Raw genomic sequence first — 107,066 nt, 5'->3', positions numbered from 1 at the left:
CTTACAGGGTTAGGATAACCCATATGTAATTTTGTCATTTGGGTGAACCATCCCATGACCTAATAGATTTTTTATTTTCTGCATGTATTCAATTGTCAGTGCTGATCTGTGCTCGTCCTACTCGGCACCACCATCACAGTTTTTGGTGTATTTTTGTTAATTTTTATGTTTCTATGCGAGAGGTTTGAGTTTGTGTACAGGCTGTGCAGAAGTTGGCATTTATGCTATTTCATTCATTGGCTGCAGTATACATGTTGGCCAGAAGGTGTCAGAATACAATCAAAAATGCTTACATGAGCAAGATGAAAATGACAGTTAATAGAAAATAATTTCAAAGGATGGGTTTTAAACTTTAAGAAAGGTACATTATTCTTCTCTTCTCTGAGCAATACGAGGGTGTAATGCAGTGGGATGGTAGGCCTACAGCTGCCTGCACTGTCAAAGAGGGGAAAGGTTTGAGAAAGATTGGCCCATTTTATGCTCAGGTTCAGTTAACTTCAGTGAAAAGCAGCTTGACTTTCTCTACAAACAAACGGAACAATGAACTGGGCCTGCGTTGTTTATTCTGGTCATTGTACAAATGTGTTATACGGTGAACACTATACAAATAATTCCTACTGAATTGTACTTGACTGCAGTATAGTATTATTACTATTCATGTAAGCGTTGTTATTATGGACATTAGTCGGCTATAACAAGTGAAGTATAACCTGTATAACAATAATGCGTGATTTGTATTATCATGCATGTGGATCACTCTCTTTGGCATGACATCTAGATAATATGTTTCATTGTAAAGAATATGCTAATAGTATTTATTTAGACGGGTCTACCCATTTGAGTGGTGTTATTTATTTGAGTGTGTATTTATTTTCATCAATTTTTTTTCATCACAGCGCAGGTCAATAAAACATCACAGGAAAATCATAAAGGTTTTGGGGAAATGTAATTACCGGTAGCCTACAATTCAGTAACAATAAATGCTGGTGTGTGTAGGCGCCAACTGTCTACAATAACAACGTAGCCAGGCATAAAATAAACCCCTGAAACTTTATAAGTCCCCCACATTCTGATCTTGACGAGAATAAAAAAATAAGTACTTTCGGGGGAGTTTCTCTTCTGCACTGTTCCACCAATCCAGTTATTGTGGAGGAGGAGATCGTCTGGCACAGTGGACGGGTCATAATATCGATAACATTTAGCGGTGAAACCCGGTAATGGTCTCAATCATTTTTTCCCCATTCATTTTTTGCGTCTGGGATTTTAGAGCTACTTCATATACGTTCTGTGTTTCGTGTAGGTTTACACAGGCGTGACGTTTTGATTGCCATGCAATTCTCTCTTGGACAAAGTGAGTTTTGTCAATATATCCACCTCAATTTACTATCAAAATTCAAAATGCTAATTAGCAACAGAGAAGACCTCAGCAAGACAACTTCCTGCGGGAAGCTGCTGCACATCATCTCCAGCTGGCACCGTCAGCTACCGTTCACCAACACGATCAGAAACCCTTGTGCCCATCCATGAATTTATGTCCCCTTTCTGTCTTAGCTTGCCACTGACTAGACTTTAGTTAGCAGAGCAGTATATCAAAACAATCATTTTGTTTTACTTAGACAAGATAATTGTTTGTACATTATGTCGACTTTGGTGTGTATTTCAGACCTTATGACATTTTTGAAGAATGAGCAGAAGTGCATTACAAGGGGAGAAGACCACTAGAAGTCTGGCCATGCGGAGAAATGCAGATATACTGAGGGGCAATTTACCCGGTTTGGTCAGGGCACGCATGAGGAATAAACGTTTATCCTGAGTCGGTGAGTGTAGCTATTAAGTTAAGTTTGAGCGTCTTAGCAATACAATGTGTCTCATACAGCTGTCAACATTCTACAAGGAAAGAGCCACTTAATCAATTAACCAGATTTCCAGTAACAGTCCTTGTGAGACGCCATCCTCATGCTCTGGTAGTTTGTCAGACATTCTCTGTCATTTCACTCATGATATCTTATAGCCTTCCTTACTATTCAGATAACAGGGTGATTGATGGTTTACTTTGCTCATGAGAACACATGGAATGCAATAGAATGCCTTTACACTCTTACTATAAATAAGCCAGTCTCTCTGCACCTTTTCTCTTCCCGTTTGCTGATTTACTGTACTGTAAATAGTTGGGGAATGGCTTGCCTTCTTAGTCTGGGGGCATGATTTTATACACTTCTGTCTCCTCGCCACACCTGTTGGCTAGTCTGCGAACAATAGCTTCTCTTTCATGTTCTTGTACTTTCTAAGGCCACATTGCTGGATCATCTAAAACCTCCTCTTCCTCACTTCGAATCTGTCCATACCTTTCCTTTCCCTTATTACTTGCTTGTTCAATCTCTTCTCTTACTCCTTCACTGGCACTGCTGCTACTCTTTAACTCCTCTTCCTGCTCTGCCTGACAGCTTTCTGCTGAGATTCCACCTACCTGGGGCTCTCTGGGCACTAGGAAGTGAGTAAACAAAGGGAATTTTAGGTTTAATGTTCACTCCTACAAAGGTTACCATACTAAAAATCTACTACTGACAGAAAAAATAGAATAGAATACGTAGTTAAGTGTGTCTAAGTCATTATGTGTCTAACTTTACAATAAAAAAATGGGCTAGTTAATGGTCTTGCATGTTTCAAGATGGCATAGCAGTCGGATGTCTGTTTTTCCTTGTCCCGTACCATGTATATATGGTTTTCTATATATTTTTTATATTTTTAATCTCAATTTCCATTAACGGACTGAACATACTCTCCTGCAATCCGCCTCACCCCATGTGGTACGGATCTGCTATTTTTATACTTTAGAACCGGAACCCACATCAGAGCTACTAGCTAGTAGTCAGTTAGCCACTGCTAGCGGTCATCACCGTTAACTCGGACATCAGCCAGCCTCAGCCCGATCAATTCCTGCCAGTCTGCACAACGTGATATCAACCCAGAGCATATCGGACTGCTTTTTCTCTACCACATCTCCAGATTCCTACCGCAAGCATTGAACCTTTACACCAGATCATCGCAGCTAGCTAGCTGCCCTCTAAGTGGCTACTCCTGGCTAACGTCTCTGTCCCGAAGCAAGCACCAGTTAGCCTGGAGCTAGCCTCGAGTTAGGCCCATCTCCCGGCTAGCCGAAGAGGTCCATCAGCCAATTCTTGGGCTACAATACCTATTTTGCCAGTTGGCCTGGACCCTTTTACTGCCGATCCATCACGACTGGTCTGCTGACGTAACCGTCTGAGGGGGTTTCAACAGGCTCTTCCATTGCGTCGTCCCCCGGAGGCTCATCTGCTAGCCCCGGCCCGCTAGCTGTCTGAATCGCCGTGTGTCCAGCTTAACTTACCACAAATTCTTCTCCTAGCTACTTACTGGACCCTATGATCACTTGACTACACATGCCTCTCCCTAATGTCAATATGCCTTGTCTATTGCTGTTTTGGTTAGTGATTATTGTCTTATTTCACTGTAGAGCCTCCAGCCTGCTAAATATGCCTTAGATAGCCTTTTTGTTCCACCCCCCACACATGCAGTGACCTCACCTGGCTTAAATGGTGCCTCTAGAGACAAAACCTCTCTCATCATCACGCAATGCCTAGGTTTACCTCCCCTGTACTCACATCCTACCATACCCTTGTCTGTACATTATGCCTCGATTCTATTCTTCCGCGCCCAGAAATCTGCTCCTTTTACTCTCTGTTCCAAATGCACTAGACAACTAGTTCTTATAGCCTTTAGCCTTTAGGGTATTCCCTTATCCTACTCCTCTGTTCCGCTGGTGATGCAGAGGTTAATCCAGGCCCTGCAGCCCCCAGCATCACTCCCTCCCCCCAGGCTCTCTCATTTGTTAACTTCTGTAACCGTAAAAGCCTTGGTTTCATGCATGTTAACATTAGAAGCCTCCTTCCTAAGTTTGTTTTATTCACTGCTTTAGCACACTCCTAGCCGTGTCTGAATCCTGGCTTAGGAAGGCCACCAAAAATCTTGAAATTTCCATGCCTAACTATAACATTTTCCGACAAGATAGGCATTCCAAAGGGGGCGGAGTTGCAATCTACTGCAGAGATAGCCTGCAGAGTTCTGTCATACTATCCAGGTCTGTGCCCAAACAATTCGAGCTTCTACTTTTTAAAATCCACCTTTCCAGAAACAACTCTTTCACCGTTGCTGCTTGTTATAGACCTCCTTCAGCCCTCAGCTGTGCCCTGGACACCATCTGTGAATTGATTGCCCCCCATCTATCTTCAGAGTTCGTTCTGTTAGGTGACCTAAACTGGGACATTCTTAACACCCCAGCTGTCCTACAATCTAAGCTAGATGCCCTCAATCTCACACAAATTATCAAGGAACCTACCAGGTACAACCCTAAATCTGTAACCATGGGCACCCCCTTAGATATCATTCTGACCAACTTGCCCTCTAAATACTCCTCTGCTGTCTTCAACCAGGATTTGAGCGATCACTGCCTCATTGCCTGCATGCGTAATGGGTCCGCGGTCAAACGACCACCCCTCATCACTGTCAATCCCTCCCTAAAACACTTCAGCGAGCAGGCCTTTCTAATCGACCTGGCCCGGGATTCCTGGAAGGATATTGACCTCTTCCCGTCAGTAGAGGATGCCTGGTTGTTCTTTAAAAGTGCTTTCCTCACCATCTTAAATAAGCATGCCCCGTTCAAAAAAAATAGAACTAAGAACAGATATAGCCTTTGGTTCACCCCAGTCTGCCCTGACCAGCACAAAAACATCCTGTGGCGTTCTGCATTAGCATCGAATAGCCCCCGCGATATGCAACTTTTCAGGGAAGTCAGGAACCAATATACTCAGTCAGTAGCCTGAGTAGCCTAGCTAGCTATATTGGCTAGCTAGTCTAATCAGTTCGGCAGGCCGTCTGCACTGATTTACCACTCAAATCATTCTCCTCATTTTTTTTTCTGTGTAAAAACGTAGTGAGTCATTTATTCCCTGAATTTTGCTGTCTCTGTTTCTTTCCTTTTCTGGAAACCCAATTTTGTTTTTGAGGGGGGCATAGTGGTTATCTCTCGTGAATGCTTAGGCTACATGCCGGAGCAACTGTCAGATCAGCTGTATTTTTTTTCTTCTCCTCATGGAGAATGGACCAAACCATGTGCATTGTGAGGGGGGTAGAGATGCCTGATCTGATTATGGTTATACGTTTTAATTTTCATCACAGATTATTTTGTCTAACATTTTTTAAATGATAAACAAATAATTCTCTAAACATTTAAGGGACCCTACCAGGCTAGCGCCCCACAACACACTTGGATGGTGGATCAGTGATTCACATGTCTAATAAGCCAGTTTGTCAATCAAGTTATTCCTTCGTTGTTCTCTGACACAATGTTGTGTGTGGTTCGTCCCAGGAGCAAAGAGCTTCATCTTTTGGAATATTTGGCCATTGTATGTATGTACAATGTCCACAACCACAACATGTTTGTTTGTAGCAGACGCCCTCAGGCATACACGGATGTGGGGGCCAAAATCATAGAGACACTGACCCAGCAATTTGAAATCTGGCACTCCCCCTTATCCTGATGAACGACCAGCAGACGACGTATGAAGGACTACATCTTCACCTCAGCGAACAGATCCCTCTGTCCAAATCAAATCAAATGTATTTATATAGCCCTTCGTACATCAGCTGATATCTCAAAGTGCTGTACAGAAACCCAGCCTAAAACCCCAAACAGCAAGCAATGCAGGTGTAGAAGCACAGTGGCTAGGAAAAACTCCCTAGAAAGGCCAAAACCTAGGAAGAAACCTAGAGAGGAACCAGGCTATGTGGGGTGGCCAGTCCTCTTCTGGCTGTGCCGGGTGGAGATTATAACAGAACATGGCCAGGATGTTCAAATGTTCATAAATGACCAGCATGGTCAAATAATAATAATCACAGGCAGAACAGTTGAAACTGGAGCAGCAGCACGGCCAGGCGGACTGGGGACAGCAAGGAGTCATCATGCCCGGTAGTCCTGAGGCATGGTCCTTGGGCTCAGGTCCTCCGAAAGAAAGAGAGAATTAGAGAGAGCATACTTAAATTCACACAGGACACCGGATAGCACAGGAGAAGTACTCCAGATATAACAAACTGACCCTAGCCCCCCGACACTTAAACTACTGCAGCATAAATACTGGAAGCTTAGACAGGAGGGGTCCAGACCTCCAGTTCTGTTACCGGTAAGTAAAGTAATATTTTTGTAAGGAATCTGCCTAAGATACTGGGTGATATTTGTAGTTATTATGATAATTTCCTTTTGTATTGTGGTTAGTGTTACAGTATTTGTGGTGGTGTATGAAATTGTGGACACATCGTTGTGCACAGTGGGGAGCTCTGCTTCAGTGATTCATCTGGGATCATGGCCAGAGTGAACTGCAGAGTATTTTTTCTTCTCCTTACCCGCACTTGTCTCCCCCTTGGGGTTATCCTGACTCAGTCTGAGGATGAGGGCCTTCAACTGTTGAATGATATGCTGAGGGAGAACAGCTTTGCAGGGAAAGGTCAGATAGGACCAAGTAGTGGTATAGTGGTGACCCTCTTCGCTGTAGTCAAGAACATCATGTATGTCAGGAATGAGATGCTTGTGCCCCTTTATCAGCAGGCAAAACAAAACCCAGTTGTAGCCAGGTTAGTATAGTATAACAGTATATTGATGTGCAATCTATTAATTTATGCTTTATTCTTAGTAACTGTTTTTATGATAAAACCAGGACTTGCTGATCAGTTTTAGTTTTTTTTAAATGACATTTTCCCAGTCCATGTTTGGGATATGTTGTTATTTGGGATACATTTCCCTTATTTGACACCAACGTGATAGTACAAGACATTGTTCAATGACATATTTGGCCCTAATTACAGGTACAAGAAACTCACGGCCTACTTCGACTGACGGCTCAGTCGTCGAGACTGTTGGGTACTGCACTATCGGGAGGAGCTGCCAACCCAAGGGAACAACACAAAAAACTTTGTGTAGGCAGCAATGCGGGTCCTTAAGGAGAAAATCCTCCAGATGACAAAACGTTGAAACTCCCTGCCTGATTTGACCTGCTGACATGCCGCCTAGAGGCTGGGTGACTGAAGTTGCTCTTGGCCGCTGTAGAACGTTCCAGTGCTCACGTTTTCTGGCCCAGGATAGCAATGCCAACCCATCTGACATCGAGCAGGTAACATAGTGATGAATAGGTTTGTAATATTATATTACAAAAACCCATCATGGTCATTTTATTATATCTTATAGCTCACATTATAAGTTGTCTATCCTCTATCTCTCCTAATGTCTGCCAGCTGAGGGAGAAGCAGTACAGGGTGAAGGGCACCACACCAGGCCAGACCTATACTGTGGACATGAAGATGGACCTCTGCACTTGTCCAGTTGGGCACACAGGAGCTCCATGCAAGCACCAGGCTGCTGTGGTCCTGGTCCAGATATACAAATGCCTGTCCAGCAACTTCCTCCCGACAACACTGGAGATGAGGGCTGAGTTGCTGAAGATAACAAGAGGTAAAATAGTCACTATTTTATTATAGTTGATTGTTAGACAATAATGTATGTTAGTATTTTAAGTACCAAAGCAGAGTGCTGAAATGTATTTAAAATATATCTTATGGCAACAATACCTCTGGATTTTCTGCAGCAATTGAGATAGCCAATTCAGCCATTAGCTGGTGAGTGAGCACATTTAACAGACAGATTATGAATATGAGGCAACAATACAGAATGTCATCTTTTATTTCAGGGTATTTTAATAGACATCTATTTGAGTATTTCAAAATGAAAACACATGCAACTAGTTTGAAGAGTTTCAAATGGCCATTTGAGGAATTCATAAGCATCTGGACAAATTAGTGACGTCCCAGGCCAGCTCGTGACCTGTAGGAATAACTAGTTTGATGCAGTCCATGATGAATTACCTCAGCTATGTTACTTATTTGCTTCATAAAACGATACTATAAAGTATATTTTTGTTTTATTATTAAATATATATACAGTATATATTATGTATTTAACAGCTACATTTCAGGTGACGCAATGCCTTCATAAGATACATCATTGTCACAACACAACTGATTGGCTCAAACGCATTAAGAAGGAAAGAAATTCCCCAAATGAACTGGATCACCTGTTAATTGAAATGCATTCCAGGTGACTACCTCATGAAGCTGGTTGGTAGAATACCAAGAGTGTGCAAATCTGTCATCAAGGCATAGAGTGGCTACTTTGAAGAATCTCAAATATAAAATATATTTTGATTTGTTTAACACTTTTTTGTTGACTACATGATTCCATATGTGTTATTTCATAGTTTTGATGTCTTCACTATTAATCTACAATGTAGGAAATAGTCATAAAAAAAATAAAGAAAAACCTTGGAATGAGTAGGTGTCAACTTTTGACTGATACTGTATATACATCTGTATATCAACAGTTGATAAGTTTTATTAACTAAAAGTCCCAGAATAAAACCTTTAACTCAAATCTATTTGAATGATACGGTTTGTCTCGAACAGTTTAAGATCCCCTCATCTATATCATGTGTTTATCTTACAGACATTCTGCCTGATTCACCTGATCTGGTGGAAGACATGCTAAAGGGTTTCAGTTCCTTGACCAAGGATGACTACTACAGTGAGGCCCTGGTAGAAATGGCTGAACAATACTGAGCAATGAAAGCAAATGCATCAAGGCTGGTGTCTGAAATGCATTGCTTCGGCAAAGCCCATGTCAGCCAAGCAGCCAAGAGAGCAGCTTAACATCCCGGCAGCATTATTTTAATTTAACGTTTTTATTTCACCTTTATTTAACCAGGTAGGCTAGTTGAGAACAAGTTCTCATTTGCAACTGCGCCCTGGCCAAGATAAAGCATAGCAATTCGCCACATACAACAACACAGAGTTACACATGGAATAAACAACCATTTCGGCAGATCATTTTAGAAAGAGAGGGTCCAGATTGTCAAACCCGGCTGATTTGTAGAGGTCCATATTTTGCCGCTCTTTCAGAACATCAGCTATCTGGATTTGGGTGAAGAAGAAATGGTGGGGGCTTTGGCGGGTTGCTGTGGAGGGTGCCGGGCAGTTGACCAGCAAAACGACAAAACTGATGGCACTGTGATAGACTGCATCCAGTTTGCTGAGTTGAGTGTTGGAGGCTATTTTGTAGATGACATCGTCGAAGTCGAGGATCGGTAGGTGGCGGAGTGCACATTTAATTGTTGCGAACGCCATTATACCAACGAAGAAGAATGTCGCCAAAGCCAGTTAGACCACAGCTTGAAGTTATTGTTGTGTTTGAGGCACGAGTTATTAAATGTAGCTTAGCTAGAGTAGCCTCCCAATGTCATAGTAGTAACGTTAGCTAGCCGTCTTAAAAGGAAGAAGCTGTCAACAAGTGCTGTCACGATGTTAATCATCACTGCTGCTGTATGCAGCCTGTTGCTCGTTGCTCAAGGGCAGATGGACGATGAGGAATGGATTGATCCCTATGATATGTTGAACTACGACCCAAGCACAAAGACCATGAGAAAGCCTGCTGAGGTACAGTACAAGCAGCTGCGCAATGCCTGCTTTTCGTGCCATGACTCGGTGCCATTAGTTGAAATTATTATTTTATTGTTTGTGTCCCATCAAAAAAAAACATATTTTGACCAATGGGTAAAATAATGTGAAAGGCTGCAATATGTAACTTTTTAGGCGCCACGACCAAATTCACAGAAAGGTGTGTTATTAAAGACCATTTTCCAGTACATGAAACTCTTCGCGGCAAGAAATCCATCGCCCATTCAACATATCCTAGATTTATGTTTTTATTACTTCTTAACAATTTTTTTTTTTTTGTGGTTGTCATACGCTTACAATGTTTTGATTATTGATTGAACAGTCGTTAAGATTATATTTGTTTGTGATCTTTGCAAAATAATTTATGGACGCAGCAGTTATTCGCTAGAATAGTAACGCTCGTTGATATAGGCTGTCGCAAAAGTTAGCCAAAGAGCCATTTTACTGGTTTAAGTGTAAGTATAATGCAGTTGATTTGCGATGACACAAACATTCTATTAAGCAGGACATTCAAACGAGCCTTAATCTTATTGTAATCCAAAAGTAGTGTGAATTGCACTCATAAGTAACATGTAAATCGGGGCTTTAAAAAAAAGCGTTATATAAGAACGGCCATTCTCATTGAAAGCAAATATAGGAAGCGGTATGATGTATGCGCACTAATTCTATGCTTCCCGTTCTTAAGTTTCGTTTTTTTGGTATTTTACTTTCGGTTTTGTACACCAACTTCAAACAGAAGGAAGAAAATGCAATATTTTTGGTTATGAATAATATATTTCACTCTGTTTTAAATGGTACACTGATTATCTACACTAGACTTGCTTGTTTTGTCACAAACTGAAATGGCAGAACGATTTCTGCATTGTGCAGCTTTAAATGCGGAAGGCACATTTCGGTTTAATGCATTCAGTTGTGAAACTGACTAGGTATCCCCTTTCTGATGGTTGGCCAATACGCTTCTGACTGTGCCAGGGGATGATTATGAGGCCAGATCGTTCTTCAATATGTTCATAGATGACCAGCAGGGTCTAATAATAATAATAATATGTGGTTGAAGAGGATACGACAGGTCAGCACCTCCGTGGTAAATAAATGTCAGTTGGCTTTTCCTAGCCAAGCTTTCAGAAGTCGAGACAGAAGATCTGAAATTTGGCACACATGCTCAGGAATATGATTCTAGTTAACACACGTGATATATCAGACACCACTGTCCCGATTTTGGCAAATTACACTGATTGGCCCAAGGGGGCTGCTATAGTAATCAACTGAAACCCCACACTTTTAAAAAGCATACTTCCTTTCCTATTTGAGCATTAATTTGTCACTAATTGGCCCAAAAGGGGGCGACGCAACATTTGTGGGGGACGACATGTTTAATGTTGCCATGTTTTGTTGTTTTCTTTGACATGTTTCCTATTGCAGTAGCTAGCTATTTGAACAAAAACATGACAAATACACATTATTTTGAACATCTCTTAAATGCTTATGACAGAATGGCGAGAAGGTAAAATGTCACTTTCCTGAGTTTTCTTTTTTTCTTACACAGGTTTCACAGCTGCCTTCATGCAATCTGGTGTTCAAGCAATTCCTCACCAAGTTTCTAAAGGAGATAAAAAAATTTGGCCAGGTATGTTTTGGCATTGTCTCAACTTGTGTGAACACTAAATCGATGCCCTAATGCTCTTTATGTAAAGGCCGGAGCTATGGATCAGTAGGTAACCATCCTGCCTGCCCCCCTCAAATCTTTTCCCCAGAGCTGATCAATCAGATTCACATTCTGCTCATGTTGTTTTAAAAAATAACCCCCTTTTTCTCCCCAATTTCGTAGTATCCAATTGTTAGTATTTACTGCCTTGTCTCATCGCTACAACTCTCGTACGGGCTCAGGAGAGACGAAGGTCGAGAGTCATGCGTCCTCCGAAGCACAACCCAACCAAGCCGCACTGCTTCTTAACACAGCGCGCATCCAACCCGGAAGCCAGCCGCACCAATGTGTCGGAGGAAACACCGTGCACCTAGCAACCTGGTCAACGCGCACTGTGCCCGGCCCGCCACAGGAGTCGCTAGTGCACGATGAGAGAAGGATATTCCTACCGGCCAAACCCTCCCTAACCCGGACGACGCTAGGCCAATTGTGCGTCGCCCCACGGACCTCCCGGTCGCGGCCGGCTGCGATAGAGCCTGGGCTCGAACCCAGACTCTCTGGTGGTACAGCTAGCGCTGCGATGCAGTGCCTTAGACCACTGCGCCACCTAGGAGCTGCTCATGTTATTTTACACACAGATTTTTTTTTTTTTACATAGTTGCTGCTCACCCTCCCCCGCCCATCATGTTTCTTACATTTCTTTACTCACCCTCTTCTGAACCAATTTGATTGACATGATGTAGCCTACGTCTCTGCCTCATTTATGAATAGCAGAAATAAAAACCCTGCAGCTATTTGAAATGAATATTCTAAAAGTAAAGATATTTTGTAGGCTAATTTGGGATGTAGGCTACAACCTGTTGTAGGCTAACTAAGAATATTGCAGTAGCACAAGCAGGGCACAGTCTACACATTGCATTGGGGCAAAACAATCAGCGTTTTAACCAGATATACATTTGTGATGTTTGCAATAGCCTACTTTTACACTAGACAAAGACGTCTAAACATCGCCACGTGGAGGAAGGAGTATGGAATTACTCTAAAGTCTTTAATATCAAGCAAGCCTTTTGAATTCGAGAACAAATATCTGAGTGTTGCAAACAAAAATAATGATATTGAAAGCCAAAACAAATGTGCTTATTTTGTTAAGAGCAAAATAAATAATATTGTAAGGAAATAATTTTGAAAGGCAAGAACAATATTTTGGGCGATAAGGCCAAAATCTATATCCCGATAACGATACATATCACGCTATAGCACATTTTCTGTCAGAAATACATAAATAGTTTATATAAAATTATACTCAACAAATAAAAGGTACTTACTCATATTTGATTATTTCTCCTTTTATTTAGAACCTTTGTTCAAATTTTCAATTAAGCATGTAACAAAATATAAAATATTAATGTATAAAATCTAAAAAGGTAAATGGAAAACATTTCAACTATAGTTGCAAACAAAATAAATATAGGTCTAAAAATGTTATATACAGTTGAAGTCAGAAGTTTACATTCGCTTATGTTTGAGTCATTAAAACTAGTTTTTCAACCACTCCACAAATTTATTTTCAAACTATAGTTCTGGCAAGTCAGTTAGGACATCTACTTTGTGCGTGACACAAGTAATTGTTTAGACAGAATATTTCACTTTCACTGTATCACAATTCCAGTGGGTCAGAAGTTTACATACACTAAGTTGACTGTGCCTTTAAACAGCTTGGAAAATTCCAGAAAATTGTCATGGCTTTAGATGCTTCTGATAGGCTAATTGACATAATTTGAGTCAATTGGAGGTGTACCTGTGGATGTATTTCAAGGCCTACCTTCAAACTCTGTGCCTCTGCTTGACATCATAGGAAAATCTAAAGAAATCAGCCAAGACCTCAGAAATAAAATTGTAGACCTCCACAAGTCTGGTTCATCCTTGGGAGCAATTTCCAAACACCTGAAAATCCCACTTTCATCTGTACAAACAATAGTACGCAAGTATCAACACCATGGGACCACGCAGCCGCCATACCGCTCAGGAAGGAGATGCGTTCTGTCTCCTAGAGATGAACATACTTTGGTGCGAAAAGTGCAAATCAATCCCAGAACAACAGCAAAGGACCTTGTGAAAATGCTGGAGGAAACGGGTACAAAAGTGTCTATATCCACAGTAAAACAAGTCCTATATCGACAACCTGAAAGGCCGCTGAGCAAGGAAGAAGCCACCGCTCCATAACCGCCATAAAAAAGCCAGACTACGGTTTGCAACTGCACATGGGAACTTTTTGGAGAAATGTCCTCTGATGAAACAAAAATAGAACTGTTTGGCCATAATGACCATTGTTATATATGGAGGAAAAAGGGGGAGGCTTGCAAGCTGAAGATCACCATCCCAACCGTGAAGCACAGGGGTGGCAGCATCATGTTGTGGGGTGCTTTGCTGCAGGAGCGACTGGTGCACTTCACAAAATAGACGGCATCATGAGGAAAGAAAATTATGTGAATATATTGAAGCAACATCTCAAGACATCAGTCAGGAAGTTAAAGCTTGGTTGCAAATGGGTCTTCCAAATAGACAATGACCCCAAGCATACTTCTAAAGTTGTGGCAAAATGGCTTAAGGACAACAAAGTCAAGGTATTGGAGTGGCCATCACAAAGCTCTGACCTCAATCCTATAGAAAATTTGTGGGCAGAACTGAAAAATTGTGTGTGAGCAAGGAGGCCTACAAACCTGACTCAGTTACACCAGCTCCTTCAGGAGGAATGGGCCAAAATTCACCCAACTTATTGTGGGAAGCTTGTGGAAGTCTACCTGAAACATTTGACCCAAGTTAAACAATTCAAAGGCAATGCTACCAAATACTAATTGAGTGTATGTAAACTTCTGACCCACTGGGAATGTGATGAAAGAAATAATTCTCTCTACTATTCTGACATTTCACATTCTTAATAAAGTGGTGATCCTAACTGACCTAAAACAGGGAATATTTAGTGGGATTAAATGTCAGGAATTGTCAAACTGAGTTTATATGTATTTGGCTAAAGTGTATGTAAACTTCTGACTGTGTGTGTATATATTATTATTTTTTTTTGGGGGGGGGGGGGCTTGCTTGTTTTGCATGTTATTTTGACATTACTACGTGTCGCATATTAATTTGCATTTGGTACCTTGGATCAAACGTTAGCACTAACTCACAAAGCGGTTTATTATGTTCAGCATAGGAGAGCCAAGCACAGGAAGCAGCTTTTTCAGTAGTTTAGTTGGAATAGGGTCCAGTATGCAGCTTGAAGGTTTAAAGGCCATGATTATTTTCATATAAAGCAGCTTGATTGCTCATTCCAGATGTTAGATGTGTTGATTAGAATCACATTAGAATCTTCAGCACCTAACCAGAGTTTCTAAACCCAGAGGCGCAACATTGCAAGATTTATGGGAACGTTTGCGAAGCAGGCCGGGGTTTGAGACGTCTATGGACTTGATATTGCAGCTGACACTGCAGGCAATTATTAGCATCAGTCATTCACAATTTTCCCACAATACATCACGGTTTTGATGCTCTTAAACACAGCCAATGAGAGTGGAAAATTGTGAGTGAAAAAAGTGGAAAATTCTTCCATAGTTGTTAATTTTCTCAATCTAAAGGCACAACCTGGATTAGAGCCAAAGCCTCAAGTAGTTGAACATGTGTTACTCCAACCTTGTGAAACTGACACTGATGTGTACCTGCACATGAGCTTAGCTAGCCAATGTCACCATGACATTGCCTATAAGTGTGATCGGGGATTTCTATTGGTAGAAGCAGTTTCTGCCCATGGTCATACTGTACTACTAGCAAAGAAGCTAGCAAGCAAGTTGATTAACACAAATGACTGTGGTCATTTCTAGATAGCTGCAGTGCCAAAACCAACTTTCTAAACCTCAAATTACACTGCAATCGGAAAGTATTCAGACCCCTTGACTTTTTCCACACTTTGTTACAGCCTTATTCTAACAAATTACGCTCCTTAATCTACACACAATACCCCACAACGACAAAGCAAAAACAGGTTTTTAGAAATGTTTGCCAATTTATAAATATACATTTAAAACCTGGAGATATCACATTTACATAAGTATTCAGACCCTTTACTCAGTACTTTGTTGAAACACCTTTGGCAGCGATTACAGCCTCAAGTCTTCTTGGGTATGATGCTATGAGCTTGACACAGCTATATTTGGGGACTTTCTCATATTCTTCTATGCAGATCCTCTCAAGCTCTGTCAGGTTGGATGGGGAGCGTCGCTGCACAGCTATTTTCTGGTCTCTCCAGAGATATTCAGCTGGGTTCATGTCCGGGCACTGACTGGGCCACTAAAGGACATTCAGAGACTTGTCCTGAAGCCACTCCTGCGTGCGTTGTCTTGGCTGTGTGCTTGGAGTCATTGTCCTGTTGGAAGGTGAACCTTTCCCCAGTCTGAGGTCCTGAGAACCCGCTCTAGAGCACGTTTTCATTGCTCTGTTCATATTTCCTCTCCTGACTAGTCTCCCAGTCCCTGCCGCTGAAAAACATCCCCACAGCATGATAATGCTGCCTCCACCATGCTTCACCGTAGGGATGGTGCCAGGTTTCCTCCAGACGTGACGCTTGGCATTCAGGCCAGAGAGTTCAATGTTGGTTTCATCAGACCAGAGAATTTTGTTTCTCATGGTCTGAGAGTCCGTTATGTGCCTTTTGCTGAGGAGTGGCTTCCGTATGGCCACTACCTTAAAGTCCTGATTGGTGGAGTGCTGCAGAGATGTTTGTCCTTCTGGAAGGTTCTCCCATCTCCACGGAGGAGCTCTGTCAGTGACCATTGGGTTCTTCTCCCCCGATTGCTTGTTTGGCTGGGCGGCTAGCTCTCAGAAGAGTCTTGGTGGTTCCAAACTTCCGTTTAAGAGTGATGGAGGCCACTGTGTTCTTGGGGACCTTCAATGCTGCAGGAATGTTTTGTTACCCTTCCCCAGATCTGTGCCTCGACGCAATATTGTCTCGGAACTCTACGAACGATTACTTCGACCTCATGGCGTAGTTTTTGCTCTGACATGCACTGTCAACAACTGTGGGACCTTTTTAAATAGACAGATGTGTTCCTTTTCAAATCATGTCAATTGAATTGACCACAGGTGGACTCCAAGTTGTAGAAACAGCTCAAGGTTGATCAATGGAAACAGGATGCACCTGAGCTCAATTGAGTCTCATAGCGAAGGGTCTGAATACATATGTAAATAAGGATTTCTGTTTTTATTTTGAATAAATGTGCAAAAATGTCAACCTGTTCGCTTTGTCATTATTGTTTGTGTGTAGATTGAGGATGTTTCTTAAAATCTATTTTAGAATAACGCTGTAATGTAACTAAATGTAGAAAAGGTCAAGGGGTCTGAATACTTTCCAAATGCACTATATGTACACTATATATACAAAAGTATGTTGACTCCCCTTCAAATGAGTGGATTTGTCAAAATCATGGGCATTAACGTGGAATTACCCGTATACTAAAACGGAGAACAGCATCCTGTTCGTGAGAGTCTCATCTTTCCATAGAGGGTTCATATTCGTGTGTAGCCCAAATCGTTCAGAGATACTTTTTTTTCGCTAGAAAACTGATTTTTCGGGACATCTCCTGGTCTGCTAAATACTGCTTTAGCTTTGCCACATTCCACAGTAGATGCGGAAGGCCGACATGAGCGGATGTGGTGGATCAAGACGCAGCCCATGCAAAAAAAGCAACATATCTCTGTTAAACAGATTTTGATGGGGATTTTTGTATTAAGCTAATTAGATGTCGACTCAGATATCGTCTCTAGGGGGTTATGAAATAAACAATTTGTGCGGGCTGGTAAAATCCCTCCATGCGAGGTTGAAAACCAAATGGCTAGTAGCCGATCATAAAAGCGTCAAGAAAAGTTAAAGTTGTGACCCAGTAGCCTATTTCCCAAATATTTTAATAGCCTGAGAAGTTGTCCAAAATATGCCGCATTCAAAAAGAACAAGAAGGAAGGCCAGTCCATTGGCCTAGGCATAGGCTATTCTCAATGGCAGCTTTATGAGAGACGGAACAAACAATATAACCTAACTCAGTACGGTACGAAAGCCTGTTGCTCATCAGTTGACTGTCATTTCTTCGTGGGTGCGCCACAAAGACGTGCACATACACCTGACCTGGCCATGCTGAGACTCCACCAGAAAGATTAGAAAAGATTTGCCTTCACTTAGCCTCTGCCCACAACCATTATTTTTCGCCATGAATCGTCCAGTTATAGCATGTGATTTTGCGCTATAGCCTGACAGTGGTTGTAGCGGAGGTATTTATAATGGGGGGCAATACCATCTTTTATAAAAGTTGAGTACATAATCACAATGGGATAAAGGTTGACATCGCCCAACCCAAGTTTTACCCCCTTGTGATGTAATATGCTATCTGTATATGCCAAGTGACTGTACTTTGTTGTGCTATTTATTTTATATTATTTTCCAACCACTAGCCCAGTGATTTCCAGAATGATCTCTACTACGACGCCAAAGTAAGACTGTCTCGGCAAGCGTTGGCGGAGATCTGGAAGCTTCTGGAGGGAATGGACACCTGTAGAATGGGGGATCTGGACGATGCCCTCAGCCAGATCCTGGTGGATCTCAAACCACATGAACTCGAGGCCTCGAGATGGCACTTTGAGGACACCTTTGGTGTGGAGATCGACACAGTCATGAAGGTGATAATGTGTAGCAGAAGGACTGTGATGCTCAAAATCAAGTGCACACCACATGTGGTTTGCCTCAAGGAATTGATGATTGACAGTTTGTAAAGTAGGCTACAGGGAGGATGAAATTTAAAATAACTTTTATTTTTCTGTGAGGGAACGTCTTTTCTGGAAAACACAGTAACTCATGGGCAAGGACTAGCCTACACACAAACTAAAGGACATATGAAAACAAAACTACTCTCAATGGTGCTGGCTGGCATGTCTGATCTCTGCTTGAGGAGGCGAGTCCGATCTGCTCCACAAGCTAACTGCCACTTTTGTGTTCATCGATATCTTAACCGCTACGATTCAGAGCACAGTCATTTACTGTACACTCAAGACAAGACAGAACTGATACCACTCGTTGGCGTTATAACGGCAGGAATATTTCTCATCGTCATTGCAGTTATTTAAAGAGCGACTGCCCCTAAAAACTTAAATGGCCTATGAGACATCAATATGAGCGAGAAACATTTTATTATTGTGTCAATATTGACTACAAAATGTAAATAGGATCATTTTGGTCATAAAGTAGTTCTCGTCCAAAACAGATTTGCACGATAGGAAAGTCACGGAATGAAGGGTACCGTAACAGTTTTCCGTGCGTTGGGTTTATTATAATCCTGCCCACAGCTGGCAGTACCCAAGTAATCGTCAATTAGGAGCGCAGCTGCACGCAACCTGATCGTAATGCCCATGGTCAATTTGGTTTGACATTCGATATCCCTATGTGGCTAGTTGGAGACATCTGTAAACTACACAATGTACATGGGGCAATATTTTAAAAGGTCAGTAGCTCCAAATGTTTATGACTTAACCTCAAACCATCAAAACATTTTAGAAATTGAGATACAAATATTGAAAGCATTTAATGAGACAACTAAAATATGTGCGACATGAAAATATTGTCCCAGAGATGGGCTATCCGAAGTCGAGCCAAATTTTCCACGCTCGCTCACCAGCTGGCTGAAGCTAAATGACAAAATGATTTAGTTAACTCTTCCCACCTGCGAACACGAGCAAACCACACCCCGAAACCAAATCCTGTTTGAATTCAGTCATGGCTGTTAGCATTTCTTAATGAACCAAAACAAAGCCAAATAAGTGCTTACCAAACTCTGTCCTGGGGGCCCCCATGGTGCACGTTTATTTTTTTTCCGTAGCACTTCACAGCTGATTCAAATAACCAACTCATCAAGCTATTATTTGAATCTGCTTGTGTAGTGCTAATGAAAAATTCTAAACTGGCCCCCAGGACAGAGTTTAGGAAGCCCTGCTCTAAAGGACCTTCTCTCTCTTCCAGGTGTTTGTTTGTGTCTTAATTATAGTGGTCATCGTCTGCAGCGAGCTGTGGTCTACAGTCTCCTGGTTTGTCCAGTTCAAGCGAATCTTCACCATCTGCTTTCTCATCGGTCTGGTGTGGTTTTGCTTCCTCCTCTACAAGGTAAATTATCAATACACACTTCCATGCATTCTGTAAAATGTCCACTTGCTAATAACCCCTTACTGTCTATGATGTTCTATGTCTAGTAGTAAATAAATATAGTTATTATAATTAATTTGAAGGTACAAAATTACTTATTTTCAGACAGTGGCCAGTCTGGCTACTTTCAGTGTAGGGTCTGTCTGCTTCAGGATTGATTCATGTTCTCAGAAGTAAAAAAAAAAATATCTGTAGGCTAAATGCTACAATAGTATTTTGTCTTTGCAAATTATATTTTTGGGGGGGTTTATGAACAGGTAAGGATGACTTAAGCTAGTTCAGCTATTTATAATATGCCGTGGCTTAGAGTTTTTTAAATTATAGACTAACTAAATAAATTGAAGGAACACCAAGGAATATCTTGAGGGAAAAACAAAATGTCTTATCAGGAGAGGTGGACTATGTGTTTTTTTTGTTGTGAGATTGATTGATAGATAGATGAGGGATAATAGCAGTTGTCGAACCAGGGTTCGAACTGTGGGTGTGTGGACCCAGGGACGGCAGCAACTGCCACTAAACCAGCTTCTGATCCAGGAATGGTACAATGCTAAATCCATCATATCTGTCATTGTAATTTTATTGTCCTGTCAGATTGACTTTGCCGTCGACGCGAAATGCACCGGGAAAATTGACTGGTGGGACTTAAATGGTGAGCTGATGCAAAAAACATTAACACCTGAGTTTTGCATAAGAAAAATGTGGGATTACATTTGAATAAATGCGTCGTTCTTTTATAATAATTGGTGCATGAAGAGATAATATATCAATTTTGTAATGCCATTAAAAAAAATAGGTATTAAAACGCATGGTCGTTGTTAGAGACATAGTATGTGAGCGGAGAGGAGTGGAGCATGCTTCATTTGTCTGGAGCGTGAGATTCCCAAAGGCCGGGGGCATCGGCCTTTTAGCCCGCTCCAAAGTAGCGCTCCGGTAGCACTCGCTTCACGAGCTCAGAGCATGCCAGTGTGCTGCTATCTACAGCCCCTTCCTTTAGCTACGGTTACGGAGTTCGCTAAATATTTTCAAAAGGAAATTGATAGAACACACAAATGCTAAATCAAGTCGACTTACAACGACGAGGACCAAGAGGGAATGCGGGGATATAGTGTCCACAACTCAATAATCATTGTGGAATCTGAAAAGATACCCATCCCATACTTTCTACGTGCACATGCAGACAGAAAGGAACGAGATGGGTAGATAACTGTCATTGTAGCAAAGCATTTATAAGCCAAAAAAAATTGTGTGTTTCGTTCATTTTTGTTCTATTATCTATACTATAGGCCATCATTGATTTTGGCCCAATAAGGACTGGCATATTCCCATGTTCAAGGAGCTTTCCGTTTTGATTGGGTTATTTTGCCTAAAAACCTTTTAGGCCTAACTATAGAAACATTTAAAAACAACTCTGCCTTCCTGCCCAGCCTGGCAGAAGTGGCCCGAATGGTATTTAGCATTCCCAGTGGCTCTGCAAGTGTACAGTTCTCCAAGAAACTTAGCATGAGCCTGAAGCCACAGACTCTGGCCAAACTCATGTTTCTAAAAATGAATTCAAAGGAACTATTAAGTAATGTTTCATTTCATTTTTATTTAACTCTTGAGTCACAGCCTATATGCGCAATTTATAGACTATAATGATTTAATACAACCAGCCTATTGTGTCGCGCATGCAAATGCTTCACAATGTATTTATTTGTCGGCTATAGCCTTGAAATAATATAGCCTAAATAATTCATTTTCGTTCCTGACTACCTGCTATTTAATGACATGTAGCCTATTTTCGCTTCTTACATTCACCTTTTCATGTTTATTCAAATAATTTTCATTCAAATCCATATGTTTTGGTTTTAATACTTAAAAAACAATTGGTAGGTCCAGGTAGTCACAAATATTGTTGGTTAAATTGTGATTTTTAATGAATGGAGCAAATTGGAGCAGAAGTTTTTTAATGTATTTATTTTTCAGCATGGTTTTGACCTCTCCATGTGCGACAAGCGCGATTTCCAACCACTCAACTCCGCTCACATACTCTGGTTGGAGACCATTTAGACCTGAGCACCTTTTCTTGTATAATTATCAGTAGTAATAATCCTTTTATGGGTCAGGGCTGATAAAATAGTCATTTACAATCTCGCTCTTTACTGGTTTATATAATGATGTTCTCTTAGAATTTTTTTGTATTTTTTATATATATATCCTTGTAGATTGAAAGTGTTGTTCGGTTTAAGCTCTTTGTGTATGAGAAGTGGAGTTTATTTAGTGGACTGCAGTGAACTGTAGGAATGTGTACTCCCAATAACTCGAGGCCCTCTCACCACTGGGTAAAAAAAAGTCCTGTGATATGCACAGAGGTTCTAGATTTCTGGTACAAACTCCAGGAAGACAGCAAAAAAAAGAAGCTCAAACTAGATTTGTTACACCCAACTGGAAGTGTCAGCTAAGAACATACAATTCAATGCCCATTTTATACCCTTAGTTCTCACGTCTTCCTTTCCAGAAAGATGTGTTTCAGTACTTTTCCATCATCCACTATTTCTCTGTGCTCCTCCTCGCATATCACAGGACTTGTTATCAGTCAAGAGAGGGCCTTGAGTTATCGAGAGTACATATTCCTGCAGTCCACCAAAACATTCCACTTCTCATACACAAAGAGCTTCCACCTAACACTACTTTATATCTCAAAGGATATATATATAAAAAAAACATCTATTTAAGAGAATATAATGATATATACCAGTAAAGATAGAAAATAGTCCGATTTGTAAATTACTATATTTTTTTTATATCAGCCCTTACCCATAATTATTAGAACAGATAAGTATACAAGAAAATGTGCTAATGGTCTCCAACAGCATAAACATTTTGTTACACTTTTTGCAGTAAGCTTACTGTGGAAATGCATATTGGTTTATGTTGCCATGAAGCCTACTATATTGGACTCCTTCCTGCCTTTACCCCAGATTGGTACAGAGGTGCCATGACTCTCCAGGAAGGTCTCTGTAAGATGTACAACAAAGTCCTCAACGTCAGCCCAATCCTTCTCGTATCCCAAGCTAAGGTAACCTGTAGTTGACAACCGGGGTTGGGGACAATTCCATTTCAAGTCAGCCGTACAGGATGTAAGTGCAGAGCCTTTGGTCTAGCGGTAAATGCCCTCGGCACATAAACTGCTCCCTACCGGAGATGAGGGATCAAACCCCAACTCCAACCCTTATATCCTTCCCATCTCTCTGTATCTGTCTCTCATTCTACCTGTCCAAATCAAGTAAACAATGAGTGAATCCTTCCTGCATTGAAATGGAATTGACCGCAACCCTGTTGATGACCAATTACCTGTGTAGCATTTAGCCCATTTCCATGATGGTGTGTTATGTCTCTCTCTGAATGCAATCACTATGACCATCACCGACCTCTTCGGAAGCACTTTGGCCAGAGGATCAGCGAGTTGCTCGTAGCCATCAAGGTCCTACCGGTCACCCGGGATATCCCTGTGCTCCTCATCGTGCTTTCCATCCTGGTGCGTGTACACACACACACACACACACACACACACACACACACACACACACACACACACTTGAAACACTTTTAGAAGGCCTTGGGTAAATCCCATTTCAATTAAAACAATTCAGAAAGAGAATTGGTGTTGAAAAATCCTTAAGAAAATAAATGGCCCTTTTTGAATGAGAAATTTAAATTTACTTCCATATTTAAATGGAATTGAGCCCAATCCCTGACTATCACACTGCAGTCATAGTAACTGTTTCCAGTTGTAGCCAGTTCGCTACATGTCACTGAAGCAGTATATTCCTCATGTTCCTCAGGTGTTTATGTACTGTAGATGCCAGGCAGCCATCAAGCACTGCATTACGAGACTGCTGAGAATCGGCAGGCCCAGGGACACCCCTCCTCTAGCCATGGACCAGCCCGAGCCCCAGGCCCATCTGAGAGGTACAAACCATGACCCACTGGCAGGGGGGGAGGCCCTTCAATGCTCCCCTCCCAGAAACGTGGAGACCCTGAGGAACGACGACTGGCCGTTTAGCAACGCCCAGGAAGAGGTACAACAACCAGTTGTAGGTGGGGCCGCAACTGCAGGCAATGACTCACAAGAAGCTAAACCCTCTCTAGCTAAACCCTCTCTAGCTAAAGCCAAACCCAATGAGAGGGACGTGACGTCTGAATCTAAGGTGGCTACTGACGGGGAGTCTAAGCAGCTGGCCGAGAGGCAGCCCTCACCAACTACACAAGGGAATAATGTAAGTGGTTTGTGTTGATCTCAGCTGAGATAAGGATGCGAAGGTGTTCCCTTATGAACCTGGGGGCTTATCGAAAGCAGCCTGTCATTCTAGGTCTTTAGCCGCTACACTGGAAGTGTATACCGGAGGTAAGGCCAGCAGAGAGCAAGCCACTTCAGCAAGTGGTCTCAGCCGTGAGCTGTACAACAAATCCTTAAAACTACAACCAAACATAATTTTACACTTCAGAGCTGCAAGCCACAGAGGGGACCCGCCAGCCTCTGTAGCAGTGGAGGAAAAGGTTGAGTAGAGTGGGGATTTGGGGAAATTGTATGTAGAAGGACTGGAGAAGTTCAACCGTTGACTCTACTCCAAAATTAATTAAAATATAGTTTCCACCTCCCAGAAATAAGCCCAATAAGATATTACATATTGGTAAAATGATTTTAACATATTGGACCAAGCATATAGCCTATGCGTGGTCCATCTTATCAGGTATGCTATAAGCAGTATCACCTGTAGCCCAAGTGGCTATAAATGAATAGGCTGACTCATTGGTTTTGCTATCTGCATTTAACATGGGCATAATCATTAGCTAGATCTGAAATGGGATCTTTTAACTAGTTAGCATGTTTTGATAAATGTTATGTCCAGACAAGTTGCATAAACACACTGAATATAGGATAACTTGGGGACAAAACGCCACACGGTAACACGCCCCCTCCTGTACTTCTCACAGAAACCACTTGGTGTCGGCATGCTCCTCGGATCCAAATGCTGGTGACGGGTAGCACTTTGCTTGGCAGCTGGCATTGAAAGCCCCCTGCTAGGTGAAAGGTGTTCCAATGACGGGCCATGAGGTTAATATAGCTGGTGGTGGATGGTTGTCAAACTGTTGAAAAACGATCATTCAGACCAGCCTTCCTGATCTGAACTTTTGTAAACTACATTATGGATATTGGAAAATGACCTATGTTTATGGGTATACAGTCAATAAGTCCCCTGTCCTTGTTTTTAAATGCCTACCACAGCACCTTATATGCATTAATAGGATGATTCAGATTCTACATCAGTTGGTTAATTGCAGAACCGGTGTTTTTATTTTACCCAAATTGTTCTAGCGCCACTGTCCTTTATTGTGCTTTTGTTTGCCTGCCTGGTCATGGTCAATGTGCATGTACCTTCAACACATGATGATTGTGTGCAGTGATCCTGTCAGTGGTGGAAATGTTTTGAGGTAATGTGAATGATGTTCTGTAATGGTATTACAATAGACAAATCCACATGAATAGGCAGGCGTACGTCATTGGGTATTACTAATATACACTAAGTGTACAAAATATTATGAACACATGCTCTTTCCATGACAGACTGACAAGGTGAAGGCGATGATCCTTTCATTGATGTCACTTGTTAAATCCACTTCAATCCGTGTAGATGAATTCGAGGGGACCGGATAAAGGGGTTGCACTACTCAATATTAGGAAGGTGGTGTTAATGTTTTGTACACGGTGCATTCGGAAAGTATTCAGACCCCTTCCCTTTTTCCACATTTTTGTTACGTTACAGCTTAATTCTATAATGGATGTAATCCCCCCCCCTCATCAATCTACACTCAATACCACAAAATGACAAAGCGAAAATAGGTTTTTAGAAATGTTTGCAATTTTAAAAAAAAAAATGTTTTATGAAAAAAACAGAAATACCCTATTTTCACAAGTATTCAGACCCTTTTGCCATGAGACTCAAAATTGAGCACAGGTGCATCCTGTTTCCATTGATCATCCTTGAGATGTTTCTACAACTTGATTGGAGTCCCCTGTAGTGTCAGGACTTGTAGTGTCAGGACTATCATTAAATGTGAAGACTTATTTTATGAATTCTCTGTGTAATTATTATTATGTGATTAACTAGGAAGTCAGGGCACCACAGATCTCTATTTCCCAAATCGACTCTTCAGATATTTTCATATCTTAACAAAACAATCTCTTATTAAGGAATTATTATTATTATTACCTCACCTGTTCTCATTACTGACCATCGCAAACCCTTGAATATCTGCACGAACTCTAGCCTAAATCATGAATCAGCGATATACAAATTGGCTTATTTATTTACTAACTAACTAGTCACACAGAATTACTTAAACAAACAGTAGATATTTAGGTTACTACATGATACAAAGAAAGTCCCTAGCGGACGAAGCCGATATGACAGCTTGGTAGCCAAACGAAAGGGGTGGGGACTGAGCGGGAAAAACTAAATGGATTCACTACACATAGTTGATAATTATATTAATTGAAATGCTAATCCTTTGCACATGAGCGGCCGCTCATTCGAGAATAATTGCAATGTATATATTTAGGCCCGTATGTCGTTTTTGTCTTCTCTGTTGGAATCCAGTCCGTCTGCTGGAGAGTCAGTTCATAATGGTCCGTAGAGCTCCGAGACAGGATTGTGTCGAGGCACAGATCTGGGGAAGGGTACCAAAAAAATTCTGCAGCATTGAAGATCCACAAGAACACAGTGGCCTCCATTCTTAAATGGAAGAAGTTTGGAACAACCACAAACTCTTCCTAGAGCAGGCCGCCTGGCCAAACTGAGCAATCGTGGGAGACGGGCCTTGGTCAGGGAGGTGACAAAGAATCCAATGGTCACTTTGACAGAGCTCCGGAGTTCCTCCGTGGAGATGGAAGAACCTTCTAGAAGGACAACCATCTCTACAGCACTCTACCAATCAAGCCTTTATGGTAGAGTGGCCAGATGGAAGCCACTCATCAGTAAAAGGCACAATAGCCAGTTTGGAGATTGTCAAAAGGCACCTAAAGGACTCAGACCATGAGAAACCAGATTCTCTGGCCTGTGAAACCAATAATATGAAACCAACCAATATATACTCTTTGGCCTGAATGCTAAGCGTCACGTCTGGAGGAAACCTGGCACCATCCCTATGGTGAAGCATGGTGGTGGTAGCATAATGCTGTGGGCATGTTTTTCAGGGACTGGGATACTAGTGAGGTAGATCCTTGATGGAAACCTGCTCCAGAACGTTCAGGACCTCAGACTGGGATGAAGGGTCACCTTCCAACAGGACAACGACCCTAAGCACACAGCCAACACGGGGGTGTCTTTGGGACAAGTCTCTGAATGTCCTTGAGTGGCCCAGCCAGAGTCCAGACTTGAACCCGGTCAAACATCTCTTGAGAGACCTGAAAATAGCTGTGCAGCGACGCTCCCCATCCTACCTGACAGAGCTTGAGAGGATCAGCAGAGAAGAATGGGAGAAACTCCCCAAATACATGTGTGCCAAGCTTGTAGTGTCATACCCTTGAAGAATCAAGGCTGTAATCACTGCCAAAGGTGCTTCAACAAAGTACTGAGTAAAGGGTCTGAATACTTATGTAAATGTGATATGTTTTTTTTTGTGGGTTTTTGTGTAAATACATTTGCAACCATTTCTAAACCTGTTTTTGCTTTGTCATTATGGGGTATTGTGTTTAGATTGAGAAATCTATTTTAGAATAAGGCTGTAACGTAAAAAGTCAAGGGGTCGGAATACTTTTCGAATGCACTGTAGCTGTGGCTTCTCATAAGATGGAATGATTTGTTTCTAAATATTGCTCTTTGCTTACTGTTTGCAGACGCAGGAGAAGTCATCAGAAGAGAAGATGTCATCTATCTCAGGGCAGCATGGTGAAACTGATAGGGTGCCTGTACAAGAGACTGAACCAACGTCGCTAGCACTATAGACTATATTCTTGTCATTGACAGCAGTGCGCAATCTCAAATCCATTGGATGCCTTAAGCCAGTTATGAAGATGCAGTTTTTCAAGATAATGAAGAATACTTTTTATTTCATTTTTTAAACATGTTTTTCAGTTTACAATGTAGGCCATAGTGATTTTTTTTTTATCTTTAAAAAAAATAGCAGGTTGTTTACCTGTCTTACATTATTTTTTTGTTAGGGAAAGACCAGCCTTAATATTGTATAGATTCCATCAATGTAATTGTCCATCATTTACAATCCCCCATATTTTTTTTGTTTATATATACATTTTAAAAAACACACAGTACTGTTCAAAACACCAGTCTCAACATCAACAGTGAAGAGGCAACTCCGAGATGATGCTTGCATTCTAGGCCGAGTTCCTTTGTCCAGTGTCGGTGTTCTTTTACCCATCTTGATCTTTTCTTTTTATTGGCCAGTCTGAGATATGGCTTTTTCTTTGCAACTCTGCCTAGAATTCCAGCATCCCGTAGTCGCCTCTTCACTGTTGATGTTGAGACTGGTGTTTTGCGGATACTATTTAATGAAGCTGCCAGTTGAGTACTTGTGAGGCATCTGTTTCTCAAACTAGACACTAATGTACTTGTCGTCTTGCTCATTTGTGCACCGGGGCCTCCCACTCTTTCTATTCTGGTTAGAGCCAGTTTGCGCTATTCTGTGAAGGGAGTAGTACACAGCAGTGTACGAGATCTTCAGTTTCTTGGCAAATTCTCGCATGGAATCGCCTTCATTTCTCAGAACAAGAATAGACTGATGAGTTTCAGAAGAAAGTTCTTTGATTCTTGCCATTTTGAGCCTGTAATCGAACCAACAAATGCTGATGCTCCAGATACTCAAGTAGTCTAAAGGCCAGTTTTATTGCTTCTTTAATTAGCATGACAGCTTTCAGCTGTGCTAACATAATTGCAATAGCCATTTAAATTATAAACTTGGATTAGCTATAAACTATCAAAATAAAGTCTCACACCATGTTACCTCCCAGCAATTTAATGGGTTTTTAACCAACATTTCGGCATCACTGTGCCTTCCTCAGGGCAATGTCATGAATACTTGAACCAGGTTATGTTGACGCAGTGAAATTAGTGTAACCAATGACAATAGTGAGGGGTGTGTCATAATGATTAAGTTAATTAAAATGACTGAAACTGTTGAATATTGTATATGGCATATCAAATATAGTATGCTATTGTTATCATATAGAAACAATGGAATAGTGTACATCATACCAGCGTCAACATATTATTGTTAAATTCAATTTCACATTATCGTTTTTGTTACATGTAATCTTTTGGTTCAACCTTAATATATAATTAACATCAACAGGGGGAACACATTAGGAATACGCTAATAAGCTGTAAATAAAAAAAATCTACTTATAAGATTTGTTCATGGAGGAAAATGTGTTCATAAGAAGGGCCTGAGATCAATATTCAGACCACTAGGGGTCAATGTTTTTAGATAGGATATCCAGTAACCCTCCCTTTGTAGTAGTAGGATCTTGATGTTCCCTCTCCTTGGTAGAGAAACATGCTCAATGCCTGTGTATTTGAGGGAGGAGATGGGATGGTTAGCTTCAACAAAGTGAGCTGCTACTGGATAGTCAATGTTCTTACACCTGATTGAGCTGTGGTGTTCAGCTATGAGTTGTTTTAATTGTCTTTTCGTTTGCCCTACTTAGGCTTTTCCACATAAACAGGTGATGAGATAGATTACTCCCTTGGTCTTGCATGAGATGATACCCCTAACAGTTATCTTTCGACCTGTATGTGGGTGTCTGAAGAAAAATGTTTTTATAGTGTTATTGCACTGTGCGCATGAGCCACATTTGTAGTTTCCATTTGGGATAGGTGTCAGGAGTGTCTGAATGGGCTCAGGGGACATGTCAGATCTCACCAAACTATCTCCAATATTGCGACTACGCTTATAGACCACCAGTGGGGGGGTTCCTTGAAAAGGTGTGCGACTATTATTTGATTGTTTTTGTCTGATTGCAGAATATGCCAGTGCTTTTTCAGGATTGCTTTCATTTTCTCCGAACCCTTGGTGTACGTGGTGCAAAGGACGGTTGCGTTGTTTTTCTTCTTTGGTTGAGTTTTAAGTAATTCCGCTCTTGGTTTTTGAGCTTTTCATCATTGCATCAAGAGTTTTCTCCTTGGAGCCTCTCATTTTGAATCTTTTTATTTTTGTACGTTTTTTTTTTTTAGCATTGCGTCAATCTGATTGGTGGCCACAGATTTGTTTAACCCTGCGTAACTGGCTATATGGTAGTCCATTCTTGAGGGGAAGGGGATGCATACTATTCGCACATAGCAAGGTATTGCGCTTTGTGTATAAGTCTGTGTGTAATGCATCATTCTTTGATAATCCATAATTCCAGGTAGTTTATTTTTCTCTCATCAGTCTGCATGGTGAATTTGAGGTATTCAGAGCTCTCGTTTAGTAGAGTTTGGAATTCATTTAGTTCCTGCTGACTTCCTTCCCAGAGCACAATGACATCTATGTATCTCTTCCATATAAGTATTTTAGAAAGTAAGGGGTGTGTCTCTGTTTTAAAAAAGGAATGCTTCTTCAAATTGTCCCACATACAGGTTTGCATAGTTGGGGAAAAAGGGGAGTCCATGGCTGCACCCTAAATTTGAAGGGAAAAGTCTGACTGAAAGACAAAGTAGTTATGGGATAATACCAGTTCAGTAAGTTGTAAGATGCAATCATTGGATGGAGCAAGAGTAGAGTCTCTCTGCTGAAGTGTTGTAGCGCCCGCAAGCCTCCAGTGTGTGGGATGTTAGTGTACAAGCTCTCCACATCAAAAGTGGCCAGGAGTATGCCCCCTGGAACTGAAACTTGGATTAGCTAACACAATGTGCCATTGGGACATGCCTTTAAAATGGTTTAACTTGGGTAAAATGTTTGGGGTAGCCTTCCACAAGCTTCCCACAATAAGTTGGGTGAATTCTGGCCCATTCCTCCTGACAGAGCAGGTGTAACTGAGTCAGGTTTGTAGGCCTCCTTGCTCGCACACACTTTTTCAGTTCTGCCCACAAATTTTCTATAGGATTGAGGTCAAGGCTTTGATGCCCACTCCAATATCTTGACTTCGTTGTCCTTAAGCCATTTTGCCACAACTTTAGAAGTATGCTTGGGGTCATTGTCCATTTGGAAGACTCATTTGCAACCAAGCTTTAACTTCTTGACTGATGTCTTGATGTTGCTTCAATATATCCACAATTTTATTTCCTCATGATGTCATCTATTTTGTGAAGTGCACCAGTTCCTCCTGAGATTCTTCAATATCATGTTTTGCCTTGATGACAGCTTTGCACAAGTTCCTTACTACTTTTTTTTTTCTTCCAATCAGTGTATTTGAGTTTTACCACTATTGTATTATTTGTTCTTATATGAATAAAGGGAAAAAGGCCATTCTTGAACATGGGGTGAGACACTTTTGCTAATCTGCTAGAAAACCCATTCAGATTTAAGTATACCTGACGCATTTAGTGAGAGGTCTGTTTTATTATTTCTACACTGTTCTATTATTTTTACACCTAGGGTTAGGTGTAATGGGCTACACAACTTTATCCCATTTTATAAGATTCTCCAAAATGTAAATATTCCTGGCATTTACATATAAAATCCAATCCCACTTTATCAAAAGCCTTTTCAAAGTTTATGAATACCGGAATACCAGGCCTGGTTTCCCAGATTCGTCATAGTGTTGTATTGTTTCCAGTACTTATATTATCTCCAATGTATCGTCCATGTAAAAACAAAAAAACTGGCTGATTAGAATGAATAATATGACAATAGTTTTTTAATTCAATGTGCTATGCATTGGGATTTTCTCCCATTCTTCTCTGCAGATCCTCTCAAGCTCTGTCAGGTTGGATGGGGAGCGTTGCTGCACAGCTATTTTTCAGGTCCCCAGAGATGTTAGATTAAGGCTGTAACGTAACAAAATGTTGAAAAAGTCAAGGGGTCTGAATACTTTCCGAATGCACTAAGTCCCATGGCATTATTTTATAGTAAGAATAATATAATTGAACTTAGCTGAATAAAATACAGGATATTTTTCCCATTCCGGAGCGAGTGTGCATATGAAGTGACTTTGTTGAGCGTAAAAGTGATAATTTGAAACAGGGTCCTATATCCTATATCCTCCAATTAGTCTCTCCACAGGTATTCTTACAGCAGCAAGACCCCTGGTAGATTTGATTTCAGAGGACGCAGTTGTGACTTCCCTTTAGTGAAGGGAGGTATCTTTAGATAAACATTTGCTAAACCCACCGACTCCCTCACGGTGAAGTCTGTCTGCCAGCACAACATCTTCTGGAAACAGTTTGTCAATGAACCCAGTTCTAAGTTATTTTTTCACTGGTGCTGCCACCCCAACCTCTGGAAACAAAAGAGAGAGGGGTACTTCACTGTGTTATGATGTTTGTAGTTGGAGTAGATTTGTACATGTGCTCTGAGCTGTTTGTTTTGAGATCTTCATTGAAAAACCCAATCAATTATGGATGTACACATTTTAATTTGGACGGAAACACGTTCAAACTTATCCTAATTTGGTTCTTGTGTTGGCCAGAAAATCAAGGGAGACAACCAACCGCTCTGACATAACATTCAATGTTTTGTTAAGAATGTGTCACACTGTTGACCCAGAAATATGAAAGAAATTACCCAAGTGCAGTGGTATGTTGAACTTCATTCTCATTCGGGTGATCAACAACTGCTGAAAAGCTAGTTTTGAGGGACACAGATGAATGTGAAGATTACCATAAATGTTGCATAGGTTGGGAGGCCGGTCAGCTCATGGACCCAGTCTCTCATCATCGTTTTTTAAACTTGCTTAAAGGACAGCTGATCTACCTTTTTTTTTGCAGGACCTCTTCTCTCTCTTATCCCATCAATCTCAGTCAGCAGAGATGTACGTTCAACTTCCGGGCGTTTGAGTTTCCTTGCAGATTGGCCAGTGCCGCCCTCACCAGTGCCCTCCGCCTCTTCCTCCAAGCCTTCCACTGAAGTTGCATCCATGGGCATTGCTGTGACATCTGCCTCCATGTCGACATCCTCTTCCTCCAAGCTACCCTTGGGCATTGTGACACCCGCCTCCTCCTCTGCTTCTGCCTCTGGTGGATCCTGAGCCTTTACCATAGTATTAAACATTTATGGCAATTTAGCTAGCTAGCTTGCTGTGGCCAGCTAATTTATCCTGGTATATAAACATTGGGTTGTTATTTTATCTGAAATGCACAAGGTCCTCTACTCCGGCAATTAATCCACAGATAAAACGGTAAACCAAAATTGTTTCTCGTCATCTTTCCTCCTTCCTTCAGGCTTCTTTTTTCTTCTTTGGACTTTATATTGCTGTTGGCAACCAACTTTACAGCATTACTACAACCGACTGGAGTGTGGACTTAAGTTCATCTTTCAAATCACCCACATGGGTATATGCTCCAAAAAAACAATCAGGAGATGGCACGTGGGTATATGCTCCTAAAAACCAATGAAGAGGCCGTACTTGTGGCGCATTGAGCATCACAAATGGATCCAATTTCCATTTTAGTGCCTGGCAAAGCAGTCGCTGGCTGACAGTCGCAATGATTGAATAACATGTATATGTACATTTATTTTGGAACGCTCGCACACAAGCGGTGTGGTCAACATGTATGTTTGGCAGGACAACTAGTATTTAGTATTTTATTAGGATCCCCGGCTACTTTTCCTGGGGTCCAAACAGGAAACAAAACAGGAGTGAGGGGGGTGTTCATAGACAAAACAAAGGCCTTAAAATGTCCAAACTCTTCTCGACCAAATGTCAATAGTACCACACCACGTAAATGCAGTTCAAACAGTAAACTCGCACGCAACCTCCCTTTTAACTAAAATGTCAACCCAAATACGTCTGGCAGGGCAATAATAGTCTAGCGACACTGAAAAACAAAGAGAGCGGATTGGAAAAAAAAGAGAACATCTGCTGCGGTGTAAAACGATAGAGGGAAAATGAGAGTAGGAGAGAGAGGGGGTCTTAGCTGTTGACCACAGGCTTACAGTTGCACTGACTGTCTGTCGGGTACACCTGTAGGGCTTTAGGTCAACAACATGCACCGTCCTGACATCTTCCCCAGTGTCCTCCAAACAGACCAAGTAGTTTACCGTCCCCAACACGGTATGGACCTTTCCATCTTGAAACGAGCTTGGCAGTGAACTGCTTGAATGCCTTTGACAGATGATGAGAATGGACCCAGACACGAGACTGGGGTGGGAAACACGTCTCATCTATGTTTGTCATAGTTTCTGAGCTGTCATTGTTTGGCTTTGATTCTGCTGACTTCCACTCTGGCTAACAAGGTGTGGTGGTGTTGGACTGCATCAAATGCTGGGCTGTCAGGTGAAATGTTGAAACTCTGTCCACCTGACCTTTTAGTGATCTTCCCTCTAAAGTCACCTGGACTCCAGAGTTCAGTGCAAAGCGAAACTCAGAAGATGCTGATCCCACTTTGTGTGCTGATCCCCCACGAATGAAGCAATCATCCCCTTCAGGATGCGGTTTACCCTCTCGGTCTGGTTGGTCTAAGGATGGTAGACTGTGGTCAGCTTGGCAACTACACCCCAGTAGGTACAGAGCTCTTTGTGGATTCCTGATATGAACTGCGGACCTCAGTCAGAGAATTTTGTTTGGAATTCCGAATCTGGTAAAGACCTCCCTTCACAGAATTAGAGCAATGGTGGACGCAGTGGCTTTGCGGAGGGGAAATGACTCCACCCAATGTTTGTATGTCTTGCAGATGATCAGTGACAGAGGAGTAGATTATGATGCCATCAAAAAAACATTTCCCCCTCAGATCTCCCTGGACAGTCTCCATCAGCCTTTGGAAGGTTGCTGGAGCATTCTTCAAACCAACAGGCATGACTTTAAAGGAGTACAAACCAGCAGGGGTGATGAAGGCAGTCTTGTCCTGACTGGCGGGATCCATTGCCACCTGCCAATATCCGTTGTTCAGATTCAGATTACTGAAGACTGTTGCTCCTGAAAGAGATTCCAGTATGTCATTGATGTTTGGTAGAGGGTAGGCATGGCTTTCTGTTATGGCATTCGGCTTCCTGTAATCTACACAGAATCGATATCCATGGCCGTGATCAGTGTAATAGCCGGGTTCTCTGGCTTCACTGGTGGAACTTGTTTTTTGTCTTTTCATTGTATCTCTGTCTTTGTCATTCTCTGCGCCTTTGTCTTGACCTAGCCGGGACTCTGCATAGTGTAGCAGGCTCCAGCCTGAATTCAGTGCATTTCCAGTGAAATGGATGTGGCCAGGAATGGTCAGAGCGCAGACGATAGGATGGTTCGGACATTGAGATTGTCAGTCCACTGAATAATATGAAGTCCAGACCAAGGGCTACAGCAAATGCAAGGCTCGGATCTGCAAGAATAGCCGCAGTGAGGTTAATTATCTCATCGCGCAGATTTATTTTCATGCCAATCCAGCCCAAGGGAGTGGTAAATTCTCCATTGGCCAAGTACAATGGTCCTTCCTCCCAGGTTCGAAGCTCCTCATGAGGTAATGCCATGTTTTGCCACAGGGCTCCTGCATCAAGATGTAAGTTGCTACTGTGTCGATTATGGCCTTCCCTCTCCAGTTCCTAACAGTCAGAGGAACCAACAGTTGTTGCGGAATAGGCTCCAGCCGACCCAATTGTATGCAGCCACCACGCTTTTCTAGACTGTCGGTCTTCTGTCCTTTCTGACCTTTTTAAAAAAAATAAAAATACTGACGCTGGCCATAGACGAGGCAAAAACCTGGAGGATGTTGGACTTTACACCTCCAGAACATCACTGGACTTTTGTCTTGGTTCTTGGGCACAAACGGCTGAGACAGTTTAGCCCTAGGAGAGTTGTTGGGATACCGGGATGAGGGAACAGGGTTTGGAGGTGGTGCTTCCAGTCCTTCTCAAACGGAGTCCAAAGACACACCAGATCATCCAGATTCTGAACACGTTCCCGAAGATGACTGGCAAGGCAGGGACCATGTTTTTAAGAATGAGTTTGACCATCTCATGCTCAGTAATGTCAGCCTTCCATCTCCTACATAGAACATGATAGGAGAAGACAAAGTCCCATATTGGCTCAGCTTCACCCTGTACTCTGTTACGAACCCTTTCCACCAGTTCATCCTCATAGTCCTCTGAGAGGAAAGCCGAGAGGAATATTTTTTTAAACACAGCCTGTGAACATGTCAACCTGGGAGATCTCCCACCAGTCACTTACTGTACCATGGAGAACACTGTGGAGGGTGGCAAGAACCTCCCAAGTCAATAATGGGCCAGAGAAAGGAAATCATTACTCTTAGATAGGAAAAACAGCCAATCAACATCTCCTGGGTTGCCAAACGTGGGGGAAAGGTAGTTTGATAGGGAGAGAGCTCTCTATAGGAGGCATGATAGTGACAAGGGGTCTTGGGGAAACAGGAGTCCTGTTGTTTAACAGTATCTTCAGATGGGTTTTTGTGGTGCTACCTGTTCCTATTCCCTCAATGGCAGAGCCAGTGGCAGAGATGAACTCTGAGGGAGGTGCAGGAGATTTGTCCAGAAGGGAAGGCACTGCATTAACTCTTGGTCCAGCTCCTCCAGTTGAAGGTCTGTGGCTTTCTGTGCTTTTTCCATCTCATTAGAGGTCTCCTTTTGTGACTGTTCAATGAAAAATCGTAGTTCCCATGTGAGAGACTTCATGTCCTCCACAACACCTTTCAGATAAACACAAACTTCCTTCACTGACAACTCTGCTCTCTGTTTTTGTTCCTCCTCAAGATAGGTTATGACTAGATGATGGTTAGTTTCTATAAGTGTTTTGAAACTTTGCATTTTCCCTTGAACATCCTGCTTCAGAGAATCTTCAAAGTAATTTCCTATTTGTATATGTGGACCTGACAAAGACAATGGAATATTTTCAATGTTTTGACAGTTTAATTTTTTTACTTTTGAATTTCAATTTAAAAGCTCTAATCATTGCAATGTCATTATTTTATAATGCATTTAATGTAAAACAAAAAAAACATTGTTTTTAAAATCGAAAACCGTGAATATTTTTTTATCGAATCAAAACCAAAGCGACATCAAAAAGCACAATTTGCTCAGCACTAATGTCAGTCGCATCATAGAGGAAGAGGGGGCCCAACTCGCCGGAAAATCTGTCTCCCTCCAGCAGGTGGCGTTTTTCCGAAGAAAGGATAGGCGGGTGCGAGGCAGCCCGCCATGCCGATTTGTGGACAGACTCCCATTGTTAGGGCGGCGGAGGGACATGTATCTTGTCAGTATATTCATCATCTTTTGTCACATTTTTTTATTATTATTATTATTATCATTTTTTTTTTTTATATATATCTTTTTTTTATTAATAACAAATCAATACATAAAGCACATGAGGGAACACAAGCATACATAGATTACAAACAATAGACAATCGAGCTAGGGGGATACAATATCACATTACAATTACACAAGGACCTTAAGGGACATGCATATACTTACAATTCTAACAGCTTTTTTGTTAGTAGAGCATTTAACCGTCTTAAAATACAGTTCAATTTATTTTTGTAGGGAACAAAAATGTGGTTTTCTGTTTGTAAATTTACATTTGTGTATATGAAATTTGGCCAAAAGAATAATGACATTTTGTCACATTCACCTGGTATATTTGACGCCATGATGCACTGTAAATCAGCATGAATGACAGCCAACAAGACCAGCCAATCGGAGGATGATTTACGCGCTGACAGGAGCCAATAGGAGTCGAGTTGGGCGTGAGAATGAGAGGTTTTTGTCCACTAGAACACATTTGAGAATCCTGACTCACTGACTGAACCGTTCTTTACGACCGACACCCAACGCATTTGGAATATATTACTTCATATTTATTATATATCTAGCTAGCTGAGTTATAAACAGCGCCACGATTTAGCTTGATAGGATTGACATGTTACATTTTCGGTCTTCGGTAGTTCTCAAGGAGTTGTTTCAATCTAACCTGAAGCGCCCTTTGGCAGGTATCGCCAGAAAGACATCACCATCAGTCGCGTATTGCTTTAGCATCGCCTGTACAGATGTCAGATCCGTGACCAAAGTAAAGTGTCTCCAGCATGCGGTTGGATGGAGAGCTACGCCATACACTACCAACGCCCATGGAACTCGAAACCTCTCCACCAAGAGCGACGACGGTTCGGTGCCACCGCCAACGGACACCAAAAATGACACCTCCACCAGCAATGAAACCGCCATCAAGGAGGCAGCTGCCGAGAAGTGAGAACCGGTACAGCTGATAAAGCTATTAAATTATATTTACCGGGGGGGGGGTTCTTAACGTTCTATCCAGAATAATCACATGGACCGAGTCTAGCAAGCTAGATTGATTTCTAATTAACCTCAATAAATTATGCAGTCCTCATTTGTCTAGAGATGTTGTTAACCTGACCTGTGTGTTCTGACAGTTTCAGTTCTGAAGAGTCAGAGACCCATATTACATCAGTCCCGCACACCTGCTCCCTTTATAGGCCTAGATCTATGTTCATTTAGTCATTTCATTTAGAAGGTTATGCATTTGGGATGTTATGAAATGACACTGTCTATGAAACAGCACTGTTATAATATTATAACACTAATAGCCTATAATAACATGACTACGGAACAGTTCATCTCTGTCAGGAATAATTGTAAAGCCAGGAACGCTCCTTCAGGCCTTAGCCTATATCAGAAAGGGATTTTCATCAATGACACCTAGAGGTCGGTCATCAAGCTGTGTTTTTATTGTTTGCTCTAGAGAAAGCGCTCTCCATCTGTTCTCTCTGTTATGAGTGTCATTCTACTTGAATACTGAACAGCCTCTCTCATTCTATAGTTTCTTGCAGGCTATATAGCATGGTGATAATGGCATGATAATAACAATTTGTTGGGTGTTTCAGCAACTTGTATGTCCTGGACACAGACTTCTACATTGGAAGTCTCCGCTTGAGTTGGCATATCATGATTGTCTTATCAGATAGTGAGTATTTGTTCTCGTCGTGTTAGGCCAGCTGATAAGGTAGGCTATTTATTTACCTCCCTCCTCTGCCAAAGGCAACTGTCCAATATTAGTGCTGTCCATGGTGGCAGGGACCACTTTGCGATTTAAAAATACCTTGGTAAAGGGTAGGCTATTGAATGTCCATTATGAGCAAATCATTTGATCAAATCTCCTCCCAGCCAATCTTGCAGGAGTCAAGACACTTTGTAATAGACTTCCAGGATTCTAATGGAGACAGTCTCAGATCTGGCACTGCAGACTGGGCAGAGTGGTGCTTGCTGCATCAGAATGGGTAGAATGGCATTTTGGATCTAGTGTGAGTCAGTGGGGATTTGGGAATGGGGATGGACGTAGTCTAGGGGGCTACCATTTTGGAATTATAATGGATGTGGCTTTACATAGGCTACAGTGTATTATCCTGATGACCATCTCTCTGACAATGGATCCGTTTCCTAGCATTTAGGCCTAGCTTTAATATACTTGGTGGGATCTTAGGAATGGAGGGATCTTACACCCAATTTAGATGTGAAATCATTAGGCCATACCAACTAGTCTGATTGGGGTAATGCCAGTTTATTGCATAATTTCTCACTGCAAAAACATAACAATTCCCTGTTGCCAAATCCTGCCCATCCCCCTGTGCAGCTGTCACATATGGGCATTGCTACTATTGCCCCTGTTGGTGGCTTTAATTTGAGCATCATGTCATAGTCACCAATAACTCTTTGACCCTGGGAGAGCTGGTACAGCGAACCGTAATACAGTAGCCCCAGACAGGAACAAGATAAAAGAGTTCTCTCTAGACCCAGTTTCTAATCATACATAACATTTGATGGCTCATTTTGATTCATTCTCCCACAGACGGTTACAGGTATCCTATCCTAATCCTACTCAGTCAACTGTGTGCTGTGAATGGAGTCGCTCTTATGAGAAAAACAAAATAGTCACATGATAATGGGGACAGGAACTCCTGAGTTTACTCATGCATACTGCAGATGGGTGTAGAGTCGGCCTAGGCTATTAATGCTGCCAGGAATAGGCTCGCTCTCTCTGTCACATCCAGTCAGTTTGCTTTTTCACAGAAAACAAATGCATCTACTGGTAATGATATGCCTCATTGCCCATAGCTTAACAGGCACCCTTCTTGTTTTATGCATAGTCAATTTGCTTTAGCTGTTGTCAAACCAGCTGTAGTACATTATTGACAACAACAACATCCTCCGTCAGGGTAGGTTCAATCACAGATACACAAACATTAGGCCTAGTCAGTCCAAATGGGTCCTCTGCTGGAAGGTAGCCTAGGTAGGCCTATAGCAGAATTATCAATGCACAGTCTGGTCAATTTAAAGGTTTTTCCTTTTCTGGTTTTGCCCTGGGTTGCATTGTGTTAGCGTGTGCAGCTGCAGCATATTGTAAGTGAATGGAGATTGAGTCCTTCAGACTCTGCCCTGACTCAGATTGATTTTTGTGGTTCCCTCCTGTCAACAGACGATGATCAATGCACTTCGGACCAATTCACCAGTGACATCTTGGAGGTAGTGAAACCAGGCTGTGATGAATTGGGTCGAATAAAAATGGTAGCCAAAATGACTCCATCAAGTCGGTTAATGTTTGTCGGGCGCAAACGTATTCATCAGAGCGCTGCCTTGATTTAGGGTCTATGACCATGTTATTACTGTCACACATTAATTCAAGAATTCTCCTTTGTACAGATTGTTCATTTCATTTGGTCACAGTTCAAGTAGTCATGCTGCCTTGAACTCCAGTGTATAAATAGCACAGGAGATGTAACACACTGACTGTAGGGCTAAGCTTGGCAGACTTCCCAAGTAGTAATGAGGATCAGTGACACCAAGTCGTAGCCTCTGGTCTCCAGAAACTATGGCCAGGGATACCAAGCTCTCTCTTTGCAAGACAGACCCGAAAGTGGGGCAGGCAGTGTGCTGTTGGAGGCTGAGGGCTAGGCTATGTGGTGGGATCCGTGCAGGCCTTCTGATGAGGCACACTCTACATGCTGCACACAGTTGTCCTCACAAAGCTGCAGGGAGGTCGAGGCAGTGGAAGGGGAAGAGAGCGGAGGGAGGAAGGCCAGCTAAGGCTGGGTGAGTGTTAATTAACGGAGCATCATCAGCACCAGTCCAGATGCTTCACACCTGCTAATAGCCTGTCTGGGTGGACTTCCTATGATCCTGGGGCAAGGGCTTGGAGACATGAAGCAGAGAGGGTGCTGTTTTGTTTTATACCGTGCTTTGCTGGAAGGGAATGATGATTTTTCTTCAGGTTCTGCCGTGCTATGGTTTTCACTGGTGTTGTGCAGTTTTGGATGCGTCCTAAATATTGAATGTGTTTGTTAATCCATGAATCTGTGTGTCTTATCAGTAAGCCTATCTGCTTGATGATGATGATGATGATGATGCACTATGTCACTGAGTTTGTTCTAATGCCACTCACTTACTCTGCATATTTTCTCTCCTTTTTTTCGTTTGATCCGCTTGCTTTGCCTTGGTGTGTAAGTATATGTCTCAATTTATATACAGTATTTGTTCTCATGTATATGTACTGTAGTTTTTCCAGGCTAAGCCTTGCTGCTGCTGAGTGCTCTCTCTTCAATTCTCTACCTCGAAATGTGCTCAGCCTCTACAAGCGACTGCGCTTGACTTCCCCAGCCGTCCCACCGACCGCTTGTTCTCGCGTTCCTCCCCGGCAGGCATCAGCAATCCAGAAATGACTCCAGAAATGGACCAATGATCACAATCAAGTAGGCCTTATGAAAACATTTGACATGGAAATGATAAAGGATCATAATCATTCAAGAATAGGACTCAAAACAAACGAATGCGGCTTAAACAATCTCCAAACTGGAAGAGATCCTATTAAACAACAACAAACTGAAAGAGATGCAGTGTCCGGAGTCTGAGTCATTCCTGGGTAGCTGATGAGGGGATTTGACCCTCTACCTCTATCAGTTTTCAAATGTTGTGATGTCTTCTTCATCGCTAGGGCAGGCTACGGAGCTGGGTTACTATAGCTCTATTGCTTGTCTGTCCCATGATGCATTGCGGGACTGACTTAGCCTGAGCTCCCACCCTCCTCCCTCAGAGATCCTATTTGGTGTATGGTGAATCATGATGTAATACATACTTCTCGTTTAGGCCTAACTACAGTATTCCACCTATCTATCTACCTCTAACATACTGTACTAACTCTCCTCTCCCAGAGTGAGTGGAACGGATTTGGAGCTGCTATGCATAATACCAGTCTGTAAATAGGCTAATGACTCACTTCAAGCCCCCGGGCATTAGCTAAAACTTGACACTATAATTTGTAACTGATATGCATGTATTTAAATTGACATAAAACCAACAAAGTCAACCTTATTTCTGATTGAAGAGCCATGCCAACAAGATATTGTCTAGAAAAATTCTCCAAACTCTCCTTGAACTATCTGACTGGTGTTTTGGGAGCAGTGTTCAAACCCTTTCCTTAAAGCCGGGGCCGTAACGTGAAATACTCACCACCTCTCCTCTACAGTATTATAGCTAGTTAATCCCGGCCCCCTGCTGCAGTTCTCCATTGCCTTTAGAGAACCCTGGCCGTTCCTGACTGTGTGTGTGTGTGTCCCAGGAGAAGGAAGGCAGGCATCCTGCCCAGTCTGGAGGATTTGCTCTTCTACACCATTGCCGGGGGCGCTGAAAAAATCCCGGCTCACAAATTCACCACAGTGAGTGTCAGGCAAGAGCCAACCAGGCAGCCACATGGTTGAGCCAGCTGGATAGTAGTATAGCAATGGTGCCTGCTGTGTCATGATTACTGCCACAGTCTTGTACTGTATATCTGAATATAAGGCTTGTTACTACGCTGGCTGTACCAGGAAGCAATAGCTCACTCATGTATGGCCCCTTGCTTGGGGTGACATTTATAGAATTAGATTCTTGTTAGATTAGAAGTCATTCTATTTCTATGGTGAAATGTTGATCTCCTGCTATCTGACATGGAAGAGCAGTTTATTCAATAGGCCTTATTAGTCTTGACATTTACATTGGATCCCTTTAGAAATATAGCGTACTATACCAGTCAATTGCCAAGTTATAACCTTGTTATAAGCATGACAAACAGAATAAACGTGTTGTAAACATGTAATAAACATGATACCCGTCAGCCCCCTGACACGAGCCATGCTTTCTGCAGGCGCTGAAAGCCACAGGGCTTCGGACCGGAGACCCCCGGCTGAAGGAATGTATGGAGAACCTGAAAGTCATCATGAAGACCACGTCAGACGGAAACCTGGACCGACACCTCTTCAAGAAGTAAGACCAGTCTAGAACTGGGATGTAGAACAGACGCTAGAAGTAATGTTTATCAAGACTTCTTGAAGAAGTAAGACGGTGTAGAACTGGGATGTAGAACAGACGCTAGAAGGACTGTTTATCAAGACTTCTTGAAGAAGTAAGACTATGTAGAACAGACGCTAGAAGGACTGTTTATCAAGACTACTTCAAGAAGTAAGACACTAGAGCTGGGTTCTATAACAAGTTGCTTCTAGTTCCACACCACTCTAGACATTAGACCTAGAATAGACGTCTTTAGTGGTCATTTGATATATCAAGCACCGGTCATCATTTAGTCATTTTTGTGCCTCCTTTATTTGAACACAGTTCATGTAGGCCATCAATTATTCAGATTCCTTAGAAGTATTTGCTCAATGCATTTCAAGTCATTAATTATTCATAATATTTCAGGCTTTTATAAGGAAGCACGTTATAGTCAAGTCCTTTCAGATTGTCAAGGTCATATCAATCCCATTCATTTGAACATGTCCTTTTTTACAAAAATAGTCAATGGCGATTCTCTACGATCACAAGAACTGTCCTTTCCAGATCAGCTGATATTTGCTTCAAAAAGAGTGTTCCTGTTTACAACCCTAGGACATACCATGTGACATAGCACACATAGCCCAGTGACCGCTTGAGAAAGCACTCTGTAGGCAAGCCACCCTGCGGTATACAGATCATAAGACAACCCACTAGGAGCTACACAAACATGCTAGGAGGAGCTGCACTAGCTTTGACTGGAAGCCATCTGGGAGGCAACTATTTATAGGCAAGAGAAGCCTATACAGTAAACACACCAGTGGGTGCATACAGTAGCAGGGAGAGGACAGGGTACATGGATATCTGATTTCATACAGTAGCAGGGAGAGGACAGGGTAAATGGATATCTGATTTCATACAGTAGCAGGGAGAGGACAGGGTAAATGGATATCTGATGTCATACAGTAGCAGGGAGAGGACAGGGTAAATGGATATCTGATGTCATACAGTAGCAGGGAGAGGACAGGGTAAATGGATATCTGATTTCATACAGTAGCAGGGAGAGGACAGGGTAAATGGATATCTGATTTCATACAGTAGCAGGGAGAGGACAGGGTAAATGGATATCTGATGTCATACAGTAGCAGGGAGAGGACAGGGTAAATGGATATCTGATTTCATACAGTAGCAGGGAGAGGACAGGGTAAATATATATCTGATTTCATACAGTAGCAGGGAGAGGACAGGGTAAATAGATATCTGATGTCATATAACATCTTATACAAATCTATGAGGTAATTCCTCACAGTTATCTATTCCCAGTATCATGTGTACAATAACAATGTAGTAATATATTCCATTTAGCAGACGCTTTGATCCAAAGCGACTTGCATGCATAGAGTTTCTTATGGGTGGCCCCAGCGGGTATTGAACCCATGACCCTGGCATTGCAAGTGCCATGCTTTAACAACTGAAGCACACAGGACTCCATGTGTTACACTAGTCATAAGGAGACTCTGGTACCTAAGAAAAAGACCACTGTCACCTTTTCTGTCCCAGGTGTGTCCAGAGCAACATCGTGCTGCTCACCCAGGCCTTCAGGAAGAAGTTTGTTATCCCCGACTTTGTGTCCTTCGCCTCCGAAATCGACGCGCTCTATGAGAATGCCAAAAACCTGGGAGGGGGACAGGTGGGTGAGGGAGAGGCCCCAGGGTCAGTGAGACGACATGGTGGTGATGATCATTTCCTGATTAAATGCCCATGGGGAATGGGAAGTGTTGATATGTTGCCTTCTGTTTTTGTTTTGTTGCGTAGGTGGCTGACTACATTCCCCAGCTGGCCAGGTTCAGCCCGGACCTCTGGGCCGTGTCCATATGCACTGTGGATGGACAAAGGTACAGCAGCTCTAGTCATGTTTAACATGCAGTAAGCACGTAGCAGCCTACATTTCTATTTCTACAGTTAACTGTACTGACGTATAGTGTTCCTGTCAAACTGCTTACAGCAGCATTGTGACACTGTCCATATCAATGACACAGTCACACACGGTAAAGTAGCTAATTAGTTACCCCACATAATGAGACATTCATTCATATTGTTCAAATTTGCCTTTGCTTATTGCCTTTAGCTCCTGGTTCTCTCCCCCCACTCATCCCCTCTCTCCATCCCTTCCTCTCTCTCTCCCCATCCCCTTCTCTCTCTCTATCTATCCCTTCTTTAGACACACAGCGGGTGACACCAAAGTCCCGTTCTGCCTGCAGTCGTGTGTAAAGCCGCTGAAGTATGCCATCGCCGTGCACGACCACGGGACAGAGTATGTGCACCGTTTCATTGGCAAAGAGCCCAGCGGCCTGCGCTTCAACAAACTATTCCTCAACGAGGAAGGTGAGGGTCGCACATATAGAGATATAAAATACTAGAGTGGCCGGGTGTCATACAACCGACAGAGCTTCAGAATGAGATTCTGTAATTCTATGGTCGCAGGCAGCACCAGTCTGTCTGGAGCTCCACGGCTCGCTGTGTGGCTGTTCATTTCACACGCAGAACTGACAACAGAGGTGTTCGTCACAATGCAGTGTTGCTGAGGTGGTCCTATTTTACTTCAAACCTATAGCATACCCTGTGAAAAGACATTGGACAAGGCAGTTGTCCGGGTTGATGAATATAGTGTAAGTAGTCCCTCTGGGTGGGTTGTCATGTGATTCAATGCACGGTGATCCGGCTTGTGGTGCAGTCTGTTGCCATGGTAGTGTTATGTAATCTTAATGAGAGGTGTTGGTGCAGCCGGATAGAATCAGTACATCGGCTCTCAATGTCCATACACTCTACTCAAATCTGCAATAGTCTACGTAGACCTGGAGAAGAACACCAACTCATGTATCATGTCTTTGATAAGATCCTAGGTTTTAAAGCTTGGAATCCGTACTCGGTGAAAACGGCCACGTCCGTTTGCTATATTACAACAACGGACACTGTTACCGTGACGCTGGAGGATCCTCTCCTCCGTCTCGTCAACGAAACAAATGCAATAACAACTGTGCTGGCAGTGAACAGTGTCAATGCGTCGCCTTCTGTGGATGTCAGCTTCAAGTATGAAGCGCATACAGGAGCTGTATGGAGAGCAGCAGTTTTGTCAAGCGCTCTCAAATCGAGCAGAGTTTCCAATCAAATCAAGGCAATGTAACTCATTGCTCCGAATGCTGTGTTGGTTTGGTAAAGGATGCTGTCTGAGCTCTGTAGATTGTGACTCGGGTTTAGTACAGGGTTTCAGTAAATCCCAGGTCGGTTTTGGTTGTTGGCCATGTTATTTAATCAGTTTAGGCAACCTGTGGTAGGAATGTTTTTTTTTCTCTCTCTCTTTTGTGTGTGATTGCATAAGAAGATTAAAGGGGTTTAGGGGAAGGGAAGGGGAAGTGGCGTAACACAACAGACCTACAGTACAGCCAGTACTGAGCTGTGAGTTCATGGCTGTGTTCCTCAATATCACTAGTATGGTCTCTAGAATACAAAAGGCAGCCGTGGTCCCATCAGCATTCATTCATTATCCATCTGATTTGTTGTTCTGCTCATTTCCTCACTTCCAAGTTCAAAGTTACATGATCTTTGGGCATATTTGCTTCTAACATTGAATGTGTTGTGTGGTGATTGTGCAGAAACTGTAACCTTGCTGTGTATGAACGTGTACTCTGTCCGCTGCATTTGCAGACATGTTATAATGTAACATACACTGATTTCCACAGATAAACCACATAACCCTATGGTTAACGCCGGTGCTATTGTGTGCACGTCCCTCCTAAAGGTAAATAACATTTGAATTTCAGATAATAATAATGTATGATTTTATTTTTGGGGGGGGGGGACATTTGTTTAAAAAAGAAACGTTGAACCATGCCTTTTGTTCAGTACGGTGAGTAGTTGTACCAATAGTAGGCTACATAAAACACTAGGTCAATTCTATTTGTACCTCGTTACCTTCTGAGTGACAAAGTTGTATTGAATTACATTTTAAATAAATTAAATGACAGGGAGGACTTCATTGCTTTAGCCAGATTACCAGCTTGCACTGTGTTGTATATGGAGAGATTAAGACTATAGATCATCCCGCTGAAAGGGGATTTGTTTGGTGAAAGCATCAGTGATCTGCCTGCCTCTCAGTTATGCACATAGCCCATGCAGTACACACAAGGCTGAGTTTGTGAGACAGCGCTAGCGTGTCAGGCAACGGGCCTCAGATTGGTCTAACCAGCCCAGCCATATAGATAAAGAAATACATTTAATCATGGGTAAAACTGCTTTGGTATATGAATGAAAGATCAATATGTGGGTGTGTTTCTGTGCATCCGTCACCTGCTTAAATCTTATGTCTTTGACCAGGTAGAGGCAAAGCCAACCTGGCTGGCTATTGGCTGAGAGGAGTAGAATATCTTTGCTATTGGCTATTAGTCAGGAAGTGCTGTTAGAAATAGCTTACTGGGCATCCCGAGTGGTGCAGTGCTAGCTGTGCCACTAGAGATTCTGGGTTCGAGTCCAGGCTCTGTCGCAGCCGGCCGCGACCGGGAGACCCACGGGGCGGCGCACAATTGGCCCGGCGTTGTCTGCGTTAGGGAAGGATTTGGCCGGCAGGGATGTCCTTGTCCCATCACGCACTAGCGATTCCTGTGGCGGGCCGGGCGCAGTGCATGCTGACATTGTCACCAGGTGCACGGTGTTTCCTCTGACACATTTGTGCGGCTGGCTTCCGGGTTAAGTGGGCATTGTGTCAAGAAGCAGTGCGGCTTGGTTGGGTTGTGTTTCGGAGGAATCACGGCTCTCGACCTTCGCCTCTCCCGAGTCCATAAGGGAGTTGCAGTGATGAGACAATACTGTAACTACCAATTGGATACCACGAAAAAAGAAAAAAAAAATAGCTTACTGTATGGGAGCAGTGCACCCTCTGCTGCTGAAACTGTGATGAATTCTCTGTGTGTTTATTATGAGATATTGTAGGGTAAAACACATTCGCCTCCCATGCGTTGTAGGTGCCTCGCTGAAGACTAGAACCAAGAGGGGACACATACATGTATGTTGTGTGCATAAGTCTTCTGTAGTGTTGTTACTACATAACCCACCACCAGCCCATTGATCATATCAACGCGAGGAACTGCGCTTGTTTCATACTAAACTCTCAACAATCACATACCATAAACTAATGACACAAACTCCCTCCCAATGTCTTCAGAGACACAATACTTCATTCTCTGCAGAAATTAGGTTTCATCTCCAATAATTAGTGGCTGCAACCCACTGCAGATACCTTTTCGCTTACTGTATGTAGCCAAAGCCCATATCTATAATGGTCTGTCTTAGATGAAGACAGTGTAGGCAGTACATTATCACCTTCAAAACAAGACTAGCACTTATATCCATATTTCAACGTAACATGGCATACGGACCCAGATAGATGAGGCCTGGCTACTCATCAATCTCAACCACAACCAAGCCAAGTTACCGAATGAAGCCTTGCGTTTTCCTGTCTGGTTTGATTTGGGGTTGAACTCTGATGGAAAGGTGCCGTATGATTATCCTGTCTTAAGAGTTTATAGGAGTAACACCTATTAGGAATAACGACTCTATAGTAATTAATGTTAACAAACGTATGTTTTTGGTACTTGTATCATACTGTACACTATGGTACATAGTACAGTACACAAAAGATTACACCTAGTGATATACAGATGTAGGAATGTAATTTGAGCCAGTTTGCTACAGCAGGGAAATAATCCTGCAGCAATAGGAAAATGTGAATTATTATGTGAATTATAATTGACATTTTTTGTAGGGGTTGATATATTTTTCGTTAGGGCATATCAAATCTTGACATTTTAAAGTGGAAATTATAAACTTTTAATACACTACAAGTTTGCATTTTTCCTGCAATGAGTGATAAATTAAGATCCTACATCTGTAGCCTATTAGTAATTTGGTTATTTGGATGGCAGTCATTTGACTTGACAGGGTAATGATGTGGTATCTTTCTGCTTAAATCTTCATTATAACCTTAAACCAATCACTGTAAAGGTTGCTAATGGTGGGCTCAATAATCAATCCACTGATTGGATGCCCCTATATTCTAATATGGTCTGGTCTATATTCTAGTAATATAGACCAGATCTGTCTCTCAGAGTGTGGTTCCCGTATGGTAAATCTGGGACTAAACTATGGGAACGTTGTAATGTATTTTTGAAGCCTCGTTTGTGGTTTATTTGTTGTTGTATATTTTACAGCATTAAGATCTGTGGGAAATTATGACCACTGCCACAGGTCAATGACGTTGGTAATTGTTTTACTTAAATTATTCTCCCTATTGAACAACATCTGGATTTGTTATAATATGCTACAGTTTTAGTAGTTGCTATTTGTCACCTGGATTTTACAAACGGTTTACAAATAAAATAAACAGAAAGGCAAAAAAAAATGTTTTTCAAAATCCTGATAGTACAAACATTGATTATTTGTGTTTTATTTTTTGAATGTATTTAACTGGTTTATTTGCCCTATTTGTATTATTAGAGTTAAATGTAACGTTCCGTTTCTGTAGTACCTCTTCAGCTCACACTACACATCCCAGAAGTCAGTGTGTTCTACAATATTAAGTGAGGACATCACTAATTAATCTGCACATATAGATCCATAACCTTTCTACAACACACAGGATTAGCCACACACTAGCATCACATCACTAACTTCCAACAGACACTCAGACCCCTACAGTACAAAGGCTACTTACACTACTACATATTAAGTTCACATATACCTGTCTATGCAGTATTGCAGATATAAGGAATTGCATTTACCTGTGGTGCGTTTTATCCCCATAACAGTCTGGTAGAATGGCCTACACATTGTTTTGCTGATTGTCGTTTGGTAGATGATTTTCTCATTTGAAAACCCTTAACTCTTTAATTAGTGATTCATTTCATCTCCAACTAGCTAGTTGCCCAGTAATCCTAAATATTTGTAATATTAGGACTAAACTTATTTCTTTAGGGTACATACTTTTTTTATTTTTAGAATGATTATTGCTAGATTTTGTAATGATATTGGTAATTTGATCTAGGAATCATTTGAATTTGTCATAAGGTATTCCCACTAGCTAGGCAATATACAATTTCCTGTATATCTAATTTGATATACAGTATGTAGTCATTCATACTGATGTGATCTTCTGTTTCTCTTTTAGCAAGGGGCAAGCAATGCTGAGAAATTTGATTATGTAAGTAACGCTACCCAGTTCTTTTATGTTTAGCCCTACGCTGACTGTTTGGGATGATCATCTTTGTGATGATGGGTGTACTTTGTGACCTTTTGGACATTGTATTGCAGGTCATGAACTTCATGAACAAGCTGGCAGGAAACGAGTATGTGGGTTTCAGCAATGCCACGTGAGTCCTCAAGGGGAAGAACTGGGGTTGTGGTTTGGTTCAGCACCTTGGCTCACCACCATTGGACAGGTGCCGTGCCTTAGTATTCATCTGTGTTGTTTTCATCACTAGCATTTCTAGTATGATAATCACTTTCAAGTCAGTACTTTATTCTGCTTTAGAATAACACCACAAAAACAACAACCATAGAGATCGATCTGGATCTCAAAAACCATAGCCGCGGGAAGAAGGGGTGCTGAGGGTGCTGCAGCAACCCCTAAAAAAATCTGTAATATAAAAATATATATTTTTTTATACAGTTCGCAAAATTGTACTGGGCCTTCACTAGTCCTGTATTAGCAGACCGATATAGCCGTTATTTTTTGCAACCCTAACCCACTTCCTGCGACGATGTCAAACAACACTAAAAGCTTTACTGGTTTTGGTAGTAGAATTGGAACCAAATTGGAATTTTACTTAGTTGAAACAAGACTCCTGAATGTTCCTGCTCTCTGCACCCAGATTCCAGTCAGAGAGGGAGTCTGGAGATCGTAACTTTGCTATCGGCTACTACCTTAAGGAGAAGAAGGTTGGTGACGGCTGAAACAAGCACACACATTTTACATCAATCAAGTGTACCTTTTCTAGATGACTTAAACATTTTTAATTAGGCATTTACAAGGTGTTGTCTGACTGTCAAATCAAACCACTGTTTCTTTCTAGTGCTTTCCAGAGGGGACAGACATGACCTCCATTTTAGACCTCTACTTCCAGGTGAGTATTTGTATTTGGCAGCAGCTACTCCTCCTGGGGTCCAAACACATTAAGGCAGTGGTTCCCAAACTTTTTATAGTCCCGTACCCCTTCAAACATTCAACCTCCAGCTGCGTACCCCCTCTAGCACCATGGTCAGCGCACTCTCAAATGTTGTTATTTTGCCATCTTTGTAAGCCTGCCACACACACACACTATACGATACATTTATTAAACATAAGAATGAGAGTGAGTTTGTCACTTTCCACGAGCCGGGTTGTGACAAAGAGCTCTTATAGGACCTGGGCACAAGTAATAATATAATAATGATCAATAGTTTTGCTCTTTATTTAACCATCTTACATATAAAACCTTATTTGTTCATCGAAAATTGTGAATAACTCACCACAGGTTAACGAGAAAGGTGTGCTTGTAAGGATGCACATAACTGTTGGGTTCTATTGGATAGAGTATCAGTCTTCAACCCTTTTCCACACACAGTCTGTGCCTGTATTTAGTTTTCATGCTAGTGAGGGCCGAGAATCCACTCTCACATAGGTACGTGGTTGCAAAGGGCATCAGTGTCTTAACAGCGCGATTTACCAAGGCAGGATCCTCTGAGCGCAGCCCAATCCAGAAATCTGGCAGTGTCTTCTAATTAAATTCCATTTTCACAGAACCGCTTCTTGCAATTTCGTTGAGGCTCTCTTGTTCAGATATCGGTACGTGGACTGGTGGCAGGGTCGTCCGTTTCAGGAAAGTACCTGCGTAATTGCGCACCCAACTCACTCAGCTGCTTCGCTATATCACATTTGACATTGTCCGTAAGCTTGAGTTCATTTGCACACACAGAGAATAGACAGAGAATAGCTCCAACTTCTGAATCATAGCCTCAATTTTGTCCCGCGCATTGAATATAGTTGCGGAGTCCCTGTAATCCTAGATTCAGATCATTCAGGCGAGAAAAACCATCACCCAGATAGGCCAGTCGTGTGAGAAACTCGTCATCATGCCAGCAGTCAGACAAGTGAAAATTCTGGTCAGTAAAGAAAACTTTAAGCTCGTCTCTCAGTTTAAAAAATGTGTCAATACTTTTTCCCTTGTTAACCAGAGCACTTCTTCTGTACGTTATAAAAGCTTACATGGTCGCTGTCCATATCATTCTCTTCACAGTCCCTGCTGTTCCATAAGGTGTTTTCTAAATGTTTTTTCTGATTCTCCTGATTTCATCAGTTACCTGATGTGGAAAAGGGTTCCATGTAATACTGTGCGCCTCCCATAGTGTGTTCTAGACTTGGACTGTGAAGAGACCTCTGGTGGCATGTCTTGTGGGGTATGCATGGGTGTCCGAGCTGTGTGCTAGTCGTTTAAACAGACAGCTCGGTGCCTTCATCTTGTCAGCACTTCTTACAAAAACCAGTAATGATAAAGTCAATCTCTCCACCACTTTGAGCCATGAGAGATTTACCGGCGTATTATTGTTGTTAGCTCTCTGTGCACTTTTAAAAGGCCAGCCGTGCCTCATCCCACATGGCACCTGACCACACGACTGAACAGTAGTCTAGGTGCAACAGAACTAGGACCTGCCTTGTTGGTAGTGTTGTTAAGAAGGCAGAACAGAGCTTTATTATGGACAGACTTCTCCCAATTTAGCTGCTGTTGTATCAACATGTTTGGACCATGACAGTACAATCCAGGGTTACTCCAAGCAGTTTAGTCATCTCAACTTTCTCAATTTCCACATTATTTACTACAAGATTTAGTTGAAGTTTGGTGAATGATTTGCCCCAAATACAATGCTTTTAGTTTTTGAAATATTTAGGACTAACATTCCTTGCCACCCATTCTGAAACTAACTGCAGCTCTTAAGTGTTGCAGTGATTTCACTCGCTTTAGTAGTTGACATGTATAGTGGTGAGTCATCCAAATACATAGACATCGAGTGAGCATTTTTTTCTGAACATGGTTCAAGTTTGAAGCTGTATCATTTCAATGGGCTTAGTGGAGAAACATCCTGTTTGTGTTTTTCTCTCTCCGTTAGCTGTTATTCCCTATGGTATATTACAAGTTTTCTATTCTTCTCTAGCTGTGCTCCATCGAGGTGACCTGTGAAAGCGCTAGCGTCATGGCGGCCACCCTGGCCAATGGCGGCTTCTGTCCAATCACAGGCGAGCGCGTGCTGGGCCCAGAGGCGGTACGGAACACCCTGAGCCTCATGCACTCCTGCGGCATGTACGACTTCTCGGGACAGTTCGCTTTCCACGTGAGTCTCCCAAGTTCCTTCCCTCAAGACTTGTATTTGTTGATTCGACAGGGATCATGTACCCCAGTTTAGCATTGTTTCCTACGGTCTGTTTGGCCTGCTGTTCTCTGCCGTTGTTCCCACTGTGTCTCCAATCTACCTCCATTTAAGCATTACACGTTACACTGCAGTAGATCTTCCACTCCGTGATGTTTGTCCACACACTGCTGTTCATTTACGCTGATCTGTTTTGACACCGTTGTCTGCGCTCCCTGTTAACCTCTTCCTCTATGCTGTCTGGCAGGTTGGACTTCCAGCTAAGTCGGGCGTGGCAGGGGGCATCCTGCTGGTGGTGCCCAACGTCATGGGTATCATGTGCTGGTCCCCTCCACTGGACAAGCTGGGTAACAGTGTACGAGGAATCCAGTTCTGCACGGTACGAGAAACTGATAGGTTTTCACTCTGTTGTCTCTCTGTCACTGATCTGATTGATTTGATGATTAGAAAACCAGCAGAAAGCCTGACAGGGATTTGCTCTGGTTCCAGGATCTGGTGTCCCTTTGCAACTTCCACAACTACGACAACCTGAAGCACTTTGTCAAGAAGCTGGATCCTCGCAGGGAGGGCGGAGACCAGAGGGTTAGTCGAGTTTAACTGGGAGCCTCTCTCTCCTTCTCCTCTCTTTTTCTACTTCCCTACGTTCACCAAGGTGCCTTCATGTACATGTAGTCGACATGTTCCCATGAAAAGGCTGTGTTTTTTTAAAGCTACAGTGCCATCCACTGGAAGATACTGATAGTGCTAAAGGAAAGGGGTTGACATGCAAAACTGCCTCTCTGTTGTCTTTCAGGTGAAGTCGGTCATCAATCTTCTGTTTGCTGCGTACACTGGAGATGTGTCTGCACTGAGGAGGTACACAAGCACTGCATTATCTCCATGTTGGCCAACAAGGCCTTGAAAATAAGCCTTGAAAGGGAAATATGTCATGTTTTAACATCTTTGGAGAGTAAATTCCAAATCTGTCGCTGTGTCAGACAGAGACCTTGTGAGGTTTCCTGTGTGTCTACATGGGGACTAGACGTGGTGTGTGTGCTATTTTGGCTGCCGTACAGTACTCATCACTGTCCTTCTGGGGAATGTGTCCAGGTTTGCTCTGTCTTCCATGGACATGGAGCAGAGGGACTATGACTCCAGGACAGCCCTCCATGTGGCTGCAGCAGAAGGACATGTGGAGGTGGTCAAGTTCCTGTTGGAGGCATGCAGGGTCAACCCTGTTCCCAAAGACAGGTGAGCTTAGATTCATTGGCCTCCGAGACCACCCAGTGTCTGTCAATGTAGCCAAGATCCAATGGACAAGGAGACATATGTTCACCCAGTGTCTGTAACCAGTTTTCCACCCCACTTTGAGAGTAAAGTACGTGTTGGATAAGAAATGTCACGACAGGCCGAATGAAAACAACAGCAAATTTGTCAGTAAACTTTCCAAATGTCTACAAACCTAATTCGCTAGGCGTGATTGGATATTTGTCTGTAAAATGTATTATGTAAGTGCCTATTATGCGTAAATATTGATATAATAACCATCATATCAAAGTAAACTTGGAGTCACACAATGATATGTTGTGTGGTGGTCCTCCCACCACAACTTGCGAAAGCATGCCGTTTATTAGGCTACAGGTGAAATAAGTTCTGATGAACTTCACAGGGTGGTAAAAGTGCATGGTGGTGGTTATTTGACTTCTAATTCACTGTATCACAATTCCAGTGGGTCAGAAGTTTACATACACTAAGTTGACTGTGCCTTTAAACAGCTTGGAAAATTCCAGAAAATGCTATGGCTTTAGAAGCTTCTGATAGGCTAATTGACATCATTTGAGTCAATTGGAGGTGTACCTGTGGATGTATAAAAATTGTAGACCTCCACAAGTCTGGTTCATCCTTGGGCGCAATTTCCAAACGCCTGAAGATACCACGTTCATCTGTACAAACAATAGTAGTACGCAAGTATCAACACCATGGGACCACGCAGCCGTCATACCGCTCAGGAAGGAGACACGTTCTGTCTCCCAGAGATTAATGTACTTTGGTGCGAAAAGTGCAAAGACTGAGTTACAACTTATTGTGGGAAGCTTGTGGAAGGCTACCCGAAACGCTTGACCCAAGTTAAACAATTTAAAGGCAATGCTACCAAATACTAATTGAGTGTATGTCAACTTCTGACCCACTGGGAATGTGATGAAAGAAATAAAAGCTGGGAAAAAAGAATTCTCTCTACTGTTATTCTGACATAAAACAGGGAATTTTTACTAGGATTAAATGTCAGTAATTGTGAAAAATGGAGTTTAAATGTATTTGGCTAAGGTGTATGTAAACTTCCAACTTTGACTGTACATGTATATATTACCTCGACACCGGTACCGCACATTGACTCTGTACCGGGACCCCCTGTATATAGACTCAATATTGTTATTTTACTGCTGCTCTTTAATTATTTCTTACTTTTATAATTTTTTTTGTATTTTTCTTTAAACTGCATTGTTTGTTAAGGGTTTGTAAGTAAGCACTTCACTGTAAAGTCTACACCTGTAGTATTCAGTGCATGTGACAAACTGATCTTGTTTTTTTTATTCGGTACATGTAACAGCAAAAGTAATTTTTATGTCCCCTACGTCATCATGCACAGCCTTTTATCTGCAACAAGCATGGAAACACATTTCTGGTGGGAAAGTGCACACATTTTATTTATGCAGATTTGAGAATATTCAAGTGAAAATCTGTCGCCAATTGGATGGAAACGTAGCTAATGTAAAACGTGTCCATTTAAGAGCCGTGTTTACAATGTCTCTTGTCCGTTCCATCAAGGTGGGGTAACACACCGATGGAAGAGGCAGTGCACTTTGGACACCACGACGTTGTGACCATGCTCCAGGACTACAACAACAAGTACAGTCCACCAGGGGGTGCCACTGAGGACAAAGAGAAGGAGATATCAGAGAAGAACATTGATGGCCTACTATGAGCCAACTAATACTCTTATATATCCATTGAAATAAAATAACTAGAACGGACGTTCCCATTGAAATTATATATATGTGACCTGAGCAGCTTGGTCCTTTTATTTCTATGTCCCCATTAACTATCCGTGTGTGGTCCCTTTGTCATGTCAGTAGTAGGTCACGTGTATTGTTGATTTTGTATAAAAGTATTGTATTTCTAGTATTTTAAAAAACATATATTGACCTTTGACTTTTTCCCGGATGTTTTTTGGGTTGTTTCCTTTCGCTTCGCTTTTTTTATGTCATACTGCTCACTGCACAACTCTCCCTCGGTGTGTCAGCACTATGTGTAATGTATTTTCTACATTTAAGTGCACAAAACATTTCTCTTTATGTACAACATTGTGTAAAACCTGAACGTATCCATAAGATAACGTGTACATTTATGTAACGTGTGTGTATATCCCTGAAAGTAATAATATCAGAGGTAGATGGATTCAGTGTAAATACTATTTAATCTGAAGTGATTCTCACTGGCACAGCTTTTGAAGGAAATTGGTAAAGTCCACACACTGTGCATTAGGCTTAAGTTGGACTATTTATGAGGCAGAATGCGTTAAACTATTCCACACGTTCACAGATCTAGGTAGCCTGGTTGCAAAGCTGTTTGGACTGTATATGGCACTGGCTATACAGGCCAGACAGATCTGGGACCACAGGCTATCTATGGTTTAAGACCTCTGGTCTTTTGATTTAGGCCTAGTAGCTTCATATGAATTGATTGTATGGCATTATGTGGAGTGAGTTTAGTTTTGTTGGTTTGCTATTTGATAGCTAGACATTTTTGCACCTTTTTTCGATTGTTCTATAATCTTATTTTAATTTTGAGTAGAAAGGGGGTTATTTGTTTTAAGTGTCAGCCAAAGCTTTTCTGTATGTTTGCTCCATCTGATAAAAGTCTAGTCGGCGACTTTAAAAAAAATAACATATGTGAGCCGCCTCAGGAGCAATACAATACAATTCAACCAGCAGCCATGTGCTCTTTACAGACAGGTTCCCACCTATGCTAAGTCCAATTTTAGGGCAAAACATGACACTGATTTATTACTTCATGGATACAGCAGTGTCAATGGTGTTGCTATTATGTCTTGTCAGATATTTGGTTTTACATGGATTTTATCTTCAGTTATAGGCAGTGCATTAAACTTTAATGAATGTTTTTAGTTTGGAACAACTCCACAACGGTGGACTTTAAATCTTGCCATGCTCACCCAAATGCCTCTTTTGGGTAGAGATAAAATAGTTATCCTTATGGGCCTGTATGTAAGCAGATTCTACACATAACAAGTGGTTCACCTATTATGCAGATACACATAGTGATTGTTTAACAGAGTGTAAAAGTGTCAAATAAATGAATAAGCGTATACTTGAAATGTCAGGTTGTTTTGGTGAGAACTGTGTGTATATTTGTTTGTTATTGACTATGGGAGGGACAGCGACTACAAATCTGGTAATGACAGAGGAAATTGCCGTCAAAATCTCAAGCCCTACACCATTGTTCTAAAAGTACCTAAGGCAACTTACTTGATGAATATATATTTATATTGAATAACTCATCTCAAGTGTTGCTTTCATTGGATTTGACTTGACCTTTGTCTCCCCAGTCCCTGTTGCACAGGAAGCCTCGTATGTATGAGTGTTTATTGTTCCCCTGTGTAGGTGCAGGTCAACTTCAACATTAACTCATTATTTTGAATGTACCACAGGTGTATACTGATGTCAGTTTGTTTTCATTCAAGTATATCTGCTTTAGCTGTGTGTTGCAGGCAATGGAGATGTATTTATTTCAATGATCAAACAATAAATAAAGAACTTTAAATATGGATATCTCCCTTTACTCCCACTATATTCTTGAATTTAGGCATGTGAAGACTTCATTAATTCATTCCATGAATTTTCAAATGATCACCAAATTAACACAAGTATGAATTGCTTCCAGTGCAGTGAGTACATGATTATTTACAGCACCAGTTTATCATTTCAGATATTTAAAACTTGTGAGAAAATTGTACTGTCTGCAGAGCGAGTGAGAAGAAATGTACAATTCAAGGCTATCTTGGTTCTTGCAGATGACTGACCTCAGACCAATTGACAGTACGCCCAGAACATTGCTCTGGGAACCAAAAGGAGTATCTCAGTTTCAAGTTCCCAGCTCTGAGAGAAGAAGCCTCGTCAGTCACATTCAGGAACCAGTGTTAATAATGAGTAATGAAAATCATGCTCATATGACTTGTTTGTGTAGCAGTATATAATGACCGAAAGGGGGGGGCAGCAGGGTAGCCTAGTGGTTAGAGCGTTGGACTAGTAACCGGAAGGTTGCAAGTTCAAATCCCCGAGCTGACAAGGTACAAATCTGTCGTTCTGCCCCTGAACAGGCACACTGTTCCCAGGCCGTCATTGAAAATAAGAATTTGTTCTTAACTGACTTGCCTGGTTAAATAAAGGTAAAAAAAAAAAAAGGGAACACCCTTTTCAGAGTTTTCATCAAGCTTGGATTGAGTTTGTGAACCTCTCCAGTTAACCGATAAAGATTTATTTATTTACATTGAGTTTGAGGCCTTAGTGGTGAATTTCCACAACACTTGCTCTGTACAATAAAATAAATATCTGAAATTGGAAATGGAAGGAGAGTAAAGGGGAAATATAGTAAGTGTACAGTATGCAATTTTGCTTCAGTATAAAACATATCTTCTGGTGTAAAAGAGCAGGTCCTGTGTCAGGGATTTCCTCCTCTTCTTCCGAAGAGGAGAGGCGAAAAGGATCAGAGGACCAATATGCGGCGTGGTAAGTGTCCATGGTTCTTTTAATACGTAAATGTACACATGAACAACTGACTACAAAAACAAGAAACCCCAAAACAGCCCTATCTGGTGCAAAACACAGAGACAGGAACAATCACCCACAAACACACAGTGAAACCCAGGCTACCTAAGTATGATTCTCAATCAGAGACAACTAATGACACCTGCCTCTGATTGAGAACCATACTAGGCCGAAACATAGAAATACCCAAATCATAGAAAAACAAACAGACTGCCCACCCCAACTCACGCCCTGACCATACTAAATAATGACAAAACAAAAGGAAATAAAGGTCAGAACGTGACAGTACCCCAGCACAGGCGGCCCCTGGCAGACGGCGGCACGGGCGGCCCCGGGCGGCGCCGGGCAGACGGGCGGCGCCGGGCAGACGGGCGGCTCGGGCGGCGCCGGGCAGACGGGCGGCTCGGGCGGCGCCGGGCAGACGGGCGGCTCAGGCGGCGCCGGGCAGACGGGCGGCGCCGGGCAGACGGGCGGCTCAGGCGGCGCCGGGCAGACGGGCGGCGCCGGGCAGACGGAAGGCTCAGGCGGCGCCGGGCAGAAGGAAGGCTCAGGCGGCGCCGGGCAGACGGGAAGCTCCGGCAACGCTGGAGAGGAAGGCTCTGGCAGCGCTGGACAGAGTAGCTCTCGTAGCGCCGAACAGGCGGGAGACTCCGGTTGCGCTGGAGAAGCGGGAGACTCCGGCAGCGCTGGAGAGGCGAGGCGCACTATAGGCCTGATGCGTGGTGCTGGCACTGGTGGTACTGGGCCGAGGACACGCACAGGTAGCCTGGTGCGGGGAGCTGCTACCGGAGGGCTGGGGTGTGGAGGTGGTACTGGATAGACCGGACCGTGCAGGCGCACTGGAGCTCTTGAGCACCGAGCCTGCCCAACCTTACCCGGTTGAATGGTCCCGGTCGCCTGCCAGTGCGGCGAGGTGGAATAGCCCGCACTGGGCTATGCAGGCGAACCGAGGACACCGTGCGCAAGGCGACGCACTGGAGACCAGATGCGTAGAACCGGCTTCATGGCACTTGGCTCAATGTTCACTCTAGCCCGGCCGATACGCGGAGCTGGAATGTACCGCACCGGGCTATGCACCCGCACTGGGGACACCGTGCGCTTCACCGCATAACACGGGGCCTGTCCGGTCTCTCTAGCCCCCCGGTAAGCACAGGAAGTTTGCGCAGGTCTCCTACCTGGCATAGCCATACTCCCTGTGAGCCCCCCCCCCCAAGAAATTTTTGGGGCTGACTCTCAGGCTTCCATCCGCGTCGCCGTGCTGCCTCCTCATACCAGCGCCTCTCCGCTTTCGCCGCCTCCAGTTCTTTGGGGCGGCGATATTCTCCTGGCTGAGCCCAGGGTCCTCTTCCGTCTAATTCGTCCTAATTCGTCACATGTCCAGTACTCCTCGCGCTGCTCCTGCTGCCTTTCACCACGCCGCTTGGTCCTGTTGTGGTGGGTGATTCTGTCAGGGATTTCCTCCTCTTCTTCCGAAGAGGAGAGGCGAAAAGGATCAGAGGACCAATATGCGGCGTGGTAAGTGTCCATGGTTCTTTTAATAAGTAAATGTACACATGAACAACTGACTACAAAAACAAGAACCGTGAAAACCCCAAAACAGTCCTATCTGGTGCAAACACAGAGACAGGAACAATCACCCACAAACACACAGTGAAACCCAGGCTACCTAAGTATGGTTCTCAATCAGAGACAACTAATGACACCTGCCTCTGATTGAGAACCATACTAGGCCGAAACATAGAAATATCCAAATCATAGAAAAACAAACAGACTGCCCACCCCAACTCACACCCTGACCATACTAAATAATGACAAAACAAAGGAAATAAAGGTCAGAACGTGACATCCTGCCTGTCCATCGGCTCAGTTGCGGTCCAAGTCCAGTGTGTTCTCAAACTGCAGTCATCTACAGAGGATGATTAAAAAAAGTCCATGTAAATAAAAATGTATTTTTCATTAAGGAACCAGAAAATCAATGCCACGATGATAATGACATGCTGTACAACAATATTTTCACAAAGTCAAATTAATTTGTGTTATAGGCTTCCTGCTGCTTGTATCTAAACCAAAGTAGATGCTTATAAGATTGTTTTGTACATCAGTTGGGGTCTCTATAGTCTACAATATGAGGTCCTAAACCTACATCACCAAAAGTATGTGGACACCTTCAAATTTGTGGATTCGGCTATTTCAGTCACACCCATTGCTGACGTAAATAAAAATCGAGCACATAGCCATGCAATCTCCATAGACAAACATTGGCAGCAGAATGGCCTTACTGAAGAGCTCAGTGACTTTCAACGTTGCACCGTTCATCAAATGTCTGACCTGCTAGAGCTGCCCTTGTCAACTGTAAGTGCTGTTATTGTGAAGTGAAAACGTCTAGGAGCAACAACGGCTCAGCCGCGAAGTGGTAGGTCACAAACTCACAGAACGGGATCGCCGAGTGATGAAGCGCATAAAAATAGTCTGTCCTCGGTTGCAACACTCACTACCGAGTTCCAAACTTCCTCGAAGCAACATCAGCACAAAAACTGTTCGTTGGGAGCTTCATGAAATGGGTTTCCATGGCCGAGCAGCCGCACACACAAGCCTTAGATCCCCATGCACAATGCCAAGCGTCGGCTGGAGTGGTGTAAAGCTCGCCGCCTTTGGACTCAGGAGCAGTGGAAACGCATTCTTTGGAGTGATGAATCACTTTCCACCATCTGGCAGTCTGACGGACAAATCTGGATTTGGAGAATGCTACCTGCCCGAATGCATAGTGCCAACTGTAAAGTCTGGTGGAGGAGGCGTAATGGTCTGGGGGCTGTTTACTGGTTTGGGCGAGGTCCCTTAGTTCCAGTGAAGGGAAATCTTAATGCTACAGCATACAATGACATTCTAGAAAATCCTATGCTTCCAACTTTGTGGCAACAGATTGGGGAAGGCCCTCTCCTGTTCCAGCATGACAATACCTTTGTGCATAAAGTGAGGTCCATAGAGAAATTGCTGAAGCTTGCTGAACATATCAAGAATCTTGCAGATCTGTTTCATGGGCTTAGTAACCTCAAAATGTAGAGTACTTGCCTACGAATTGGCACATTGAATCAACATCCCTGTCCCAGACAACTGGTCAAGAAATGGAAGGCTAAGTGATACTGAACAGAGAGATCTACAGTATATCGGAATGCAGGCATTCATTTAAGATATACAATATACCACAACCTCATTCAATTAATTAAGCTTTGACCTACGAGCACCATCACCCACTGTCACAACAATGTCAGGGGACGCCATCACCCAAGGTGGCTCAATTTACCCTGTCCCTTTGCTCAATTTACCCCACACCGGGGGAAAGTTGTGTCAAGAAACCACTTTTTTGGGACAAGCTATGTTTTCAGACCTGTTATGTTTACATGAATTCAGATTATTTCCATGGATGCACAACATCCTGAAATATACCGTATGTATACTGAACCTAAATATAAACACAACATGCAACAGTTTCAAAGGTTTTACTGAGTTACAGCTCATATATGTAAATCAGTCAATTGAAATAAATTAATTCGGATTTCACATGACCGGGCAGGGGTGTCCACCCACTGGGCAGCCAATCAGAATTAGTTTTCTGGCACAAAATGTCTTTATTATAGACAGCAATACTCCTCAGACAATCCCACAGGTGAATAAGCCGGATGTGGAGGTCCTGGGCTGGCGTGGTTACAATTGTCTGCGGTTCTGAGGCTGGTTTGACATACTACCAAATTCTCTATAATGTCGTTGGCGGCAGCTTATGATAGAGAACTTAACATTAAATTCTCTGTCAACAGCTCTGGTGGACATTCCTGTAGTCAGCATGCCAATTGCACACTCAATCAGAACTTGAGACATCTGTGGCATTGTGTTGTGTGACAAAACTGCACATTTTAAAGTGGCCTTTTATTGTCCACAGCACCTGTGCACCTGTGTAATGATCATGCTGTTTAATCAGCTTTTTGATATGCCACACCTGTCAGGTGGATGGATTCTCTTGGCAAAGGAGAAATGCTTAATAACAGGGATGTAACCAAATATGTGCTCATAATTTTAGAGAAATAAGCTCCTTGTGAATCTGAAAAATTATTTATTATTTCAGCTCATGAACCATGGGACCCACTTTACATGTTGCGTATATATTTTTTGTTTTGCGTAGATAGCTTTGTTAGAAATAATTCTACACTCTTAGAAAAAAAAGGTGCCATCTAAAACCAAATAGGGTTCCTTTCCACAAAGGGTTCTACATGGAACCTTACATGGCTCTACCTGGAACCAAAAAGGGTTCTCCTATGGGGACAGCCACAGAACCCATTTGGAACCCTTTTCTAAGAGTGTATATTTCCCTTGACATAGTAATGCTGAATATCACAGTAAAGAGCCAGAGAGGAAATTGCACTTACCACAGCAGTATAAATATTCTTAGGACTTCCATTCCAACAATGGAGCACTAGCCCACTTTCCAGCACTTCAAACACTTCTGGCGGCATGAGCATCATCTTGTCTTGCAGTCTAGATGGGTGACTAAAACACATTGCAAAATAAGGGTTAATTAAATCAGATTATGGATTATACCCAAACCAGAACATTGCAAATAAAATGTCTTCCTGTTATAGATTAAGAAATATGTACAGTGAGGAGAACAATTATTTGATACACTGCCGATTTTGCAGGTTTTCCTATTACAAAGCATGTAGAGGTCTGTAATTTTTATCATAGGTACACTTCAACTGTGAGAGACAGAAAAATCCAGAAAATCACATTATATGATTTTAAAGTAATTAATTTGCATTTTATTGCATGACATAAGTATTTGATCACGTACCAACCAGTAAGAATTCCGGCTCTCACAGACCTGTTCGTTTTTCTTTAAGAAGCCCTCCTGTTCTCCACTCATTACTTGTATTAACTACACCTGTTTGAACTCGTTACCTGTATAAAAAGACACCTGTCCACACACTCAATCAAACAGACTCCAACCTCTCCACGATGGCCAAGACCAGAGAGCTGTGTAAGGACATCAGGGGTAAAATTGTAGACCTGCACAAGGCTGGGATGGGCTACAGGACAATAGGCAAGCAGCTTGGTGAGAAGGCAACAACTGTTGGCGCAATTATTAGAAAATGGAAGAAGATCAAGATGACGGTCAATCACCCTCGGTCTGGGGCTCCATGCAAGATCTCACCTCGTGGGGCATCAATGATCATGAGGAAGGTGAGAGATCAGCCCAGAACTACACGGCAGGACCTGGTCAATGACCTGAAGAGAGCTGGGACCACAGTCTCAAAGAAACCCATTAGTAACACACTACGCCGTCATGGATGAAAATCCTGCAGCGCACGCAACGTCCCCCTGCTCAAGACAGCACATGTCCAGGCCCGTCTGAAGTTTGCCAATGACCATCTGGATGATCCAGAGGAGGAATGGGAGAAGGTCATGTGGTCTGATGAGACAGAAATAGAGCTTTTTGGTCTAAACTCCACTCGCCGTATTTGGAGGAAGAAGGATGAGTACAACCCCAAGAACACCATCCCAACAGTGGAGCATGGAGGTGGAAACATCATTCTTTGGGGATGCTTTTCTGCAAAGAGGACAGGACGACTGCACCGTATTGAGGGGAGGATGGATGGGGCCACGTATCGCGAGATCTTGGCCAACAACCTCCTTCCCTCAATAAGAGCTTTGAAGATGGGTCATGGCTGGGTCTTCCAGCATGACAACGACCCGAAGCACACAGCCAGGGCAACTAAGGAGTGGCTCCGTAAGAAGCATCTCAAGGTCCTGGAGTGGCCTAGCCAGTCTCCAGACCTGAACCCAATAGAAAATCTTTGGAGGGAGCTGAAAGTCCATATTGCCCAGCGACAGCCCCGAAACCTGAAGGATCTGGAGAAGGTCTGTAAGGAGGAGTGGGACAAAATCCCTGCTGCAGTGTGTGCAAACCTGGTCAAGAACTACAGGAAATGGTATGATCTCTGTAATTGCAAACAAAGGTTTCTATACCAAATCTTTTCTGATGTATCAAATACTTATGTCATGCAATAAAATGCAAATTAATTACTTAAAAATCATACAAATATGATTTTCTGGATTTTTGTTTTAGATTCCGTCTCACAGTTGAAGTGTACTTGTGATAAATTACAGACCTCTACATGCTTTGTAAGTAGGAAAACCTGCAAAATCGGCAGTGTATCAAATACTTGTTCTCCCCACTGTAACGTTTGAAGGGTAGCCTACTCCAAACTTACACTTCCGACACTGATATGAAATATTTCTGTATGTATCCTGTGTCAGTGGGACTCTCCACATCCATGGGCTCTGATGCTGAAAAACAAAATGGTGGACAAGATGGACGATTAAGAGGTGTTGTTTAGGGATGCACCGATAGTACATTTTTGTCCGATACCGATATCTTCCTTGCCCCCCAAAAAACGATACCGATAACCAATATTAACCATTTTTAGAGGCCTTTTAAGCGTTCTAGTACAGTTAAATAGTTAACACATACACACACGGACGCAGCGGTCTAAGGCACTGCATCTCAGTGCAAGAGGTGTCACTACAGTCCCTGTCTGGAATCCAGGCTGTATCACATCCGGCTGTTATTGGGAGTCCCATAGGGCGACGCACAATTAGCCCAGCGTAGTCCGGGTTAGGCCGTCACTGTAGATAATAATTTGTTCTGAACTGACTTGTCTAGTTAAATAGAAAGGACACACACACACACACACACACACACTGACCAAAAAGTAATTTTGTTAGCATTTACGTACAGTGGCTTGTGAAAGTATTCACCCCCTTGGCATTTTGCCTATTATGTTGCCTTACACCCTGGAATTAAAATAAAAAATTTTTTGGGGGGGGGGGTTGTATAATTTGATTTACATAACATGCCTACCACTTTGAAAATGCAAAATATTTTTTTTATTGTGAAACAAACAAGAAATAAGACAAAAAACTGAACTTGAGCGTGCATAGCTATTCACCCCCCCAAAGTCAATACTTTGTTGAGCCACTTTTTGTTGTTGTTGAATTTGACCCCTTTTTCTCCCCAATTTCGTGGTATCCAATTGTTTTTAGTAGCTATTAGTCTCATCGCAACTACTCCCGTACGGGCTTGGGAGAGACGAAGGTTGAAAGTCATGAGTCCTCCGATACACAAGCCGCAATGCTTCTTAACACAGCGCGCATCCAACCCGGAAGCCAGCCGCACCAATGTGTCGGAGGAAACACCGTGCACCTGGCAATCTTGGTTAGCGCGCACTGCGCCCGGCCCACCACAGGAGTCGCTGATGCGCGATGAGAAATGGACATCCCTAACGGCCAAGCCCTCCCTAACCCGGACGACGCTAGGCCAATTGTGCGTCGCCCCACGGAGTCTCTGATGGCACACCTTAACCACTGCGCCACCCGGGAGGCGTAGAGCCACCTTTTGCAGCAATTACAGCTGCAAGTCTCTTGGGGTATGTCTCTATAAGCTTGGCACATCTAGCCACTGGGATTTTTGCCCATTCTTCAAGGCAAAACTGCTCCAGCTCCTTCAAGTTGGATGGGTTCCGCTAGTGTACAGCAATCTTTTAAGTCATAACACAGATTCTCAATTGGATTGAGGTCTGGACATTGACTAGGCCATTCCAAGACATTAAATGATTCCCCTTAAACCACTCGAGTGTTGCTTTAGCAGTATGCTTAGGGTCATTGTCCTGCTGGAAAGTGAATCTCCGTCCCAGTCTCAAATCTCTGGAATACTGAAAACAGGTTTCCCTCAAGATTTTCCCTGCATTTTTTAGCACCATCCATCATTCCTTCAATTCTGACCAGTTTCCCAGTCCCTGCCGATGAAAAACATCCCCACAGCATGATGTTGCCACCACCATGCTTCACTGTGGGGATGGAGTTCTCAGGGTGATGAAAGGTGTTGGGTTTGCACCAAACATAGCGTTTTCATTGATGGCCAAAAAGATACATTTTAGTCTCATCTGACCATATGTTTGGGGAGTCTCCCACATGCCTTTTGCCAAACATGTTTACTTATTTTTTTCTGGCCAAGTTTTTTCCGTAAAGCCCAGCTCTGTGGAATATACGGCTTAAAGTGGTCCTATGGACAGATACTCCAATCTCAGCTGTGGAACTTTGCAGCTCCTTCAGGGTAACCTTGTCTCTTTGTTGCCTCTCTGATTCAATGCCTCCTTGCCTGGTCCGTGAGTTTTGGTGGGCAGCCCTCTCTTGGCAGGTTTGTTGTGGTGCCATATTCTTTCCATTTTTTAATAATGGATTTAAATGGTGCTCCGTGGGATGTTCAAAGTTTTAGATATTTTTTTATAACCCAACCCTGATCTCCCCAACTTTGTCCCTGACCTGTTTGGAGAGCTCCTTGGTCTTCATAGTGTCGCTTGCTTGGTGGTGTCCCTTGCTTCGTGGTGTTGCAGACTCTGGGGCCTTTCAGAACAGGTGTACACACACACACACACACACACACACACACACACACACACACAAAGATCATGTGACACTTGCACACAGGTGGACTTTATTTAACTAATTATATGACTTCTGAATGTAATTGGTTGCACCAGATCTTATTTAAGGGCTTCATAGCAAAGGGGGTGAATACATACGCACCACTTTTCCGTTTGGTATTTTTTTGAAACAAGTAATTTTTTTCACCACATTTGGACTATTACATGAAATCCAAATAAAAATCAATTTAAATTACAGGTTGTAATGCAACAAAATAGGAAAAATGCCACGGGGGTGAATACTTTTGCAAGGCAATGTATGTCCCCATTACCAGTAAAACATAATCAAAACCTATTTTTAACTTACTTGCAGTGCTGTTTCATTGTTCATTTGTTCAGTTGTTTCATTCTCAACCAGGATTTCATCATGCATGTCAAGCAGTGAAGTTTCAGCTCTGTCTGCCCGTGGCCTCTCTTCCTCGGTGCGCACTATCATTGTGTCTTTTTCCATCTTGTCCAGCTGTGTATGTAACATTTCACATTAACCCTGTTTCTTGTCTGCGTCGAAGTAGCGGTCCTTGTACCTAGCATCGAGCATGGTGGTGACACAGTAAAGTGGCTCAGAGAGAATACCACCAAATTGATTGTTCACAGCCTCGAGGACTTTTGTAAGTTAACCCAACGGTCTGTGTCGGCAATTTTGTTGAGCAGGCGTTTCAATACCATGACAGAGGGTATCACGTCTGCTGCAGATGCAGTTGAGCTCATTTCTCGAGTCAGTTGTTCGATAGGAGCTAGGACTGTTCATGTTTCCAAGTTTCAAACATGTTCTTAAAATGCCATTGAAATGGCAGCAGCGGTATGAAAACCAGCACATTCTTGAGCATGCAAAACAGCTTTCCTCAGTTCAAAATCCTTGTCGACACACTGTGCTGTCAGACTCATAATGCTCATGGGGCAGACGTCGCTGGTCCAAATGTCAGTCGTGAAGCTAATAGCAGTGACTCTCACGGATGTGAGTTTCAACAAGAATGTTTAACTCCGGTAGGGCAACATCTGAAAGATAGAGTCTACCGGGGCTCGACCAATCGGCGAAAGCCAACATCATCCACGACAACGCACGGTTGATTGTCAAGGGCAATGGATTCCACTATCTTGGCATTAATGGCTTTCGCCTTCTAGTTGTCTCGCTTAAATTTTCTTATCCTTTAAAACGACTGTTGGACTTGAACTTGTTTAGTTGTTGGAAGTGTACGCTTAGTATTTTCTGCTTTTGTTCTGTGTAGCACTGTATTTCTCGTGGCGTCATTACGTCATCGCCCTATGTTATATAGGTATGCACATCAGCTTTGACATCGGTTTTGCACATCGGCGTTAAACTAGACATGCCGATGTTGGCCTTTTCAGCTAATATCGTCCGATTCCGAAATGCTCGCCAATATATCGTGCATCCCTAGTGTTGTTCATAATAAACATCCCCAAAGGTTTACCAGACATCATGGTCATTGAGGGGATTTTAAACAGAAAGCCTAATCTTTTCACTTCCATTTTCTGACCAACATTAGATTTTTAATTCCTATAATGTGAAATGTCTTATTATTTTGTAAACACTTATATTTGATATGTGCCTAGAGTCGATGTCTGTGCCCGCGTGGAAAACTAATCTGTCTGTTCAACCTAGAGACTTTTGTTTTTGCATGAACTGCGTCTCAATACACAACATCCGCCGATGTCGGTTTACCCCATCTGCGGTGGAATCAGGCAGCTCTACAGCGGGGTGATCCCATTATGGAAAGCTGAGACTCATGGCCGTTTTAGTCTACGACAAGCTTCACGGGACTCGTTTGAAGTCCGTCCCGTCGGCATGCCGACTTTGTTTTTCTTCCCATGAAAACGTCAGTCAACTCCGAACGGTTTAAGCCAGAAACAAAATCACCCCACTATGGAAAGCTGAGACTCACACGAACGGGTCAGCTGTTTTGCTCTACGACACCCACAAGCTTAACCCCTAGGAGTCTGAGACGATATCTATAAAGCGAACATATAGAATTGTTTTATTTTGATCATAAGATTGACCAGCTATTTTTAGGACCTCTGTAGGTATACCCCCCAAAAAACTTTAGAACTACCTCGTAAAATTTGATCTGATCTTCTTCTAAGTCACAGCAATAGACAAACAGCGTGCTTAAACTAATAACACACAAATGATGTGTGAACCACAAGTGAACCATGCCTCGAACAAAAGTGATCTCAGAAGACCTAAGATTAAGAATTGTTGACTTGCATAAAGCTGGAAAGGGTTACAAAAGTACCTCTAAAAGCCTTGATGTTCATCAGTCCACAGTAAGACGAATTGTCAATAAATGGAAAAAGTTCAGCACTGTCGCTACTCTCCCTAGGAGTGGCCGTCCTGCAAAGATGACTACAAGAGCACAGCACAGAATGCTCAATGAGGTTAAGAATAATCCTAGAGTGTCAGCTAAAGACTTACAGAAATCTCTGGAACATGGTAACATCTCTGTTAACGAGTCTACGATACGTAAAACACTAAACAAGAATGGTGTTTATGGGAGGACACCACAGAAGAAGCCAGTGCTGTCCAAAAAGTTCGCAAAAGAGCACTTGGATGTTCCACAGCACTTCTGGCAAAATATTCTGTGGAAAAATTAAACTAAAGTTGAGTTGTTTGGAAGGAACACACAACACTATGTGCGGAGAAAAAAACTTCCACAGCACAACATCAAAACCTAATTCCAACTGTAAAGTATGGTGGAGGGAGCATCGTGGTTTGGGGCTGCTTTGCTGCCTCAGAGCCTGGACAGCTTGCTATCATCGACGGAAAAATGTATTCCCAAGTTTATCAAGACATTTTGCAGGACAATGTAAGGCTATCTGTCCGCCAAATGAAGCTCAACAGAAGTTGGGTGATGCAACAGGACAACAACCCAAAACACAGAAGTAAATCAACAACAGAATGGCTTCAACAGAAGAAAATACGCCTTATGGAGTGAACCGGTAAGAGACCTGACCTCAACCCAATTTAAAATGCTTGTGGCATGACCTCAATAGCAGGTTCACACCAGACATCCTAAGTATATTGCTTAACTGAAACAGTTTTGTAAAGATTGTTGGAGTCGGCTAAACTTTGAACATTGAGATATTAAATAAATGATAGAGACAAAGCCTTGAATAGAAAGAGTTTGTAAAAAGCCAGAAGGCTTTGGAATGTGTTTGATGGAGGAGAGGAGGGCGATGTGTTGATATTGGGAAGACATATGGATATCTGTGGGTCAGGAGGTGAGGTCAGTTCCCCTTAAGGGAGTAATCAGGGTTGCTATCTGGTTACCTTCATTCCTGTGTAGAACATAAACTGTAAGGAAGAGGGGTGTCTTAAGTAGGATGTTTATATACTGTGTCTGAAATGTTTTGCTGTCTGTTTTCAGCTGTACAGAACCTTTGGAAAGAATAAACTTGGTTAAAGCTTCTCTGAAAAATAAGAACCCAACAAGATGAATGCTCCAAAAATCCTCCTGACCGTTGTGCAGGTCTGATCCGCAACCACAGAAAACGTTTGGTTGAGTTTATTGCTGCTAAAGGAGGGTCAGCCAGTTATTAAATCCAAGGGTTCACGTAATTTTTCTACCCTGCACTGTGAATGTTTACACAGTGTGTTCAATAAAAAAAGTATAATTGAAAAAAACGTATATAATGAAAACGTATATTTCTTGTGTGTTATTAGTTTAAGCAGACTGTGTTTGTCTATTGTTGTGACTTAGATGAAGATCAGATCAAATTTTATGACCAATTTATGCAGAAATCCAGGTAATTCCAAAACAACGCAGAGCCAATTGTGCGCCGCCCTATGGGACTCCCAATCCATGATCCAGCCTGGATTCGAACCACGGTGTCTTTAGTGACGCTTCTAGCACTGAGATGCAGTGCTTTAGCCCGCTGCGCCACTCAGGAGACCAACTCATACATGGCCAAAAATAAATCAAAAGTATGGTTTGAGGTGTCTGAAAAGCATTTGAGAGATATAGGAAAGCATCAGGAACAAAAAAAAAGATTAAAAAAAGGTTGCTGGCTGCTTACCCTCTGAGGCCCTGGTGTAGAACTTTCCGAAGGCCTCGTCTTTGGGGATGTCTGGGTAGAGGAAGCAGAGTGGGTTCTCTGGGATGTTCCCAGCTGCCATCACCTTGTAGTTGCGGATGATTTTAGGTAGAGCGATGACAGACAGCTTCTTCTTGGTATAAGGCTCCACAGCATGGAATACAGGCTTATCTGTGGAACATGGGTGACAGGTACAGTTGAAGTCGGAAGTTTACATACACCTTAGCCAAATACATTTAAACTCCGTTTCATAATTCCTGGCATTTAATCCTCGTAAAAATGACCTGTCTTAGGTCAGTTAGGATCACCACTTTATTTTAAGAATGTGAAATGTCAGAATAATAGTACAGAGAATTATTTATTTCAGCATTCATTTCTTTCATCACATTCCCAGTGGGTCAGAAGTTTACATACACTCAATTAGTATTTGGTTCTTGGTAAATGTATTTGGTAATTGTTTAACTTGGGTCAAATGTTGTTTCAGGTAGCCTTCCACAATCTTCCCACAATAAGTTGAATTTTGGCCCATTCCTCCTGACAGAGCTGGTGTAACTTAGTGAGGTTTGTAGGCCTCCTTGCTCGCACATGCTTTTTCAGTTCTTCACAAATGTTCTATAGTATTGAGGTCAGGGCTTTGTGATGGCCAGTCCAATACCTTGACTTTGTTGTCCTTAAGCCATTTTGCCATAACGTTGGAAGTATGCTTGGGGTCATTGTCCATTTGGAAGACCCATTTACCACCAAGCTTTAACTTCCTAACTGATTTCTTGAGATGTTGCTTCCAATATATCCACATAATTTTCCTTCCTCATGATGCCATCTATCTTGTGAAGTGCACCAGTCCCTCCTGCAGCAAAGCACCCCCACAACATGATGCTGACACCCCCATGCTTCATGGTTGGGATGGTGTTTTTCGGCTAACCCGGTTTCCTCCAAGCATAACAATGGTCATTATGGCCAAACTGTTCTATTTTTGTTTCATCAGACCAGACGACATTTCTCCAAAAAGTACAATCTTTGTCCCCAGGTGCAGTTGCAAACCGTAGTCTAGCTTTTTTATGGCGGTTATGGAGCAGTGGCTTCTTGCTTGCCGAGCGGCCTTTCTGGTCATGCCGATATAGGATTCGTTTTACTGTGGATATAGATACTTTTTGTACCCGTTTCCTCCAGCATCTTCATAAGGTCCTTTGCTGTTGTTCTGGGATTGATTTGCACCTTCCGCACCAAAGACGTTCATTTCTAGGAGACAGAACGCGTCTCCTTCCTGAGCGGTATCAGGCTGCTTGGTCCTATGGTGTTTATACTTGCGTACTATTGTTTGTACAGATGAATGTGGTACCTTCAGGCATTTGGAAATTGCTCCCAAGGATGAACCAGACTTGTGGAGGTCTACAATTTTTTTTTCTGAGGTCTTGGCTGATTTCTTTTGATTTCCCCATGATGTCAAGCAAAGAAGCACTGAGTTTGAAGGTAGGCCTTGAAATATATCCATAGGTACACCTCCAATTGACTCAAATTATGTCAATTAGCCTATCAGAAGCTTCTAAAGCCATGACATCATTGTCTGGAATTTTCCAAGCTGTTTAAAGGCACAGTCAACTTAGTGTATGTAAACTTCTGACACACTGGAATTGTGATACAGTGAATTATAAGTCAAATAGTCTGTCTAAACAATTATTGGAAAAATGACTTGTGTCATGCACAAAGTAGATGTCTTAACCGACTTGCCAAAACTACAGTTTGTTAACAAGAAATTTGTGGAGTAGTTGAAAAACGAGTTTATGACTCCAACCTAACAAGCTGACGACACCGCTCGCGTTGCGTGAGCTGCAAAATAAATTTAGAGATCTATATTATTCAATTATTGAACCCACACTGCTCGCACGCGCCAACAAGCATCTGCGTTGCCAAGGGCTAAAATAGAAGTTCTATTTTTGACACAGATCGCGCTGCAAGTCCTGCCTCTCCCATCTCCTCATTGGTTTATAGAAGCAGGTACCCACGTGCCATCTCCTGATTGGTTATACCCACGTGGGTGACTGAAAGATGAATGAGTTCAGGGGCGGTAATGCACCTAATTTATGAAAGTTGCCAATCACAATATAAAGTCAAGAGAAGAAAAATCCTGGAAGGAGGAGAGATGACTATAAATGATTCGGTTGACTGTTTTATGTGTGGATTAATTGGCGGAGTAGAGGACCTTGTGCATTTCAGGTAAACTAACAACTCAATGTTTATATCCTCTGGACAAGTTAGCTAGCAACAGCAAGCCAGCTAAATAGGACAAATTAGCTAGCAAGTGCTAGCTAACTAGCTAAATTGCCATAAATGTTTAATGCTTCTCGGCCTGTCCCCAAATTAACATAATTGGTTCAGAGTTTGTTTTGATATTTTAACCTGCGTGTCGTGATCGCTTTTGGTGTGGGGGGACAAAATACATTTATGCACGATAGCCGGTTTGGGTTCCGTGTAAGTGTATGTAAACTTCCGACTTCAACTCTATACATCTGGCGACAGGTTTAGCATTCATCTTTGCATTCTAACAGAAAGTAGGCTGGCCCTCTGACATCGCATTGGTCAAAACATTGCATTCTGTTAATTTATAAAGCCCTTTTGCAAAAACAAAAAAAAAAAACTATTTACCTAACATTGTTACTAACATATAGAAGTATGAGTTACCATACTCTGTCACAGGGATGGTTAACTCTTGAAATTCCTTCTGTCACTACAGATTTAGGATTAAACGGCTTTTAGTTGATTTGCACCTCATTTATAGAACCATTTTGAGAATAATCTACAGTTGGATGCATTGGTGGTCAGATGACACGGATGCTACACTACAGGACTGTTTTGCAAGCACAGACTGGAATACGTTCCGGGATTCATCCGCATCGAGCTAAAGGCTAGAGCTGCCGCTTTCAAGGAGTGGGACACTAATCCAGACGCTTAGAAGAAATCCCGCTATGCCCTCAGACGAACCATCAAACAAGCAAAGCGTCAATACAGGATTAAGATTGAATCATACTTCACCGGCTCTGACGCTCGTCGGATGTGTCAGAGCTTGAAAACTATTACGGACTACAAGGGGGAAACCCAGACGCGAGCTGACCAGTGACGGGAGCCTACCAGACAAGCTAAATGCCTTTTATGCTCGCTTCAAGGCAAGCAACACTGAAGTATGCACGAGAGCACCAGGTGTTCTGGATGACTGTGTGATAATGCTCTCGATAGCCGATGTGAGCAAGACCTTTAAACAGGTCAACATTCACAAGGCTGCAGGGATTACAGACGGACGGATTACCAGGACATGTACTCAAAGCATGCACGGACCAACTGGCAAGTGTCTTCAATGACATTTTCAACATGTTTCAAGCAGACCACCATAGTCCCAGGGAAGCGAAGGTAACATGCCTAAATTATTACTGTCCCATAGCACTCACGTCGGTAGCCATGAAGTGCTTTGAAAGGCTGGTCATTGCTCACATCAATAGTATCCTCCCAGATACCCTAGACTCTCTAATTTGCATACTGCCCCAACAGATCCACAGATGACGCAATTTCAATCACACTCCCCTTTCCCACCTGGACAAAAGGAACACCTATGTGAGAATGCTGTTCATTGACTACAGCTCAGCATTCAACACCATAGTGCCCACGAAGCTCATCACTAAGCTAAGGACCCTGGGACTAAACATCTCCCTCTGCAACTGGATCCAGGACTTCTTGATGGGTCGCCCCCAGGTGGTAAGGGTAGGCAACAACACGTCTGCCATGCTGATCCTTAACACTGGGGCCCCTCAGGGGTGCGTATTTAGTCCCCTCTTGTACTCCCTGTTCACCCACGATTGCGTGGCCAAACACGACTCCAATACCATCATTACGTTTGCTGACAAATCAACAGTGGTAGGCCTGACCACCAACAATGAGACAGCCTATAGGAAGGAATTCAGAGAACTGGCAGTGTGGTGCCAGGACAACAACCTCTCCCTCAATGTGAGCAAGACAAAGGAGCTGATCATGGACTACAGGAAAAGGCGGGCCGAACACACCCCCATTAACATCAACAGGGCTGTCGGGGAGCAGGTCAAGAGCGTCAAGTTCCTTGGTGTCCACATCACCAACAAACCCCCAAGCCATAAGACTGATGAACAATTAATCAAATGGCCACCCCACTATTACATTAACCCCCCCTCCATTTGTTTTGTACACTGCTGCTACTTGCTGTTTATTATCTATGCATAGTCACTTCACCCCTACCTACATGTACAAATTACCTCTAACCTGTTCCCCCGCACACTGACTCGGCACCGGTACCACCGGTACCCCCTGTATATAGCTGTGTTATTGAGTTACTTTTTTATTATTTTTTACTTTAGTTTACTTGGTAAATATTTTCTTAACTCTTCTAGAACTGCACTGTTGGTTAAGGGCTTGTAAGTAAGCATTTCACGGTAAGGTCTACACTTGCTGTATTTGACGCATGTGACAAATCAAGTTGGATTTGGTCCCTTTTGGGCAATTCAGTTTGTTGGTTGAGGACCTCTTTATTGAGAATTTAGTGTAGTGTTTTCCTATACTCCCATGCTGCCTTCTGGATTCCACCCAGTAATCCACTCTGCTAGAATAAAAAAAATAAAAAATAAACAAACACAGATTCAAATAAAACACCTTTAATTGTAAATGGCTACAGTGTGTGTCCGTGCGCAAGTGTGCTACTCACCGTTTAGGTCGTGTTCCACCCAAGTGAATGTGATGGCTCCGTCTCTGCTACTCTCACTGAAGCGCAGCAGAAACGTGCCTGGACACTTCCCAGTCAGCATGGCCTTTGCCCTCTCCTTACTCACAAAGCCCAGGATGCAACTGTAGTGGGAGAGAACAAGCAACATTTCTTTATTACTTACATTACTGTATTTGTTTTAGTAGGCAGGGACAATGCACATTGTTCATCATGGCTTTCAATCTGCCAGATGTAGCCATTCAACTAATATGTCATCCCTATAAGAGCACTAGTTATTTGCTTTGTAATTGTCAATCCCAAAAAGAGTAAAGAAAAACTCACCCATCGTTCCACAGGGACAGCAGGTGTCTCTTGATGAGGTCAAGGATGTTTTCGATCCACAGACAGAAGGGAAACCTCTTCTCACTGAGGCTCTGTAGTTGACACAAGGGAGCACTTACTCAATGTCCTCCTCATACATATATACATACATACATATATATATATATATATATATATATATATATACATACATATATATATATACATATATACATATATACATATATACATATATACATATATACACACATATATATACATATATATATATATATACACACACACACACACACACACACATACACATATATATATATATATATCTCTATCTATCTTTGTGAACTGTAAATATTTTAAACAAAGTACAACTTATAAAAGGATTTATATAGCATACATAAAGGCTTCACAAATCATCCTCAGGTGTATGTCATACTCTATAAATGGTGTATAAACATACATAGGACATTATGTCACATTTGGCAAGACACCATACAGTGGGAGTTGTTTTTTCCCCCTTTAAAGAGCATTATATACACGTATAGATGATTTGTGAAGCATTTATGTTTGATACAGTATATACATCCTTTATCAGTTGTACTTTGTTTAAATTGGGATCAAATATTCTGTGTACTGTAATCCTAACCTACCTTGACAGCACCGAACATGGTCCAGGAGATAAGGCCCTCAGGATTCCTCTGTGCTTTCTGGCCCAGTAGTTTGTCAGCCAGCATGCCTAGCTGCTCATCATTGAGCCCCCTCTTGGTGACAGAGGAAAACTGCCAGCTCAGCACCTCAGACAGCTGACCCCAGGACACTGCCGGAGGGTTCAGGAAGAATTCCAGGTCCTGTTCCAACAAATCAATCATATTTATTTAAAAACTAATTTTTAAATCAAATGTTGTCATAAAGTGTTTGACAGTAAGCCAGCAAAACACCTTCAAGGCAAGGAAAAACTCCCAGGAGGAAGGAACCTTGAGAGAAGACTACCTGGGGCTCGCTGGTCAGCATGTTGTACCACAGGATGGAGGCCCAGCCACTGGGCAGCTGGCTGCAGTTGGAGATGACCACGATGGGCAGGGAGATGGTCTAAAAAGGACCAGAGGCCAGACTAAATCAAAGGCAAATTAAATAAGGCCAGAGCGCTGTTGGACCTCATAAAAATGAGAGTGTAGGCCTGAATCTCTATATTTCAGATCACTTACCCCTAGTTTGATTTCCAGACCTGACTGGCGGAGTTCCGACTCAAAGCAGATGCAGTGCAGCTCCTCTGTCACAATAAGAGGCCCCTGGAATAACATGGTCAGAAACATAATCCGCACCAGAATGTATTTAATACTCATCATGAAATTCACAAACACTGTACAGATTACATGGTCATTATAGCCCATTAAGACCAATCAGAAACCAGCTCTCTTAGGTCTGTTACCTCTTTCTTTCCTCTTCCAGTCACTCTCTGCTCTTGCAGATTCTGTGTCGAAATCAAAGAATAAACTGTAAAGCAGGGATCATCAACTACTGTAGATTCAGCTGCAGGCCGATATTTTCTTGAGAGGATGGTCAGGGTGCCGGAACATAATTACAAATCATTTGTAGACTACAAACTTACCGCAAGAAGCCCAAACAGATATCATATTTTACTATAACACAATCATATCAAACCTTGCTTACATTTGTATACGGTCACATATATTTCTTTAATATGCGTGGGAATACTTTGGAACAGATTTCCAAAATTAAAATCACTTGGAGCTGATTTGCTGGTGTTTTTACAGTAAAAAATAAATAAATACACCTTGACCGCCACTTGACCTCCAAATAAAATGACCGTCAGTTGGGGAACCCTGCTGTAAAGAGTGATGACAGTGCAGGTCCAAATGGACAAATGGGACAAGTCATTCAGACGTAGTGCCCTGTATGCCATTTGAAATGGTGCTAGCTTACCAACTGGACAAACTCTGCAGCCAAGCTTCCATTTGACTCCTCCATAACTTTTGTGTTGGTACCCAATATGTTAAACTTACGAAAACCTTTATTTTCTGTAACGTCCCTGGAGAGAAAAGAAAACGTGCATTCCCCCTTTAGTTATGTATTCACATAGCAAATTCAAGAGCAGGACAAAATAACACCACACTCCTTTACTTACTTGTCAAACAAAGCTTTCACTTTGAGTTGATAGTTGAATTCCTGGAGCTTCACAAGAAATCTGGAGAGGAAATACAAATCAAAACTTAACCAGGTCTGGACAGATCCATAGGAACTACAGATGGGAGGAACTACAGACTGTGCTGTTGTGTTTGTGCTTACCTGAGCTTGACAGTGAAGGGCCTCTTTGTCTGCAGCACCAGAGGTCTCTGTGGATATGTGGGCATACAGGGCTGTCTCTCTACCACCAAGGAACTAAGACACACCACAGAGACACAAGGAATTTTGAGGTGATATACTACATAGAGGCATAGAAACAACACTTTGGTTTCTACTTCCAGCTTATACATAATATATACAGTACCAGTCAAAAGTTTGGACACACCTACTCATTCAAGGGTTTTCTTTATTTTTACTATTTTCTACATTGTAGAAAAATACTTAAGACATAACTATGAAAAAAACACATATGGAGTCATGTGGTAACCAAAAAAAGTGTTAAACATATCAATATATTTTATATTTAAGATTCTTCAAAGTAGCCACCCTTTGCCTAGATGACAGCTTTGCACACACTTGGCATTCTCTCAACCAGCTTCATGAGGTAGTCACTTGGAATGCATTTAAATTAACAGGTGTGCCTTCTTAAGTTAATTTGTGAAATTTCTTTCTTTCTTAATGCGTTTGAGCCAATCAGTTGTGTATACAGAAGATAGCCCTATTTGGTAAAAGACCAAGTCCATTTTATGGCAAAAACAGATCAAATAAGCAAAGAGAAATGAAAGTCCATCTGTCACAATCGTCGTAGTGAGGAGACCAAAGCACAGCGTGATGTGAATACATCTTTTTAATGAAAGACAAAAAAACATGAAGTACACTAAACAAACAAACAAACAAACAAACAAACAGAATAGCAAGACGAACGTGACCACTATCAAAACTGAGTGCAAAGATGCAACATCACATAGACAATAACCCACAAACCCAAACTGGAAAATGGCAACCTAAATAGGTTCCCCAATCAGAGACAACGATAAACAGCTGCCTCTGATTGGGAACCAATCCAGACCACCATAGACCTACAATATGCCAAGACTAGACACACACACCTAGACATACAAAACCCTAGATGAGACAAAAACACACATACCACCCTCGTCACACCCTGACCTAACCAAAATATATAAAGAAAACAAAGAATACTCAGGTCAGGGCAATGACACCATCATTACCTTAACTGCCAATACGGAACATTTCAAGACCTTTGAAAGTTTCTTCAAACGCAGTCGCAAAAACCATCAAGCGGTATGATGAAACTGTCTCTCATGAGGACCGCCACAGGAAAGGAAGACCCAGAGTTACCTCTGCTGCAGAGGATAAGTTCATTAGAGTTAACTTCACCTCAGATTGCAGCCAAAATAAATGCTTTACAGAGTTAAAAAAACAGACATCGCAACATCAACTATTCAGAGGAGACTGCGTGAATCAGGCCTTCATGGTCGAATTGCTGCAAAGAAACCATTACTAAAGGACACCAATAATAAGAAGAGACTTGCAAGACGAGCAATGGACATTAGACAGGTGACATCTGTCCTTTGGTCTGATGAGTCCAAATGTGCAAATTTTGGATCCAACTGATGTGTTTTTATGAGACACAGAGTAGGTGAAAGTATGATCTCCGCATGTGTTGTTCCCACAGTGAAGCATGGAGGAGGAGGTGTGATGGTGCTTTGCTGGTGACACTGTCAGGGATTTATTTTGAATTCAAGGGACACTTACCCAGCATGGCTACCACAGGATTCTGCAGCGCTATCTGCCATCCCATCTGGTTTGTTCTTAGAGGGATTATTATTTGTTTTTCAACAGGACCCAGACTATTTGCATTCCCCCCCCCCCCCCCCCCCCCCCGGTGCTATTCTGTTTATTTATGCATAGTCCTTATAAATCTACCCACAACTAACCGGTGCCAACGCACATTGACTCTGTACCAGTACCCCCTGTATATAGCCTCGGTATTGTTATTTTACTGCTGCTCTTAAATTGTTACTTTTATTGCTGAATTTTTACATACATTTTTTACTTTACACGTATTATTCTTAAAACTGCATTGTTGGTTAAGGGCTTGTAAGTAAGCATTTCACTGTAAGGTGTTTCACTGTAACCTGTTGTATTCGGTGCATATGACAAATCAAATTTGTTTTGATTTGAAACACACCTCCAGGCTGTGTAAGTGCTATTTGACCAAGAAGGAGAGTGATGGAGTGATGCCTCAGATGACCTGGCCTCCATAATCACCTGACCTCAACCGAATTGAGATGGTTTGCGATGAGTTGGACTGCAGAGTGAAGGAAAAGCAGCCAACAAGTGTTCAGCATATGTGGGAACTCCTTCAAGACTGTTGGAAAAGCATTCCTTATGAAGCTGGTTGAGAGAATGCCAAGTGTGTGCAAAGCTGTCATCAAGGCAAAGGGGGACTACTTTGAAGAATCTCAAATATAAAATATATTTTGAAAATATAAATATATTTTTTGGTTACTACGATTCCATATTTTGATGTGTTCACTATTATACTACAATGTAAAAATGGTAAAAACAAAGAAAATCTCTAATGTATCTGTTTCGGTTTTCTTTCTCCTCTTCCTCTGAAGCGTGGTTATTTCAATACATATTTTAATAAAAGATAAACACGAACCATACAAAACCTAAACAGCCTAATCTGGTGCAAACAAACACTGAGACAGGAACAATCACCCACGAAACTCAAAGAATATGGCTGCCTAAATATGGTTCCCAATCAGAGACAACGATAAACACCTGCCTCTGATTGAGAACCACTCCAGACAGCCATAGACTATTCTAGATAACCCCACTATACCACAATCCCAAAACCTACAAAAACCCCAAGACAAAACACTCCACATAATAAACCCATGTCACTCCCTGGCCTAACCAAAATAATAAAGAAAACACAAAATACTAAGACCAGGGAGTGACAGTATCTACTTAATTTAAATTATCAAAAACGGCAGCAAAAAACAGAGTGGGTGTTTAACTTCGGAATACAAGTGTGGTGTCACTCACTGTTCTAAGAGGTTCCGGAACAGTGCCAGGGCCCGCCCCTCCAGGAAGCCTTTCTGCTGTTTGATTGGGTCGTTGTCGTATGTGTACTTCTGCTCTAGTTCCTGGAGCTCCTTCAGCTGCTGCCTCACCTGCTGCAGGCTTTCTGCCACCGCTGTGAACCTACAGGGGAAGAAGATGAAGCAGAATAAGAACAATACTTTATTTTGTTGGGTTCCTAAATTCATCTTTTTGCTTAAATCAGACAAGAGATGCCCAAAAGAATGAACTAGTCTCCTCACCAGTTCTGCAGTTGGTCCAGACATGCGTTGGGTGGTCCTCCAATACAGGAGCTCTGCTGCCTCTTCTTCCACTCAGGCAGCTCCTCTGAGATCAAGTCTGATTGGATCGCCTCGGCCATGTTGAGCACCTCCGCCAACTGGCCAACCACTTCCTGTGGAGGCAGACAACAACATACGTATAGTTATTATTTACTCTATAACGGTCATCTACTCTTCAATATGAGCATGCTGGTTATAACTAGGTAATACACTCTTAGTCATTCAGACAGACTATGATTCATGGTATTCTTAGCGGTGCTTGATGCATGATTATTCATGCTTTTTGTCATTGCATTTTTTAAATCACAGCACGTCATGGTAAAATGTAACCTCATCATGACCCCTCTTACCACTCTCTTGAACTTCAGCTTGAAACACATCTCTACAATCTGCAGCTTCTCGTGTTCCAGCTGTTTGGGTGTCAGCCCGTTCATTTCATGTTCTAAAGCGGGAGAAGGAAAAACATTCACTTACTGACTAAACCTGAAACACAGACCTGTAAATAAATGATCTATTACAGATTGAGAATAAAACACCTCACCTCTGTTCTTAAGAATATTTTCCTTAAAGTCACGCTCGTCTTGAAGGTATTCCAGAGACTTTATATTCTGATCCGCTTCCTAGCAAGTGAGATAAACACGTTGGATCAGGTAGATGGCAAACCTGACATGCATGAACATGTACTGCAAATCACTGATGGAACTGTTCCACCAGGAAACAATCAACATCTAGTATATGATGGAAATGATAACTCACCTGAACCTTGTTTTTCATGTCTTTGACTTTGTTGTCCAGCTTTTGCTTCTCCAGAACCATGCTGGTCTGTGTGTTTTCTCTGTCGGTCTGAAGAGGAAAATACTGTTCATTTAACTGCACAGTTAAAGCATGTAAACACTCCAATATACAGTTATGTATCATCTACAATATCTGACAGCACGGATAGAGAAAGACGTGTGGTGATTTTACTAATTACAATGTATGTCAATACAAGTTCATGCAGGGCACCTCTATGCTTTTGGCAGCAGCCAGAATCCTCCGCTCCTCCTTCAGGTTTCTGGAGATGATCATGGCCATGTGAACGGGGTCCTCCTGAAAGTGGTCCTGTGAAAGTGGGTACTTTTTTACTACAAACTCAAAAAACATTTACTGACATTGCGGTCATAAATTCCACATCAACAACTCATTCAAAATCTATCTATTTCAGGAGTTAAAAGGGGAAATTAGCAACATAATGTATAACTTTTAATTAATCATTCCTGTAACATACAAGCAATAAAGTATGGAAGGCCACTGGCAGTAAGGTCTGTCCTGAAAAGATGTAACTGAGATAATACTACACCTGGAGGTTTCCCTTGAACTTGCGGATGTTATGTTGTCGCAGGAGGTCTTTCTCCAGCGCGAAGCGGCTGTGTTGGTCATCAAGACGTGCTAAGAGATCGTGGAAGCGGACAGTGGCCAGTGATTCGTCAACAGCCACATTATCCCTATGGATTGGATCATTGACATACTGTATATCAATCTCAGAACAGCAACATTATCTCTACATAGATATGGATTCACAGGGGAATTAAGATTGGATGAACGAGATGAAATACAATAAAATACAGATATAATTGAAAAGGGTAGAGTACAGGAGAATGCCAGTCAAATAAATGGATATACAAAGATCTATTCTAACAGCAGCCTCCCTGCAGTCTTCATCCCTGCTTGCTTACCAGTCGATGCTCTCAATCCACTTGCTGAGGTTCTGTCTGATGTCCATGGGGAAGGAGTCATCATAGAGCTGGTGGATCTGCTCCTGGTATTTAGACTCCAGTAGTGTCAGCTGGCACCACTGGGCCATCTAGAACAATGGGCAATAACAGTCAACTTATTACGAAAAAGTATGTCTATGATAGAAACAGGAACCTGACTACAACATGAATAATAATTCTCCTTTATATGCCTGGCATGCATCAGCTTGTTGTCCTCCCTTCCCCATGACCTCAATCTCAACACAATGGTTCTGCCCCATTTCCAAACAGTAGCTAGGTTTCCATCCAATTCGTGACAGATTTTCATTTAAATACTCTATAATCTGCATAAAACAATATTGGCATTTCCTCTCAGGGGATTTGTTTCCTGCAAACTGTCTGTTTGCGGATAAAAGGCGCAAAAATCCCTTTTGCAGTTAAATTCTCATGTACCGAATGAAAAATACAAATTAAATGCGGTTCCATCGCATTTTCAACTCTACTGATGGTTATGTCACAAAACCTGTCGCGTTAGCTTTGCATAGCAAATGTGCCCACTGGTCTTGGCACAAGCGTTCTAGCCAACAGCTCGCAGATACAGTGCGGGTAGGCAACCAACATTATGAGATTGTTATGGATAAGAGCGATATTGTTTTATTTGTCAAACAGCAGCCGATCATCACGTCACCAGAATAAGACTCTTGATATTATTTGGAAAGGAGCGTCAAGTTTATCACCTAATGTATTTATTTTGCCAAATAAACTGTATGCTTTCCCGAGTCATAGTGGGAGGAGCACACAAATGTACTTCGATATGATGGTTATTAACTATACCAATAGCCTATTTGCGCATAAAGACGATTTCTCGCATAATTAATTTGAATCACAAAAAAAGATCCCACCATGTCTAAAAAAACAAATTGTCTGTCGGCATTTATAAAATGTTAAAAGCATTTCATGTTTCCATAGCGCGGTCATTACTTGTTTCATGCGTCGGGTAATTAATATGCATAAAGTTTAAAGTGAATTTCCTTCATTTGTGGGATGTAACACCAACTGTTTAAAAAAATGGATTGCCTTACCTTTGATGAGGGAATAAATCACAAAGAACAGTCTTCTCTGTTAAAATGTACGGCCAGTAGGCTACACAAATCGCAAACACAACAGTCTCGAAATGCGGAAATAAGTTTTTCCTCAGGAATTCCCCAGGTTTTATGCAGCATCCCCATACTTGCCGGAACTAGGAAATGTCTAACTTGCTAAATTGTTGAACAACGGCATGTGTTTAACTACAACTCCCGAGTTTCCACCTTCCGGCTAGCACTTGAACAGTTTTGCCACCGTTTTTATGCTAGTGCATCCATGCGTATTAAACAATTATAATGACAATTATAATGACAGCTGTGATGGAATTTTCGGGACAATTTTATAAATCCCGACAGATAATTTTTTCGATCGCATGGTGGGATCTTTTGTGTCAGTAAAATTAATGATGCGATAAATGTCGGTGGAAACGCCTTTATGCGCAAATATTGATATATTAACCATCATATTAAAGTAAACTTGGAGACCGAGGTAAAAACAGTTTCAGGTTGGATACTCGACGGATATTCGTCTATAACCTTCCTTACATCCACAAACAGCAGTTAGGGACCATCAACATAGTGACAAATCAAAGTTTTCAAATTTCAATAGCTATTTAACCATTACTCCTAAAACTTTCAAAACTGGTTCTAGCTAACCCGATGGCATAGACACACATGGCACACATTACTTTTTTGTTGATTTACATCTCGCACTAGTTTAAATTATTTATTTACATTTTTCTTCAAAACTTTTTACTTTTAATCTCGGACAAAACAGAGATGCTTGTTCTAGGTCCCAAGAAACAAAGAGATCTTCTATTGAATCTGACAATTAATCTTGATGGTTGTACAGTCGTCTCAAATAAAACTGTGAAGGACCTCGGTGTTACTCTGGACCCTGATCTCTCTTTTGACAAACATTATTATTTTACCATGCTGGACATTTATGAACATTTGAACATCTTGGCCATGTTCTTTTATAATCTCCACCCAGCACAGCCAGAAGAGGACTGGCCACCCCTCATAGCCTGGTTCCTCTCTAGGTTTCTTCCTAGGTTTTGGCCTTTCTAAGGAGTTTTTCCTAGCCACCGTGCTTCTACACCTGCATTGCTTGCTGTTTGGGGTTTTAGGCTGGGTTTCTGTACAGCACTTTGAGATATCAACTGATGTACGAAGGGCTATATAAATACATTTGATTTGATTTTTGAATTTCAAAATCTCGGCAGGGTAGCCTAGTGGTTAGAGCGTTGGACTTGTTCTGCCCCTGAACAGGCAGTTAACCCACTGTTCCTAGGCTGTCATTGAAAATAAGAATTTGTTCTTAACTGACTTGCCTAGTTAAATGAAGGTAAAACTAAAAAATATGACCTACTGAACTCAAGTAAGGTTCAGAATGTCCACTGACTACACTTGTATATTGCACACCCTTTAGTTTGTCCATTTTCATCTCACACATTTAACATGAATTTTTCTAAATTGAAAATTTCAATAGCTCCTTGGACATGTGACCTAATGACTTCGAACAAGATTCCGAATGTCCACTGACTACCCTTCTATTATTGCACACCCTTTAGTTTGTCCATTTTCATCTCACAAGATTTTACATACATTTTTCAAAATGTAAAATTTCAATAGCTCCTTGGTCATGTGACCTACTGACCTCAAACAAGGTTCAGAATGTCCACCTTACCTTCATATCACACACTGATGTTTGTCTACTTTCATATCATGCTATTAGACTTAAATATGTAAGCTTTTCAGGCCTTCATTTCACATGGGTGTTCATTTTTTTTTTTTATTAACACATTTTCCAGCCTCGCAATAACTATCTTTCACATGGACACTGAAAAGATCTGCAAGTGGCTGTATGTGGTATGGATCAAGGATAGGAGAGGTGTTCGAACAGAGGTGCTTAAAGGAAGGTAGGCCTCACGAAAAACACTGTTTCATGAGCTCTTTTTAATCACAGTAATAGGCAGGGATTTGTCAGTCAGAGTGAGCTTGATAAGGTGAAAGAATCCTTTTCATAGCATCCCTTTCATATACTGTAGATTAAGACTAATCCTTCTACGTTGAGTATTGGAACGCAGTTTCCATAACCTGATAATGACTTGATATTTGAGTGCATTCACAACAAGCCACCTGCAGACAACTTACAAGATGCAATAGCACATTTGAGGGTTTGTTTTTCTGATGAAAATAGTTATTTCTAACTGGAAAAATATATTCCTAGGTCTTTTGTGAGTAAAATCCTTTTTCCAAAATTGATTTAAGTACATTTTTGTGAAGAAGTATGAGCGTTGTGATATGGGTCATTTAATAGTAAAATCATTTAAGGGATCAAAACATTTCTATATTGCTACCCCAGTATCTGCATGAACCATCAGGCCAAGTGTTTTTGGTTGACCTGCTGGACAGAAAGAGAAGGAGGAATCGGAACACTGCATTCAAATTCAGGTCTTAGTTATTCCATTGTACTGGATCTAATACATATTAGCATTTTACATACATTCATAAGTGTAATCATTTTTTATGACATACTGTGAAAAACTCTCTTGGCTGCTGGCTCTGTCACTTTCAGACATGCGCAGAGCAGACTGAAAGGGGAAGGGTAGCTCTTGACTTGAACCACAGGGGTTCTCTGTAAAGAGAGAGTAATCCAAAAGGCACAGACACACCCCTTGACTTTCAATTGGCACCCTTGACTTGTGTGTATTCTCTCCTGATTGGTCTCTGTGGTGCTTAGTCAATGGGAACTCCGTTGCCGGCCCCATCATAACGTTTTTTACACAGTCTGGCAGTCTGACTAAAGTGCCAGAGGTATGAGGAGAGACATCCTCCTTTGTATTTATGGGAACAAATATCTCCTAACACTTTGGATCCTATTCTTGGACAGATAGAAGGCACAATGCGTCAATGCAAAAAAAAAAATACTAATGACTGTCCATGAGTAACCTCAACCTTGTGGGTCTGTGGGTGTTTGGGGAAATAAAGTGCCAACTAAATTCTACCAGTGACGAGTCTCTCATGTTAAAAAAAAAGAATAATTGAGTTAATAAAGCCGCATACAAACATGGTCTCTTTTTTGCCTTCTTGAGTAAGGCAGCTCCAAAATGCAGGTGTTCAAGCCTAGCTCAGATCTTTCTGTGGTGGTGGGGCAGCCAGCGGAAAATATGAAGGGTAGATGTTGGTGATATTCTCTAGTTGCGCCGTGATTAGCCCTGTGTTCTGTCACTCATGGGGAAGTCTAAGGGTAGACCTCGAAAATTCAAATATAATAAAATCAAATTTTATTGGTCACATACACATGGTTAGCAGATGTTATTGTGAGTGTAGTGAAATGCTTGTGCTTTGACAATGCAGCAATATCAACAAGTAATCTAACAATTCCACAACAACTACCTAATACACACAAACCTAAGTAAAGGGATGGCTGGGCACTTTAAACACTCTGTGAAGTGCCACCTTCCTGTTCAAGTGAGCACAGCACAACAAGGTGAGTGCAAAAATGTATTGTATGCTGCTGGTATAAATTATGTAATATGCCAGGGATATATGTACACTGTAGCTAAGAAAGTAATACTAAGTGTATGTTGTGTAGTAAGATGTTAGTAGACCATGTGCCTCACCCTAATAATTTGGTCTATGTACCCCTCTTAATTTTGCCTACTGTTCTGACTTGGTGGTACACATGTAGCCTATAACCTGTTTTAGAGAAATGTAATCATCAAATTTTGTAAGAGCTTTCATTGTCTGCTTATATGGCCCCTTTATTTATCTGACGGTTCTGACTTGGTGTACAGGGAGAACACTGTAAGAACGGCTCATGTTCTGAATTCTGTTGCTGTACATTTTAAAAGTGCTAAACAAATAGTTAAATTGACTACGTCCCTCCTAGTTCGCTCATTAATGTCATTAATTACGAATGGCCTCTTATTCGCTTGTCGTCCCTTTATACCATAGTTTGTACATCTCATTTGTCATTAGAAATCACATTTGTTTAAGCAAGTCAGCCATATCATTTATGTTTTTTAAAAGGCAGTAAATGAGGCTGAATGAACTGTTTCCCTGCCAGACAAGGATCTGCTGATGACCAGTTGTAGCAGTGGTAAGATGTTAGGACTGCCATTGGGACAGCTTTATGTAGGCCCAAGCAGTTTGTGGGGACAGTTTGTCACCGTTATAGTGCAATTAATGTATTGTTTAGTGTTGTGTTGTGTAATGGCTTTGCTGGCATGCATCCCACATTTATTTTATTTTTTTGCCCCACCAAGATGTACATGCTAAAATCGCCACTACACATTAGCTATTTAATGCAACAGTTTTTGTGACAAAATTACACTAGTGTTGAAAATGCGATGGAATAAAAAAACGTACGTGAAAAAGTAGGCGTACATTTTGTGTGCACCACGTCATCGGGCACTGATTTGTATCCACAACCAGTCATTTTGGTGGAAACACACCACAGGTGGAAAAATGTTATATTTTCTTTAAGTGGAGTCTAGAATATTCGCATGAAAATCTGTTGCCAATAGGATGGAAACATAGCTACAGATAGCGCATGCTTCCAGTAATTGGCCTATGGCATTTTAAAGCTGTCTATCTCTTTAAAACGGAAACAAAACATTCATCTCTAATGCAGCCAATCAGAATCATAAAAGGGAGATGGGGAGATTATAAAAAATAGTAATTAAAATATTTGTCACTGTGTTATATAGGCCTGGAATAGGCTATTCTGTCCAAAGTGGGATTAAAAAGACAAGTGACAGGATGCAATTTATGCTTTACCTGACACTCTTAGGTGTACTTAGCACCACCATGGGGATGAATGAAACCACGAGGCGCCAAGCCAACGTAACAGAAGAGGGAGAAGTACAGCAATGCTCAAACTGCGAGTTCAGAGAACAGAGCAGACTAATGAGACTCCACAACATCAGATCCCAAATTCTCAGCATTCTGAGGCTGGAGCAAGCTCCAAACATCAGCCGAGAAATGATCAGGCAGCTCTTACCGAAAGCGCCTCCCTTGACACAACTTATAGACCAGTATGAGCATCGTGTGGAGGATGAGGAGCGTGCCACCACTGAAACGATCATAACCATGGCAAAACGTAAGTAATTAAGTATTTTATCATACAAAAGTGGGTAGTTTATGCCTGCCATGCGCCATGGAACCAGAAAAGTCTGTGCGTAAATTCACCGGTGTGCTGTGCTTAATTGGGTTCCAAATGGACAAAACTGGGACTTATTCTAGCTCTTCTCTTTTTAGCTGGACCAATGTCACAACAAGACGGAATACCGTCTTGTTGTTTCTTCAATCTCAGTCCGAAGATTCGACCTAACAACATTTTACATGCACAACTTTGGGTGCACCTGCGACCAGCTGACACAGTCACAACTGTCTTCTTGCAAATCTCCCGCATAAAAGCAACCACTGAGGGAAACTCACGCATACGGATCCTCTCCCTGAAGATCGATGTGGCTTCTGGTGCAAGCTCTTGGCAAAGTGTAGACATCAATCAATTACTCAAAACCTGGCTTCGTCAGCCAGAAACTCATTATGGTCTCGAGATCAAAGCTTATGATTCGAAAGGGCAGGACTTGGCTGTCACGGTAGCTGAGCTGGGAGAAGAGGGACTGGTAAGTACAGGCCTACAGTGTAGGCTGACTACCATCTGGAATGTAATTATATCATAATTACTAATTATTAATGATTTTGCCTTTAGGCATCATAATAGGTTAGTTACAAGGTTTAATCAAATATATTATTATTGATAACCATGTATACACATAATCCATCCACAGTGGAGATTTCATTCCATCAGAGTTATGCCACCAGATGTTTGCAGTGCCGTTTTGTTTTGGATTTCATTCTTATTGTCATTCCATTCACAGCAACCCTTCATGGAGGTGAAGATATTGGAGAGCCTAAAACGTTCCCGGAGGGCCTCAGGCCTGGACTGTGATGAGGAGTCTTCAGAGACGCTGTGTTGCCGCTACCCCCTCACCGTTGACTTTGAGGCCTTTGGGTGGGACTGGATCATTGCCCCCAAACGCTACAAGGCCAACTACTGTTCTGGAGAGTGTGAGTACATGCACCTCCAGAAGTACCCCCACACTCACCTGGTGAACAAGGCTAACCCCCGGGGTACCACAGGGCCCTGTTGTACTCCAACTAAGATGTCCCCCATCAACATGCTCTACTTCAACCGCATGGAGCAGATCATTTATGGGAAGATACCATCTATGGTGGTGGACCACTGTGGCTGCTCCTGAGAGGGAGGATGAGAGGACTGGACAACACACGCATGGACACACACACACACACACACACACACACACACACACACACACACACAGTGTTGTGTAATGAGTTAAAAAGTTATCCCAAAGTGAACCCTCTTACAAGAATCCATAATATTTTTGCATAAAAGGCTACAAGAGACATGTGGAGTTTGAAAAACATGAACCCTTTGCTCTGAGTGAGGACATGAACTGCCCATACTCTCCCCCCTGAGGTTCGTTCCGCAATGTGGCTGGAACTGCTATAAACATTTAAGGACACATAACACAATTGTCATAGGAGTGCAAAACCTGCACTGAAACAGATGTCCCCGATATTGTGGATCACAGGATTTTGGAACAGCTTGGTGGTCCTCAGAACACAGTGTCACATACAGAGCTATTCTATTAGCCTACATGAATTGAAACCAAAAATGATATGTTCCTTATGTAGCTAAATGTTTTAGGCCTATAGTCATATTATATTGTGATCAGTTTAGCCTACAGATCATGATAGGAATATTATGTTTTGCATTAGAGCTTCCCTAGTACTATATCAACTCAAATATATTTCTATTTGTCACATGCGCTGAATATTACTCTACTGTTGGAGCTAGGAAAACAAGCATTTCGCTACACCCGCAATAACATCTGCTAAATATGTGTATGTGACCAATATTTGTATTTTATTAAATACTGGTGTAAACTTTAATGTGAAATGCTTGCTTTACAAGCCCTTCCCAATGATGCAAGAGTTTCCAAATAATAATACAAAATAAAATAGTAACACAAGAAATAAAATAAAACACAAGAATGGAGCTATTTACAGAGAGTACCAGTACCAGATTAATGTGCAGTGGTACAAAGTATTTCAGGTAGATATGTAAACTCAGCAAAACCAGAAATGTCCTCTCACTGTCAACTGCGTTAATTTTCAGCAAACTTAACATGTGTAAATATTTTTATGAACATAACAAGATTCAACAACTGAGACATAAACTGAACAAGTTCCACAGACATGTGACTAACAGAAATGGAAAAAATGTGTCCCTGAACAAAAGGGGGGTCAAAATCAAAAGTAACAGTCAGTATCTGGTGTGTCCACCAGCTGCATTAAGTACTGCAGTGCATCTCCTCCTCATGGACTGCACCAGACTTGCCAGTTCTTGCTGTGAGATGTTACCCCACTCTTCCACCAAGGCAACTGCAAGTTCCCGGACATTTCTGGGGGGAATGGCCCAAGCCCTCACCCTCCGATCCAACAGGTCCCAGATGTGTTAAATGGGATTGAGATCTGGGCTCTTCGCTGGCCATGGCAGAACACTGACATTCCTGTCTTGCAGGAAATCACACACAGCAGTATGGCTGGTGGCATTGTCATGCTAGAGGGTCATGTCAGGATGAGCTTACAGGAAGGGTACCATATGAGGGAGGAGGATGTCTTCCCTGTAACGCACAGCGTTGAGATTGCCTGCAATGACAACAATCTCAGTCCGATGATGCTATGACACACCGCCCCAGACCATGACGGACCCTCCACCTCCAAATCGATCCCGCTCCAGAGTACAGGCATCGGTGTAGCGCTCATTCCTTCGATGATAAACGCGAATCCGACCATCACCCCATGTGAGACAAAACCGCGACTCGTCTGTGGAGGGCACTTTTTGACAGTCCTGTCTGGCCCAGCGATGGTGGGTTTGTGCCCATAGTCGACGTTGTTGGTGATGTCTGGTGAGGACCTGCCTTACAACTGGCCTACAAGCTCTCAGTCCATCCTCTCACAGCCTATTGTGGACAGTCTAAGCATTGATGGAGGGATTATGCATTCCTGGTGTAACTCAGGCAGTTGTTGTTGCCATCCTGTACCTGTCCCGCAGATGTGATGTTCGGATGTACCGATCCTGTGCATGTGTTGTTACATGTGGTCTGCCACTGCGAGGACGATCAGCTGTCCGTCCTGTCTCCCTGTAGCGCTGTCTTAGTCGTCTCACAGTACGGACATTGCAATTTATTGCCCTGGCCACATCTACAGTCCTCATGCCTCCTTGCAGCATTCCTAAGGCACGTTCACACAGATGAGCAGGGTCCCTGGGCATCTTTCTTTTGGTATTTTTCAGAGTGAGTAGAAAGGCCTCTTTAGTGGCCTAAGTTTTCATACCTGTGAACTTAATTGCCTACAGTCTGTAAGCTGTTAGTGTCTTAATGACTATTTCACAGGTGCATGTTCATTAATTGTTTATGGTTCATTGAACACACATGGGAAACAGTGTTTAAACCCTTTACAATGAAGATCTTTGGATTTTATTTGGATTTTTACAAATTATCTTTGAAAGACAGGGTCCTGAAAAAGGGATGCTTCTTTTTTTGCTGAGTTTACATGAAGGCAGGGTAAAGTGACTAGGCATCAGGATAGATAATACTGTTTGTGTGTTTGTGTTGATTTGGTATGTGTGTGTGTGTTATGTCTATGTGTGCATATGTAGTGAATGTGTATGTGTATGGGTTTTGAGTGTCAATGTATTGTGTGTGAGTGAGTGTGTACATGCTATGTATATTTTGTCAAGTGAGTGTGTGTAGGGTCAATGCAGATAGATTGGGTACCATTAATTGACTATTTAAATCAAATTTGATTGGTCACATGCAAGTGTAGACCTTACAGTGAAATGCTTACTTACAAGCCCTTAACCAACAATGCAGTTAAGAAAATAACCCAAAAAATAAGAAATAAAAATAAAATAATGAAAGAACAATAATAGAATAGTATAGAATAGAGTATATACACATGAGATGAGTAATGCAAGATATGTAAACATTATTAAGTGACTAAGATACCGTAGAATAGTATAGAATACAGTATATACATATGAGATGAGTAATGCCAGATATGTAAACATTATTAAAGTGATTAGTGTTCCATTCCTTAAAGTGGCCAGTGATTTCTAGTCCATGCCTATATGCAGCAGCCTCTAATGTGCTAGTGATGGCTGTTTAACAGTCTGATGGCCTTGAGATAGAAGCTGTTTTTCAGTCTCTCGGTCCCAGCTTTGATGCACCTGTACTGACCTCGCCTTCTGGATGATAGCGGGGTGAACAGGCAGCTTGGGTGGTTGATGTCCTTGATGATATTTTTGGCCTTCCTGTGACAGCAGGTGCTGAAGGTGTCCTGGAGGGTGGGTAGTTTTCCCCGCGTTGGGCAGAACGCACCACCTTCTGGAGAGCCTTGCAGTTGCGGGCGGGGCAGTTGCCGTACCAGGCAGTGATGCACCTTGACAGGATGCTTTCAATTTTGCATCTGTAAAGGTTTGTGAGGGTTTTAGGTGCCAAGCCAAATTTCTTTAGCCTCCTGATGTGGAAGAGGCTCTGTTGCGCCTTCTTCACCACATTGTCTGTGTGGGAGGTCCATTTCAGTTTGATAGTGAAATGTATGCCAAGAAACTTGAAGCTTTCAACCTCCTCCACTGCGATCCCGTCCATGTAGATAAGGGGGTGCACCCTCTGCTGTTTCCTGAAGTCCACAATCATCTCCATAGTCTTGATCACCTTGAGGGAGAGGTTGTTGTCCTGGCACCACATGGCCAGGTCTCTGACCTTCTCCCTATATGCTGTCTCGTCGTTATTGCTGATCAGGCCTACCACTGTTGGGTCATCGGCAAACTTAATGATGGTGTTGGAATTGTGCCTGACCATGCAGTCATGAGTGAACAGGGAGTACAGGAGGGGACTGAGCACACACCCCTGAGGGGCCCCTGTGTTGAGGACCAGCGTGGCGGATGTGTTGTTACCAACCCTTACCGCCTTGGGGCGCCCCGCCAGTTGCAGAGGTAGGTGTTTAGTCCCAGGGTCCTTAGCTTAGTGATGAGTTTTGAGGGCACTATGGTGTTGAACGCTGAGCTGTAGTCAATGAATAGCATTCTCACGTAGATGTTCCTTTTATCCAGGTGTGAAAGGGCAGTGTGGAGTGCAATAGAGATTGCATCATCTGTGGATCTGTTGGGGCAGTATGCAAATTGGAGTGGGTCTAGGGTTTCTGGGATAATGGTGTTGATGTGAGCCATGACCAGCCTTTCAAAGCACTTCATGGCTACAGACGTGAGTGCTACGGGTCGATAGTCATTTAGGCAGGTTACCTTAGTGTTCTTGGGCACAGGGACTATGGTGGTCTGCTTGAAACATGTTGATATTACAGACTCTCGGCTGTGCTTCCCTTTGTAGTCTGTAATAGTTTGCAAGCCCTGCCACATCCGACGAGCATCGTAGTACGATTCGATCTTAGTCTTTGGCTGTTTGATGGTTTGTCGGAAGCTTCCTGGTTAGAGTCCCACTCCTTGAAAGCGGCAGCTCTACCCTTTAGCTCAGTGCGGATGTTGCCTGTAACCCATGGCTTCTGGTTGGGGTATGTACATTACGTACAGTCACTGTGGGTACGACGTCAGATGCACTTATTGATGAAGCCAGTGACTGATGTGGTGTACTCCTCAATGCCATAGGAATCCCATAACATATTCCAGTCTGCGCTAGGAAAACAGTCCTGTAGCTTAGCATCTGCTTCATCTGACCACTTTTTTTATTGACCGAGTCACTGGTACTTCCTGCTTACATTTATTGCTTGTAAGCAGGAATCAGGAGGATAGAATTATGGTCAGATTTGCCAAATGAAGGGCGAGGGAGAGCTTTGTACGCGTCTCTGTGTGTGGAGTAAAGGTGGTCTAGAAATGCTGGTAGAAATGAAACGGATTTAAGTTTCCCTGCATTAAAGTCCCCAGCCTCTAGGAGCGCTGCCTCTGGATGAGCGTTTTCCTGTTTGCTTATGACGTTGACTGCGGTCTTAGTACCAGCATCGGTCTGTGGTGGTATGTAGACAGCTATGAAAAATACAGATGAAAACTCTAGGTAGATTGTGTGGTCTACAGCTTATCGTGAGATACTCTACCTCAGGCGAGCAAAACCTTGAGACTTCCTTAGATATTGTGCACCAGCTGTTGTTTACAGATATACATAGACCATCACCCCTCGTTTTACCAGAGGCTGCTGTTCTATCCTGCCGATACAGTGTAAAACCCGCCAGCTGTATCTTATTCTTGTCGTCGTTCAGCCATGACTTGGTGAAACATAAGATATTACAGTTTTTAAATGTCCTGTTGGTAGAATATGCATGCTTTTAGTTTGTCTAATTTATTATCCTGCGATTGTACGTTGGCCAATAATTGTTGTAATAATACATTGGCTCCTTCTGCAATACCTTTTCCATCTCTTTCTCCTGCGAATGACGGGATGAGGGCCTGTTCAGTTGTATGCAGTAAATCCCTCTCGTCCAACTTATTAAAGAGAAATTCTTTGTCCAGTTCAAGATGAGGAATCGCTGTTCTGATTTCCAGAAGCTCTTTTCGGTCATACGAGAGGGTAGTAGCAACATTTATATACAAAATTTAAAAAATGAAACAAACAAAATTGCATGGCTGGTTTTATATATATATATATATATATATATATATATATATATATACATACGTACGTACGTACATACGTACATACGTACGTATGTATGTATGTATGTATGTATGTATGTATGTATGTATGTATATATGTATATATGTATATGTATGTGTATTAATTTATTATTCCCGCCCCCCTGGTTGGCGAAAACAATCGCAGCACCCAACCCCCAAACTACTTCCTGCGGCTATGCAGACTGGGACAAGGAGAGTTCGAAAATGTCAGTGAAAATACTTGCCACCGGATTTGTGCATGCTTTGACAAAGCACCCTGGTATTCTGTCTGGTCCGGCTGCCTTGTGATTGTTAACCTGTTTAAACGTTTTGCTCACATCGGCCATGGAAAGTTCACACAGTCATCTGGAAAAACAAGGGCTTTCACACAAGTCACAGTCTTATATTCCTCGGAAAAAGGCATTTAGCTCGTTTGGGAGTTCTGCATTGCTCGGCAATTTACAACTGGGTTTCCCTTTGTAATCCATTATCGTCTGCAAGCCCTGCCACATGACACGAACGTCAGAACCAGTATAACAGGATTCAACCTTCCTCCTTGTCCTTTTGCATGTTTGATGTCTTGTCGGAGCTCTTACTTTATTGTATGCGTCCATGTCTGTGTTCTGTTCCTTGTAGGCGGTAGCCTGTAATCCATGGTTTTTGGTTTGGATAGACTATGTTAGTAGGCTATAGTCACTGTGGGGATGACATCATCTATGCGCTTATTGCTTCATCAATATTCGGATGAAATTTGTTATTTTTATTCATTTAATTTGACTTCTCCTTGTTAAAATGTAAATATTTAAAGGGAATTGAAAGTGCATAAAGTAGCTACCCCATATACAGGGCCGGATTAATGCAGGGTTTTACAGAGTAGCCCCTGGGCCCAAGTCCGTAGGGGGCACGAGAGGCGCAAAATAAGAAAAAAACACAGGAGCTCACTCTCAATGTTCAAAATACACCAGAGAGCAATTTTATTTTATTTCACCTTTATTTAACCAGGTAGGCCAGTTGAGAACAAGTTCTCATTTACAACTGCGACCTGGCCAAGACAAAGCAAACCAGTGCGACAAAAACAACACCGAGTTACACATAGGATAAACAATCATACAGTCAATAACACAATAGAAACATCTGTATACATTGTGTGCAAATGAAGTAAGGAGGTAAGGCAATAAATAGGCCAATAGTGGCAAAGTAATTACAATTTAGCAATTTACACTGGAGTGATATATTTGCAGATGAGGATGTGCATCTGAGGAAGTAGAAATACTGGTGTGCAAAAGAGCAGGAAAACAAAAACAAATATGGGGATGAGGTAGGTAGTTGGTTGGATAGACTATTTACAGATGGGCTGTGTACAGCTGCAGCGATCGGTAAGCTGCTCTGACAGATGCTTAAAGTTACAGAGGGAGATATAAGTCTCCAGCTTCAGTGATTTTTGCAATTCGTTCTAGTCATTGGCAGCAGAGAAGTAGAAGGAAAGGCCTCGAAAGAAGGTGTTGGCTTTGGGGATGACCAGTGAAATATACCTGCTGGAGCGAGTGCTACAGGTGGGTGTTGCTATGGTGACCAGTGTGCTGAGATAAGGCAGAGATTTACCTAGCAAAGACTTATAGATGACCTGGAGCCAGAAGGATTGGCGACGAATATGTAGCGAGGACCATCCAACGAGAGCATACAGGTCGCACTGGTGGGTAGTATATGGGGCTTTGGTGACAAAATGGATGGCACTGTGATAGACTGTATCCAATTTGCTGAGTCGAGTGTTGGAGGCTATTTTGTAAATGACATCGCAGAAGTCAAGGATCGGTAGGATAGTCAGTTTTACGAGAGTATGTTTGGCAGCATGAGTGAAGAAGGCTTTCTTGCGAAATAGGAAGCTGATTCTAGATTTAACTTTGGATTGAAGATGCTTAATGTGAGTCTGGAAGGAGAGTTTACAGTCTAGCCAGACACCTAGGTATTTATAGTTGTCCACATATTCTGAGTCAGAACCGTCCAGAGTAGTGATGCTAGTCAGGCGGGCGGGTGCGGGCAGCGATCGGTTGAAAAGCATGTATTTCGTTTTTACTAGCATTTAAGAGCAGTTGGACTCCTTGCTGTCCCCAGTCCACCTGACCGTGCTGCTGCTCCAGTTTCAACTGTTCTGCCTTATTATTATTCGACCATGCTGGTCATTTATGAACATTTGAACATCTTGGCCATGTTCTGTTATAATCTCCACCCGGCACAGCCAGAAGAGGACTGGCCACCCCACATAGCCTGGTTCCTCTCTAGGTTTCTTCCTAGGTTTTGGCCTTTCTAGGGAGTTTTTCCTAGCCACCGTGCTTCTACACCTGCATTGCTTGCTGTTTGGGGTTTTAGGCTGGGTTTCTGTACAGCACTTTGAGATATCAGCTGATGTACGAAGGGCTATATAAATAAATTTGATTTGATTTGATTTTGGAGGCCACGGAAGGAGCGTTGTATGGCGTCGAAGCTCATTTTGAGGTTTGTTAACACAGTGTCCAAAGAAGGGACAGATCTATACAGAATGGTGTTGTCTGCGTAGAGGTGGATCAAATAATCACCCGCAGCAAGAGCGACATCATTGATATACACAGAGAAGAGTCGGCCCGACAATTGAACCCTGTGGAACCCCCATAGACTTATCGATGTATTGATTTATCGGTGGCGGTTATGATATTGTTTAGGACCTTGGTGAACCCGTGACCAGCTCGGAAACCAGATTGCATAGCAGAGAAGGTACGGTGGGATTCAAAATGGTAGGTGATCTGTTTGTTCACTTGGCTTTCGAAGACTTTAGAAAGGTAGGGCAGGATGGATATAGGTCTGTAACAGTTTGGGTCTAGAGTGTCTCCCCCTTTGAAGAGGGGGATGACCGCGGCCGCTTTCCAATCTTTAGGAATCTCAGATGATACGAAAGAGAGGTTGAACAGACTAGTAATAGGAGTTGCACCCTATCTTAATAGGGTGTCTGGCCACCACGAGCTACCAGAACCGCTTCAATGCGCCTTGGCATATATTCTACAAGTGGACCTAAACCATGACAGGAAGATACACCCCACACCAAAACAAATACTTTCTATCCCTCATTTACTTAAGAGTTTCCTTTATTTTGGCAGTTACAGGTATTCCTACAGTTGCAATTCGGGAAGCATGCTAGCCTAATATAGAACTGCTTGTTGCATTGACATAAAGAAGGGTTTTGGAACCTCTTACCATGGCAATTTGACTGTTAAACTCATGGGTACGCTAGCAATGGCTGCCAGTCCTGACTTGAATGGGAACTGTCATCTATGGATTATATTTATATGGTTTGTTGCCGCTGTCAGATTGCCTTTTACAAATTTCTAAATACAATTAAGGAAAAAACTTAGTTAGGAAATCAAACGCAAACTGCTAAAAATATACAATTATTTGTCTGTAGAACCAATATACATTATTATTCTCAAACAAATCCCAATTTTGACTGAACAGCAGCACTGTTTTTCAAAGTATAGGCCTACTTACAGTATCTTCATCATTGGGTGAGTCAGTGTGCCACTTGAAAGTTTATTTAGTAGCCTACTCTAACCTATAATATACATTGAATAAAAATATAAACAGAACGTCGCATTTTCCATGAGCTGAAATAAAAATCCCAGAAACTGTCCATACATTTTCCAAAAAACGTATTTCTCTCAAATTTTGTGCACAAATATGTATACATCCCTGTTAGAGAGCATTTCTCCTTTGCCAATATAATCCATCCACCTGACAGGTGTGGCACATCAAGAAGCTGATTAAACAGCATGCTCATTACACAGATGCACCCTGTGTTGGGGACAATAAAAGGCCACTCTAAAATGTGCAGTTTTGTCACCCAACACAATGCCATAGATTTCTCAAGTTTTGAGGGATTGTGCAATTGGCATGCTGACTAAAGGAAGAGCTGTTGCCAGAGAATTGGATGTTAATGTCTCTATCACAAGCCACCTCCAATGTCGTTTTAGAGAATTTGGCAGTACATCCAACTGGCCTCACAACCGCAGACCATGTGTAACCATGCCAGCCCAGGACCTCCACATCCGGCTTCTTCACCTGCCGAATTGTCTGAGGAGGGGTTTCTGTCATTAATAAATCCCTTTTGTGTGGAAAAACTCATTCTGATTGGCTGGGCCTGGCACCCTAGTAAGTGGACGGCTCCCTGTCCTACCCATGGCTGTGCCCCTGCCCAATCATGTGAAATCCATAGATTAGGGACTGATTTATTTATTTAAATTGACAGATTTCGTTCTATGAACTGTAACTCAGTAAAATCTTTGAAAAGGTTGCATTTATATTTTGTTCAGTATATATATTTCCTCCTAATATTGTACAACATGTGTTCTCGCTTCATTGAGTTGGGCTATTCTTTGAATTCAGACCAGATCGTTTTTATTGATCTCAGTTCGTCAGTGTCAAAGTAGCCACTCAGTTTATATATACATATATATAATATATAACTATGATTTATAAATCATTTTTAGCAGAGGCTCTAGCTACTTTCACTTTCCCTGAAAACACGAGGTAAACACTTGGCTGTTCTGATGGGTGTTCACCCTTCTGCTTCTGAACGGCAGCAGATAATACAGTATTTGCTTTGCTCATGTTTGGGGTAGATTTGCGACGCGACAACAAATACAAACACGTATCCTATCATTAATTACAGTTAATGAAAACTTAATTGAACCATTGTCTTATCCACGAAAATACTTCAAATGGACGGCGAAGGATATCATGGGAGGTTGACTATCTGTTGGAACAGCCCAGTCCGGATATGTCTGGAAGCAAACTGTGCGTCTTGATTGGCTATCGAAAAAGGTTCTGAGTGACCCTGATAAAATCCGAAACTCCTATTGGATAAGACATTCTTCCGCATGTGGGCGTCATCATCAGATTTACGCAACAGATAGAAGCGTAAGATTCGTTTTAAAAATCGATATATTTGGTTATGCTGTTTGATGTTGTGAATACTTTGCAGCGATCTGCAACAGCAAACCATACTTTATTCAAGTCTTTCGTTCGTGATTTGTTGTCCATAGTCAAAGTAAAAGGTAAGGCGATCTATCATTTATAACGGTGTTGATGACAGTCTCTATACCAACTCATTAGAAAGGAGAAGGAAATTGGTGTAGCCAGACCTCACTTTCTTGCCCTACCCTCACTTAATCCAGTTGACTCTCCAATAGAGATAATGTGTTTCTCCTTGCTCCCTCAGAACAACAGATCTATACGTGCTTTATTTCAGAGGGATATTGTATCCATTCCTTATGTCACAAGTTACTGGAATACATCGGTCACTAATATCCGTTGGGAAAAAGTATGGTTATTACCAAACAAATACTTGCTTGTTAACAAGGTCAAAGAGGTCTGTTTCAGAATGATCCATAAGTATAACCCTGCGAATCATTACCTGAAGAAACTCAAAAAATACATATTAACATTGATTGTACTTTTTGTGTTGAGCATCCAGAAACAGTTTCGCATTTATTTTGCCATTGTCTACATGTAAAACAATTATGGAAAGATATTCACAGTTTTATAACTGTTAATATTCTTGATGACTTTTGTTTGTTATGGGATAATGTGCTGCTCGGTTTCCTTAACCATAATAAAGATAAAGAAAAACTATTTTACCTCATCAATCTAATTGTGCTAATGGAAAATGTTCATATTCATAAATGTAAATTCACTAATAAAAAAAACACTCTTCTGTGTTTTTTTATAAGGACTGCGAGCAATACATTAACACCATTCTACATTCTTCTAATAAGAAAGCTGTTAAAACAATCAATTTGTGTCTTTCTTTTAAGGTCTTTGTATAATCTGCAATTTTTTGTACCCCCTAGCATATGGTATCATATACTTATTGTATGTATACAGACTTTTCTACATTGGTAATAAATAAAAATATTTAAAAATAATAATAATATATATATTTTAAAAAAGAGGAAATTAACTAGTTCAAAGCACTTGCAATCTGTTTGGAAACGGGGAAGGACCTTTTGTGTTGAGATGGGAAATAAGGTGGTGGTCCGAAAGCTGAAAAACGTGATCGATCCCCGTGGAGGGAAGATTGGAAGTTTTGTATATGATGGTAAAACATGCTTATGATGGCACCTTCGATTCTTGCACATTTTCGCATTACATTTTTTATTTATTTCAACAGTCTGCACAGGCAAATTTCCCGAACTGTTAAACTTGGAACCAATCACAACTCCTGTACATACCCCTCGTGATGAAGGCTGCCAATTGCCTGCTTCTATCTTCGAAGTAAACACAGCCTCTTGTGAAAACACAATCTGCTGCCTGGAACAGATATAGCTATCTCCCATTGACTGAAATAAGATAAATACACTAAATCACCAAAGTATGTCAAATCAAATCAAATCAAATTTTATTTGTCACATACACATGGTTAGCAGATGTTAATGCGAGGTGGTTGATGTCCTTGATGATCTTTATGGCCTTCCTGTGACATCGGGTGGTGTAGGTGTCCTGGAGGGCAGGTAGTTTGCCCCCGGTGATGCGTTGTGCAGACCTCACTACCCTCTGGAGAGCCTTACGGTTGAGGGCGGAGCAGTTGCCGTACCAGGCGGTGATACAGCCCGACAGGATGCTCTCGATTGTGCATCTGTAGAAGTTTGTGAGTGCTTTTGGTGACAAGCTGAATTTCTTCAGCCTCCTGAGGTTGAAGAGGCGCTGCTGCGCCTTCTTCACAATGCTGTCTGTGTGAGTGGACCAATTCAGTTTGTCTGTGATGTGTATGCCGAGGAACTTAAAACTTGCTACCCTCTCCACTACTGTTCCATCGATGTGGATAGGGGGGTGTTCCCTCTGCTGTTTCCTGAAGTCCACAATCATCTCCTTAGTTTTGTTGATGTTGAGTGTGAGGTTATTTTCCTGACACCACACTCCGAGGGCCCTCACCTCCTCCCTGTAGGCCGTCTCGTCGTTGTTGGTAATCAAGCCTACCACTGTTGTGTCGTCCGCAAACTTGATGATTGAGTTGGAGGCGTGCGTGGCCACGCAGTCGTGGGTGAACAGGGAGTACAGGAGAGGGCTCAGAACGCACCCTTGTGGGGCCCCAGTGTTGAGGATCAGCGGGGAGGAGATGTTGTTGCCTACCCTCACCACCTGGGGGCGGCCCGTCAGGAAGTCCAGTACCCAGTTGCACAGGGCGGGGTCGAGACCCAGGGAGTGTGCAGTGTGGTTGAGATTGCATCGTCTGTGGACCTATTTGGGTGGTAAGCAAATTGGAGTGGGTCTAGGGTGTCAGGTAGGGTGGAGGTGATATGGTCCTTGACTAGTCTCTCAAAGCACTTCATGATGACGGAAGTGAGTGCTACGGGGCGGTAGTCGTTTAGCTCAGTTACCTTAGCTTTCTTGGGAACAGGAACAATGGTGGCCCTCTTGAAGCATGTGGGAACAGCAGACTGGTATAGGGATTGATTGAATATGTCCGTAAACACACCGGCCAGCTGGTCTGCGCATGCTCTGAGGGCGCGGCTGGGGATGCCGTCTGGGCCTGCAGCCTTGCGAGGGTTAACACGTTTAAATGTCTTACTCACCTCGGCTGCAGTGAAGGAGAGACCGCATGTTTTCGTTGCAGGCCGTGTCAGTGGCACTGTATTGTCCTCAAAGCGGGCAAAAAAGTTATTTAGTCTGCCTGGGAGCAGGACATCCTGGTCCGTGACTGGGCTGGATTTCTTCCTGTAGTCCGTGATTGACTGTAGACCCTGCCACATGCCTCTTGTGTCTGAGCCGTTGAATTGAGATTCTACTTTGTCTCTGTACTGACGCTTAGCTTGTTTGATAGCCTTGCGGAGGGAATAGCTGCACTGTTTGTATTCGGTCATGTTACCAGACACCTTGCCCTGATTAAAAGCAGTGGTTCCCGCTTTCAGTTTCACGCGAATGCTGCCATCAATCCACGGTTTCTGGTTAGGGAATGTTTTAATCGTTGCTATGGGAACGACATCTTCAACGCACGTTCTAATGAACTCGCACACCGAATCAGCGTATTCGTCAATGTTGTTGTCTGACGCAATACGAAACATGTCCCAGTCCACGTGATGGAAGCAGTCTTGGAGTGTGGAGTCAGCTTGGTCGGACCAGCGTTGGACAGACCTCAGCGTGGGAGCCTCTTGTTTTAGTTTCTGTCTGTAGGCAGGGATCAACAAAATGGAGTCGTGGTCAGCTTTTCCGAAAGGGGGGCGGGGCAGGGCCTTATATGCGTCGCGGAAGTTAGAGTAACAATGATCCAAGGTCTTTCCACCCCTGGTTGCGCAATCGATATGCTGATAAAATTTAGGGAGTCTTGTTTTCAGATTAGCCTTGTTAAAATCCCCAGCTACAATGAATGCAGCCTCCGGATAAATGGTTTCCAGTTTGCAAAGAGTCAAATAAAGTTAATTCAGAGCCATCGATGTGTCTGCTTGGGGGGGATATATACGGCTGTGATTATAATCGAAGAGAATTCTCTTGGTAGATAATGCGGTCTACATTTGATTGTGAGGAATTCTAAATCAGGTGAACAGAAGGATTTGAGTTCCTGTATGTTTCTTTCATCACACCATGTCACGTTAGCCATAAGGCATACGCCCCCGCCCCTCTTCTTACCAGAAAGATGTTGGTTTCTGTCTGCGCGATGCGTGGAGAAACCCGTTGGCTGCACCGCCTCGGATAGCGTCTCTCCAGTGAGCCACGTTTCCGTGAAGCAAATAACGTTACAGTCTCTGATGTCCCTCTGGAATGCTACCCTTGCTCGGATTTCATCAACCTTGTTGTCAAGAGACTGGACATTGGCAAGAAGAATGCTAGGGAGTGGTGCACGGTGTGCCCGTCTCCGGAGTCTGACCAGAAGACCGCCTCGTTTTTTTGGGTCGCTGCATGGGATCCACTCCGTTGTCCTGTTTGTAAGGCAGAACACAGGATCCGCGTTGCGAAAAACATATTCTTGGTCGTACTGATGGTGAGTTGACGCTGATCTTATATTCAGTAGTTCTTCTCGACTGTATGTAATGAAACCTAAGATGACCTGGGGTACTAATGTAAGAAATAACACGTAAAAAAACTAAAAACTGCATAGTTTCCTAGGAACGCGAAGCGAGGCGGCCATCTCTGTCGGCGCCGGATGTGGATACCACTTCAAATTAGTGGTTTCGGATATTTCAGCCACACCCATTGGTGTATAAAATCTAGCACACATACATGCAATCTCCATAGACAAACAGTGGCCGTAGAATGGCCTTACTATAGTGAAGAGCTCAGTGACTTTGAACGTGGCACCGTCATAGGATCCCACCTTTTGATGTGTAGTGACATCCTTTTGATGTGTTCTAACAGGTACCGAGGTAAAGACAGATTCAGGTTGGATATCCGACTGATATTCATTCGCCTGTAGTTTTCCTTACGTAAACCAACAGCAGTTGGGGACCGTCAACATAGTGACAAATGAAAATGTTCAAATTTCAATAGCTCTTTAACAGTTACTCCTAAAACGGCCTACACATTGCACACCCTTTAGTTTGTACATTTTCATCTCATGCAATTTAAAGGAATTTTCAATGTTTCTAATTTCAATAGCTCCTTGGTCATGTGACCTACTGACTTCAAACAAGGCACAGAATGTCCACTGACTGCCCTTCTATATTGCACACCCTTTAGTTTGTCCATTTTCATCTCACACGTTTTTACATTAATTTTGTAAACTTTCAAATTTCAATAGCTTCTTGGTCATGTGACCTACTGACTTCAAACTACTTTCAGAATATCCATGGACTGGCGGAGATGGGAGCCATGAGGCATCCAGTGCGGTAACGCGACTGATCCCGGAGAATCTGGTGGGAGCCCCGCGAAGAGCTATTTTCTTTGTGAAGGGCAGTGCGCCCTGGAACGAGTTCACCACAAGAGAGGGGCCCAAGCCCTGGAAAGCGTTGCGGGTTCCAGCGGGGTTCGGTGAGCTCTCGCTGGCCCCTGAAAATCTAGGGGAGATGGTGTAAATCTCACGCCGGGCCGTACCCATATCCGCGGCAGGTCTCAAAGGTGAACAGCCTTTGGCATGTTATATCACCTTAAGGTATGTAAGGAAAGTTGGCAAGTCAGATCCGTAACTTCGGTATAAGGATTGTCTCTAAGGGCTGGGTCAGT

General features: G+C 42.4%; 5 protein-coding genes and 1 pseudogene across 18 annotated transcripts in view; 5 read left to right on the top strand and 1 right to left on the bottom strand.

Moving 5' to 3' along the window:
- The first annotated feature begins 8,584 nt into the window (after positions 1-8,584).
- On the top strand, positions 8,585-28,648 carry LOC110527525 (chloride channel CLIC-like protein 1). Its single transcript, XM_021608861.3, has 9 exons — positions 8,585-9,570; positions 11,138-11,218; positions 17,729-17,953; positions 19,287-19,427; positions 20,058-20,115; positions 22,427-22,524; positions 22,888-22,983; positions 23,291-23,725; positions 27,346-28,648. Exons 1-9 carry the CDS (start codon positions 9,436-9,438, stop codon positions 27,451-27,453), a joined length of 1,377 nt encoding a protein of 458 aa, XP_021464536.3. The 5' UTR covers positions 8,585-9,435; the 3' UTR covers positions 27,454-28,648.
- A 670-nt stretch (positions 28,649-29,318) lies between these two features.
- Positions 29,319-58,122, top strand: glsa (glutaminase a). 10 transcript variants are annotated; one of them, XM_090240479.1, is made up of 18 exons: positions 29,319-29,446; positions 37,526-37,778; positions 42,163-42,259; positions 42,727-42,845; positions 44,409-44,538; positions 44,664-44,743; positions 45,070-45,233; positions 46,589-46,647; positions 50,068-50,100; positions 50,211-50,269; positions 50,771-50,837; positions 50,972-51,022; positions 53,088-53,264; positions 53,548-53,679; positions 53,790-53,882; positions 54,094-54,155; positions 54,390-54,530; positions 56,106-58,122. In XM_090240479.1, the coding sequence occupies exons 4-18, from the start codon at positions 42,778-42,780 to the stop codon at positions 56,260-56,262; spliced, it is 1,473 nt and encodes a 490-aa protein (XP_090096605.1). In that variant the 5' UTR covers positions 29,319-29,446; positions 37,526-37,778; positions 42,163-42,259; positions 42,727-42,777; the 3' UTR covers positions 56,263-58,122. The 10 variants fall into 10 exon arrangements, 9 of the variants coding, with proteins under 9 accessions (XP_090096605.1, XP_090096606.1, XP_021464531.3 ...); XM_090240480.1 differs by having other exon boundaries at positions 29,321-29,446; positions 42,169-42,259; XM_021608856.3 differs by lacking the exon at positions 29,319-29,446 and having other exon boundaries at positions 37,022-37,778.
- Positions 58,123-60,638: 2,516 nt separating this feature from the next.
- LOC110527523 (signal transducer and activator of transcription 1-alpha/beta) lies at positions 60,639-85,560 on the bottom strand. Of its 2 annotated transcripts, XM_090240476.1 has the most exons (22): positions 85,118-85,560; positions 84,018-84,145; positions 83,642-83,786; positions 83,308-83,403; positions 83,059-83,145; positions 82,844-82,922; positions 82,653-82,744; positions 82,264-82,415; positions 81,986-82,144; positions 79,067-79,159; positions 78,906-78,965; positions 78,704-78,809; positions 78,189-78,230; positions 77,965-78,048; positions 77,750-77,848; positions 77,410-77,607; positions 76,763-76,854; positions 76,424-76,563; positions 71,686-71,874; positions 65,383-65,458; positions 63,541-63,661; positions 60,639-61,028 (listed from the first exon to the last, which is right to left on the bottom strand). In XM_090240476.1, the coding sequence occupies exons 2-22, from the start codon at positions 84,143-84,145 to the stop codon at positions 61,014-61,016; spliced, it is 2,253 nt and encodes a 750-aa protein (XP_090096602.1). In that variant the 5' UTR covers positions 85,118-85,560; the 3' UTR covers positions 60,639-61,013. The 2 variants fall into 2 exon arrangements, with proteins under 2 accessions (XP_090096602.1, XP_090096603.1); XM_090240477.1 differs by lacking the exons at positions 78,189-78,230; positions 78,704-78,809; positions 78,906-78,965; ... (1 more) ...; positions 81,986-82,144; positions 82,264-82,415 and having other exon boundaries at positions 85,118-85,251.
- A 4,330-nt stretch (positions 85,561-89,890) lies between these two features.
- mstn2a (myostatin 2a) lies at positions 89,891-91,395 on the top strand. Its single transcript, NM_001124576.1, is given in 3 exon segments — positions 89,891-90,230; positions 90,389-90,759; positions 91,015-91,395. Coding segments are annotated over 3 exon segments (1,092 nt in total).
- A 10,043-nt stretch (positions 91,396-101,438) lies between these two features.
- stat1-2 (signal transducer/activator of transcription) overlaps positions 101,439-107,066 on the top strand; it is a 30,346-nt gene continuing 24,718 nt past the window's right edge. For 2 of the 4 annotated variants that reach the window (XM_090239497.1, XM_021608237.3), the window contains exon 1: positions 101,444-101,968. The gene's annotated coding sequence lies outside the window, so the exon portion shown is untranslated. Of the gene's footprint in view, positions 101,969-107,066 lie in introns of all 4 variants that reach the window. The other 2 variants (XM_090239498.1, XM_090239496.1) reach the window with 2 other exon arrangements.
- Positions 106,982-107,066, top strand: part of LOC149982336 (28S ribosomal RNA) — a 3,888-nt pseudogene continuing 3,803 nt past the window's right edge.

The sequence above is a fragment of the Oncorhynchus mykiss genome, chromosome 7, assembly GCF_057628025.1.
Source record: "Oncorhynchus mykiss isolate SJ-2025 chromosome 7, ASM5762802v1, whole genome shotgun sequence".
Taxonomy (NCBI): Eukaryota; Metazoa; Chordata; class Actinopteri; order Salmoniformes; family Salmonidae; genus Oncorhynchus; species Oncorhynchus mykiss.
Note: the sequence above shows the minus strand (reverse complement) of the source record. Positions and strands in the feature narration are given on the sequence as shown.

Coding starts and splice junctions, on each gene's coding strand:
- LOC110527525 (XM_021608861.3), top strand. CDS start 9,436: ATGTTAATCATCACTGCTGCTGTATGCAGCCTGTTGCTCGTTGCTCAA. Junction 11,219..17,728: donor AGATAAAAAAATTTGGCCAG/GTATGTTTTGGC, acceptor TCCAACCACTAG/CCCAGTGATTTCCAGAATGA. Junction 20,116..22,426: donor TGACTGGTGGGACTTAAATG/GTGAGCTGATGC, acceptor CCTTTACCCCAG/ATTGGTACAGAGGTGCCATG.
- glsa (XM_021608856.3), top strand. CDS start 37,456: ATGTTACATTTTCGGTCTTCGGTAGTTCTCAAGGAGTTGTTTCAATCT. Junction 45,234..46,588: donor ACTATTCCTCAACGAGGAAG/GTGAGGGTCGCA, acceptor TGATTTCCACAG/ATAAACCACATAACCCTATG. Junction 50,101..50,210: donor ATGCTGAGAAATTTGATTAT/GTAAGTAACGCT, acceptor ATTGTATTGCAG/GTCATGAACTTCATGAACAA.
- LOC110527523 (XM_090240476.1), bottom strand. CDS start 84,145: ATGGCCCAGTGGTGCCAGCTGACACTACTGGAGTCTAAATACCAGGAG. Junction 83,404..83,641: donor AGTTCAAGGGAAACCTCCAG/GTGTAGTATTAT, acceptor CCACTTTCACAG/GACCACTTTCAGGAGGACCC. Junction 63,662..65,382: donor TTCATATCAGTGTCGGAAGT/GTAAGTTTGGAG, acceptor AATGTGTTTTAG/TCACCCATCTAGACTGCAAG.